General features: G+C 46.7%; 2 protein-coding genes and 2 pseudogenes across 2 annotated transcripts; 2 read left to right on the top strand and 2 right to left on the bottom strand.

Moving 5' to 3' along the window:
• Positions 1-37,847: 37,847 nt before the first annotated feature.
• On the bottom strand, positions 37,848-39,216 carry LOC103303926 (E3 ubiquitin-protein ligase TRIM4-like; annotated as a pseudogene).
• A 6,478-nt stretch (positions 39,217-45,694) lies between these two features.
• On the top strand, positions 45,695-111,160 carry PPP1R16B (protein phosphatase 1 regulatory subunit 16B). The gene is made up of 10 exons (XM_028136782.2): positions 45,695-45,944; positions 96,488-96,558; positions 100,632-100,777; positions 101,626-101,729; positions 103,862-103,986; positions 105,486-105,611; positions 106,374-106,449; positions 107,165-107,294; positions 107,387-107,555; positions 110,416-111,160. Exons 1-10 carry the CDS (start codon positions 45,695-45,697, stop codon positions 110,860-110,862), a joined length of 1,644 nt encoding a protein of 547 aa, XP_027992583.2. The 3' UTR covers positions 110,863-111,160.
• Positions 111,161-117,102: 5,942 nt separating this feature from the next.
• Positions 117,103-139,104, top strand: FAM83D (family with sequence similarity 83 member D). Its single transcript, XM_008158438.3, has 4 exons — positions 117,103-117,588; positions 130,736-130,903; positions 135,069-135,193; positions 137,498-139,104. Exons 1-4 carry the CDS (start codon positions 117,112-117,114, stop codon positions 138,468-138,470), a joined length of 1,743 nt encoding a protein of 580 aa, XP_008156660.2. The 5' UTR covers positions 117,103-117,111; the 3' UTR covers positions 138,471-139,104.
• Positions 139,105-140,110: 1,006 nt separating this feature from the next.
• Positions 140,111-142,597, bottom strand: LOC103303936 (F-box only protein 6-like; annotated as a pseudogene).
• Positions 142,598-143,882: the final 1,285 nt, after the last annotated feature.

The following is a 143,882-nucleotide window of genomic DNA, read 5'->3' as shown; positions in this document are numbered from 1 at the left end:
ACCACTCAGCAACACTGGCCAGGCTAAATCACAAATATCAGTAAGAGCATGTGATGTATCTTCTCTCTGAAAGTATTATTTTCTTAGCTGAAATACAATCTAGAAATAACGAACAACTCAGTATCCAAAAACATGCCTACTGTGGCTTCTCAAGTACCATTTCTTATTAAAAGGAACCAGGGCTCCTTGGAGAAATGGCTGATTCCAGTTCCGAGGCAGGAAATATACAAGATGAGCCTGGAATATCTTGTTGCTTTAGAAAGCAAGGAAAGTATGAAAGACTCATGAAGACTCTTGGGACTGTATCTAAAGAACTCAGGAGCCAACTTGTAGTGGCTCTCACTGGCCAGGGAATGGGACAATTTGAGCATCAGAAAGAATAAAAATGAATCGATAAAATATCAACTCTTAAAATCCATGACTTCATCATTGGTTACCTCTGGAGAAACCAGGTCATACTTTTTAAAATATATATATTTTATTGATTTTTTTTACAGAGAAGAAGGGAGAGGGATAGAGAGTTAGAAACATCGATGAGAGAGAAACATCAATCAGCTGCCTCCTGCACACCTCCTACTGGGGATGTGCCCACAACCAAGGTACATGCCCTTGACCGGAATCAAACCTGGGACCTTTCAGTCTGCAGGCTGATGCTCTATCCACTGAGCCAAACCGGTTAGGGCTAGGTCATACTTTTGAAAACTGATAAAGAGGAAGAAGCAGGCATTGATCCTGCCTTTCCTGAACCAACTGTGCCCCAGGGTAACCAAATAAATGATAAGGGAAGTTTTCTTTGTAGATGATTTCCAGGTAATCCATGAAGAAGAAATGATAGAATCCCACCATTATCGAACTCCTGATAACAGCAAGGGACAAGGATTATCCACGACATCTAAACACCATTTGGTGAAAAGTTGATGGGATCATTATAATGGATAGATAGCATGTTCCTTCTGGTGTGATAACAATGACGTATTGAACATCATCCATGAAGTATTTTTTTACACTTATATAAAGGAATGCATATATATAGTTGATTTCAGAGAGGAAGGGAAAAGGAGAGAGATAGAAACATCAATGATAAGAGATAATCATTGGTTGATTGCCTCCTGCATGCCCCACACTGGGGATTGAGCCTGCAACCCGGGCATGTGCCTGACCAGGAATCAAACCCCAACCTCCTGGTTCATAGGTCAACACTCAATCACTGAGCCATGCCACCTGGGCCATCCATGAAGTATTTTTACAAATAATTTAACCTGAATCTGATCAAGCCCTCAGATTTAACTGCCAGTTCACTGGAAATACTGGGACATAGAAACATTGTATGTTAGGGTTCTACCAGGAAGCAGATGGTGGACTCAGATTAGCACAGTTAGAAGAGGGGGTATTTACAAAGGGAAGGCAGAGTGTGATGGGTAGTGCAGGATCCTGGGATGAGCAGCGGAGAAGGCTTTACCAGTAGGAGGGAGAGATTACCAGAACCTGGAAGGGGAGGGAGTTGTGTAGAGCAATTGTCTTGAGAGAAATTGTCACCTTCAGTCACAAAGCACAGACAAAGCAGGGAGGGAGCCAGGGGAATAAAGTGTGACCTCATTCTCCTCCCTCCCTCCCTCCCATTCCTACCAGGGCTCCCTATTGGCCAAGCCCAACTGAAGCCAGAGAGCCTGGCTGATATAGTCCCCACAGGTCAGTCTCGTGGGGGCAAAGACCAGAGTGGAGAAGGCTGGAAGGGGACCTGAATGGAGCAAATGAGTAAAATCTGTCACCAGCATGACAAATAATGCCAGGAGGATGCAATCAGCAAAATCCAGAATGCAGAAAATTCTCCAGGACTAATAACCTTCTTTTCTCCTTCCTTCCATCAAATAAATTGTCAAGAGGAAAGAAAGAGGCAGGATGGGGAAAAGCTATAAATTAAACAACTTTTTTTTTTCTTCCCTAACAAATAAATTGCAAAAGGAATAAAAAGAAGGGGAGGACTATAAATTAAAAGACATTTCAAACAACACAAAGTATAGATCTTGTTTGGACCTGATTCTAATAAATCACTGTTAAAAAAAAAAAAAAAACTTCTTAAAAAATCAGGGAAATTTGAACACAGTCTGGATATTTGAGTATATGAAAGAATTATTGATGGGTTTTTATTTTTAGAAGTAATGTGCTTATGGAGAGAGGAGAGAGAGAGGGAGGGGGGAGAGAATGAACGAATGAATGAATGAATGAATGAATGAGAATACGTATAGAGATACATGCAAAAGTGTCTGGGATTTACTCCAAAATAATCAAGTGGGATACAAGGGAATGGGAGGGGGCATGTATGAAATAAGAATGGCTTGACTGACCAGTGTGGCTCAGTGGTTGAGCTTTGATCTATGAACCAGAAGGTCATGGTTAGATTCCCGGTCAGGGCACATTGCGGGCTCAATCCCCAGTAGGGGGTGTGCAGGAGGCAGCCAATCTATGATTCTCTCTCATCATTGACATTTCTTTTTTCTTTTTTTTCATCATTGACATTTCTATGTCTCTCTCCCTCTCCCTTCCTCTCTGAGATCAATAAAAAAAATTTTTTTAAAAAAAAAGAAACAAGAATGGCCATGAGTTCATTATCATGAATATGGGGATAGCTACATAGGGTGCATTATCTTTCTCTCTCTACTTGTGTATGTGTTTGAAGTTTCCCATTAAAAATATTAAAAAGTATCAGTACTCATACTTTCCTTGTTTTGCTTGTCATATAGCAATATGTCTTGGATATCATTCAATACCACTGCATACGGAGCTGTTTCTTTCTAATCTTTCAAAAATGTATGTGCATGTATATCTGTCACAAACGTTATAGACAACACCATGAGGATGCAGTCAGCATATGCATGCCGTGTACTTTTTACACAAATAATAGCATACGCTACACCAGCGGTCGCCAACCTTTTGGACCTCATGGACCACTGGTTGGTGACTGCTGCTCCAAAGGTTTCCACAGTACATAATATATCTTGGCGATCACACCACATTGATACAAAGACAGCTTCCACATTCTTTTCCCTTTTTGAAAATAATATGTTTTTACTGGTTTTATTTTTTATTTTTATTTTTTTAAATTTCTTTATTGATTAAGGTATCACATATTTGTCCTCGTCCCCCCATTCCCATCCCACCCCCTGTTTTTACTGGTTTTAGAGGGAGAGGAAGGGAAAGGGAGAAACATTGATTGGCTGCCTCCTGCAACCCCCTACTGGGGATCGAGCCTGCAACCTGGGCAGGTGCCCTGACCAGGAATTGAACTGGGGACTTCTAGCTGCATGAGATGATACTCAACCAACTGAGCCACACTGGCCAGGGCTGTTTTTTATATGATGTTTAATGGGTAATGCATCAGATGGGGGGGGGGAACCCTATGTTTTCTTCCCATATATTTAGTTACTTTAAACCTTTTTATGTAAAATGTGACATATATCATGGCATGAAATATAAAGGTACAACCTAATAACTGTAAAATGAGCACCTGCATAATCATAATGGTCAAGAAACAGAACATTGCTACCCCCACAAAAGCTCCCAGTATGGTCTTTCCTGATCAAAATTTGCTCCTTTCCCCTCGTTGGAAACCACTATGTGGACTTCTGTAGTATTTCCCCTCGTTGGAAACCACTATGTGGACTTCTGTAGTATTTCCCCTCGTTGGAAACCACTATGTGGACTTCTGTGCTTTTTATGGTTTTGCCACCTAATTACGCATTCCTAAGCACTGTCTTTAATATTCATCCATGTTGCATGTAGCCATGATTCATTCTCAGTGCTCAGTATTGTATGTATGCACCACGATTCATTTATCCAGGTGGAATTTATCTTGCCATAGGTTTGTGGTAGGCCTCCAGTTGATTTTCTTTTCAGATGACCAGCAAATTGCGCTAACAATATTTATTGAGCAATCCATCTTTTATCCACTGATTTAGATGCTACCTTTATTGTTTATTAAATAACCTTATATATTTTGGTCTACTTCCAGACTCACTCATCTGCTCCATTCATCTCTCTGTCTATTCCTGAGTTCACAATGAATTATTAATCTGACTTTGTAATACACTTTAAAAGGTGGCAGAGTTTGTCTCCATAGATTTCTCTCTTTTTCCCCCCGGGACTTTTCTTGAAGTCAGTTTGTTAAGTTCCAAGATAACCTTGTTAGAATATTTATTTGCATCCCATTGAAAGCATAGATTAGGAGATGAAAGATGGCATCTTTTCTTTATTGAATCTTCTAGCCCAAAATGGGAATGTGCCTTTTTCCTTTACAGAGGTCCTTATGTCACTTAATTGACTTCAAAAGTTTTATTCATGTCTCCTGCACATTTTTTTGGTGAAGTAACTCATTCATTTAAACATTTGAATAGTATTCCAATGGTTTCCTGCCATGATTTATTTAATTATTCCACCTTTGAGATTCATTTAATTATTCCACCTTTGAATGGCATTTGAATAAATATGTTTCTAAATTTATTCTATTACAAATAGCGACTGGTCCACATAGATCCTGGGTTATCCCTGCTATAAACATGCACAGATTACATTTTCTCAAGATGGCCATAGGAATATCTCCCATCCCACACGTTCTGACAATGTGACTATTATGGGCTGACTTGTTGCTGCCACCTGGTGGCCAATAGAAACAATGCAAGACAGGCTATTCTCTCTTTTTTTAGGTAAGCTTATTCTCATTCATTCATTCCTCAAACATTAACAAACCCTGATTGTTGGGGGGTCAAATGTACTTTAAAAAGCATATTCTAACGTTACCATTTTTTGTATGCTTTCATCTATGGTCATTACACATCACTTAGAACTCAACAATCTCCTATACTTTCTTCCAAAAATCAAAATTCTCTAAAAATGGAGAGATTTTTCATTAGTTTACAAAAGCTGAATCAGTAGCAAAACCTAATCTGAACTGACATAAGGCTATATATATAATATTTATTATTACATATTTATTCCTATATCATATGTATTTATTCCACAGGGCACATATGAATGTTTGGTTATGGGGTGCTATTCTAGACCTCTCTAGGGAAGTTATGTAATAGAGAGTCATTCTCAAAGTGTGGTGCCCAGACCAGCAGCATCATCATCACTCGGAAACTTGTTAGAAATGGAAATTCTCAGGCCCCATCCAAGACCTATTAAATAAAAAAACTCTGGGGTGGGGTCCAGCCATCTGTGCTTTAACGAGCCCTCCTGGTGCTTCTGAGTCATGCTCAAGTGTGAGAATCACTAATACAGAGTATGTGTACCACTTTATATTTATAAAATTCTAAAGCACTGAATTCCAAAGCATACCCTCCCACTCCCTCTTGCCCCCCGTTTCAGAGAAAGGATTTCTTTTGAAATTTCAAGTAACATTAAATGAATCCATGAGATTTTTATGTTAAAAAAGGGAGCAGAGGTTCCTTGTAGAAAGGGAGAAAGGGTGTAAGAAGAAAAAAGTTCCATCATTAAGATACCTCCTAACTCATTCATATCCATTCCCCTATTGGTAAGCATTTAGAATGTTGCTAATCTTTTGCTCTCGCAGATAAAAGCCATGATGAATATCCTTCCCTACCTGTCTTTTCCTACACAGGGTAAGGTCTTCTCCAGGCAGGTATGCCTCACGGCAGAGTTGCTGAGTCACAGGACATGCACATCCAACTTTCCTAAATAATGCCAATCTTCTCTTCAAACCGGTAGTACCAGTGTTTGGGCCCCCACCCGAGGGGTTCCTGGCCTTCCCCGTATTGACAGAGCTGTGGGTATTTTGTTTTGTTTTTGCCTTTCTGATAGTTGTTAACTTTCTCTCCTGGCTTTTTTATTTGCATTTCCCTAAAAATTCAGAAGTTGAGCCTCTCTTCAACCAATCTGTTGTTTGGGAATAAACATTTTGCCTTTTAGCTTGCCTCTCGATCTTCCAAGCATAGATTTCTAGAACTCCGTAAGACCTCTCTGGTCGGAGGCAGTAACACATGAAAAGTGCGTTGGCTCCCTGGTTATTATTACTTGGACTGGGAATACTATAGACTCTATTTTGCAACTCAGGACTGAGAAGCCACTTTTGTTTGTTCTAGGTGGCATCTGTGCACCCCCAGAGGCAAGGGGTGACAAGATGGGTGCAGGGCTGAGGGCCAGGGCGCCAGCAACAACAAAATAAACATCGAGGGGAAGAAAGCCCGCGCCTCAGTTTGTAATTTCTCAAATATTATCTTGCTGCATTTTCAAGGGCTGTTTACTGAAGCCTGACTGTGTACCAGGACCGTAGTGCGTTCTCCCACTTCATGCATTCCACAGAGCCTGCCAGTGCGCCGCCTCTGTGCCAGGCTCGGTCAGGCCCTAGAAATTCAGATGTAAACAAAACAGATCTGGCCCCTGGTCAGCGTGGCTCACTCTCTGTGTTAGTCAGGGCCCCCATAACAAACTGGGTGGCTTAGACAATAGGAACATATTTTCTCACAATTCTGGAGGTTAGACGTCTGAGACCAAGATGTCAGCAGGGTTGTTTCCTTCTGGGCTTGTAGATAGAAGGCTGTCTTCCTCCAGTGTCTCCAGGCGGTCTTTCCTCTGTCTCGAATTTCCTCTTATACAGACACCAGTCGTACTGGATGAGAGCCCACCTCGCCTATATGAACTCATTTGACCTTACTCACCTCTTTAAAGCCCCTAGTTCCAAACGGAGTCATATTCTGAGGCACTGGGGTTAGGATTGCAACCCATGAATTGGGACTGGGGGGTAGGGCGGGGGGGGGGGGGGGTGGGGAGACCCAGCTCAGCCATAACACTGTGTAATGGGAGAAGCAGACATTAATCCAAAAATCACAACTATATGGAACTTACAGCTGTGGTCCCTGGGGCTGTGAGAGCCCGTGGGGAAGGGGGGCATTGGCTGAGGGGCCTGTCGGAAGCCTTCCCTGAAGAAGTGACATTCAGGCTGAGACCTGAAAAAGGGCGGGGGTGAAGCAGAGGAGGGAACAGCAGAGCAGGCTGAGGGAACAGGATGTGCAGAGAGATGGTGGTACCTGGCTGGCGTCTGACAAACCGAAAGGCAGCCAGCAGGGCAGGTTGCTATGGGGACCTCTAAGGATGTAAGCCTTGAACCAGATGAAATCCACCTGGTATTTCTTTAAAGTTACAGATCCCCTGCCCTGCTGGGTGGCTCAGTTGGTTGGAGCGTTGTCCCGTACACCATAAGGTTGCACGTTTGATTCCTGGTCAGGGCACATACCCAGGTTGTGGGATTGATCCCCAGTCAGGATGCATGTGGGAGGCATCTGATCAATGTTCCTCTCTCTCTCTCTCTCTCCTTCTCCTATCCTCTCTAAAATCAATAAAAAAAAAAAAAAGAGAGAGAGAAAATAAAAATACAGATCCCGGGCCTCATTCTAGGTCCACTGAATCAGAATCTCCAAGAGGAGGCTGCATTTTTATTTTGAAAAATATCAAATCCCTGGAAAAATTGAAAGAAAAGTACAAAGAACACTTGGCATTTTTGAAATTTGTGCTTTTCTTTCTCCTTTCATTGCCCTCCCTTCAGCATGCATTCCTAAGAATAAGATAAGGAGCTTTTCCTCCATAACCACATTACCATCATCATGTCTCAGAATATTAACATTAATTCAATAATGTCATCCAGCATCCAAGCAACATTTACTTTCCAACTCAGGATCCAGTCAAGGATATATGTCCCTTTACTCCTTCTAATCTAGAATAACTCCTGCCTTAGGCTTGTGGAGTGCCCCACATTCTAGATCGGTCTAAATTTTCCTCATGATTAAAATCAGGTTAAGTATTCTTGGCAAGAACATGACATAGGAGATGTTGAGGCCATCATACTGTGTCACACAGAAGCCACAGCGTCAGCTGGCCCCACTCTTGGGGATGTGGGTTTGATCACTCGATTCCGGTGGAGACTGCCGGGTCTCTCTATTGTAAAGGTGTCTTTCTCCCTTTTCAGTCAGTAAATAATTGGTGGTGTGATGTTTTGAATCATGTGACTATTTGTTACCCCAAACCTCTCCCTCAGTGGCTTCAGCATCTGTTGAGGACTGTTACTTCCTCCATTGATTATTATATTGGTGATTGCAAAATGGAATCTGCACTTATCAATAAGTGCCCCCGGCGACTCTTCTACTTAAGGAATATGGGAAACACTATTTAAGTCAGATAACAAGGTATTGCTCTCAGGGCAGCTGGAGGTATTAACTAAGACTCATTAGAACCAGTTAAAATGCATATCCCTAGGCCCCATACCACACCAAGGAATGAGAAAGGAGTACTAAGAATAGGCCTAAGAAGCAGCATTTTTTGCAAAGTTCCCAAAGTTGGAGAAACACAGACCTAGTTTGTGATCCTCAGCCCTGCTGCTCATTGCATTTTTAGCTCACCTGGGAAGTGTTTTTTTCTGGGAAGTGTTTTCTTATTATTATTACTAGAAGCCTGATGTACAAAATTCATGCAAGAGTAGGCCTTTCTCTCCCCGGCTGCCAGCACCGGCTTCCCTCTGGCACCCGGGACCCGGGCTTCCCTCCAGCCCCAGCTTCGTCCAGAATGACATCCGGTCTAATTAGCTTATTACTCTTTTATTATTATAGACTAGAGGCCTGATGCACGAAATTTGTGCAAGGGGCTCGGACCTCGCAGCCCCGGCTTCGTCCGAAAGGACATCCGGAAGGTCCTTCGGCTGTCCAGTCTAATTAGCATATTACGCTTTTATTATTATAGATTATTATTATCTGTGTGTGTGCATGTGTGTTTAAAAGTACAAGCCCCATGTCCAGAATTTGATTCATATGGTCTGGGGTAGAGCTTGGGCATCAACACTTTTAAAAGGTCCCTTTGTGATGCCGATATACTGCCAACATTGAGAGCCACAGGGCTAGGAGGGTTCTTTCTAAACCAAATATAAAAATGAAAATTCATCTGCCCCCACCTGGTTACCATTAAACTCACAGCATCACAGGCCTGAGCTCACCTGCCAACCAGGAACATCTGGTGCTCCCTCCACACCACTGATGGGCCCCCCACTGTGTGCAAACAGCCCAGCCTATACTCTTCAGGGAGCTTACAAAAGAGGTTGAAAAGAGGTCACTTCCCTAAAAAGTGTGGGGACGTGGGAAAAATGCACACAAAAACACATGCAAGTATTGTACAATCGGAGTTTTATAGACCAGGAAACGGACACTCTGGAAGGGGAAATGACTGGCCAGAGGGTTCACGGCAGAGCCAGGACTCTTACCCAGGGTGTCTTTCACCGACTTGGCTCACTTTTACTTGGGCCCTCCAGCCCCCCTGCACTTCCTGCACCTCTGTTGGTTGGGCCTGGCCTGGAGCCAACATCTTCACTAGCAGACTCAGCCGCCTATCAGGGCTTAGCCTTGGCCAGGCCTTGGGCTATTAGTTGAATGAATGAGTGCAGCCAGTCCAGCACTTGCCCACTGGCTGGCATTGAAACCAGTGGATTAAATAAGTCCCTTTGAGCTGGATTAGCTCCTTTTTTTATTTTACAAACTCAGGAGTCTCTAGGCCAGTGATGGCAAACCTATGACACGAGTGTCAGCACTGACACGCGTAGCCATTTCTGATGACACGCGGCCGCATGCCAAGGATGAAACATTTGCTGCTCCTGAGGATGAAACATTTGCGACTAGAGTCTTGGAGTTAGTTTTTTCCTCAAAGTGACACACTACCCGAGTTATGCTCAGTTTTTTGGCGAAGTTTGACACACCAAGCTCAAAAGGTTGCCCATCACTGCTCTAGGCCTTCCTTATTCTAGCGTCCTTGCCTTGCATCCTAGCAACCATATAGGTATCCCCCCAAAATGCATACATACTTTACAGCTGATAGCTCAATTGATGTTTCTTTCTTTTCAGATTTAGCCCATTGGAATTAATAATTATTCAAAGAGTGCATACATTTTTTGGGACACCCTGTGTAATTCACCCAAATTCTACCTTCCATATACTTTATATGTAATTATGAGCCCTTGAATTGCAGTTGATTGGTTGACCTAAAGTTATGTAGATATTTAATTCTATAATTATAAATATGTTCCAGATTTTATTTTATTTTTAAAAATATATTTTTATTGATTTCAGAGAGGAAGGGAGAAGGAGAGAGAGAAACATCAATGATGAGAGAGAATCATTGATTGGCTGCCTCCTGCACGCCCCACACTGGGGATCAAGCCCGAAACCCGGGTGTGTGCCCTGACCAGGAATTGAAACGTGACCTCCTGGTTCATAGATTGGTGTTCAACCACTGAGCCATGCCAACTGGGCCCAGATTTTATTTTTTAAAAATATATTTTATTGATTTTTTACAGAGAGGAAAGGAGAGGGATAGAGAGTTAGAAACATTGAGAAAGAAACATCGATCAGCTGCCTCCTGCACACCCCCTACTGGGGATGTGCCAGCAACCAAGGTACCTGCCCTTGACCAGAATCGAACCTGGGACCCTTCAGTCCGCAGGCCAACGCTCTATCCACTGAGCCAAACAAACCGATTAGGGCTGGGCCCAGATTTTATATGTTGGAGTGAATCCATTTATTTTCACGTCCTCAAATATGTTCATTAGCTTTGGACTGTCCCCTAATGTCGAACAGGTCATAGATGACCTCAAAATAAAGGGATTTGCTTTTCATTGATGGCCTAGGGACAAAAGAGAGAGATTTGGAGGACATGGTCAGTGTTGTTTTCAAGGACCAGAGAAGAGTTTAACTTTTGGGGGTAAAAACTTTTTTGAAATATCATTCACACTCTGTGTAATTCACCCATTTAAACTATACAATTCAATAGCTTTTGGTATACTCATAGTTGTACAACCATTATCACAATCAATTTTAGAATATTTCATCACCCCCAAAAGAAACTGGTGCCCTTGATCTGTCACTCTCCACTTGCCCTCAAAACCCAACTCTAGACAACCACCAATCTACTTTCTGTGTCTATAGATTTGCCTATATGGACATTTCATATCAATGGGATCATACAATATGTGGTCTTGTGTCTAGCTTCTTTCACTTAGCACCTGTTCTCTTTTATTTCTTTTTTTGGGGGTTTTGTTTTGTTAATCCTCACCCGAGGAAATTTTTTCATTGATTTTTTAGAGAGAGTGGAAGGGAGGGGGAGAGACACAGAGAGAGAAGCCTCCCGCATGCACTCCACCAAGGGCCAGGGATCGAGCCTGCAACCTAGGTAAGTGCCCTTGATCGGAATTGAACCCAGGACCCTTCAGGCCAATGCTCTATCCACTGAGCAAACCCGGCTAGGGCTTAGCACATGTTTTCAATGTTCATCCATGTTATGGCATATACCAGGACTTTATTCCTCTGATTGCCAAATAATATTGCATTGTATGGGTATACCACATTTTATTTACCCATTTATCATTTGATGGTCATTTGGGTTGTTTCCACTATTATCATTAATGCTGCCATGAACGTTTGTGTACAAATTCATGTGGATGTATGCTTTTATTTCTCTTGGGTATATACCTAGGAATGGAATTTCTGAGTCATCTGGTAATTCTATGTTTAACATTTTAAGGAACTCTCAGACTGTTTTTGAAAGCAGCAACACATTTTACATTCCCACCAGCAGTGTATGAGGTTTCTACACATCCTTGCCAGGACTTGTTATTACCTGTTTTCTTTAGTATAGCTATTCTAGTGAGTTTGAAAGTGTATCTGAACAGTGGTTTTAATGTGCATTTTTTGATGGTTAATGACATTGAGTATTTTCTCATACAGTTGTTGGGCATTTGTATATTTTCTTTGGAGAAATATCTATTCAGATTCTTTGCCCATTTTTAATCAGGTTATTTGGCTTTTTATTATTGCATTGTAAGAGTCCCTCATATATTCTAGATACAAGTCCCTTATCAGATACATGATTTGCAAATATTTTCTCCCATTCTGTGGGTTATTGTATTTGTTTGCGAAGGCTGACATAACAAAATACCACAAATGGGATGGCTTAAACAACATATATTTATTTCTTACAGTTCAGGAGGCTAGAAGCCCAAGATCAAAGAGTTTGCAGATTTGGTTTCTCCCAAGGTCTCCCTCCTTTAACTTGTAGATGGCCATTCTCTCCCTGTGTCTTCACAAGGTCTTTTCTCTATGTGTGCATACCTGATGTCTCTTCCTCCTTACAAGGACTCTGGTCATATTGGATTAGGTCCCACCTTACGGGTCTCAGCTTAATTTAATCACCTCTTTAAAGACCTTTCAATATAGTTACATTCTGAGGTACTGGTGTTGGGACTTCAAGATGTGAATTTTGGGGGACACACAATTCAGCCCATAACAGTTATCTTTTCATTTTTTTTAATGGTGTCCCTTAAAACACAAACATTTTTTATTTTAATGAAGCCCAACTTATCTATTTTTTCTTCTGTTGCTTGTGCTTTAGGTGTCATATCTAAGAAACAATTAGTTAACCCAAGGTCATAATGTTTGCCTATGTTTTCTTCTGCAAGTTTTGCAGTTTGGGTTCTTACATTTCAGTCTGATCCATTTTGAGTTCATTTTTGTATATGGTGTGAGGTAGGGAGTCCAGCTTCACTCTTTGCTTTCTTTCTTTCTTTCTACCCACCTGAGGATATTTTTCCACTGATCTTTTAGAGAGAACGGAAGAGGGAGGGAAAGGCAGAGAGAAACATTGATGTGAGAGAAACACATTGATTGGTTGCCTCCTGCAAGTTCCCCGACCAGGTCCTGGCCTGGGAAGGAGCCTTCGACCAAGGTACATGCCCTTGACCGGAATTGAACCCGGGACCTTTTGGTCCGTGCTCTATCCACTGAGCCAAACTGGCTAGGGCCAACTTCACTCTTTTGTATGTGGGAATCTAGTTGTCCCAGTACCATTTGTTGAAAAGACTATTCTTTCCCCACTACATTGACTTGTCATTCTTGTTGTAAATGTAAGAGTATATATCTGGACGGGAGAAACCAAGATGGCGGCATAAGGTAAACACCTAACTGTTGCCTACCACAACAATTTTGAAACTACAACTGGAAAACAGAGCGCACACCGTCCAGAACCACCGGAAAGCTGGCAGAGTGGAAATCCTACAACTAGAGAAAAACAGAGAGGGGGACGCTGAGCCTCAGGAGCTGTGGAGGTGCAGAGATCCGTGAGCGCGGAAAGGGCGGGCGGCTGAATACACGGCAGGCTTGCTCGCGGCGCGCGCGGAGAGGGAGGGCAGCAGACGCTGTGTGGCTAGCTTTCTCATTTGGGAGAAAAGCAGGGCCGCCCGACTGCACTGAGGTCCAGCTGCGGTCGGGGAGAAACTGGGCTGTTTTGCAGCGGACGAGGCTTGAGAGCGGCCTTATCTCAGAGGCGCGCAGCCATTAATTCGGGCACGGAGGAACCGGCCCTCTAAGGGAGGCGCGGACGGAAACCAAGTTTGTCTGCGCCACCCTGAGACTCCGCCCCATCCAAGCTGAGCACAGCCCTCCCAGTGACTGCATTTCTCATTCGGGAGAAAAACAAAGCCCCAGCTGGGGAGAAACTGGTCTGTTAGGCAGCGGGAGAGGCTCGAAAGCTGCCTTCTCTCAGAGGCGCGCAGCCATTAATTCGGGCACAGAGAAACCGCCCCTCTTAGGGCAGAGCAGACGGGAAAACAAAGCTTGTCTGCGCCACCCTGAGACTCCGCCCCATCCAGGCTGAGCACAGAAGCTCTCCCAGCGGAGACACTGCTGATCCTCACAGCCAACTGGCTTGGAGATCAATTCCCGCCAGTGATACCAACAATCCCAACCACTCTGAACTCCAGTTTCTGGGGACACGCAGGGGACCCAGACGCCTACGGGAGGGACTCTCGGCTGGTTGGAGAGTGAAAGTGACTTTTCTGTCGGTGTGGATGACACCAGATTTCAACCACACTCATAAGGGACACATTCAAGAGACAGACTCAGTGAGCACCAAAGCCCTACTGTGTCTCCAGCACAGCAATTCTTCCGTTATATAGACAACAGGCCCTCACAGCCAATTGGACCGGAGGTCAATTCCTCCCAGTGTACCAACAGCAATCAGGGCTTTTAACTTCACCAAGACTTTCCACTCAGCCCACAAAGGGGAGTACCAAGAGCGACCACCTAGGGTGATTGGGGAAGCTGAGCTACCGGCCCCCTATAGGTCACCGACCACACAAAGCCACTCCATCAACCCAGGGAGGCAGCCAAAATGTGGAGACATCGGAGTACGTCACAAGTAGGAGAGATAGATGAAAGCAAACTAATGGACGACACAGTGTTCAGAACCATAGTTATAAGGTTACTCAAGAATCTTCTAAAAACCGCTGAGGAACTTGAAGAGACCTTCAAGGACCTAAATGAGAATACTAAAAAAATGGAAAAGGACCAGTCAGAAATTATGCATACACTGTCTGAAATAAAGAATATACAGAGTAGACCACCGCATCCGAAGAGTCAAACCAAAGAGCTGGAATATGAAGAAGAAAAAAACTCCCAACCAGAGAGGCAGAAAGAAAGAAGAATCCAAAAGTGTGAGGATAGCATAAGGAGCCTCCAGGATGGCTTTAAGCGTACCAATATCCGAATTTTTGGGGTGCCAGAAGAGAGAGAGCAAGATACTGAAAATCTATTTGAAGAAATAATGACAGAAAACTTCCCCCACCTGGTGAAAGAAATGGACTTACAAGTTCAGGAAGCGCACAGAACTCCAAACAAGAGGAATCCAAAGAGGACCACACCAAGACACATCATAATTAAAATGCCAAGGGCAAAAGACAAAGAGAGAATCTTACAAGCAGCAAGAGAAAAACAGTTAATTACCTACAAGGGAGCACCCATACGACTGTCAGCTGATTTCTCAACAGAAACTATGCAGGCCAGACGGGAATGGCAAGAAATATTCAAAGTGATGAATAGCAAGAACCTACAACCAAGACTACTCTACCCAGCAAAGCTATCATTCAGAATTGAAGGGCAGATAAAGAGCTTCACAGATAAGAAAAAGCTAAAGGAGTTCATCACCAACAAACCAGTATTATATGAAATGCTGAAAGGTATTCTTTAAAAAGAGGAAAAAGAAGAAAAAAGTAAAGATAAAAATTATGAACAACAAACATCTATCAACAAGTGATTCTAAAAATCAAGTGAATTAAAAATCTGAGGAACAGAATAAACTGGTGAACATAATAGAATCAGAGGCATAGAATGGGAGTGGATTGATAATTCTCAGGGGGAAAGGGGTGTCTGTGGGGGGGGTATGGGAAAATCATACACCTATGGATAAGGACAACAGGGGGGGGGAGGGAACCGGGTGATGGGGAGATATGGGGGGAAAAAGGAGAAACAATTGTAACAATCTGAACAATAAAGATTTATTTAAAAAAAATAAAAAAAATAAAAATAAGATTTATGAATGTGAAAAAAAAAAAAGAGTATATATCTGGACTCTCAGTTTTATCCCGCTGATCTATGTGATCTATGTGTCTGTCCTTATAAGCTCATCGTACTCATTTGATTACTACAGTAAGTTTTGAAACCAGGAAGTGTGAGTCCTTCACCTTATTCTGAGAATGCTTGAGCTTCTGGTATCAAACATTGTCAGTGGTATGAATGGGCAGCACAGCACAGGGATTTGGGCCCATTCTCAAAGGTTCATTTCAGGGACACGGACTCCAAGTTTTGCCTTGAAGAGATGATTCCCACTCTGTCAGCCTACAGCTCTTTGTGACAAATCAATGGAAACATTCTGTGGAGAACCAGGATCCCCTGGAGTTAACATCACTTTAAGTCCTCCCTACCTGTCCTGCTTTCTAATTGCTCTTACTGAAATAGTGTCATTCACAACTGGATTATTACTGAACTGAGAGGGGTCAGGGGGGGAGTGGGTGGTGTTTTCAGAGGACTTGGGGGCCCCAGAATAAGCCCAATGCGGAGGTTTTCACCCCCCCACCCCCCATGAAAGGTTACTGACTTTTCTTAGCAAAGAGAAAATCATTAAACTCAAGTTATACCCTTAGCCTCAGAAGAACATTGCTAGTTAGTAATGACCCAGGGGAGTTCTTCACACAAGACTGCTGGGGTCTGAATTCACTGGGTACCATCCCCAAACCCCCCAAACTTAAACCTTGTCTGCACCAGGCTGGCTGGCCCCAGGGCTCTAATCTGGAGGCTGAGCAAGCTCAGGAAACAAGGCCCTTTGTGGAGAAGAGAACTCTATTGTTGGAAAGCCAGTGCTCAGGGAGTGTGGATTCCAGAGAATGTTTTGGGATGGTCCTCCCCCCCCCCTTTGTTTAACTTTCTCCTCTTCCTGAGGGCGTGGGAGTGACAGGACCCTCTCTCTATACAGCAACCTTAAGGTAGTAAAATCCTTTGTCTGGCAAAGAAAAGATGGTGCTCAGAGCTGTCAGCCCAGGCAAGAGGCTTAGATTTGATGACAGAAGCCACCAGGTGTTTTCCTTTTCGTTTTTAGCGTTAAATCTCAGAGGCAGCCCCTTTCTAGATCCTGGCAGACGTCAGCGGAGGTACGACCACTTCCTTCCTCCTGCGCTTCACCTCCTTTCTTCCCAGAAAGAGGAAATGATGCGAGTCCACGTCGCAGGCCGCGGCCCGCCGTGCTCCCCTGTCTCGGTCCTGCTCTCCGCCCCCAGTTGGGGGACCTGCCCCCACAGACCAGTCCCCACGACAAGGCCTGGCCGGTCTCCTCGACGTCCTAGGAAGCCTCCGACTCAGGCTGCGCAGCCCTCAAGGTAGGGACTCGAATTCCCGGCTCTGTGCTGATTCTGGGTGACCCTGGGCTCCTCCCCGGGCGTCCCGGTGCCCTCCGTCAAATGGGAGCAAGGATCCAGGCTTCCCTTTCCAAAGGTGGTGGCGGCGGCGGGAAGGGGGGGCGACCATAAGGAAAACTCCTCCAAGGCCTGGCTGCGTCCCAACTCCCTCGCAATTCCAGCTGCTGTGAGGAGGGGCCCCCACCTTAGAGCGCCTGGACCCCGCGCGCTCCCTGGTCAGCCTGTCCGGGCGGGCGGGGCGGAGCGCGCCCCCCGCTCGGGAGCTCAGGCCCCGCCTCGGGGGAGGAGCGAGGGCGGCGCGGAGCTTCGCGGGGAGCAGAGCCGGCTTCAGTCGCCTCTCGGGCAGCCGCGGCTCGGGGACCGACCGACGGAGCCGGGGCGGGAGCCGCCCGAGCAGGGCTCGGGAGAGCGGGTGAGTTCCCAGCGGCGCCGCCTCCCTGCTGCGCTCTGTGGGCTGACCCCGCGGGCGAGGGTTGAGGTTGGCGGCGGGGAGGTGGTCCCGGCCTCTGACAGCCTGGCTGGGGGTGTGAGTGGCGCTTTGGCCAGGGGCCGGCGGCTTAAGATAATTGAGGGGGTGAGGGGCGCGGGGGAGAGGGGAACGCTGTAACGGCGGGGACGGGGAGCGCAAGGCCAGGGAGGCCGGCTAGGGTGGGGGCGTTCTCTCGGGTCTTGCGCGCCAAGACGAGGCCAGGGTTGGGGGGAGGGCGCCTTGGCAGGTTGTCGGCTGGGGTCGCCGTGGCCCGATGGTGGAGCGGGCAGGGGGGGTTTAGGCTGGTTCTGGACTCTCGGGTCGCTGTCTGCCGGGGAGCTCAATACCGGTAATCGGGAGCTACAACCAGCACCAAACAGCCCGGAGCCCAGGCTCGGGCCCGGCATGGGGGCGCCGCCCCCTCGCGTGGCGGCGCTTGGTCCCCGAGGCAGCGGCCAGGCGCAGGGAGCACTCTTGCTCAGGCGGGAAAGGTCCCCAGGGGCAGGCGACCCCACGTGCCGCCCCACCCGCCACGGGATCCCGCTGACCCAGCCCGCCGGCCCGGGGAGACCCCGCGCGTGGTTCTGCCCAGGGAGAGGCGCGCCCGGCCTCTCCAAAGGGCCCCCGTGTCCTGGCTGCTGGGTCCTCGCGCCTGGCGCGCTGCTCTCCTCCTGAGTCCCGCGCTTCGACTCCGCCGGAGGAGCGCCCCCGAGCGCCTAGGATGGGCTGGCACTGTGCAGCCGCCTCAAGAGGTCGCGCAGGGGGGTCTCCCCAAGGTCACCCGGAGCGCCCAGGTTGAGCTGTCAGACATCCCCAAGTGGAGAGCAGGGAGGGGAGGCGCTCGCTGCCGCCTCCTTCCCTGATGCAGACTCCTTCCTTCCCTGCTCCTCCTCCCCCAGCCCGGGCCCAGCCACACCGGAGATGCTGATGATGCAGCTCCCAGCCCTGGGCGGATAACCGAGCCTCGGTGAGCTCAATCTGGCCTCCCGGGAGCCTGGGACCCGGCGCTCCCGGGCACCTCGGGCGCCGAGGGAGAGAGACGCGGCTGCATAAGCGCTTCTCAGAACCGAAAGCCGAGCCGCTTGCGCGCCCATGTGATTGGAGTCCACATAATGGGCCCCTGTTCTCGCCTTCAGAAAAGCCCACCAGCTCCCCGCGGCCCCGGGCACCAGGTGCCGCCTCTGAATCGCCCTCTGTGGAGGACCCGGGCCCAGAGGTACCAGGCGCCCTTTCCCCCAGCGCTTTCTCGGGAAGGGGCCTGCCGTTAGCCGCCCGGGCCCGCGGGGGTACTTCCCCGTGTGCCCTGCCATTTCCTGCGGCTGGTGCAGCAGCGAGAAAACCCCTCCGTCTGGGAGACTCCCTCCTAGGCTGGCAATAAAGCTTTTTAACTCTGCAGGTGACTAGCTGTCTGCCCCGGGGCGAGGCACTTGGCCGCTTGGGAGCCTCAGTTGCCTTTAGGAAATGGGGGTAAGAACCAGCCTTTGGGGGATGGGTGAGAGGCCCCACGGAAGTGCTTGGTGCAGTGGAGCATGGCAGGAGTGCTCCTGAGTAAATGCTGGCGCCTTTCCTCCTGGTTTTGAGTGGGGCGTGTCTCTCCTTTTAGGCAGGAGCAGAAGTGGAGCCTGGGTGGGTGGTTCTGCAGGGGCTGGGAGTTTCCACATCTCCCTCCCTTGCTTTGTCATAAGGAGGCAGCTTGCAGGCAGCTGGTGGGCGCTCGTGAGTCTTTTCAGCAGGCAGCCTGCACGGGGTCTTCCCACACAAATCCTCAGCCCCTTCTCTCCCACCACCCCCTGCCAGGATGTTGGCGGTCAGAGGTCAACCAGGCCACTCTGGATGTTCAACTTTGCACCTTGCTGTCCAATGGAGTCTACCCAGCAGTGTCCCCAACCCTGGAACCTTCCTGACCCCTCTCTGGTCCTGGCTCTTCCCAGCCTCTGGAACATTCCTACAGGAAGGCCACTTGATCCTTCCAACCCCTCTTTGTGTCCCCCCCTCTGAGACATTCCTGTGACTCTAGGTGGCTCCTTGCCCCTGGTGCTCTCTGAATCCTCCCTGGCGTGGAAGGACATGGCAGGCAAGGCCAATGCATGCGCAGCCTCCATGTCTCGGGTAATTGATGCTGGAGTGGAGTTAAACTCTAACCTAGTTAAGTCTGTTTGGGAGCCTGAGCCACAGGGCTCAGAGGTTGCTGACCCAGGAAGGTGGGTTTTCCCCCAAGGCCAGACCTCCCTGCGGAGCCTCTTAGGACTCTTTGGAAACTAGGGCCCCAGGTTCCTCCTAAAACCTGCTCCATCCAGAGTGAGCTTTCTCTGACCCCCAGAGGCTGCAGCCAGCCTAGTTTTGTAGGTCTCAGAAGGCACAGACCTGGATTCATGTGCTGTGCTTGGACCCTCAGGACCCCCACCCAACCTCACTCTCCACCCCCAACCTAGCGCAGAGGACTTGGTGTATAGTGGGTCCCAGCTGGCATTCTTCCAGCAGAGACCAGGCGACCTTCTTTATCCCGAGCACATCTTAGAGACTGGGCTTCACGGAGGGCTTGGACAAGCCCACTGCCTACAGAAAGCTACAAGGTATGAAGAGCAAGGGACCCGGCAAGGGACCTGGCTGGGGTGGGGGGCGTTCTCCCGGGTCCTGCGCACCAATAGGCACAAATGGTAGCTCTATGCTTAAAAGCTCTGTGACCTTGGTAAATTACTTACTCTCTCTCAGGCCTGATTTTCTCATCTGTTAAATGGGAGTATCGTAATGCTGACTTCATGGGGTTGTGAGGATTCTGTGAGACCATAACACCCAGAAAGTGCTTAGTACAGCACCTGGTGTGGGCAGGAATGCAGGAAGTGCTTCTTGTCACCTCACCACCGTTTCCTCCCATGCATTGGGCTCCCACTGCCTTCGGTCTGGGGCAGTTAGACCTCTTCTGCCTCTAGCCATCAGGATGGCATGGCCTGTCCCCAGGAAGTCTGTGACGGAGCCTTTCTCACCTGGCTGCCATTTTTTCAGGATTCGTTGATTTATTCAACAGATGTTTACTTCCTCCTAGATCTTGTGCTTAGCAAGGGATTTCAAGATGAATAAGGCAGCTCTCAGAGTTCTTTCTCTATGAGGGAGAGGCAGGCCTGGAAATAGATAGTGAGGCCACTGTCCCCAACAGATAGCAAGGGATAACAGTTTCACCGGCAGGAAGAGGAGTGAAAAATAGAGCGATGGGTGAACAGGTGGGCTCAGGCCAGCCTACAGGTTTCATTCCTGACTCTGCCATCTTGTAGCTGGGTGGTGATGGACAGATGCCTGACCTCTCAAAAGATCAGCTACCTACCTAAGGGTGGTGATGTGAGGAGAAAAGGGAGACCACAAGGATAAGAAATGCAGCTCAGGGCCTTCTAGACGTTAATCCACGATTGCAAATGTTAGTTGCTGTTATTATTAGTCTGTGATGACCAATAACAGGTGGGCAAAGTTTGCTGTGGGAACCCACTTGAGCCCTTCAGAGACAATTTTCCTGGTGGTGGGTAATCGAGGGGTAGGCAGCCTGAGCGGAGAGAACAGCTTGTGCAAAGGCACGGAGGCTTGCTGTCTTTGCGAGCAGTGGGGAGTTCCCACCGGAGCACATGGAGGCTGGGGCAGCAGGCAGAGCCAGGGCGCTAGGCAGAGGCTGTCCTGCCACGGGGTCCCGAATGATTAAACACTCGCTGACCCGAAGCAGGTACCCTGCAGCCCGAGAGAGTCCAGGATTAACTTCTGCCTGAGAGGAAGGGCTGTGCTGTGCTCATTTGCTAATATATTAACTGTCCCTTCCTCTTCCTTCTGCCCAGGAAACACAGAGGTCCCCTCCTTCTTCCTGAGATGCTTCCTAAGATGAGATACTCCTGTTCCTGTTTCTGTCTTCCTGGGACTCAGTTTCTTATTTGAAGGAAGGGGCTAGGGGTAGAGAAAGTGTCATGGTCCAGCTTCTTTATAGATCAGAATATTGTACTAAGTGCTTTTCTGGGTGGTGGTCATTGTCCAGAATCTTGGCTTGCATTGCCTTTGAATCCTCACACCAACTCATTGAAGTGGACCCATTTATCCCCCATTGCACAGAGGGGGAAACTGAGGCACAAAGGATGAGGTGATTTGCAAAAGGCATGCAGCTTATATGTGGTAGGAATTCATATCTGGGGGCTCTCCAAAGTTGTTATGTGCTATCCTGAGCCACCTCAACTTATGCTCCTTGCAAATACCTAAAGCTGATTGTAGAATGTCTGGGTTTTTTCACCGTGTATGCATCCTTGGATGTGGGCAGTAGGCACCTTGGAAATGGTGGGGTGTGCTCTGTGGGGTGTGCTCTGGTTATCTGGGGACGGGGAACTGCCCCATTCTCCCCCAGCACTGCCTTTTGGGAAGGTCCTGTTGCAGGCTCTTGGCAAGGGGGAGGGGTTCTTGGGTGTCTCAGAGTTCAGGCCGCATTCCTCGGCCCAATAATGTCCCACAAACATGCCTTGACGTAGGCAGTTTGTAGCTTGATTAATGTAGCAGGTGGTTGAGCTCCACAGTGACCCCAGGAAGGAATGAGCCTTTTAGGATGGCTGGTCAGAGTATCATGTAACCACATACCCTTTTCCTTTTCCATGAGAGGCAGAGTTTAAGGCCAAGGTTCAAATCCTGACCCTGCCTTCCACTGGCTTTTTGGCCTTGGACAATTTCTTCATCCCTTTGAGCCTCAGTTTCTTCATCTGGAATACAGATCATATAGACCATATATTATATAGAGATCATTCAGAGTTATCATAAGGATTTGTAATTACACCACACACACAAAAATGCCTGGCTTCCAAGTTGTAGATAATATTGGTGTAGTACCCACATTCTCCTCCATGGTACTTATCAAAATTGTGGTTAGGTGGTTATTTGTGGTCATTACTCTTTTAGTCTGTCTCAACCACTAGGCCAGCGGTTCTCAATTAGGGGCAGTTTGGCTCCCCAGGGGGAATGTGACAGTATCTGGAGACACTTTTGGTTGTCACCACTGGGGAGGGGTGCTATGGCATCTAGTGGGTTGAGGCCAGGAATGCTGCTAATATCCCCCAGTGCCTACGATAGCCCCCACAACAAAGAATTATATGACCCCAAATGCCAATAGTGCCAAGGCTGAGAAAGCTTAGACTGGACTGTAAACCCCATAAGGTCAGTGACTGTCTAATTCATTCATCTCTGTGTCCCTGGTTGCCCAGCATGATGCCCGGCACACAGGAGACAATCAATATGCATTAAAGAGATGAATGAGGTCTTGGAACACCTTATGTCCCCTGGAGTCCCAGAGGTTTGGCTTGCAGGACATTTTGAATGGGAAGAAGAGGTTTAGATGGATCTGAATGATGATCAGCCAATTGGTAATTCAGGCCAAAGAAATTCACGCTGTTTTCCTTCCCACGCAGGTGCTTGGGGGCCTGAATGGTCTGAATTGCAATCACCACTGCATTTTGCTCCTGTAGATACAGGACCCACCTTTATCTGGACAAGCAGACTGGGGCGGGGGAACATAGGTGCTGACAAGGAACGCCCTGTCAGCTGGGCCCTTGGGATCTGCCAAGTTGGGGCACAGCTGCTGTCAGCTTCCTGTTTTTTCCCTTTTCTGGTGGAATGAAGGAAACCCACTGAATGGCTATTTTCCACTGACATTTACAGCACTGTGATAGGCCTTGGATTAATGAGGTCGAGCTCCAGTGTGAAATCTGCCCAATCACTTAAAGCTTGGCCAACCGGAAGACATGGCTTGTTTTCTTTGGGCCATCCGATGTCTTTGGATGGCTTTGGCCAGGGAAGCAGGAGTCATGACTCTGTGCAAAAGAAGGGAGTGTTTTACACCCCGGAATTGTAAAGGCTGCAGTTGTCTCCTTTTCAATGTATTAAGAGGGTGTATTTTAATTGGGCCTTGAAATAAATAACTGATTAAAGCAAAGGTTCACCGTGAGCCCCAGACTGGCTGCTGAGATTGGAGCTGGGCTATTGAAAGGATCAGGCTGTGTCATTCTTGGGCTCTCTGGGAGTTTGAAGGAAAAGATTATCCCCAAAGGGCATTTGGACGGGTTAGAGGTGCACGTTGGTCAGAGTTTATTCTGATGGGGGAAGGGATCTCAGGTAGATGTCTCAAACTTGCTCATGAATCGTCTGGGGGCTCCTGTAAGAAGCAGACTCTGATTCAGTAGGTTCCGGGACTGAGGGCCTACATTTCTAACAAGCTCCCAGGGGAAGCCCTTCGGCTGGTCTGTCCGCTGCACTTTGCGTAGCAAGGGCCTGGGGAATCCCAAGGTGAGGGGTCCCTGGTGCAACCCACTCAAGCTCAAAAGGAAACCCAGCCTGTCGCGCCTGCGTGCTTGCAGAGTCGCGTATTTACTGCGCGCCTTGTCCAGAGCCCAGGCCCTGGGACCAAGTGTGGAAGGATGGCTGCCGGCTCTCAAGGAGCAGCTGAACCAGCCAGAGCAAAGTGTGAGGGGCTTCTAGTGCTCCCAGAAATGTGTGTCCGGAACATACCCTTTCTGGGTCATCTGGGGCTTTTTATTTGTTTTAATTAATTAATTAGTTAATTAATTTAAAATTATTTTTTTTGGGGGGGGCAGCTTTTGGGCCCTAGCCCAGCCCACCTGGATTAGAACCAGCCAGGATGGGGCCCTGGGAATCCATATTTTTAAAAAGTGTGCCAGCTGGGAGAGAGGTAGCCAGGAGGAAGAACTGGCAGTGCATGGGAGGTAATTGCTCAGCAGGACTGGTGTAAGGTTGTAGAGTCATACACTCCCTGATGGCACCTGACTGAGGGAGGGGCTGAAACCTAGTCTGCTCCACCTGCCAAACTGCACCCTGCAGACTTGCATCTGCCTGGAAGAAAGGGCATCTTTAAAAAAAAAAAGAATAATAATTGTTAACATTTGGTGCTTATTATGATCTGATCACTGTCTTTTTAGCTCTTTAGTCCTCCTAGCAACTCTCAGGGGTGACATTATTACTGATTGTGCTGCAGAGGAAAGTGAGGCACAGAGAGGTTCAATGACTTTCCACAGGCCACACAGCCAGTAAGTGGCAGAGCAAGGATTTGAACCCAGATCATCTGGCTTCAAAGCCCTTGCACGTGATCATTATAGTCTCTGGCTTTTCTTTGGATGAAAATGCTGTGGCTCTCTGTGTCTGTACTCTGAGGGAGTGCCCTTTTTTAGTTCTTCCCCAAATGGGGGAAGGCTAGCAGTGACCTTGGCTGGCTCTGGAGTCAGACCTGGGTTTGATTTCTGCCTCCACCACTTACTACAACCTTGAGCAAGTTACTTGCTTAACTTCACTAAGCCTCAGTTTCCCGCTGTGTAACATAGGAATAATAGTAGCATGAGATGATATGATGGACCATTTAGCCTCTGCTTGGTAGGATGTACATCTCAACTATTATTATTACATTAGTATCAGCAAAGTCGGCCCCTGGGAGTCACAGGTGGCTTCAGAGCAGAGGGGATAGGTGAGCAGAGCCCTGCGCCGCTGATGTCCCTGCTGGCCGGAGCCGTTGTTTTGTTCACCCACATCACGTGTGTCATTACATACCTAGGCATCCCCAACCTTTGCTTCTTGGCACTGGGTAGAGGCCCTAGTGTTTGGGCCACCCTGAGGAGTTCTCAGAATTTCTTGGCTCCTAGGATGGTTCAGAGTCTCAGTCAGAACTGGCTTTATTTCCTGTGGTCCAAGTGCAAGTAGAAGGCACACATTCTCATACCTACTCTCTTCAGGGCTTTTGGCCCTTCTCGGTGACTGTCGCCATCTCCACGTTCCTTCTGGAACTGTGTAGTCATCATGGGCAATCCCACGTTCCTTCTGGAACTGTGTAGTCATCATGGGCAATCCCACGGACTGGGCAGAGAGCAAAGGTCACCTTATAGACATCGCCTCTTGCCTTTTAAAGAAATAGGGACAATTGCCTCTGGATTTTCATTAGTTTTTTTTTTTTTTAACATATAAAATCCAGCTTTTGTTTTCTTATTGCTGTATTTTATGCTTTTTAATTACAAAAGAATACAAATGCATTATTAAAATGTAAACAGTATGAAAATGTAGAAAATGGAAAGTGATATTTCCCCAAACATTACCACCAGCCACTCATTCCCCCCCCCAGAAGAAATTCCTGAATGTTTTATGTACCTTTCCATAAATTTCTTATACATAGACAGACCCATATTCATTTACATGTTTATCCTTTTTAACACATCTATAGATCACTCTTCTGAAACTTCCTTTTTTCAGCTAATTTATCTTAGCACATGTCAGCACACAGAGATATGCCTCAGTCTTTAAGGCTACATGATATTCCAGCAATAAAACTTTACCATAATTTATTTCTTCTTCCTTGCTGACAGTTGAGATTGTTTCCAGCTTTTTCCTGCTACCAATGTAGGATGCTACAACATCCTTGCTTGTACAGTGTCTATCTTTGTACACTGGCATGATTTTATCTATAAGGAAAACTTCCTGCAATTTGAGCTATGACAGACATTGTCAAATTGTCTTCCCAAGAGGCCAAACCAATTTCTATTCCATCAACAGTATTTGGGAATACCTCCCCCTTTCCAACAGCTGAGTATTAAGTAACTTTAAGTTTTGCCAGTCTGATAGAATAAAATGGAAAACATGTTTCTGAGTCAGGTTCCACAGTAATTCAAATTTTGACTCTTTAGATTGGGCCTACATAAAGATTGTTACATATTTAAGAGCTACATTTTACCTGGCTTTATTCTTGAAATCAAAGACATAAAATTATATTAAACCAGTTTCTGCCCTCACACTGATCCCTGTCTCTTGGAGTAATCAAAGACTTGGGCAAATAAAAATAAGAGAAGCCCTAGCCGATTTGACTCAGTGGATAGAGCGTCGGCCCATAGACAGAAGGGTTCTGTCAAGGGCAGGTACCTCGGTTTCAGGCTCCATGCCCGGCCCTGGTCGTGGGGTTTGTAGGAGGCAACCAATCAATGTGTCACTCTCACATCGATGTTTCTCTCTGTCTCTCCCCATCCCTTCCACTCTCTAAAAACCAATAGAAAGATATCCTCAGGTGAGGATTAACAACAACAACAAAGAGAAAGACAGTGTGGTTCAAGCGTGCTAAAGGAATGCATAAAGAAGCTAACTTTTTGTCTGATAAACTCTATCTTCATGAATGTTACAAATGAATTCTTAAAATACAATATACATTATGATGGGCGTGGGGTGGGACTTCAAATCCTCAAAAGAAAATGACTTGATTAGAAGCCCAAAAATCATGCAGCTAACCTCTAGTGGGAGCAGCAAAAGAGGTGGGCAGTTAGGAAGGGACAACTAATTTTGAAATAGTCTCTGGTGGCTCCCCTGTTTCCTAAAGGGGTTTGTTTGAAGGAGGCTGTGCAGAAACCCAGCTGAGTTTGCAGCTGGGAGGGCTTACCGATCACTCATACCTGGGCAAATGCATGTTAGTCCAGTAAGAGTGAGAGCAAAGGAGCAGGGACTGGCTTTAAAAATCGACAGCCTTGGAGCTCATAGAGTTTGGACGTTGGTGTCATGTACAGGCTGTTATCCCAGTTCCAAGGCAGTGTGCTCTGAACAGCACCCGTTGTAGACCAGGTACACTGAAAGGGTGTTCAATGCGATGAGTGAGCATCAAAGATGGCTCTTTTCTTGTCAAGGGGCCTCCAACCAAAAAAGAATAGATCTATTTAGCAAGGAGTGTGATCAGCTAATCTACTCACCTTTGGGGAGCCACACCTTAGATATTCATTTTCTTTGGGCCACCTGTCCTGGAGATCTTCATTCACTGGGGTGTCTTAAGAACAGCACAAGGCAAGGAGCAGTTGAGAATTTCTTAAACAGTGCTGTGGATTGAGCCTAACCATTGTTTTACAACACATCACCTAAGCAGGGATGTGTGGAGCCAATTAAAAAGCATTCAGAGTTGAAGAGACCGTGAAGCCAGGGGCAATCCCATCCCATCCTTTCATGGAAGGCAAGGTGGGAGCCAGGTGAGGTGTGTCCTGGGTCTGGCCCTCAGTGTGACCTCTTGCCCCAGCAGCCAGGTCTGTTTTGTCTGTTTGATGCTACAGCTCTGGTTGCAAACCCAGGGACCACTCCCTGTGACAGAACTGATGGAAAAACCTGTGAATTTTCAGTCTCAAGGTCTCCCACCTTCTGACAACTCTCTCATTTTTGAAATACCTACCATATGCTGGATGGCTCTCTAGCAGGATGTATAGGTGAATAACGTATATGCCTTGTCATTCAAGGGCATCTAGTCCAATGGAAGAGGCAGATTGGAAACTAACAATTACTGAAGAGTGCTGAGCGCCACAATAGAGATGTGGTCACATGCCTTGGAACTAGAGAGGAGAAAGAAACCCATTTGGCACAGGGCAGATAAAGAACAATTCAGAGGGAATAAAAAGAGCATTGAGACACTGTGTAAATGAGACAAGGCAAGTCAAGTGCTGAGCATGGTGCCTGGAAAGCACTTAAGAGATGATAGATAGGATTATTATAGCACTTGCACCAGCTCTCTAAGAACAGAGAAGAGATTGCCAGGTGGAGAGAAAGAAGGGTATTGCCACTCCATGGAACAGCATGAATGAAGGTGAGGAGGTGGGTGTGCTGTAGTGAACCTGCATGGGCTTTGTAGCAGAGAAATCTAAATCTGGGTTCTGTCACTTATGAGTTATGACATTGGGCATGTCAAGATGAGCCCCCACTTTCTAATCTATCCATTGGGGATAATGATACCTGTTTAAAATGGCTCATTGTGGAGAGTAAAGTTAATTTATGTGTAGACCCTGACACATAGCAGAGTCTCAGCAAATGGTGGGGACCATTGCAGAGATGTGAATCCATCAGACTTATTCAGTATAGCTGGGAAATTGAGAGTTTAGTGAGTTTGGGACATTAGCATGGCCAGAGATAAAGTTAAAATGTCAAAGCTACATACTAGATGGCCTGAACCATTAGGCTGAGGAGTTTAGACTTGACCCTGTAGGCAACAGAGAGATTAAATGCTTCCCCACAATGGAAATACAGAATCAGACTTGGTTTTAGAATGAAAAAAATGTCAACATAGACTGATGAACAAGAACAGACCCAGAGACAAGGAGGCATGGATCAGACTGTTGGACCTCAGAGGGAGGGTAGGGGAGGGTGGAGATAAAGGGGAGTGATCAACCAAAGGACTTGTATGCATACATATGAGCCTAACCAGTGGTCAAGGACAACAAGGGGGTGGGGGCATGAGTGGGGAGGGGTGTGGGATGGGAATGGGGGGATGAGGACAAATATGTGATACCTTAATCAATAAAGAAATTTAAACAAAAAAAAAATTTTTTTTAAAAAAAGAGTGAAAAAATGTGCCAGTGGTGTGGATGGTGGGTTGGAAGGTAAGGGGTGGAGATGAAGAAACCACTTTGGGGAATGCTGTATAACCCACCACTCACCTTGGCCCAGTAAAAGCTGGGTTCAGTCCTACAGCCAAGTACTGCCCAGAGAGGCAGGTGAGGACAGTGGTAACGAGCATGGGCTTCAGTGTCAAGGCCCATGTGGATGTGAATCATAGCCCTGCTGCTTACTGGCTGTATGACCTTGGCAATCACCCCACTGGGTTTTGGTTTACCCTTTGTAAAATAGAGATTAATAGCACCTTTATCATAGGCTCATTGTGAGGATTAAATGAGATCGTGTAGATAAAGCACTTAGCTCTAGAAACGCAGTTGATAATTAGAATTTTTAAAAAATTAAACATTTGATGATGGACTTCTTTTTCCTTGAAATGCCTATTAACCTCCCCTGGAGCTACCCGTGTTCCACAAAAAACATCTGCTTTAGTCTTTCTAGAGAAACAGCGGCACTTTCTGCTCTAAGAAATAGTAGGGAGGGTTGCCAAGTTCTAACACAGTGGTTCTTGGATGCACGGTAGACCCACCAGGGGAGCTTTTAAAAATTTTAATGCCTGGTTGCACCTCAGATCAATTAAACTAGACTCTCTAGAGGTGGGACCCAGGCATCAATATTTTAAAAATTTTTAATGAGTTAAGGTAAGACAAATAAAGGATGGATTTTTCACAAACTGAACATGCCTCTGTAACACACATCCTGCTAAAACACACACACACACACACACACACACACACACACACACACACACACACACACACACCAATATTACCAGTATCCCAGAAGTACCCCTTATGTCATTTTCCAGTCACTCTCACCCCAAAATCACTATCTTGATTAATAACATAGATCAGTTTTGCTTGCTACTGGGTTTTACATAAATGGAATCATATATCATGTATTTGTATGTGTGTGTATTTGGCTTATTTTGGTTAACCTTGTGAGAGTTCAATTGTATAGTGCTCGTTCTCATTTCTCGTTCACAATGTTCCCTTGTGTGAATACACCATAATTCTTTTCTAGACTACTGTTGGTGGGCATTTTGGACACTTTATACCTTGGGACTGTTATAAACAGTGCTATTAAATTCTTGTAAATGCCGTTGGAAAGTGTATATAGAAATTTTTGTTGGACACATTCCTAGGAATGAAATTGCTGGGATATAAGGTGTGTATATGCTCAGCTTCACAAGATATTGCTGAGAAGTTCTAAAAGTGACTATCATTATATTCCCAGTGTATGAGAATCTTGCCAGCAGTTGCTATTTTCTGATGTAAAAACATTTTTTGGGCCATTTTGGTGGATATATAGTAGTCTTCTCTGTGATCTTAATATATGTCCCCAGCATCTCCAGTGTTTCCAACATGTAGCCAAGTTTAAAAATCTCTTTCTTACCAGGTTTTGAAAAAGCTAAACACCTGTTAATGAAACTGGATGAAAGAGATGTTACAGCGGCCAGTGCCTCCCCATGGACTCGCTTTTATTTCTGTACCTAGGGGTTTTTACAGAATTGGTCTGTCTAATAATCTAGTGGAGGGTACCTTTGCTGTGGAGGAGAATGTGGGGTGTATCAAACCTGACAGCCTGCCCCTCACCCTCATTCCTCTGTGCTTTTTGTGGGGCAAATGGCTCCATCAGCAGTGATCTGAGAGCTGGAAAGAGGCCATGGCAGGACTTCAATTTCTTCTGATTTAAGACCTGAAGGAGAAGGGAGGACATGACAAGTGCTGTGTGTGTGTGTGTGTGTGTGTGTGTGTGTGTGTGTGTGTGTGTGTGTATAACTGAGAGATGCTGTCAGATAAAAAGATGTTGTTTTTTGTGACCAGAACTTAAGATTTTGTATTGTATATTAGCTTTCCAAAACTTGCCCAATACCTTGTACTTGGAAAGTGCTAAAAAAAAAAAAAAAGCCATTGAAGTCAATATTAGCACTGTGTAATTGTCCCTAGTGAAAAGCACAACTCACAGTGCAAAGGAAGGTGTTGGTGGGGATTTAGCTGATCTGATTAATAGTTTTTGTTCTTTTTGTAGTTTCTATGCAGTGGCTGATATTTCCTGTTCGTTCATTTATTACAAGCATATTTTCCTTTATACCCTTGAGCAAAATTATAATAGCAACTTTAAGATTCTTATCTGTTAACTCTAACATCTTGGGTCCTCTTGGGGTAGATCTCTATTATCTTCCTTCTTGAGTTTGGGCCATATTTTTCTGTTTGTTTAAAACATTTTTTTTCTAGTAATTTTGTATTACATCCTGAGTATTGTGAATGAGACTTGAAGAGACTCTTGATTCTATATTTCTCAAAACAGTAATGATTTTTAAAAATATTTTATTGATTTTTTACAGAGAGGAAGGGAGAGGGATAGAGAGCTAGGAACATCGATGAGAGAGAAACATTGACCAGCTGCCTCCTGCACACCCCCCACCGGGGATGTGCCCGCAACCAATGTACATGCCCTTGACCAGAATCGAACCTGGGACCCTTCAGTCCTCTGACCGACGCTCTATCCACTGAGCCAAACCGGTTTCGGCTAATGATTTAAAAAAATTTTTTTTTTTTACCCAACTCAAATTCTAAACTCAATTTCTCTTGAGTGGGCATTAGCTGAAATCTTCCTTTAGTTCTGTTAGCCTTAGTCAGGCTGTTTGAAACCTGCGCTATACATGCATCATTCATGGAAAATTGGGCAGAATATATACTCAGAATATGGGGCTACTGTTCTGTGACTCTTTTCTGGGATGTCTCTCCTTACTTTCCAGCTGTAGTTACCTGAACTCTGTCCTCTAATTCCTCAAAAATTAAGAATGAAGATTTCTATCCAAATTGTAGTCCATGTGCAACATTGACTTGGGCCTGTCCTCGGGTCAAAAGCTATAAAAATAGGGACTTTAGGGACATCACCAATTGCTGTTTCTTCCGTTTCTTTCTTTCAAGTGTTGACTCCCCTCCAGTTTATGTATGTTTGTTGCTGAACAAATCTAATGCCTTTCAATAACACCTCTCCCCCCCCTCCCCCCCAGAGTTTATAATAGTTATATGTGAGAGGGGAAGTCTTCTAAGAGCTACTTTGCTATTACTAGAAGCAGAGCCTTTCTGGCAAATAATTTTGCTCATTAAGAGACCCTCAGCAATGGGGGACAAAGGAAATATATGTAATACTTTAAACAATAAAAAATTTAAATTAAAAAAAGGAAAATAAAGAATATATACTTGTAACATAGAAACCCACACATGAAACCTATGTTCATGTTGACCAATGTCACCCCAATCAATTAAAAAAAAAGAATATATAACTAAAGAAAAAGAGACCCTCAGAGCTGCCCCCCATTTTATTGCTTAGCACATAGTAGATGGCAATAAGTATTTATTGACTAAATGAATGTGGCTTTAAATTGAAAATGAAAGTTTATTAAGGAAGAAATTTTCTGAAACTAGTTAATCGGTAACATCAGGTATAAAATAGGATGTTCAGTAAGTTGCTGGAGAAAATGATGAGTGAGATGATTGAAATAATATTAGGACCCCAGCTATCTGAGTGTAGACCAAAGTGGCTAACCAAGTGAACCGGAGATTTCAACATGAGGAGATAAATTCAATTGTGATGGTAACAGCTTTCATGGGATTGACTTTGTGGCTTACAAAGAATGTACCGTGTTCAATGGAAATAAAGCTGGTCAAAGGGGCGGCAGAGGTATGCTTGGAGTTCTTACATCCAAGAGGATCCAAGAGGAGGGAATCAAAGTGAAGGAACTTTGGCTGGAGATCAAAGTGGGGAGGAACCGAAGCAATGTAAAGGCAGTCTACTGCAGCTTGCTTTTCTCTGTGTGGTGACCTGGCAGGTCACAAATCCAGTACTCAGAGACTTCAAAGACTGCATATTGGGTGGAAAAATTCATACCAAAATGCAGAGCATCTGGGAACTTCCTGACTTAGTCTACTGACAATTTCATCACCCAGAGAGTAGAGCACAGAGGACAGTTGCTGTTATGAGGATAGTTGCTGTTATGAATCTGGTTTGGGTGAAGTAGAAAATGAGAAAGTGCTCACCAAGGAAAGGATACTGGTGATAGAGGGCTGAGCCCACAGGGGTTTGGAAGGCAGAGTTTAGGAAATTTAGGATGAGATACAGATATTTCCTGCTTACGCCTCCAAAGGGTGATGGCAGCTCCAAAAGTAGGGGAAGTTATGGCTTCTCTATCATCCTCACTCCGCATAGATTTCATTTATTCTCCTTCAAGGATTCCTCTTGTTGCTCTCAGTTGTGCTCCTGTGGGCTATCTTCCCTGTCTGGCATTTTTTTTTGTTTGTTTTTAAGCAGGGGAGCTATTCAAAATACTTACCCATCATGGCCCAGGCACAGACCAATCAGAAGAGCGGCTAGCCACCAACTGGAACGTCAGCTCAAGTTACAAATCCCTTAACCTCTCTGAGCTTCAGCTTTCTCCTCTTTGAAATGGGGACAGTACCTACAGCGCAGAGTTGGGGCAATGATTTCAAGAGATGTTAACATGTGAAGAGCTTGACACATGGAAGCTGTACTGTGCACAGAAGCTGCCATTATTACCCTGCCTTCTTTATCTCTGGGTTCATTTCACTTACGTGTTTTATAGATTCTGTGATGCTTATCTTTAGTTTCATTAAGCACGTTTTATTCTATACTGACTTCAACAAGTATTTGTTCAATTACAAATTGATCTGTCTGGTTTCTTAGTCAACATGTCCTCTTAGCTCGCCTGGCGTGGCTCCATGGTTGAGTGTTGACCTATGAACCAGGAGATCATGGTTCGATTCCCAGTCAGGACACATGCCCAGGTTGTGGGCTCAATTCCCAGTGTGGGGTGTGCAGGAGGCAGTCGATCAATGATTCTCTTTCATTATTGATGTTTCTATTTCTTTCTTCCTCTCCCTTCCTCTCTGAAATCAATAAAAAAATATTTTTAAAAAATGTCCTCTTATCTCACTGATCATGAATACTGTAGATTTTCTGAAATCTTGCATTTCATGGGGCAGATCTTTTAAAGCACTGATGTGTTTTTTTTGTGTGTGTTTTTCCTAGTTCCTTCTTCTTCTTTTATATACATAGGCTTTGGGACTAAGCAGACCTGGATTCAAATCCCAGCTCCACCACTTACTGACTGTGCAGTTAATTGGTATCCATTCTCTGCATTGTTCTAATTCTTCCCCTCCTCATTCTTTCTTCCTCTAGTGGAGGACTCTCTCCTTTGAGTCCAATTCTGTGGTTTTTATTGTCCTTGTTCCATTGGAATTAATCTCTAAACATCAGTGCACAAACAATATGAAAAGCTTTTTAAAATTCCCATCCCAGCTACTTCCTGATTGGCTAAGAACATCCCTGGCTAAAGGGGAAGAGATAGCTTGCTAGGGGTACCTTTATGTTGGGTACCAAGATGGGGTCCAAGATGCTTGGAAAGGACAAGACAGTGATCCATAGCTGGTTGTAGTGCCTTTGTCCCTCCCCCTTCAAGAATGGACCCCATCCAGAATGCTTATCTCCCTACTCTCCAGGGACAGAGTTGGGAGAGGTGGCAGTCAGCTGCAGGGGCTGCCTTCCTTTGCTTGAGTTGGCTCAAGTAAAGATGGCAGCTTCTTAGAACCTGGATCTAATTAACTCAAGGGGATGGACTACAGTTCTTCATTCTACCCCTAGTGCAAGTTATTGGAGAAATTCCTATTAGAACCTAAGCTATTCTTGAATCTATATCTATCATTGTGGCCATGATGATTTTGAACTGTTGTTTGGCTGATATACTAGGATTTGAGGGGCGCTTCTACTCACTCTAATAACTTTCTAGATGTTTGTGTTTAAGACTAGAGGATTTTGAACAATGAATGGGGCAAAGGCAAGTATCGAAATCCAAGTTTAGGTAAGCGTGATGTAGAATAGAGTTGCACACTCAGTGTGCACACAGCCACTTCCCACTCCTTTATCTGTGGCAGGCATTACCAATCAATCAAACACTCATTCCTCCTGCTATCATACATGGCCTCATAACCCCTGCCCTCACAGTGCTCCAAGTAGCCCAAACAAACTAAGAGCTGGCACAGCACACCAAAGTTGGGCCAAGGGTGTCATGCTCAGAGAGGGAGACAGAGGAGACAGGCCACTCCAGGCTTAGCCAATGTGAGTGACTGTCCCGTTTACTAAATGTGTAACCCAGGAGGGCGTGTAGCCTCCTTTGGAAAATGATCCCTCCAGCTGTAAAGGGAGTATTTGTCTCCCTGCAAAGGGAGGGAGTGGACCACAGTCCCCCAAGCCGGAGAAACAGTATATGTAATTCGACTCTCATTTCCCTGTGCTTAGCTATTACATAAGCTTCTTTAGAAGACTGGCTGTTTGGTTTAGCACTGTCACTGTGACTGACTAATGTATTCGTAGATATCGTGTCAGCCTCATGTGTGCCCCATCCTTGGCACCTTCGTTCTGTCCCCTGCAGCCTCCCACACACTGGCATTCTTACCCACAAGTGTGTGGGCCTCTCTGTAGGTTCAGGTTCTGGGGGAGAAGCTCAGCGTGGAAGACTGATGTGTTCATGGGTTTTCCTTCACCTGTTCGAGCTGTGGCTTCCTTTGAAGTTTTCCTGGAGCTGAGCCTGAGAAAGCTGTATCACCTTCACAGGCAGAACGGATCCAAAACACCATCAATCAGTGTCTACTTGGAATGGTTCTAACAGGCTGCCTAGCCTGGTGGGTGCCAAGTGCTGGACTGCAAATACACATGATAGAGTGCTTGCTGCTAGTGCAGATGATCTGTCTGCCAGGCCAGGATTGGGGCTCACTGGGCAAGTCCCACCTACACCCCTACACAGACCTTCTCTCTCAGCAATCTCCTTAGTGGCCATGGGGTTCTTGAGGGTGGGGACCCCTGCATCGTGCCATGGCTGGGCTTTGTTGAATCGTTAACATGAGATAATTTCTTCATGTCAGGCTGCTCCTACGTCTTCATTTTGCCTGTCCATGATTCCCAACTCTGTTCTCTAGAGACTTGGAACAAAGGTAATCCATTCCCTCATGGCTTTTGTTAAGGCCTAGTCCCTATAATCACAATATGGCCATGCAGTTCAGAGAGAGGCCAGCTGGGTTTTTATCCCCATGCTGGGCATGATTCTTTCCCTGACAGAGCTCACAATATACCAGTTGCTTGATCACTCTTTGCTCTTGGTGAACTTGTGGTTTTTGAGTCCTGTTGCCCTTTCCTGAGCCCCCACCCTCAAATCTTGCCAAATTGGGCCTTCAGAGGATAGTGACAAGTCAGGGCCAAGCCTAGGGCCACCATGAAGAAGCTCAGTGGGGAGAGATGGAGTTAAAGAGCAGACCCTTGGGAACCCACATCCCACAACAGGTTTAAAGCAGGATATGTGTCTAGGATGACTATACCTGAAGTCGAGAAGTTTCATCTCAGAAGAGACAGGACAGTCAGTCCACAAAATCCCCTGAGAATGGGGTTGAGGGAGACAATTTCTAATTCAGATATTTGGAGCATCAAGGGCCCCAGAAGTCTCTTTGCTCATGAGTAAAGCATCTTTATACTGGGATGGGGGTGAGGCTGTTATTCAAATAAGTGTGCTATGGGAGGTTGGGGCTGTGCATTCTTTAAGAGAGAAAGTGGGTTCCAAGTGAGCTCCAAGGACGAGGGGAAGCCTGGGCTGTGTTTTGTTTTCCTCTCCCCCTTGTGCTCAGTGCGACAGGAAGCGCAGGGAGAACGCACTCACCGCCTTCCTCCAGGCTGCTGCCAATATTGTGTGAAGAAGAATAGCTTAAGAACAAGGAAAAAAATCTTTGTTTTTATAATTAATGACTTTAATTTTCTTTACAGTCTTTGTACATTCCAAATTTCAATAAGTACACCACTTTTATGACGAAAGTTATTATTTTAAAAATAACTAGCAATTTTCACAATCCTCTTGAGTGCATCCAATCGCAAGTGGAAAGGTGAAGTGAGAAAAACACGTATATAGGATAAAAACATGTAAGAAAATAAGAAGCAAAGATGATGCAGACCCACAATCTGCATTCAATCAATGCTTACAAATAAATGCCGAGTAGAAAAAAGTGTAGGCTTTCATCTCAAACAGATATGAATTTAATCCCAACACTCCCATTTGCCAGCTAAGCAATAATGAGTGAGTCACTCTAAAGTTTTTTTTTCTCACTTGTAAAAATAGGATTTTAATTTCCATCTCACCGAGCTGTTACAAGAGTCATATGAAAGCATTTTGTGAAGAGGCTAGCCCAGTGTAAGTACGTAAGTGTTTTTCAACGTTTTCAATATATTAATAAATTTGTATACACAATATACGGATTTGGCAAATGGATAACATAATGAACACTTGAAGGCTGAGACCTGGTCAGGTGATGAAGAGTAATAATAGCATGAGCAGTGTGAGGGAAGACTGTGTCAGTTTTCTGATCCACAGAAGTGAGGGATATCAGTACTTACTGGAAAGAGGAGTTACATGACTGGATTGAATTGGGATTCTACAAGTTTGTCAACTTTCAGAAAAAGTGAGATAAGCCCAAACTGTGGGTTATCCATGCTATAGGCCTTAGGATACTCAGACTTCAAGTAGCCAAAATGTGACTAAAATTGCCTTATGCAAAAAGGGAGCAATAATCTTAGATGATGAGAAGTTTGGGATCAGGGAAATTACAAGTTTGATGATGCCAACAAAGACCGTGTTTCTTATTCCTTTCCGCTGTTACTGTACTCTCCTCAGTTCCAATGCAGCTGCTAACATCAGAAAGGGGCTATGCCTTTCCAAATACCTCTTTTTAGAAGTTACAAAATCATTCCCCAGAAAGTTTTCCCACCTTGGAAATGTTCTCTTCCTACCTCACAAGGAACTGCTTCTCCTGAAGCACATGGAAGGCATATACCAAACAGTTCAGTTAGAAACAACCAGAAGAGAAGCAGAGAATTGGGGGCAGGTGGCTACTAGAAAAGCTACTAACAGGGTCTGCCATATCTATCTATGCACAGGACATAAAGGGAGTTGAACCAAACATGAAGTTGGAGTCTGAGTGGATATACTGATGTACTGCCAAGGGTCACAATGTATGAAGTGAAAGAACAGGGCCAAGAAAGGGATGTCCCTGGGCTAGAATACAGGATGGGGGGTGGGGGGGGGAGTAGGGTGGGTTCTTGAGTAGGGAAAGAATAACCTCATTTTCCACCAGTCACTAGTGGCAAGACTAAAGATGCTAATGGGCTCAAGAACAACAATAAAAACAGCCAGAGACATGAGACATAAGACAAGAAAAAGTGTGTAGGGGCCCTCCATCCACAGCTGTAGAATGAGATACCCTTAGCCCCATGATCAGGAAAACTCCTACCCCGTAAAGAGCTGGCTCTGGCCTGGTGGGACTTACAGAGAAGCTTGTTAGGGGCCAATAGCCAGCAGGACTCCAACCAATAGCCCAGATGCCCACCTGGATGACATTTATGAACTACCAACAATCTCCATGATGTCCTCTGGACAGACCCCACAGCCATCTCCAGGCTATCTGGGTTCTCAACTTCCCAGTAATGTTTCCCTTAAGTGAAAAAGTTTTTCCCCAAAATAGGGTGTTGAAATCTCTCCACAGAGTGTGTGGTCAGCTGAGGATTCCTCCATCCAGTAAAGTAGTTCCAGGCTGTAGAAAACAATGGCCAAGAACTGGCTGACGCTCCATTTTCCACATACCTCCCTTCCTGGGAGAAGACAAGTTGGGATGAGCTGTGTCTTCAGCTAAACCGATAGCCACTTGGAATCGCTTCAGCATTTCCTTCATCATCATGGCACACAGTCTTCACCTTCAGAACCTCAAGGGAATAGTTTCCGTCCCGGTTCTCACTCCTGGTCAAAAGATCTTTTGGATTCCAAAGCAACTCCAGGAAGGGGCTCTGGCTCATCTCCCCAACTTCTAAGATGAGCCTCTTCAAGGAAGTGGTTATTTGATGGAGCTTTAATGTGTTCTCAGTCTCTTTCTTCTTTGTCTATGCTTCTTTGCTCAACCTCTGAAGAAACAGCTTCTCTTCTTCAGCCAGGAAGTGGTGTAGCTTTGCAACCTCTGCACTGAGTCTCAGTTTGATTTTCCGTCTTGTTCTTCCACTAGTAGCACCCTTCACTTCCATGTCCTGTAAATGCCTGGCTTTCTTCATCTTGGCCATTAGACGTCACTAAGTTTTCCCCATAGCTCTCGAAGGCCTCGTCGTCGATGGTGCCATGGAGTGGGACTGGTGCTCCTGGGACTCGCTACATACCAATCACCCGCCCCCTGGTTTTCCTCGCACAAGAGAAGCAGGGGCTCCTAGTGGCAGCTGCACAGGCCCTGGGGGGCACTACATCTTCTCCATCAGCCAGGCTAGGGACAGTTGGGCTGCAGTGTGGTGGGAGACAAAGGCTGCTGGCACTCAGGGTGCCCAGCTGTGGCACAGGCCTCCACGGCAGACGTTGTGACTGCACTCGCTGGACACCAAGGGCAACAGGCCTCAAAATCCACAAGTCCAGACAGATGGGCAGGTCAGCTCCTTGGCGGTCCTCGAATTCCATGACGCTTCTCATCCCCAGAGCAGCCCACGCCTCCCACCACAGGGGAAAGCACAGCTCACTTCTGGGGCAGGTGGCTCAGTAGGGGCAGGAACTGGTCTAGCTGGGGCGCTTTCCTGCAGGGGTGTGGCGGGGCAGCAGCACGTGAGCTCAGGAGCCGCAGGATTTCCCTCTGTGTGGCTGCCCAGGCCTGGACACCGGATGTGATGGGATGTGGGCTGTTCAAAAAAAAACATAACGTTTTCTTTTAGCAGTGTGAACTCTGAGACACTGTCTGACTCATATTGTAATGCCTCCTCCATTTGAATTCACCTTCCTTCACGTTGTTTTTCTCAAGGCACTAGGCTCGAGTCCAAAGATGTGTCAACAAGCTGCTCCCCTGGGAGTGGGGAGTCACAAAGCCTGGGCCCTCCTGTCCCATCTCAGGGTTCAGGAGCCTGGTTTTGGCCTCCCCACCCTTCTTCAAGGCTGGCTCTGGTCTTGGGCCTGAATGGCCCTAAGTGGCCACCGTAGGGGAGGTCACTGCGAGGTCACTGTCTTGCTTCAGCCCACAGTTCCTTCTGGGGTCCCCATTCCTGCATCCCTAAAAACCGCATTGCTCTGTTAGGGGGCTCTTGGCTACAAGTAACAAAATTCAATCCAACGGGTTTAAGTGATGAAGGGGGTTTTATTGGCTTGGAAAGTTGAAGTCCAGAGGCCCCTAAGCTAAAGGACCCTCTTCCAACTCCCAAGTGTTGCCTTTATCCAAAGGCCAGTTTCCTGCATGGCTGGCGGCAAGATCACTTCCAGCAGTTACAGGGCTGGGGTCTGGGGGTTTGGGGGTGGATGGGGGTGTCCATGCTTCAGGTTTGCAAGCAGTGGGAAGAAAGAGCTCCTGATTGGTCAATTTAGGTCATGTGCCTATCCCAGCCAATCACTGTGCCTGGACTTAGGCGGTTGCTGACAGGCTCCGGCCAACCAGGACCTAGCGGGGAGTGATAACGGGGAAACTGCAAGGACCATCACCAAACTGACTTCCTCTTCTTGTTTCCCCAGAGGCATATTCATTCCCCAAACAATACTCTTGTAATAGTCTTCATTTGGGGGGAGGAGGGATTCTGTAGTGCATCCTGCCCATCCCATTCCCCTCCCCCCACTTCCCAGCTCCAAAGCCCCAGCACCTTCCTCTCCCTTTCCCCTCAAGGCTCAGCTTTGTGGGGTGTAGCCCCTACTTCCCCGATGTACACTGACTCAGTTTCTCCCCTCGAAGGCAGTGAGGGTTAGTGGATGCAGCAAGAGGAGTCATTTCTGGCTATGCCAGACAGCAACAGATGTTGAATCAAGGCTCGCCTAACAGCCTGTTCTTGCTCACTGAGGGTCAAATGCCTTGGCCTCAGACTTCCTGCTGCCCACAGTCAGGCTATTTTGGCTCATCTATCCGACTTCACACACACACACAACTGCCTTGCTTCTGATTTCTCTTATCACACACCTCCCTGCCCCCACCACCATACACACACACACACACACACACACACACACACACACACACAACCGGCCTCTGCAGACCCCTCCCACACCTGCCTGGCCAGCCTGGCCACTCCATTGACTTGTGGTTCCACATGCCCAGTTCTCCACAGGATGATCCATCTGGATGTTTCCACAACACACTGGCTCCATGTCTCCAAGGAGCTGGTTATCCTCCAAATGAGGTCTTTGGGGACCCTCTTTAAGGGTGGATGATGCTGTTGCTCTCCCAAGTTCTGGCAGTTTGGGCGATGTCCCCATCACCATCCAGGCCTGGCTCTGGAAGTACAAGACAGGTGTGCCCAGGTTTCAGGAGGGGGCCAGCCCCCAGCCCTTTGGAGCCAGCACGTCTGTGGGCTACCCCAGCACCCAGGCCAGCACCTTGTCTTGGGAGTCGCCCAGCTGCTGGGTTAGCTGTAGGGTGGCAAGTCTTTAATTAGACCACGCAGGGTTTTCTCGGCCAGGGGTGGGAGGAGGTGTGTGGGTCTATTGGGGAAAACTAGGTCACCTGAAAACCAGTAGCCAAGAGGGAGCTGTCCTGGAGCCCCAGCTCCAGGGAACCCAGAGGGGCGAGGCGGGAGGGGCTGGCAGGGGGAGCAAAGTCAGAGAAAATGTGCTCTGGCCCCTTTTACTGGCCCTTGGGAGGCATCGTCCGCACCTTTCTCCAGGGGGCTGGGCAACTGCCCTTAATTCCTTAACCCGGAGCAAACTGCCCGAGCCAGGGAGCTCACTGCAGTGCGTGTCTTTGGTCTGCCTGGGGCTTGGACCCAGGGAGGGAACACTGCACTGGGAGTCAGGGTTCGAGGTACCAGCTCAGCCTCTATCCTTGGAGCATGCCACCCACTCCCTTGTGCCTCTGTTGTGTCATCCATCCGATGGGTAGGGACTGTGCCCATCTTTGACCCTGCTGTATCCCTAGCCCTTAGCGCCGTCCTGGCATGTGATACATGCCTAATAACTATTTCTCAGATGAAATAACGAACTCATACAAATGCTTCTCTATAAGATTGTCATCATTGAGGAGGGGTGGCCAGGTGGCTTTTCCACATGTCAATCATGTACAATCTTTGCCAACATTAAATGCCATCATTTAATTTTTTTGTTGCTATCATCTTGCTAGCTTCCCACTGAAGTAGATTTATTAAAAAGGGAAATTTTATGTCACGACTATAAAGAAACAAATCCACAGAAAACACAACAATGTCATTACATTCTATCTTGGATACAATCACTTGCCCAGGGCTTGCTTTCTCTTTGTTTACAAGGGAGATTGGCATGGTTAAAATGATGTTAAAGGTCTATTAGTACTGAACTGATACTTTCTCCTGGAGACAACCTGATAGATTAAAAAAGAAGTGAAAAGGGGATACTTGTTTTCTCTGAGCCCATGCTATACTAAACCTTGCCCTGTACTTTTGAAAATTCCTTCAGAATGGATTCTCTTTCCACACGTAGGGAAACTATTGGCTGACATGATGGCTGGGCAAGTTCTTGCAAAGGAATTAAGTGCTTTAACAGTGTAAGTGATGGGTCTGGTTATTCTTATCTTCAGCCTTAGCATGTTTTTGGTGTCTCCCACTTGGCAAGTGATCAGTAAATAATCAATAATGAAGAAATGAGTAGCTGTCTGGGTACAGAATCTTAGGGCTGAAAGAAATCTTACAGAGCACTCAGGTTGATGACATAGTGGAAATTTACTGTCCGGTGAGTGATGAAGAATTGGCTTCCTCCTGAGACAGCCACTGGACCATAGCGCCTTGTGCAACTGCTTGTTGGACAGCTCCGGAGGCTGGTGTCTGTTCTGTGGGTGCACACAGTGACTCCCCTGGACCTTGGTCCTGTTCTGCACTGGGGAGGCTCACAGACTCTCTTCTCTTTCTTGTGCAGATTGGACCTGTGGATATTTGGAGACTTTTGTCTCATTTTGCCCAAGACAGGGCTTGCAAACGCAAATGACCATAGGGTTTAGCAAGTGTTGCCATTTAGTGAAGGAGGACAGGTGAGAGTAATGGGGAGTAGTGGGGACGATGGTAAATTAGAGGGTATGTGCCTGTATGAAGGGGACAGTCCCACTCCACACCTGCTGACTGTTGCCATGTGAGCCCAGCATGGCCAGGTCCTGAGATGTTCTAAGAATAGCTGAAAATTTGATTTTGACGATGACGTCTCCAAGTTTCCGATGCAAGCCATGAATTATGATGTTGTAAAACATCGTGTGGGCCATGTTGTGGGCCACAGGGGGCTTTCAGGTTAGGTCTGGTCTATAGCCACAAGTTGCTCACCACTGCCCCCCGAGACTTCTGTTCCCTTTGGGCTGGGCAGCGCCATCCTCTTCAAGCCATGTTTGTGTGTGTTGTTTCCTGAACTCCCTCCATGATGGTCAACCCCTCTTCATGCCTCTGAACATTGCCAAGCTCCCTCTCAGCCCATGTCTCTACCTCTGACCTGGTGAACTCCTTCATATTCATGCTTTGAGATTATCAGTTGCCCTTTACTCTGGAGAACGTTTCCTGATAACCCCAGGCAGGTTGGCTTGTTCATTTTCTAGCCGTATGTTTGTTGGGTAAATTACTTAATCCCTTTGTGCCTCACTTTCCTTACCTATGAAATGGAATGATAACAGTACCTACCTCATTAGCTTGTCAGGAGGATTAAATGGATTTATAGATAGATTAACAGACAGACAGACAGACTGACTGACTGGGATTTACTACAAGGCAGAGCTGGTCCCTAATCCATCTCTGAATCAGAACTTGTCACAGAGCAGGTGTTCCCTGAATGTTTAATTACCCGAGAAAGGGGGGAAAGTAGACATGTGGTCCACTAGCTCCCAGTGAGGTCTGACCATCATGATGACATGGTGTGGTTGTGAATTCAACTCTTCGGAGCTCATTTTAAAAAGGCAACTAAAATATCTATCTGAGTCAGTGGTTGCCAACAGGTGGTCTGCGGGACCACTGGGGGTCCGTGAGGTTCCAAAGGTTGACAACCGCTGATCTGAATGGCTAAAATAAAAGCCAGTGACAGTACCAAATGCTGGCAGAGAAACTGGATCACTCATGTCGCTGGTGGGAATGAAAAATGGTACAACTCCTCTTGAAAACAGTTCGACAGTTTCTTATAAAACTAGACATGTAATTACCCTACAAGCCAAAGGGTTGCAGGTTCGATCCCCGGCTCAGTTGGGCCGCATACAGGAGGCAACCAATCTCTCTCTCTCTCTCTCTCCCTCTCCCTCTCTCCCTCTCTCTCTCTTTCTCTCTCCCTTCCTCCCTTCTATGACCACCCTCCTTTTCACTCTCTCTAAAAATCAATGGAAAAAATATCCTTGGGTGAGGATTAAAAAAAAAAAGATTGATAAATTACATCAATGTCAAGTTCCTGGTTGTTATATTATACTGTAGTTTTGCAAGATGTTACCACTGGGATAAATTGGATAAAGGGTACATGGCATCTTTCGGTGTTACTTGTTACAATTGCATGTGTATTTACAATGATCTCAAAATAAAAGTTTAATTAATTAATTAATTTAAAAAGCATTGTAAGGTGTTCCAAAAAAAGAAAAAAAAAAAAAAAAAGAAAACAAAAGGCCAGTTAGCTGTTTCCTGCTGGGCCTTGCCATTGGCTTATGTTTACTCAGATCCGCTGGACCTTTGCCCTGGGAGTATTGCCAAGCCAGCCCCTTCCCCATTCCGCCTGTCCAACCTCTAGTCTCAGAGCTGGGGGAGACCCGAACATTCTGACCCAACCTGAACACGCGAGGGTCCGGGCTAAGGCTGAACCCTGGTCTTCAGCCTCTTGAAGACAGGCAGGACCCCACCCCCTGCCATGGGAATGAAGCAGGGAAACCAGGAGATGACAGTTACTTCCTAAAGCACAGGGCCATCCAGATCCCCTTTGTGACAATGGACATTTCCACATTGTGCAATCGTAGACCTGTGCCAGTCTTTCCCTGTCACCCACTGACCCCCCAGTTCTCCACTAGCCTGGCCTGTGGGTTCCCGGATGCACTGTTTACCTGTCCCTGCTTTCTTCCTCCAAGCTGCTTTCTCTTTGCTGCTATGCTAGGTGTATAACATTTTGGTCAACTCTTTTTTTTTTTTTTAATATATTTTATTGATTTTTTACAGGGAGGAAGTGAGAGGGATAGAGAGTTAGAAACATCAATGAGAGAGAAACATTGATCAGCTGCCTGCTGCACACCCCCTACTGGGGATGTGCCCGTAACCAAGGTACATGCCCTTGACCGGAATTGAATCTGGTGCCCTTCAGTCTGCAGGCTGACACTCTATTCACTGAGCCTAACCGGTTAGGGCTGGTCAACTCTTTGTATTCCTTGAGCATCCTATAAATTCTGGGAGGCAGGTACATTTTATAGGTGGGAAAACAGGCTTAGAGAGGTTCGAGTTGTTCCAAGACCCTTTCCCTCGTTGTCTGAGAGCCCATGGGTCTGAAGACAGAAACCAGTGGGCTTCCGACTCTGTGGAATATTGTTGACCTCACTTATTGTTAATGAAATTGATTCCTGGAATATTGTCCAGGAATCAATTTCATTAACTATAAATCCTATGTAACAACAATGTTAACCATCGTGTGTGTTATAACAATATAACCACAATAGATGGTATGAGGTGATGGAGGTGTTCCCTAATATAACACTACAATGGAAATCGCATAGCAGTATATACGTGTATCAAAAAAAACACTTTAAATTTACACAATTTACAGGGCAATTCTATCTGAAAAAAAAAAAAAAAAAGAAAAATAACCCCAATAAAATAGGGGAAAAAAGTGTTTTGAACATGGACGGGGTGACATAATCAGATCCGAGTTCTGAGCCTGACAAGCATGTCCACCTGTCTGTCTCCCCGCCACAGGCCCCACCATGAGGCCCCAGCCCCGCCGGAGCCCCCGCGCTCCCCGGGCCGCGGGCGCACCGTGCTAGCCCGGAGCCGGCGTGGGAGGCGCGGAGGCCATGGCCAGCCACGTGGACCTGCTGACGGAGCTGCAGCTGCTGGAGAAGGTGCCCACGCTGGAGCGGCTGCGGGCCGCCCAGAAGCGCCGGGCGCAGCAGCTGAAGAAGTGGGCGCAGTACGAGCAGGACCTGCAGCACCGCAAGCGCAAGCATGAGCGGAAGCGCAGCGCCGGGGGCCGGAGGAAGAAGGTGACCTTCGAGGCCAGCGTGGCCCTGCTGGAGGCCTCCCTGAGGAACGACGCCGAGGAAGGTAGGCCACTCTGACCCGTGTTCGCTGGCGGCGCCTGGGCCTTCGTGCCTCCTGTTCAGGGTTTGTTCTTTCCCCTAACCCCCAGATTCTGAGCAGTAGAGGTGTGAGCTGGGGTGGGGGGTAGGGGAGGTGTCTGACCCTCTCCCGAGTTTGGCAGCTTCACACATCTTGGGAAAGCTCCAAATTTATCTTAGACTTTTTTTGGGGGGAAACAAAAATCCCAGCCTTTGGCTAACGAACATCATTGTTTTCCTTTCTTGCCAGAAATATTTACTAACAACCTACTTCTTGCACATTATTATTGTAGATATTTGGTGAACAGGTTGGGTCGGGTTTCTCCTCCAAGAGCTCAATGCTCATAGGATCTTGCATTTCTTAGGTGCCTCCTCAGTGCCTGGCCACGAGCGGGGGCTCAGTATGCAGGTCCCTTTCATTTAGCTTTGGGGCTCAGTATGCAGGTCCCTTTCATTTAGCTTTGGGGCTCAGTATGCAGGCCCCTTTCATTCAGCTTTGGGGCTCAGTATGCAGGTCCCTTTCATTTAGCTTTGGGGCTCAGTATGCAGGTCCCTTTCATTTAGCTTTGGGGCTCAGTATGCAGGCCCCTTTCATTCAGCTTTGGGGCTCAGTATGCAGGTCCCTTTCATTTAGCTTTTGCTGCAGAGGTAGATGGTGTAGGGGTGGTTAATCGCATAGGCTCTGAAGTTAGACTATAGGGGTCTAAAACTGACTTTGTCAAGCATTCCCTCTGTGACCCTAGCAGGTAGACCCTAGTCAGTTCTCTTCCTGTACCTCAATTTCCATCTCTGTAAAATGGGTATAATAATTGCATCTACCTCAAGGACTTGCTGTGAACATTAAATGCCTGTGAATTTCTGGAACATTTCATTATATACATATATACTTATATATTATATAACAAGATAAAATAGAGTAATAATATAATAAAATAATATAGTGGTTACATAATATAAAGTAGTATATAATATAAACATTATGTTATAATTATAAATATATAAATTATAATATATTTATATGTGTATAAAAATAATCATAGTTATGTTCATAAAGTCTGGAAACAGAAGAATATAGACAATGTTGTCTAGGCCATTTTCACTTTACAAAGTGAATGAGTAAATAAATATAAACACATATACACACTCATATAATCTGTTTCCACATTTTATGGGTACTCTGTACTTGTTATATTTTTATATTAATTATATTATTATGTGTCCCATGACCCAGATATCACGATACCCAAGAGGCAGGTATAAAACACCCATTTTACAGATAGGGAAACTGAGACCCAGAGAGGTTCAGAACCTTGACCAAGGTGGCAGACCAGGATCAGAACCCCCAGGATTCAAGCTGTTGCCACTGGCCTCATGGCCTTGTAGGTTTGCTTCCTGTTATAAGGATGAACGGAGGATCCATGATTTAGCCAATGTGCTCTTCTCTGAGCATGCTCTGAGGGGACACGCCTGCTCATTGTGCAGCTGAGATTTGTGCTTGTGTCCTGTGTTCACCCTCAGCAGCCTCTGGACCCTCTTTGGATGCAAATCCTTTCTGGCTGTCCCAGAAGGGGCCCAGCCATGTTTCCTGGGTCCCTCTGGGCTCCTGCCTCTGCACACCCAGATGCTTGGTGCTCAAGCAATCAATGAAAGAACTGAGATGTGGTGGCATTTACTACGCTAGAAGGTGTTGGGTTTTATGCCTGTGCGAAGCACAATTCCGTTTGTGCCCTGTTACAGAGCGCTCTGGGGAATAAGCAGAGAGTCATTCCTGGAAGCACTGAGCCCAGAGCCTGGGCTGTGCAGCCCCCTCAGAAGCATGAAATCCCAGGCTCAGGGGACACGACCCCTCCAGGCTCCTTCCCACGTGCCATTTGCTGGGTGACGTGGCAGGCCCATCCCACTCAGTGGGAGGCACATCATGATGTCTAATTTTTGTCGTGGGCGATAGTTCATCAGCTCCTCTTTCATCTTTTGCTCCCTTCTTCCCTGACTAAGTCCCATTCCCCCTCCAGCCCCCACCCCTGGTGTTCTGGTTACAAAGAGCACCAGGGCCCCTCAGCCCTGGTGTGACCTTGAGCAGCTGGCTTCACCTCTCTGGGTCCAGTTTCTTCATCTGCAAAATGGGGGTTTGAGCCTGGCCCTCAAGGGGGAGTGGCAAGAATTAGACAAGGTCCTTGATTGACAGCTCTTTGAAAAGTGACCCTGAACCCTGCACCAACACGGTGACCATCTCAAAACACTTTTTCCGTTTGTTAGTTTGTTTTTTACAAGACTAACGTTTTTAAAGGACCCAAACATGCACAAACATTCTTCTTGTAAAAAAAATTAAACACAGAAGTTGCAGAGTAAAACGTCTCTCTCTCTCCCTTCCTTCTGAAATTAATGCTGCTGTTTGTTTGGTGTGTTTCCTACCAGGCATTTCCCCCGTTTACCTGTGTATCTGTGGGCTTGGAGAAGTAGGAGCTAGTTGGGATTTATTTTTGTTTTTATTTTTGTAAGTGATGATATCCTGGATACATTATTCCACAATTTCCTCTTCTTCACCCAACAATATATCTTGGAGGTGTTTTCATGCCAGTAAAACGACAGCAGAATAATCTGTGTTATTCTTTTTAACTGCTGTTATTCCATAGTATGGACTCACCAGGATTTTTAAACTGCTTCCTTATTGATGTAAGCTTCTCAGTGGTGTTGTTTTTGCTGAAGCGAACGTTTTGTGCACACATGCAAATGATTATCTAGGATAGGTGTGGGAAAATCGAGGAGCTGGGTCCCAGGGTACATGTATTAAATTTGAAAGTAAAGTGCCAGGCCCCACAGGCTGGTCTCTTGGCTCTGGGGACAGCCAGGTAAGTGTGGGGGGCCAGAGCCCTGGGCACTGGGGCAGGCTGTGGGGGTGGTGCGAGGTGCCCTGGGGGGCCACAGGTGGCTGGGTCTTGGAGGAGGGATGTGGAGCTGCCATCCATCAGCAGGCAATCTCTCCCAGCTATGCTGTTTCCTGCCAGCACGCCAGAGCCCGCTGCTCCCAGCTGGCCAGGATGGCTTCTGTGTGCAGGAGGGGTGGGGGCTGGTGTTGGGGAGGCTGCTGGGGCGTAAGCTCGCAGCGGGATGGATGGCAGCTCCCCCGCTCCCCTGAGCTCACAGCTGTGGCTGAGTCAACCTCCTCCACCTGCCAGGGCAGTGTGAGGCGTTCAGAGAAAGGCAGCACTGGGGAAAGTTACCAGGTTTTCTTCTCGACTCTGCTTGCCCTCAGGCTAATATCCGGGCACCAGGGACCCTTCTTGGCCTCAGACCTGCCTGAGCCCCACCCTTCTGTTCCTATTGCCCATTTTTAAAAAAACAGCTTTATTGGGGTCTAATTTACATATCATAAAATGTGCCCATTCAAAGTGTATCATTCAATAATTTTCAGTAAATTTAAAGAGTTGTCCATCCATCACTACAACCCAGTCTTAGAACATTTCATCACCCCAGAAGGAAACTTGTGCCCTTCTGTAGTCACTCCTGGTTCCCACCCCCACCCCCAGCCCTAGGCAACCACTGATCTATTCTCTGCTTCCGTTTCCTTGCTTTTCTGGACATTTCATTACATGGACTCATGTGATATGTGATCTTTCATGATGACTTCTTCATTTAGAATAATGTTTTCAAGGTACACCCAGGGTGTGGTACATATCAGGATGTCATTCCTTTTCATTGTCCTACTAGAGGCCTGATGCACGAAATTCGTGCAAGAGTAGGCCTTCCTTGCCCCGGCTGTTGGCCCTGGTTTCCCTCGAAGCCCCAGCTTTGTCCGGAAGGTCTTCTGGAAGGACATCTGGTCTAATTAGCATATTACACTTTTATTATTATAGATAGTATCCCGGGGTATGGAGAGACCACATTTTGCTTATCCACTCACCAGTTGACGAACATTGAGATTATTTCCATTTGATGAATGATGCTGCTAAGTATATTTATATGCAAGTCTTTGTGGACATGTTTTCATGTCTCTCGGGGAGTTACCTAGGAATGGCTTTGCTGGTTCATATGGTAAATTTATATTTAACTTTTTAAAACACTTGCCAGACTGTTTTCCAGAATGGCTGCATCTTTTTAAAAATATATATATTTTTTATTGATTTTAGAGAGGAACGGAGAGGGAGAGAGAGATAGAAGCATCAATGATGAGAGAGAGTCAATGATTGGCTGCCTCCTGCAATCCCCCAACTGGGGATCAAGCCCACAACCTGGGCATGTGCCCTTCACTGGAGTTGAACCCGGGACCCTTCAGTCCACAGGCTGACAACACTCCATCCACTGAGCCAAACCAGCCAGGGCAGGCTACATCCTTTTACATTCTCAAACCCCATTTTACAGCTCCTCAACTGAGAGGTGACGGCACTTGCTGAGACCTCACAGGTTTCACACATGTCAGACCCAGGACTTGAAGGCAGATCTGTTGTCTCTGAAGGCAGATCAGTGGCCCATGCTTCTAACAACCAGGTGGTTCCGGCACCTCCTACATTTGGTTTTCCCTAGAAAACAAGAGAACCACTCACTTGTGGTTCTGATCTGTGTCTCTTTGGGCCTTATGAACCCTGGTGTTTCTGCTGACCTCGGGCCCTTTGCATTGGGGGTCCCTGGGTAGGCTCTTAATCCCTCGCTGAAACTTCTTTCCACAGCTGCATGAGCCCAGCCTGCCTTGAAAAGATTGAACATTTGTTAACGTGTCAGGGCTTCTGTTCTCTCAGAATCTGTAGGATTTTCTTTATGGAAATCCTATTCAAACTCAAACGTTTGAGCGATTCTTCTATAGCCTAAATTTAGCCCTTCAACTGTTATTCTCATGGTAAAGGTTTTCAAACTTTTTTTTACGCAGTGGAAACTTTCCTTTACATAAAATATTATGCAGAAACCCAATATGTAAAGCAGGGGAAAGAGCTATTCTGGTTGAGAAACTCATCCACCCCCACTCCTGCCCCACCTTGCCCCTGCAAACCTCTCCCCCACCCCTGGGTGCGTTGGTGGACACCTGGGCTGTGCAGGGCACCCTGAGACCAGTGGCTTGTCTAAAGGAAGCACAGCTCTGACTTTCACTTTGGGTGGCTTTGGAAGGGAAGTTTCTTTTCTCCTAATTACAAAAATAATGAATTATTGTTGAGAAAACCTTAAAAGTGAAGAAAAAACACATTAAGAAGAAAATAAAATAATGCATACTTCATATGGAACAGCAACTATTACTGATAACATTTTGGTGTTGTTATATCAGTCAGGGTCCTGGTAGGAAACAAATGGTGCTTTCCCATGGGGTAATTTGAGGAAAGTTTAATAAAGAGGAAATTTGCAGAATTCAGGGCAATAGTCCTCAATTTTTTTGGTCTCAGGGTCCCTTTTTATCTTTTTTTAAGCATGTTTTTAATGAGAGAGAGAGAGAGAGAGAGAGAGAGAGAGAGAGAGAGAAACTTCCATGAGAGAGAAACATCAATCAGCTGCCTCCTGCACACCCTCTACTGGGGATTGAGCCCATAACCAGGGCATGTGCCCTGATGGGAAATCGAACCTGCGACCTCTTGGTATGTGGGACAGATGCTCAACCAACTGAGCCACATCACCTTGGGGCCCCCTTTATATTCTTGAAAACAGAATCCATAAGAACCTTTGTTTAATTGGTTTCTATCTATTGATATTTACCTTATTAGAAATTAAAACTGAGGAAATAAAATAAATATGAAAACATAATATAAAATCCATTATCTGTTGTTCTATTTATCTGTTGCTGCATAGCCGATGAGCTTAATATTAAGTGACTTAAAACAATAAACATTTATATCTCACACAATTTCTGTAGGAGCAGCTTAGCCGGATGGTTCTATCTCAGTATCTCTAATAGGTTGTGATCACCTCAAGGTTGAGCTGGGACTGAAGGAACTGCTTCCAAGATGGCTCACTCACATGGCTCTTGGCAGGAGGCCTCAGTTGCCTGCCAGGTGAGCCTCTCTACAGGGCTGCTTGAGCATCCTCTCAACATGGCAGCTGGCTTCCTTCAGCATGGGCCATCTCCACTCATGAACAAGGAGGAAACCACAGTTCCTTTTATGACCTGGCCTTGGAAGTCACATACCATCATCTCTGCCATAGGTTATTCATTAGAAAGTCCAGCACAGGCTCAGGGGAAGGGAGTTAGTCTCCACTTCTTGAAGGGAGGAGAATTTGTGAACCTGTTCTAAAGCCACCACACATTAACCTAAATCATGATTTTCTTTTTAAATAGCAAGGAGAGTTGTCTTGTTTTATATTTTTGCAAATCTTTTTAAGGTCTGGTTTAAAAGAAGACAGCTGGATTCGTTTATCTGCTTCTGCTTTCAGTATGTTGTAATATGTTAGTTTGGTTAAAGTAAATGCAGAAAATCTTATCTCATGCAGATGCATAGTTGGAAAAGAGAGGAAGTATTTTAATTGCCTTTCCAGATAATTGTGGATATTCTTTGACACCAAAATCCACTCAACAGGGGGTAGTTTCTTGAAGTTTAATGGCGATGTGGAATTTTACACCATCTCAATTTTTAACTTTTCTTACTTTATTGTTACACTAGAGGCCCAGTGCACGAATTCATGCATGGGTGGGGTCCCTCTACTTAGCTGGTGATCAGGCTGATTGGGGCCTGCCAGCTTGGGGGAGGGACCACAGGATGTTGGCTGGCTGCAGGAGGTTGGCTGGGAGCGCACTGACCACCAGGGGGCAGCTCCTTATTGAACGTCTGCCCCCTGGTGGTCAGTGCATGTCATAGCGACCGGTCGTAAGGGTTGCTTAGGCTTTTATATATATATATATAGATTAAAATTCATTGGTTTGTTTTGCATTTGAATGGCTCTTTTACCCATGCTTACTTTTTTTTTTTTTTAAACAACATAATGTTTTGGTCTGTTAGAGAATATTGGTTCACTTTTTTTTTGATATGGTACCAAAAGTATGAGCCATAAAAAAGGAAATCCCATGTCATTTGTGACAACATGGATGAATCTTGAGGGCATTATGATAAGTGAAATAAGTCAGAGAAAAGGTAAACAAATCCATATATCAGATAAGGAGTTAATATCCACATTATATAAGGAATTCTTACAAATCCAATTAAAAATGGACTGAGGACCTGAATAGACATTTTTTTCCCAATAAGATATACAAATGGCTAACAGTACATGAAAAGATGCTTACCATCACTAATATCAGGGAAATTAAAATCAAAACTGTAGTGAGATATCACCTCACACTGTGAGAGTGGCTATCATAAAAAAGATAAGGGATGATAAATATTGGTGGGGATGTGGAAAAAAGGGAACCCTGTGCACTGTTGATGGGAGTATAAATTGGCACAGCCACTACAGAAAACAGTATGGAGGTTCCTTTAAAAATAAAAAAATAGAACTACAATATGACCCAGCAATATAGTATATACTTCTGAGTATATGTCTGTACTCCAATGTTCATTGCAACATTATTCAACCAAGATGCAGAAGCAATCTAAATGTCTATCAATGGATGAATGGATAAAAAATGTGATCTATATCTATATCTATATCTATATCTATATCTATATCTATATCATCTATATGAATATTATTCAGCCATAAAAAAGAAGGAAATCCCATGTCATTTGTGACAACATGGATGAACCTTGAGGGCATTATGCTAAGTGAAATAAGTCAGAGAAAAGAAAGTATGGTATGATTTCACTTACACGTGGAACCTAAAAAACCCAAACTCACAGAAACAGAGTAGAATGGTGGTTGCTAGGTGCTGGTGGTGGGGTGAGGGGAGAGGGAGATGTTAGTCAAAGGGTGCCCACTTCCATTATGAGTAAGTTCTCGGAACCTAATGAACAGCATGGCGACGGTTGTTAACAGTACTGCACTATATGGCCACGGTTGTTAACAGTACTGCGTTATATACTTGAAAGTTACCAGGAAAATAGATCTTAAGTGCTCTCACCACACACATGCAGGTAATAGAGGTGTTAACTAATCTTATTGTGGCAATCTTTTCACAATAAATGTGTATCAAACCATCACCTTGTACACCTTAAACTTTCAGTGTTCTATGTCAGTTATATCTCCGTAAAGCTAGGTAGGGAGAAAATATTAGTTCACAGACTTGTGCAGATCTTCTACACGTTGACGTGTTTCATTATACAATATTTAAAAAATTATAATTTCAACACCAACCTCACCAGAAAAGTCTTCAAGTCCTGGGAAATTGTAAGCTCATGATGGTGATACAGGTTTTCCAAAATTCTAATTTTCCCCTGAAAACTCAAATTCTGTCATTGGCAACAAACACTATCAGTTGTGAGGGGCTCTCTGTTCACTTTAGAGAAGAAGACCGGCAACCATTGTTTTCTAGTCGCGCTTCAAGTGGAAACGGTGTTCCGTGAGAGGAGGGGTGGCTTAGCACGCAGCTTACTCGCTCGACCAATGCAGATGGAGAGAATGATCACACTTCATTTGTACTTCTCACTCTGTCACAGAGTATTTAAAAGACATGTCCTCAAGGGTTGAGACTTAATAAAATTAGTATGTTTTATTGCTTCATCAAGGACATGTTAAAGTGGAACTGGTATTGATGTTTTTTTTCTGGTTATCGTGTATGTATTTTATATATATTTTTAAGACTTTATTTTTTTTAGAGCAGTTTTAGGTTCACAGCAAAATTGAGAGGCAGGTACAGGGATTTCCCATATACCTACCCCCTGACCCCACACATGCACAGCCTTCCCCATTATTTACATTTACAACCAGAGTGGTACATTTGTTACAATTGATAAACACAGATTAACACATCATACTCCCCAAAAGTCCATAGTTTAATTAGAGTTCACTCTTGGTGTTGTAACATTCTATGGGTTTGGACAAATGTATAATGACTGGTACCCATCATTACGGTATTATACAGTGTATCAGCGTATTTTCACTGCCCTAAAAATCCTCTGTGCTCTGCCTAGTCATTGCCCCCCTCTCCAACTCCCGGCAACCACTGATCTTTTTACTGTCTTCATAGTTTTGCCTTTTCCAGAATGTCATATAGTAAGAATCATACAGTATGTAACCTTTTCAGATTGGCCTCTTTCACTTAGTCATATGCACTTAAGGTTTTTCCATGTCTTTTCATGGCTTTATAGCTCATGTCTTTTTTTTTTCTCTCAATATATTTTATTGATTGTTTATAGAGAGGAAGGAAGAGGGATAGAGAGTTAGAAACACCGATGAGAGAGAAACATCAGTCAGCTGCCTCCTGCACCTCCCTTCCCCCCTCCCCCACTGGGGATGTGCCTGCAACCAAGATACATGCCCTTGGCCAGAATAGAACCTGGGACCCTTGAGTCCGCAGGCCGACTCTCTATCCACTGAGCCAAACCGGCTAGGGCATAGCTCATGTCTTTTTAGTTCTAAATAACATTCCATTGTCTGAATGTATTGCCATTTATCCATTCGCTGAAGGATATCATGGTTGCTTCTAAGAAGCAAATTATTCATAATTTTGGCAATTTTGAATAAAGCTGCTATAAGCATCCGGTTGCAGGTTTTTGTGTGGACATAAGTTTTCCATCACTTTTAGTAAATACCAAGGAATGTGATTGTTGGATCATATGGTGAGAGTATGTTTAGTTTCATAAGAAACCACCAAACTGTTTTCCAAAGTGGCTGTACCGTTTTGCACTCCTACCAGCAATGGATGAGAGTTCCTGTTGCTTCACATCCTCACCAGCATTTGGTGTTGTTGGGTTCTGTATTTTGGTTATTCTAATGGGTGTGTAGCTATATCTCACTGTTGTTTTAATTTGCATTTCCTTGATGACATATAAAGCGGAGCATCTTTTCATATGCTCATTTGCCGTCTGATATCTTCTTTGGTTTGATTCTCCCCCCCCCCCCCCCGCATGCATATGAAGTAGGGAATAAGATGATTACTAGTACAGTTTAGTGCCACTAAACTACTTGGGCTAAAGTGATAGTGGTTTTCCCCACCATTGCTTTTGCACCATCAATACAAATATCAACAGAGTGAAAAAGGCAAAGAACATCTTAGTGCTATTATGAAAATAGTTTTGACCTTCTGAATATCCTGAAAGAGTCTCGGGGACCACTTTGAGAACTACTGGCTTACCTGAGCCAACACAGAATGATGCAGTACTCTGGGGCTAGCAAAAGTAAGTAGCTGTTACCACACCCCAATTTGAAGGGGCCATGGGAAGGGGAACCTACTGTACCCTAAGGAGGGTCTATAGAGAGAGGGCTGCCTAACAGGAGCAATGGCTTCTTCCAGCTGTCTCTAGTCTTCTTGCCGTGCTCCCGTTACCAGACTCAACCAGAAAGCAGAAGGCAAGGAAGCCTTTGACATAGCCCAAGGGGTTAGGCTTCCCCAGGAATGAAGAGTGGATTTGGAGGGACGGATGGGGTATACCCAACCCAGTTGTCTTCAATTCTTAGTATCTACACACAGACACAGAATGAGTGTGTGTATATTTTAAAAAGAACTTTTGCCCTAACATGCATTTATCAATTCGATAAAATTAGGAATCTATTCTGTGCTTTGAAGAACCAAAACAAAATAATGGCATAAGTAAGGACTGAGCTGGGAGACCATGTGTAAGCTATGGATTCTGAGGTTGTTTACAATTTTTGCTACTATATATTGTGCCATGGTGATTATCTATATATATAAAAGAGTAATATCCAAATTGACCAAATGGCGGAATGACCAGAATGACCACTCGACCAGTAGCTATGAGGTACACTGACCACCTCTCGGTCCCACCCCCCGCCTGCAGGCTCTGATCGCCCAATGGCGAATGGGGAACCGGGTATGGGTGGCGGTGGGGGCGGGGCCGGCTGCCAGCAGCTGGGGAAGATGCCCTTGATCACAGGCCAGGCCTAGGGACTGTATAAAAGTATTTGGCCATTGCTTTGATGATTTACTTAGGGTAGATTCCTAGAGGTTCAATATATTTGAGGATATAAACATCTGCAAAGTTTCAATATAAGTGGAGAGCATCCCTGAGGAGGTGAGTTAGGCTGAGCTCAAATGTGGAGGTAGAGGCAGCCACATGGGAATCTGTAGGAAATGTATAATGGGCCTTTGATGGGAATGAGCTTGGTGTGTTTGAGGATAAAAGAACATAGATAGGTAGGTAATTGGGGGGATGTTGATCATTGAAGACTGTGGTAGAAAGTGTACATTTAATCAGATTGAAATGAAAAGCCACTGGTGGGTCGTGAAAAGGAAATCATATGATGAGATGTGGACTGTAATGCTTTCCTGGAGAGTAGACTGTATGAGTATATTCTCATGGGGGCAGGAGAGGGAGCATGGAGGCCTTGTCAGAAACTATCACAGTAGCCTGGGTGAGAACCTTTAGTGATGGCATGAACCTAGGTAAATTGGAGAAATGAGAAAGTAGACATGACATGGCTGAGTGTCACGTGACGAAAGGAGGGACTCAGTGATGATTCCTTTTGGCTTGAGCACCTTGGTGGATTATGGTGCTATCTTTTGAGGCTGGGAAGATTGGGGTTGGAGGGAGGTGGGGATTTGGAGAGAAGCAAGAGTTCTGTAGGACTGTTCAAGTTGACATGCCCTTTAAACATCCAAGTGGAGATCTTTAGGAGGCAGGTGAATAGGTGAATCTGGAGCTCAGGGGAGATTTCAGGGATAGATATAAAAATTGGGGAGTCATGGGCTTATAAATGCAATCTTTTTAAAAATCTTTTTTGTTATTCTCACCCAGGGATATTTTTTTTATTGACTTTAGAGAGAGAAGAAGGGGGAGTGGGGAAGAGAAAGAAGAGAAGAGAACATTGATCAGTTGCCTCCCGTATGTGCCCCTACTGGGGATTAAACCTGCAACCTAGGTATGTGCCCTGACCAGGAATCAAACCAGCTACCTTTTGGATATGGGGCAATGCTCCAACTTAGGGAGCCACCCAGTCAGTGCTTTTTTTTTTTTTTTCCTTTTCCATTTTTAAGTAACTTTTTAAAGCTGGGAGGCTGTATGGGACCATCTAGGAAGCAAGGTAGGGAGACCAAAGAAGGAACCCCAAGAGAAAGCCCTGGGACACCTCAATAGCTACATGTTGGGCTCAGAAGAATAAGAGAACGGAGAGACCAAGATGTCTGGGAAGTAGAAAGAACGCTAGGATGGTGTGGCATTTGAGAAGCCTAGGGAAGGAGATGTTTTTAGAAGGAAAGACTGTCAGCTTGCATCAAATGTTCCTTAGAGGTTGACTATTTTATCTTGTCCTTACATAGTCTTTGGAAAAGAGATTTTTAATGATGACTTCATGGGGACTCATGCCTGAATTTATGTAACCACTCTCCTATTATTGGATTTTGAGGTTGTTTTCAATTTTTGCTACTATAAATTATGCAATGGTGATTATCATTGTATAAAAGTATTCGACCATCACCTTGATTATGTATTTAGGGAAGATTCCTAGAGATTTAATAGATTTGAGGATATAAACATCTGCAAAGCTCATTTGGTCGGTTTGAACTCTCATCAGCAGTGAGTACCAGGCCTGCCTCACCACTGCCTTCCTCATCAATATGACGATGACACTGAAAACACACCTTTGCTCATATATTCACACCTTTGCTCATATATTCACACCTTTGCATATAGTTGAGAAGTTGAAGGTTGAATACCCTCCTATTCATGAGCTTACTGGTCATTATTTTCTTCCTCTGAGTTGTCCGTTTTCACTAGTGTGTTTATTTTTCTTACTAATTTTAATGATTGTATATGTTTGTGTGTGAAAGATGAATGGGGGAGAAGGAGAGAAAGGGAAGAATGAAAATGGAGAAGGAGATGTCAACCCTTCATTGTCATGTATGGTGCAAATATTTTCTGCAGTGTGTGTGTGTGTATGTGTGTGTGTGTGTGTGTGTGTGTTTTCACATTTTGTTTATAGTAGTGTTTTTATGCCCTGGAGGTCTTAATTTTTATGTAGTTGAACTGAATGATATTGCTTTTCCCCCATTATTTTGTTCTTTACTTTTATCCCTTAAAACAGGCGTCAGAAAACTATGGCTGGAAGGCCAAATGCTTCCACCATCTGTTTTTGTAAATAAAGTTTTATTAGAACACAGCCATATTCATTCATTTACATATTGTCTATGGTTGCTTTCACACTACAGCAGCAGTTTGGATAGTTGCAACAGAGACTGTTCAAAGCCTGCAAAGATGAAAATAATTAATCTCTAGCCTTCTTGCTCTAATGTGTTTCTCATCTAGCTCTGTATGTTAACCTACATGTTCTTCTAGATTTTTGTGGCCTTATTTAAGTAAATATATATGTAATCCTTTAAAATCTCATTTTAGGATAAAGTGGTAAATTAAATATATCTCTACTTTGTTTCCGAACAGTTGTCAATTATCCCAGCATCTTTCCCTTCTCCTTGAGTTTGCAATGTCACCTTCATACCCTAAAGCCTCATCTGTGAAGAAGGGTAACTTTCCAAGCTGTTTATTCTGTTCCAACAACCTGTTTGTGCCAGGATCTTTCTAGCTTTATATTGTGGCTTGGCTTAGTATCGGATAGAACAAGTTCTTTCTCATATTGCTCCTCTTTTAAAAACGTTCGTGGTCATTTTCAGCTGTTCACATAATATTTAAGATCTTTTGGTCAAGTTTTGCCTCCAAGTTTCAAAAATAGATTCCTCTAAAATTGACGAATATTATAAAAGGGAATAGAGTTTCCGTTTTACAAGATGGAAAGGGTTCTGGGGCTGGATGGTGGTGATGGTTGCACACATTATAATATACTAGAGGCCTGGTGCATGAAATTTGTGCATGGAGGGGGCGGTGTCCCTCAGCCCAGCCTGCACCCTCTCCAATCTGAGACCCCTTGAGGGATGTCCGCCCACCCGTTTAGGCCCGATCCCACTGGGTGGTCGGACATCCCTCTCACAATCCAGGACTGTTGGCTCCCAACTGCTCGCCTGCCTCTGCCTGATTGCCCCTAACCGCTTCTGCCTGCCAGTCTGATCACCCCCTAACTACTCCCCTGCCAGCCTGATTGACGCCTAACTGCTCCCCGGCCGGCCCAATTGCCCCTAACTGTCCTCCCCTGCTGGCCCGGTCACCCCTAACTGCCCTCCCCTGCTGGCCTGGTCTCCCTCACAACTGCCCTCCCCTGCTGGCCCGGTCACCCCTAACTGCCCTCCCCTGCTGGCCTGGTACCTCTCACAACTGCCCTCCCCTGCAGGCCTGGTCCCAACTGCCCTCCCCTGCAGGTCTGGTACCCCACAACTGCCCTCCCCTGCTGGCCTGGTCTCCCCCAACTGCCGTCCTCTGCTGGCCCGGTCACCACTAACTGCCCTCCCTGCTGGCCTGATTGCCCACAACTTCCCTCCCCTGCAGGCCTGGTTCCTCCCAAACTGCCCTCCCCTGCAGGCCTGGTCACCCCCACAACTGCCCTCCTCTGCAGGCCTGGTCCCCCACAACTGTCCTCCTCTGCTGGCCTGGTCACCCCCAACTGCCCTCCTCTGCTGGCCTGATCGCCCACAACTGCCCTCCCCTGCAGACCTGGTGCCTCCCAACTGCCTTCCCCTGCAGGCCTGGGTCCCCCTCAACTGCCCTCTCCTGCTGGCCTGGTCTCCCCCAACTGCCCTCTCTGCTGGCCTGGTCACCTCCAACTGCCCACAACTGCCCTCCCCTGCAGGCCATCTTGTGGTGGCCATCTTGTGTCCACATGGGGGCAGCCATCTTTGACTACATGGGGGCGGCCATCTTGTGTCTTGGAGTGATGGTCAATTTGCATATTATTCTTTTATTAGATAGGATTTAATGCCAGTGAACACTTAAAATGATTGCGATATTATATTTTATGTTATGTGTACTAGGGACTCGGATGAGGGGAGAATGGGAAATGTTGTTGTCTAATAAGTACAGAGTCTCAGTTTGGGAAGATGGAAAAGTTCTAGAGATGGATGATGGTTACACAACAATGTGAACATAATTAATGCCACTAAATTGTACACAGAAAATGGTTAAAATTGTAAATTTTGTTACTTATATTTTATCACAATTTAAAAAATTAATTTAGTAAATGGATATCTTTATCATAATGAGTTTTCTAAGCAGGCAAATGCTGCATGTCTCCATTTTGGCCTGTTGTTTCTTTTTAAATATATATACGAGTCAATCATAACACTTTGGGGTTAGTTGTTCAACTGAAATGAACTTAACTATACTGTTATTTGTAGTTGGTATGTGGGGACAATAGCAAGGGTCTACACTACTTAAAAAAGTATAAAAACTCCTCTTCCTATAAAAACTTGGGAGAGTTCTGAGTATTAAATTATAGCAGAGATTCATGCACAGACATTCACGGAACACTGTCTGGACATCTGGACAGTTCAGTAGTGAATGAGAGACTGGGCCAGGCCATGTTGGAGCTCAGAGACTAGCAAAATCACTTTGAAGAGAGCACAGTATCAACATCCTTAACAGTGGATAATGTTATTATAAAAAGAGGCTTGTACAGAACAGATGCCTAGAAAAAGGAGGCTAGGAGACTGTTTATGAGCAATATTATCTAAATACTGTCCAGGGGGTAGAGGATAATCTGACTAACAACTTTGAAGATTACCATTCTGTTGCTAAGGACGATGTGATTATGAAGATCTGTCTTGACATAATGGCATTAAACACAATGATCATGTACCTCCATGTAACCCTCTGATTATAATGATGTTTGTGAATGACATTCCAGCCAGGTCTGCCTGCAGATACAGAATGAGGGACCATGCTTAAATGAATTTCTGGCATACCAGACCATTCTCTTTCTCATGTGAAACTGCATTGTGGTTTTATTTGGCAGCCTCCTATTGCTTGGAACCTATGAGACTGCTCTTGGGAGAAATCACTTGTGGTAGACTTGTAAACCATGGTCCATTACCCAGGTGATGCCATCCTGGGGGATTCAGCCAATTGAAACTCTCCTGGAACTTCCTCAAGCCCCAAACGCCATGACACTCAGCAGCATTTCCCCAGAGAGTGATAAGGAGATGCATGAGTTGCTTGTCAAATGCTCACTGGAGTCTGGACATGCGCTGTCTTTGACATTTCTCAGTCTAGTGACCCTGTTGAAGAGATAGATGAAATATTTCTAGCATGATTTATTCTTGCTTGGCTTCTAGGGACACTGTTTCTTTTCTAATGGAGTGAGAAAGTGGTCATTTGTCAAAGAAACTCAGAGGCTCTTTAAATACATACAACTTAAATCTTTCAACAGCCTCCAAAGCCAAAGTCATCAAACAACCATGTGGAGGAAGGCTGGGGTTGGACAAATAGAAGAATATTCCAGAATCTGCTCAGAGTATTGTATTGTCCAGCACATTTACCCCATGTTTGTGCCAATAAAACAGACCTGGTCTCATGGCCCCATCTTATGTTTACCATATTTGATGGAGGAAATGTGTCCAGACCAGAAGTGAAGACAAAGAAGGGAGAAATATGAAAACTGCTAAGTTGGGAAGAGGGAAATAGTACCTTTGTCATTTACACAGGAAAAGCTAAATGAAGCCCAAATTTTGATGAAGGAGTCCAGGGTTTCTGGTCCTTCAAGAGAAATCCTAGGACACAGGCATTTTGACTTAAAGACCCCAGTTCCCTGGGCACCACAGCGGTAGTAATGGCAATTCTCCAAGTGAGTCATGATCAAGAGCTACCCTGTATCCGTTGCCTATTGTTGTGTAACAAACCACCATGAAACGCTTAAAACAACAACTTATTTCTCTATAATTCTTTGGATTGACAGCAGTTCTGCTGGTCTTGCCTGGGCTCATTCATGAGGCTGCAGTTAGCTCCTGGGTCAGCCAGTGTCTGTTCTCATCTGGGATTCTCTCTCCATGTGGTCTTTCATCCTGGGCTTCACACAGCATGGTGGTCTCAGGGTCCTAAGAAGGCAGGTTCCAATGCACAAGTATTATTAAGTCCTCGCCTGCATAATCTTTGCTGGTGTCTCATTGGCCAAAGTAAGTCACATGGCCAAGCTAAGAGTCGGTGTGGGAGGAGCCTATATAAGCACATGGGTACTGAGGGCATGATTGATTGGCAGCCATTGTTGTTACAATCCATCACACACACTACACTTTGCTTTGATCTAGACCAGAATTCTAGCAACCCAGTGTGGTAACCTTGGGCATGTCACATCGAGCAAATGCTGTGATTGGCTGTTGATATACCATGTGGATCAAACACTATTACCAGAGTTCTCTATCTGGTAATCCTGGAGTCTGGGTTGAGCATGCCAGTATGTGGTTGGCATTGACGCTGAAACCATGGCAGTCAGAATTCAGCACTAGGGAATGGTGCTTACGCTTATTTAATCTTATTGCCTAATAGCTGCATAACCATGACAGTGATTTATGTGATTTCATAATATTATGGTGAACCCTCAGTAATTGATGTTAAAGTCTGGATCAATGTTGAAACAGGAACAGAAAAATAATCAACTGCCAGATGGAACGAATTATTAGTTCATAAATGCAGTGTGCTCAATAGATAAAAATCTTTCAAGACGGATGGCATGGGGGAAATGGAATCAAAAGGGGCCCTTGGTGGAAAGGTTGGGAAGCTTTGCAGAAAGATAGCAGACCTTGGAAGTTAGAAACGTGGAATCAGACAAAACTAAATTTTAATGACCATTTTCTGACTTCAGGTGAGTTACTTAACCTCTTTGGGCTCAGATTTCTCATCAGTAAAGTGGAGCGAATAATGACTGTGAAAGTGGTGGCTGTGAAGATTCATAGAGATAAAGGCTGGACAGCAAACATAGTCAAGTAGCTATTATCTGCCACTAGCCTCCGTTTCAGTGGGCCAGAGACAGGGTTAATATCTCTTCCTTTTTCTTTCTAATCCTTCTGCTCATCCACCATTGCCATAATTACCCTTATTTTCTCTATCTTTGTTTACTTAGTGTCAGCCTCCTACCAGTCATTGACATGAGTATTCTGATTGTAGTCATTTGCACTTTAGTATGAAACTGTTAAAACTATATATATTTTTAACAGCAGTTTTCATGGTAAGCCAGTGGGGAAGTGAAAGGCTTTGGCCACCCCACCTAATGGAGCACTTGCGATAGAGAGCCCTTTCAGAGTTCTTGAAATGAAAGAACTTGCTACTGAAGCATGGTGTCAGGCTACAACTGAGACCACAGAGCGCAAGGTGCCTGGGATTTCCTGGTTTCCGATATCATTTCTTAAGGTAGTCACAAATATTCATTTTGCTTGGCTTGAGTTATTAGAATGTTTAAAACCCAGCTATAATTACAAAAGCTTTTTGGAGGGACCCTAGTTAGTTTCTATAAGTAGCTTTCTCTAACCTTTCAGGGTTAATATGACCTGTTCCCTTCTTATTTAAAAAAACACACACAAAGAAAACACCCTAGCTTATTTCACAAAACTTCTCCCAAGTTACTTGGCACCTAACATTTTGTCAAGGAGACATGGTGGCCAACCTTCCTCGGAATGGGCTGGGCTTCTACATAGTCATTCCTTCCGGCTCATGACTTTCTTCTTCACTTACTGCCCACGGATGCTGAAAATAACTTGTTTTCTGGCAAGCTTGGGATGAGATTCCTTACATTAAATCAGATCCACAATGAAGCTCTCTCAGCTTTTAGGGGAGAGCATCCTGAACTGCAGGGATGGTTAGGAGCAGGGCCCTGGTGAGGGGAGGAGCCTCTTGTCTCCACATCACAGCTGGAGCTAGGAGAGCTGCTGCAGGGCCAGGCTGACCACCCGCTAAGGTCCTGGCTGTGCGGCTGAGACCTCTGGCTCTGCCTGGCAGTGTTCCCTGTCTTGTGCCATGTGGCCTCTGCCTTCCACTCCCTGTAGCCCAGACCACAGGCCTCACAGATAATGAGCAGGAAACATTCCATCTCTACATATCAGCTTCTTGGTTCAGGAAGTCATAATTTCAGTTGTGAGTATGTGAAACAATTTATTCTTGTATTATTTATTAATTATTGTATTATTTTTCATATGAACAACTGGAAACTTATTTTTGCTCACCCCTGTATGTGTGTATGTATGTGTATGTACATACATGTGTATATGCATACATATATATAAATATATAAATACACACACACACACACACACACACACACACTTATATCAGGACATATTTTTCCCTACTAAAGCCAAGATTCCTTTGATTGTTCCAAACTGGTGTTAAATTAGAAGATAATACCTCTGGATAATATGAGGGTGAGAGAGAAGCTGGGGAGTGCAGCATAGCTGTGTGATGAGTAATCATCTACCAGTAAATGGGTGATAAGGAGTTGGATAATGAAGGAGCTGCTAAGATAATGGGGAAGTAACTAGAGAAAGAGGGAGTAACTGGAGAGAGGGTGAGTAGCTGGGCAATGAGGGAGTAGCCTGAGAATGGAAAAATAACTGGATAATGAAGGTAAAGCACAAGGTGGGAGTTACTAGAGTGGGACAGCAGAAGAGCCCCAGACCTGTAGTAAGGGCCATTCTGCCCTCCCTGATTGTGTCTATTTTGTTACTTCCTTAGGTCTTGCTGGTGTGAAACAAACTCAGTCTAAGTCTGAATCAGTTAGCTGGAATCTGGGCTGTTGTAAACAGTGGGGTGCAGCTCTCCAGGAGTAAGGCTGAGGCTGTGGTAGTAGTGGGTAGGTGCAATGTGGCTGGGTGAGTTTCTTCTTTTTAGGGAGGGGCTCTCTCTGCTCTCAGTCCTTCAAACGAGGGGTGAAGTTGCCTGCCAGAGGTCCTAGCATAACCCACATCTGAGACCCCATTGCCCCATCATCACCGTCATCATTCTCTCTGCCATTTTTCATTGACCCTTAAGTGCCAGACACCATGCTAAAAGTCTTGTCATGCATCATGTCATTGCATCCTCTCTACCTCTATGGAATAAGTACTATCGGTAGCCTTATTTCACAGATGGATAAACTAAGGCTGAGAAAGTTTTAGTAGCTTTCCTGGGTAAGAGACAGATCCCAGACTGTCTGACTTCAGAACTTGTACTCTAAGCCTTCTGCCACAGCCATGGATTACTGTGGAGCATTTGCCTTTTCAAAAGCCCAATCCTGCCCAGCCAGTGTGGCTCAGTGGTTGAGCATCAACCTATGAACCAGGTGGTCATGGTTGGATTCCCAGTCATGGCACATGCCCAGGTTGTACTAGATCCCCAGTGGGGGGTGTGCAGGAGGCAGCCAGTAGGTAATTCTCATTATTGATGTTTCTATCTCTCTCTCCCTCTCCCATCCTCTATGAAATCAATAAAAAAATATATATTTTTTAAAAATCCCAATCCTTCCATTCACAATTTAACAGCATTTAGCAAGGTCTGGGCCAGAAGTGACAGCTTAGGCAGGGTGTCCTACTTGCGGAAGGAGCCGGAGAAACAAGCTAAGTGCCCACGGCCCCCACCTGTGGGTGGGTGCAGCCACTGGCAGCCATGTTCCAAACCCATTTCCAATGAGGTCTGTCAGATAAAGTCATAATTTAGAACCAGGCTTCCCAGGGTGCACCCACCACCGGCAATCAGACCTCATTTGCACTGAGACATTTATAGTCCACGGTGAATTTCCATCATCTGTATGGGATGAGACATAGCAAGAGAAATCTCTATCTTTGGGACGTTTTTCCTTCTCTCTTCTGTACTTTTCTGCATGCCTTGGACAGGTGCCATGTCAAGGGTCATGACCTGCTTACATTTTCAAAAGCCTTTTCTGACACGAGTTGCTTGGAAAACATTATATGGCAATAATTTGGAGCTTTGGGGATTTTTTTTTTTAATTCAAAAAAGATTTACATTTGGGTCCTGTAGAGCTTGACTTCTCTTTATTTTATGACAGCAATGCAATCACGTTGCCATAGGCCATGAGGTGCCTTATTTCATAAGCTGCTGGATCCAAGAAAAGCCATTCATACCAGGAGGATCATAGTTAGTGAAATTGTTTTTTTACTGAAAATTGAAGGTTAAACTCTAATTAATGAAGGGGGTTGGCTGTTATACAGATAGATTGGTAGCTAGGGGGAACTGCCAAATATGCCATCTTTATATCTACAGTTGAAAATATATTCATAAAGCCCACACAACTCTAGATTTCTTAAAACTCCATTTTTGGCAAGAATATTCTGGTCTTGGTGTGCTCTGGCTAATAAACGGCTTCCACCTCATGACACTCAGTGACTGTCATTGCATTGACCCAGGTGTCATTCAGGGCATAGCTGATGGTGGCCAAAATCTCTCGTCATGTGAGACCATAAGTATTTCCTGGTGGCCCTGGCTTGGGGACCTCAGCCAGTCTACTAGGGCACTTTCTTAGTTATGTTGGGTTACCAGAGCAAAATACTATGTGGTTTAAACAACAATAATTTACTTTCTTATAGTTCTAGAGTTCAAAGTCCAAGCAGGGTATAAGCATGGTCAGAACTCTCCTTTTGGCTGCCTTCTCGCTGTGTCTTTACATGAAAGGGAGAAAAAGAAACAGAGAGAGAACAAATTCTCTGGTTTCTCTTCCTATAAGGGCACTAATTTCATCATGAAGGCCCCACCTTCATGACTTACCTAAATCTATCTCCTAAAGGCACAATCTCTAAATACTGTCACATTGGGTTTAGGGCTTCAACATAGGAATTTGAGGGGGACACAGTTCGGTCCATAGCAGGCACTTTCTGTTGCCAGGCCAGAGGGATGGCTTCTTTGATGCTTCTGGGGTTCTCTGCAATGCTGGAGAAGCTGGTAAGGGCTCTTAAAGGGGGAATACAAAAGTTGCCTCAGACTAGAGGATTATTCCAGAGGGCTGGACACATTGAAGGAAAGTACAATGATCACTGGAAGAGCTCCGGAGTCCCCAGATCCTAGCAGACTCAGGATTTATCATTTTGGGGGAGAGAATCCTTATCTTCGAAAACTTTCCGGTGGACAGGAAAGGCCTAAACCTGTCTGTTGGGGAAATAAATGTGCCGGGTGGCTGACATCTTTGGACCATGAGATTTGAAGAGGGGAATATGATTCAGGTCTGCAAAACCATGGAGAGGCCAACGAACTAACTGACCATATCCCTAAAGTCACCCAGAGAGGTTCCAGAAACTTGAAGGAAGTAGGGATATGGAGGAGAGGTGTATTATAAAAAGCACACTCCAAAACTTAGGGGCTTAAAACAACTACCGTTTTGTGTTATTTCTCATGGGTTAAGAATTTGTCTCTGCTCCATAATGTCTGGGGCCTCGGCTAGGATGACTTACATAGTGGGGGCTGGGACATCTGGGAACCAGCTGGGCATCTCTCTACATATCCCAAGGGCCTCTCCATGTGGCCTCTCCAGCATAGTCAGACTTCTTAATGGTGGCTCAGGGCTCCAAGAGCAAATGGTCCAGGATCCAGGAGATGGAAGCCACCAATATCTTGAGACCTGGAAGTTACAAAGCCACTCAGATTTAAGGGGAGGGGATGAAGACCCAGCCTCCTGATGGCAGGAGCTTGATGGTCACAGTTGGTGGCCATCATTAATCTACAACGGGAGCCTACCTGCTGTGACATCTTGAAGTTTCTTTTTTGCTCACATAACAGTCCAATGTGGGTTGTCATGGGTTACCTCGGGCTGGAGTTGGGGGTGGGGAATGAGGAGTAACTACTAATGGGTATGGTTTTGGCGGGGGAGGGGTACAGAGATTTTCTAAAATGGATTGTGGTGATGGTTGCCCAACTCTGGAAGGCCATCCTAGGTGACCCTCCTCCAAGCAGCAACCTGTGCCCAGGTTCCTTCCAAATTATGGCTCTGCCCTCTAGATCTGTGCTATCCAATAGAAAGACAATGTAAGCTACATATGGAATTTTAAATGTCCTGGTAGCCACATGTAAAAAGGTGAAAATGGACAGGTGAAATCAATTTTTAAGAACACATTTTACTTAACCCACTATATCCAAAATATTATTTCAACATACAATCAATATAAAAACTTATTAATGAGATATCTTACATTCTGGAGGGTTTTTTTTTTATAAGTCTTTGAAATCTGGTGTATATTGACATACTGAATGTCGGTGCTGATTAACTACATTTCAAGCATCCCTGGCCACATGTAGCTCGTAGCCACCATATTGGGCAATTTAGCTCTGGACGCTCAGGTCCCCTCTATTCAGGCTGGGGATGGAGAGCGGGTGGGGATTGCAAGGGCGGTTCTACAGGCCGGACCTGCAAGTGACGTAGATCGCTTCTGCTTCTGTCCACATTACACTGACCAGGACCCAGACTGTGGTCACACCTTTACAAGGGAGCCTGGGACACATATTCTAGCCATGTACCAGTAGGATAAGGAGCAGGGTTTGATGAACACACAGCAGATTCTGTGTACCTACTAAGTGCTAATTGGCCTGGTTGGCAGGCTTTGTCTATGTTTAGAGTTAAGTGGGAGGAAGCTTTGCTTTCTATATTAGTTTCCCTTGACTCATAGGCCATAGTCCTTAAAGGGCATTCAGAGTCTTCTTGCCAGCTTGCTTCCCAGTGCTCCTCAACCTGTGGACTCCTGCAGATCCCCTCCCCACCCTGTTGCTCATGCCATTCCTCCCACTGAGAATGCCCACGTCCTCTTCCCGGCCTGTGACCATCTCTCCTGATCTCCCACCCTTCCCTTGGCCTGCCACAGTCTTTTACTCTCCCCTTTGTTGCCCCCCACCCTGTGTGGACAGCATCAGGAGAGAGACATGCTATTCAGCAATAGCCAGGCCTAAATTCCAGCTCCAGTTCTATTACTCACCTGCTGTGTGACTCTGGGCAAGTCACTCAGCCTCTCTGAGTCCCAGCCTCCTCCTGTGTAAATGGAATAATTAGAGCTACTGCAGGATGTTGGCATCTGCCTATCCCAGTTCTACTCAGCTGCAGGTATTTGAGCCAGTTCTGATCTGGGAGGACCTTAGAAGAGGGCCAGACCCCTACCCATGGAGTGGGGTGAACTTGATCTTGCTGCCCCAGTCCTGACCAATGAGATGGCCGGGCTAGGCTGAGACTCCTATGTACCTCTAATGTGATGGCTCACCTAGAGGGCTAGGCTGTGCCTCAGTTTCACCACCAGGCGCGTAAGGAGTTTTTCTAGAAGAACCTTAGCGGGTAAGGGCTCTTAAAGGGCTCTGATGGGGAACCTGACCTTCTGTAAGTTTGTTCTGTGGTAGTGGGCTGTCCCTCTATCCCCCTTCCCAAGCCAGCTTACATTCCTCTCCTGTTGTCCACCTGCAAACCAGGACAGTGGCCCCTGGCCTGCTGCAGTTCCTTCTCTGCGTCAGGACTCCAATGAGCCTTATCACCAGCTGAATGGACCCTGGGAAGCTGATGCAGCCCTGATCTGGCCCAGCCTTCTTGGAGAAAAGGCCTCCGGGTAGCCCACACTGTGTAGGGCCCCCCACTTCATTGCCTACCACACCTGGCCTCTCGCCATCTCCTGTGGATAAGCCATGCTGGGCTGGGTGCTTGAGGCACCCATAGAAGTTGTGGGGCCAAAACCGGTTTGGCTCAGTGGATAGAGCATCGGCCTGCGGATTCAAGGGTCCCAGGTTCGATTCCAGTCAAGGGCATGTACCTTGGTTGCGGGCACATCTCCAGTAGGAGGTGTGCAAGAGGCAGCTGATCGATGTTTCTCTCTCATCGATGTCTCTAACTCTCTATCCCTCTCTCTTCCTCTCTGTAAAAAAATCAATAAAATAAAATAAAAAAAATAAGTTGTGGGAAGTGGAAAGTGAATGTCAAGCAACCTGAGCCCAAGTCCCTATTCCTTATGTTCATTGGAGACAGAGCAATGTTAGCTCTTGAATGTTGGACTGGGCTAGGAGCAGTGGAGATAGAACCTGTAAGGCGGAGGATGCTACACCCATTTTACAGATGAGGAACCTGAAGCACAGAGAGGTTCCGTGACTTGCTCAGGTCTCATAGCACCGAAGTGGTGAGCTGGATTTTGATTCCCGGTTAAATGAATGTTGAAGTCTGTGTTCCTAACTTCTGTACAGCCCCTACCACCTTAAAAATGAAAAGAAAGATATGGAAGCAAATATATGGTGACTGTAGCTGGTACCTAGAGATAAAGTAAGGAGCCCCTGTGACCCAGAAATAAAATCCCACTTGACCCTTTGTCTTCCAGAAAACTCCCTAGTTAGTGTAATGGATGAGACGGGTTACCCTGAGAAGCCCTGAAGGACTGCCCGGGTCAGGGCAGGAATAATAAGCAGGTGTTTGAGTAATGATGGTGGGTTTGATGGAGAAGGGTGCTCAGGAGGGTGGGACCGGCCACGAGGGCAGCTTTGGCCCACCCACAGCTGGAGAGGCAGAGCTCAGGGTCTGGGAGCTCTTGGCGTCTCCCCCTTCTCTCCCCTCCTCCAGGTTCCGTCAGACGTGGCCTTTGGAGCCTGTCTGAGTCTCTGCCGTGCTTCTTGGCTCACCCAGCCCCCTGCCGTCCCCAGTTCAGCCTCACAGGTGTCCCGATATTCAAAAGAGGGGGTGCAGGTGGTGGGTGTGAGCGTCTGGTGGCTGGGAAGGAGTTGGCTTCAGTGTCAACAGATACAGTGTTCCATCGTCAGCGCCCCGGGGCTTGGAAATGGCCGTGGCTCTGGGTCATGAAGCAGCGAGCTTTTCTGGGCTCTCTTGGCTGAGGACTGAGCCTCCTAACCCCCGAAAGGCACACCGGGCAAGGAGTCCGGTGGATGTGAGTTGCCTTTCTTGTCCTTACAAACCACAGCACTTCGAATACAAAAGGCGTGGAAATGCAGAAGTTCCCAGAAACAAGTTCCTGGTACTGAGATAACCCTGGTCTGACTACAGAGACAGGTACACCTCTCACTTCCCCTCCTGTCTGTAAAGCACAGATGTGGCTGGTTTCATTCTGCCTGGGCCCTGAGGTCCTTTGACAGGTTCACCACCCTGCAGGAGCAAGGGCACTGGGCCAGGGTGAGGGACATCGGTTCCCCTCCCCCGGCCCCCGCCCGTATCCCTTGTCCCTTTGACTCTAGCAGAGATGATGGAAAGACTCGGACCCTTTCCAGGTTCGTATCCTGACTGCTCTAACAATAACTGTGTGGCCCTGGGCAAGTTGCTTTTCCTGTCGTCTCCTGGGTTCTTACATCTCGTTGGCAGCTGTAACAATAATAGCCACCTCAGATGAACTTGTGAGAACTGAAAGCAGTTGTGTGTGTAAGCATACCTAGAACAGGATTGGCATAGAGGAAGTTGCTCCAGAAAAGTTAATGCCTCATCTTTTCTGCTGGGTGGTACCAGATGAGAGGAGGATGTTTTATTTAACAAAAACTTCCTTAAAGAAGCAGCAATTCACTCCTAGGCATTTCCCCAAGAGAAATGAAGACATATGTCCACACAAATACTGGCGCATGAATGTTCACAGCCGCATTGTTTATAAACCACCCCCTCCCCCCAGTGAAAACAACCCAGAGGTCCATCAGCTGACAAGTGGATAAACAAAATGTGGCATGTGCCCGCAGTGGAATATTCTGTTGTGAAAAGGAATGAAGTACTGGTCCATGCTACAATGTGGATGACCCTTGGAAATATGCTAAGCAAAAGATGCCATACACAAAAATGTCACGTATTGTATGATCCCATTTGTTCGAAGTGTCCGTAATTGGCAAATCTATAGAGATAGAAAGTCAATTAATGGTTGCCTAGGGCGTGTGGTGGGAGTAGGGAATAGGGGTGGCTATTAATTGATAAGGGGGCTGTTTAGGGTGTGGTAGTGGGCTTAAAATGTTCTAAGATCAGGTGTGGTGATGGTTGTACAACTCTGCTATACAATTTTTAAAAAAGCTTATTTGAATTGTACCCTTAAAGCTTATTGAATTGTACTCTTTAAATAGGTGGGTTGTATGAGACATGAATTAACCCCCATAAAGCTGTTTAAAAATGGAAAGTTTGCCCAGCTGGCATGGCACAGTGGTTGAGTGTTAATCTATGAACCAGGAGGTCATGGTTCGATTCCCAGTCAGGGCACATGCCTGGGTTGCGGGCTCAATCCCCAGTGTGGGGTGTTTCTATCTCTCTCTCCCTCTCCCTTTCCCTTCCTCTCTGAAATCAATAAAAAAATATATATTTTTTAAAAATGAAAAGTTTGCTCTGGCCAGTGTTGGTCAATGGTTAAAGCATTGGCTTGCCCACTAAAAGATCGTGGGTTTGATTCCCAGTCAAGGGCACGTACCTGGATCTCAGCAGGTTCAATCCCTGGCCCAGTCGTGGTTCCTATGGGAGGCAACCAATTGATGGGTCTCTCTCGCATCAATGTTTCTCTCTCTCTCTCTTTCTTTCCCCCTCCCTCCCTCCTTTTCACTCTCTCTAAAAAAGAAAAAATAATAATAATCAATGGAAAAATATCCTAGAGTGAGGATTAACAAAACAAAACAAAAAAGTAAAGTTGGAGAGAGAAGAAGAAACTAGCACTTGCTATGTGCCAGTTTCTTAACTAGCACTTAATGTGCTTCAAAAATATTCACCCACTGACCCTCATAACAGCACAGCGGGAGGTACTGTTATGACCTCACTTCTGCAGTGTTGGAAATGGAGGCACAGAGAGGTAAAGTAACTTGCTCCAAGCCGCACAGCTAGTTACTGGCAGACCTGGGAGCTAACCTCGGACATTCCGGCTTGTACCCTAATTGCCCCCTTTTGTAGCAATCAGGGCCAGACTGTGTGCATGACAGAGACGGGTGGGTCCCAGGACCTCAGCGGCCCAGAGAGACCTCCAGGGTCACCCCCACAGGGACCTTCTGGGACCTGGGAGGGCTATGGTCTCGGGGCAGTGCCAGGGCCCCTCGGCTCTCGTTTTTCCTGGTTTTGCCATTGTGCTGCCTCAGTGGGAAGACATACTGATTGTGCTGCCGGTTTTGGGGGGAGACAGAGGAGAGGAGTATGACCAGGGTGCCCAGTTATCCATCTCAGGTTGCCCTTCCCACTCTCCAGCCTTCTCTGTCGTTCTCACCCCTGCCACCTACAGCCTCTTAAAACCCCCAGTTGGCCACAGAGAGCCAGCCTGTACCCTCAGCTTGCAAAACCCTCTCAGCAAAATGGAGGCTCCCTCCAGGGGTCTCAGGTTACCCTCTAACTTCAGCTGGTTTCCTTCAGTGCAGAAGCCCTCCAAGCCTCCTGGGGCCCGACTCCTGCTTTTCCTGTCTTTAGACTCGCCCGTATCGCAGCCCCACTGGGCCTTGGGGTGTCCACAGGACACAGGTACCGGCTCCTGCAGAGTGATCACATTAAGCCCTAGCTCCAGGGAACTCACCACACCCATGCGACTTGGAGTCACATCGAACCCAAGGCCCAGCAGGCTGGTCAGCCTCTAAGGCGGCACCGTGAGATTGCCCCGTGAGTCAAGAGGTGGATTAGTAAATGGTGGAGAGCAAGGACTCAGGGTCAGCCAGGCCTGGGATTCAACCCTGACTGCGCTGTGGCCTTGGGCAAGTCACTCCATCTCTCTGAGCCTCAGTTTTACCATCCATAGAATGGGGACACTGACAGGATGCTGTGAGGTTTAAACAAGGAAATGTGTATAAGATACATGGGCGCATTTCCTGGCACACAGAAAGCCCCCGCTAAACAGAACCTTTTAGGATATCTCCAGCATGTATCTGGGTCATGGCTGATGATGGCGTTTATTGTCTGAGCTCTGCCCACCAGTCTGAGCCTTCTAGCTGGTAATCTTTAGCCCCCAAGATGCTACTTTCGCCTTCTCTTTGGACTTTGTTTTGGGCTGGTTCCTTCCGTTCTCATTGGTAAACTCAGTAGGTTCTGCTGGGCCCTGCCCCAGAGGCCTTGACCCTGAACCAGCAGTGATGCATGGCCACATCCTCCCCACTTGCCACCCCCACCAGGTGTGACTTTAAGCTCACCTGGACCCCTGAGCCTGACATTGTGGGGTAGCTGGGGGACCAGTGTCTCCGAAGAGGAGTGCAGTGCCTACTGGGGTGGGCTGGGCAGTTGGAGAGAAAGACCTTGGGCAGTGACCAGAACTCAGGCATCAGGGTGGGGCAGTGTGGGCCTGGATGGACCAGCAGAGAGCCTAGCTCTGAGATGAAGATAAGAAGTGGGTGTTTCCAGGTGACTCCGAGGGACTAACAGTCGCTGACCTAGTTAGGGAGCTCCTGGCCCCTCTCAGAGTTGGAGCTGCAGAAATCAGTTTGCAGCCCGGTACATTCCATTTAATTAGCGTGGCCTCCTTCTGGCTGGGAAAACACCATTAAATGGGTTGGGTTGGCCTGAAATCCTGATGGTGACCTCAGCCCCAGCCCCACCGGGCTTTCTGCCCCTTGGGCTCTGTCCCCTTAGCCACGCTAGAATTCAGAATGGCATGAGTTTCTGATTTGGAGCACGAGACAAACCCTACCCTTGTCTCTTCCCCAGGAAACACCTGGCTCGAGCATGGCACATGTGAGACAGCCCTAGGGCCTGGGCTGTGAGGGGGCGGGCAGGAGGGGGAGCAGAGGGTTCTCAGCAGTGCAATCTGCATCTCTGAGCTCCTCAGCCCGGCCCTGCCTGGCCCAGCTGGGAGCTCTGACACAGACCTACCTCGCACCCTGCACATTGCTACATGTTTTGCATGCATCACCCTGTACTGAAGCCCTGCACCCTGCAGCATGGGCTCGACTTCACAGATGAGGAGACCGAGGCCCAGACAGATTGTCACTTTCTCACAGTTCACACAGCCAGAATACCGTGTCTGCATTCTTACCTCCGGTCTCCTGGCTTCTGGTGCACCTCAGTCAGCCCCTGCAGAGCCTGGCTCTGTTTTGAAGGCAGGACTCATCATCTGTGTTTCAAAAGCTTGGGCGGAGGGGAGGGGGTGTTTGAGTCCTGCTCATGGTGTTGGAGGGACAGTGGTCAACAGGCTCTGGGCCCTGGGGACAGAGGGACTCCCAGATGCTCTGTCGGCTGTGCGTGCAGCAGGAAGAGGAGCACCTGTGGGTTCTACCACTTCCTTGCTAGAACTTGGTCTCTCTGAGCCTCTGTCCCTGTCTGTAAACTGGGGGTTCAGCAGCGCGCATCCCGTGGTTGATGAAGGTGAAACAGGATGACATGCAAAGCACTTTGCACTTAGTAAGTGTCCCACGAGGGCTGGCAGTGTCTCAGTGGTACTTCCGTGTGGCTAGTTTCTCAGACGGAGCCTGGCACAGAGGGCTGCTTGCTTCCCCTCACTCTGTGGACATCTGGGGTGGGAGGCAAAGCATGTGTTTTTCCTAGAGAGGATATGCCAGGCCTGCAGGGGGCAGCCTGGGGTGGAGGGTGGGCCTCCCAACATGGGCATTTCAGGAATCAGGGCATAAGCTGTGGAGTTAAATCGTCCTGAGGTCTGGAAACTATTGAAGTGAAATTCACATAACAAAATCAACTGTTTTAAAGCAAGCAATTTGGTGGCATTTAGTGCGTTCACAATGTTGTGTAACTGTCACTTCTACCTAGTTCTGGCACATTTTCATCACCCCAAAAGGAACCTCAATACCCATTAGCAGTCCCTCCCCAGTTTCTTCTGCCCCCAGACTCCAGAGAAACACAAATCTGCTTTTTGTCTCTAGGGATTGGCCTATTCTGGACTTTTCATGTAAATGGATCATTTAATATTTGACCTTTTGCATTTGACAACATTTGCTTGCTATAAGATGTTCAAGTTCATCCATGTAGTACCAACACTTCATTTATTTTATGTTTGGGATAATAATCATTGAATGGATTTACCACATTTTGTTTATCTGTTCGTCAGTTGATGAAGAAACTGCTGTTTTTAGGAGACTTGAAAGAGGACAAGGCTGGGCCCAGACACACACACACACACACACACACACACACACACACACACACACACACAGGCTGCAGCCCACCCTAAGGCCCACCCCCTGCAGTGATGATCAGAGGGCACTGTGTTCATAGCTCCTTTGCCCTCGTCAGCACATTCATGCTCAAACTTCAACCAGGTGCAGATGGCGGCAGCAAAGGGAGTGGTTCCAGGGGGTGGAGATGGTTAAAGATCCACCAGGCACAACTCTGTGGTCCAGCCCCGGGTTCACCAAAGGGCATGGGTCAGACCCGAGGCTCTGGAGCGAGACATCTGGGCTCAACTCTTGGCTTCACTGCTACTGGGTGACCTTGGACAAATCACTCAACCTCTTCGGTGCCTCAGTTTGTCAAATAAAACACCGACTTAAAAGGGTTGTACCGAGCCCTAAATGAAGCCCTTAATTAGCACAGAGGAAGCTTCCAAAACATGTTAGCTCTTAGCTATCATTATTCTTTAATTATATCAGTTGGCATTCAGCCCTAACGTTGCAGTTTTGGGGTCGTGCTGAGTCCCTGGCTGGGCCAGGTCCCTTGGGTGTGTCCTCATGGCAGGGTCCCATCCATTTGAGTGGTTATCGAGGGCTGGTCAGGTTTGGCTCAGTCCAGTATATATGTCTGGCACCTCCATATAAATGGCTGCACACCCACACCACACCTGCCTTTTTTGCAGGAGTCCAAGGCCCTATCCCAGTGAGTGAAGCTCATGCCTTTATATTTTGACATAAATTTAGATTCACATGCAGATTTAAAAGAGAGACCTCTTCTGCCTTTAATCCAGTATACCCCAATGGTAAACTGTAATACAATATCACAACCAGGAAATTGACGTTGATACAATTCACCAACCTTCGTCAGACGTTGCCTCTTTTCATGCATTTGTATATGTGTATTTAATTCTAACCAATTTTTTTTATCACAAACGTAGGTTTATGTGATCACCATCATAGTCAAGATATAGAATTTAAAAATATCGATGATGTGTTGAAATGATATTTTTTATATAGTAGATTAAATAAGATATATTATTAAAATTTCACCTGTTTCAGACATCCTTAGAGCTGCCACAGAGGCTTCCGGCTGAGCAGCACTCCCCCTGTGGGAGATGCTCCTGAGTTGAGCATCTGCCCCCTGGTGGTCAGTGCACATCATAGCGAGTGGTTGAGTGGCCTTAGCATATCATTAGCATATTACACTTTGGTTGAATGGATGACCAGATGACCGGACACTTAGCATATTAGGTTTTTATTATATAGGATTACACATGTGGCCCAGATTATATTTTTCCTGGACAGCTCTGGTCTAGAACATTACCATCATTCCAGAAAGTTCCCTCATGCCCCTTTCCAGTCAGCCCTCTACCTGCTACCAGGCAACAATTGTTCTGATATGTGGTTTTTAACCACTACAGATTAGTTTTGTTTGTTTTTTTTAGGTGAAATTCACATAACATAAAATTAACCATCTTAAAGTGTACAAGCAGTGGCATTAAGTACAAGCACTCTCTCTATCTAGATTCAGAAGATTTTTATCACCCTAAAAGGAAACTTTGTACCCATTAGCAGTCACTCCTTCCTCCAGCCCCCGGCAGCCACCAATCTGCTTTCTGTCTCAATGGGCTTACTTATTTGGGGCACTTTATAGAAATGGAGACATATAACATATAATCTTTCCAGTCTGGCTTCTTTCACTTAGCATAATGTTTTCACGGTTCATCCCATGTTGTAGCATGTTTCAGTACTTCATTTCTTGTTATGACCAAATGTATGTACATGCTTGTTTATGCCCTTTGGCTATTTTTCAGCTGTTGTGCCTAGTGCTGTTATGAACATGAGTGTACATACATTTGTTTGAGCTCCTGTTTCCAATTCTTTTGGGGAGCTCCTGTTTCCAATTCTTTATAGGATTAAAGGCAGAAGGATATAGGAGTGGAATTGCTGGATCATATTGTAATTCTATGTTTAATTTTTGGGGAATTGCCAGACTGTTTTTCACAGCAGCTGTACCATTTCCCAATGTACAAAGATTCTAATTTCTCCGTATTCTCGCCAACACTTGTTATTCTCTGCTTTTTTATTATAGCCACCCTAGAGGATGTGTGAAGTTTACAGTTAGTTTTGCTTGTTCTAGAAAATCCTACACAGCAGGGCTTCTTGTGTGAGGCTTCTTTCATTCAACCTATAAATGAGGACATTTGAAGTGTGTGGTTTGAGGGTGTAAAAAGTAGGGTCATGGACCACAAAGTATATGAAAGGGAAAGATAAGATTCCTTAAGGCTTGCTCCCTCATCCCTGCCCCAAAATCCCTTGCTACGAAGGAACACCCAGAGTGCTTTGATAGGGACAACAGGACTGTGATGTGTGTAGGGAGGTCAGTCAGGGAGGTGCTCTCTGAGGAGGTGGCCTCAGGAGACCTGAAGGATGAGAAGGAGCCAGCCATGCAGAAAGATAGAGGAGGTGGGGCTAGCGGAGAGCATTCTAGGCAGAAATGATAGCATAAGCAAGGGCCCTGGGACAGGGAAAGCCTCCAGCAGTTTCGTGCTAAGCTGGGAAGGGTGTAAAACCAGTGGAAAGGGACGAGGCATGTTACTGTTGATGGGCAGTGGTACAGGGGCCTCAGTCTTGTGTCAGCTTTGAGTGGGCACGGGACGGGAGAGGCCACACACCATACCAACCTTCTTGCTGCTTCCCAGCTCCAAGGGGCAGCTCATCTGAGATATTGGGGCTCATTCCAGTGTCTTGCAGCCTCTCAAACTGAAGGGCTGGGGTGGGGAGGGGTGCAGTCAGGCACAGCTGAGTCTGATATTCCAGGACACAGTCCTCTTACACCCACAGTGACTCTTGCCCAGGCCCTGCAGGCTTGGAAGCCTGAGTCTCACCCACCTCCATCCTCACCCTCTCAGGCCCATGGGGGATGGGATGGGGGCAGTGCATGGCTCAGCCTGGTGCCCTCCCCTCACTGGAGAACTTGGCACTAAAGCTCCAAACCCAGATCCACGCTCTGGTCAGCCTCCTGGAGCTTCGAGAACAAGCTGTCCTGCACACGGAGTCCTGGCCCCGGGATCTGCGTGCACCTGAGCCCCATATGCAAGAGGAAAACTGACCTCAGCCCTGCGTTACATAAGGACATCTTTGGAATTTGGCTCCTTTTGAAGTGAAATGGGAAATCTACACCCACACAAACAGGTTTGGAAGATTAGATGGGAGGGAAACTCCCTCAGGGTCACCTCTGGGTCAGTCTGCATCTGAGTGATGGTTTATTCATTCAGCAAACAGTATTGACACCTACACTTTGCCAAGCCTCATGGAGAGGGGGGTTGGTACAAGAGCAGATATCCAATCAATGTTTATGGGAAAGAGAGAGGAGGGGGAAGAGATCTGGGAAGGAAGGAAGGAAAGAAGGAAGGAAGAAAGGAGAGAGGGAGGGAGGGAGGGAAGAAGGAGATGGATTGAAATGCCCTCATGTGCCCACAGTCACGTGACTAATATTTACAGTCTAGCTCAGCGTTGGTCGATAGAACTATAACGTGAACCGCACGCACATTTAATTGAAAATGTTGTAGTAGCCATATTAAAGTAGAAAAGAAACAGGTGAAATTAATTTGTGTAATGTATTGTCTTTAACCCAATATATCCTTGCAACATGTCATCAAGTGCAAAAAACTGAGCCATGTCCAATATATTTTTTTGGTGCTAAGTCTCCAAAGTATACTCACAGCACATCTCAAGCCAGATTATGCCCATTTCGAGGGCTCCAGCACCCCAGGTGGCTCAAGGGCACTGTGAGGGCGACAGGTGCTCACTGCCTGCTGAGGCCAACTTAAATCAGGGTCAAGGGAGACTTCACTGAGGTGGTGCTCTCAGTCACGTGGCCATTTGCTCCTTTAATGTTCACCTCGTGTCTATTGGCTGTCTCCTGCACTGGTGTGAGGGCTGGGCAGGGATTTGGCCGCTGGGATCAAGGGAAGAATCTTCCAGACTGAGGGGAGGGCAGAGCGGGCGTCTGTCTTATTCACTGCTGCGTGCCCACACCTGGTGCGGAGGTGGTGCCGGTGCATACTGGCGGAGGAGGGGAAGGAGAGAGAGAAGTTGGGCGTTTCTAGAGCCCTGGAGACGCAGGAAGGAATGGGGAGTGAAGAGGCTGGAGCATCAGAGTCCCCGGGAGGCTTTGTTAAACCCCACATTGTGGGGCCTCCCCCCTGATTCAATAGGTCCAGGGCGGAGCCACAGGACTTGCATTTCCAACAAGTTCCCAGGGATGCTGCTGGTGCTGGGACCGCCCTCTGAGGACCACTGGGCGAGCTCACGGACAGTGTGAAGGCAGTGGGGAGCCAGAGAGGCTTTGGAGCAGGAGAGAAGCACACCTAGGTCTGTGATTTAGAGAGCTGTAGGTGGCTACTGAGGACAGGGGGTTGCAGTCTCCTCCCCACCTCTCTCCAGCCAGGCCAGGGGGTACACTTAGCTCAGGAGGGTGACTCAAGACCAGCCCCATCCTCGACACAGTAGGGAAGCTTGGGTGGTGTCCCTAGAACAAGAAAGAGACCCAGATGATAACGGATGCGTTTTCAGCACTGTGGGTGGAAATAGAAACCCTTACTCAGCTATAGGAGTCAGTGAAGAATTTCCCTGGTCAATGGAAATTTGACTGACTGTGGTGGGGGAGGCTTCTTATACCCTCTCTCTCAGATCATCTTATGAGTTTGCAACTCCTCTTTAACAGATAAGGGAAACTGGGGCTCAGATAGAGGAGACGACGTACCTGAGATCAAATCACGAGGCAATGGTGGGGCCTGAATTCTTAGCCATCTCACCTGTGTTTTCATGCTGGGGCAATGCTTAGGTCGATTGCCTCTCCCTCAGAGGGACGTTTTGGTGGCCTCTCTCCAGGGTGAGAGAGTTTGTAGCCGAGGTCAGAGTAGCCCTTACATCCCGCTGGCTGAGAGCCTGCGCTGGGCGTGCTGGTGACACAGGACCCGGGGAGTCTCCAGGCTGTGCATCCTCAGCTCGAACACGTGGGCTCAGGTTTAGCTCCAAGACATGCATCGAAACCATCATGGCGGAGCAAGCATGGAGTTCAAGTGTGGGCTTACTGGAGCCTCTTCCCAGAGTGGTTTGGGGCAAGTTAATTAAACTGGTCGTGCCTCAGTATCCCCATTTGTAAAATGAGAGAAATCAAAGAGGCTGCCTCCCTCCTGTGTGGGCCTGTCGTGGGGATTGAATGAGACAGGTCCTGCCTCATGCTGGGCACGCAGTAAGTGCTCCATAAATGTGAGCTTGTTAGACGTGGATGCAGCTGCTCTTGTTCCCACATCGGGCGGTGAGTCCTGGGGACAGAGGGTGGAGGACAGTCCATTTTCATCTATTGCTGGGAGCATCAGCAAATGATGCCCAGACCCCAGGGCTGAGGACATTCCCAGGAAAGGACTCCCAAGTCCTGCACTGAATGAACTCTGTCCACAGCCGTGGCCCCGGTCCCTCCCAGCCAGGCCTTGCTAGGAACAGTGGGTCCAGAGCTCTGCAACTTACTCCCTCCCGGCTCAGCCAGCTCCTCTCGACCGGAGTGGTTTTTTCCATTCCCTGCAGTAGAAATGCTCCGTTTCCTCTCTGCCCACCCAGCCTCCCCGGTTTCTGCTCCTGAGCCGGCAGAAAATGTGTATCTCCATGTCACAGGAGGTGGTGCAGCAGGAGGGGACGGTGCAAGGAGGGGCCCTGGGACAGGTGGCTGGTGGCAGGCAGCCTACCCTTTGAGGAGACAGTTATCTCTGTTCTGGTGCAACAAGGGAGCCGCGTCTGTATCAGAAATGACAAAATGAAATACCAGCAAATAAAAGCCCCCAGCCAATAAACAGGAAGCAGGAGCTAGATAAAAATACCATTCTGTTTGCAGCTGTGGCCTCCACCATACAGGTTGCAGAAGGTCACGCTCTTGGCAGGAAATGTGACCGCTTTTGGAAGGAAGAGGTGGCTAAGTTGGGGGGTTGTGGGGAGATGATGGGGAGTAAGGTGAACGGCAGCAGGCTCTTGGGGTGGGGGTTGTGCCCCCTTCAGTCCTTGGCAGGTGAAGAAATTGAGCCGATCTGCTCGTGCCCCTCCTGGCCATGAGCTCGAGGTCCACCTGGGACACACATGTATCTCTTCCTCTGCTACCTTCAACTTTTATTATGAGAGTGAAACGATGGTGGTTTTCAACATCCTTTGTAGCCCCAGAGTGTTGCATCAGGGATCAGTAAACTGTTTCTGTAAAGGCCAGATAAGAAATACCGTAGGCTGTGGGGGCATGCAGTCTCTGTTATGAAGGAGAAAGCAGCCACGGGCACTATGTGAACAAATGCGTGTGTGTTCCAATTAAACTCCCCTTATGGACACTGATACTTGACTGTCAAATCATTTTCAGGTGTCATGAAATATTCTTCTTCTTTGATTCTTGCCCCCCCCCACCCCCATCCATTAAAAAATATATAGAAACCATCCTTGGAAGCAGTTTAAAATGGCAAGATTTAGCCATTCGACTATATACTAGTAGTTTGCCAGTACAAAGGGGTTGCTATTGTTGTTATTTAACTCCCCGCCCAACACAGGAGTCCCAGCCTCAGCATTTCCTTCGTGGTCTCAGCCAGCGTGAGAACTCATTTCCGCCCAAGAAACTTTTAGCAGAAATATGGTTCTTACCCCTGGGCTGTCATTCTGTGGAGGGTTTTGGGGTTTTTTTGTTGTTGTTGTTGTTTGTGTGTTTTTTTTGGTGAAAACGGAAAATTGTGATTCTAAAAGTAATACATACAAACTTTCAAATGTTTGGAAAATTCTAGCAACTAAAAAATAAAAAAAATCACTGGTAATCACAGTTAATATCTTAACATTTTTCCAATGAGGAGTGTGTGTATGTGTGGAATGCATATTTCCTTTCCAGCGGACATTGCATTGAAAGTCTAGTTTGATCTCTTGTTTTTCCATTCTACATTATCTACCAAGCATTTCCCCATATCGTTTAAATTCCCTCCAAGATACCATCTGCAGAATGCTCCATTATTCAGCTGTTCCACAATTTACTTAATCAGTCCCCCATTGTTCAGACACTTGGGCTGCTTCTAGTATTTCTTGATTATAAACAATGTAGATAAACCATGCTGCTGTGAACATCTTTGTCCATAAATCTTTGTCTCTCTTCTGATCTTTTCTTTAGAGTGTATATGAGCTAAAGATTACTAGGAAAAAAATGTGTTTTTGACTTACATGCTAAATTTTGTTTTCCTGAATTTTCCTTTACTGATGATGCAATTCATAAGGTTTCCTAATTGATGGCGACTTCATTCTCCCCACCCCACCGCTAGGACCAAGCAACCACAGATTTGCTTTCTGTTTATGATTCCATTTTGAAGTATCTTTTTAAAATCAGCTAAAGTAGGTTGCCTTCTCTTTTGGCCCGAATTCTATTCTGCATCATAGTAATAATGTTGCTACCTCTGGTTATTTGTATGTGTGTGTTTGCATTTGCTGTTTTCCATTTGAGCTTTCCTCTATTTTTTAAATTTTATTTATTTATTGTTGACAGTATTACAGATGTCCCCCAACTTCCCCCTCTCCCTTGGCCCCCATCCACCCCCCCACACACACACCAATCTAGGCCTTCCCCACACTATTGTCTGTGTCCATGGGTTATGCATACATGTATATATGTACTTTGGTTAATCTCTTTCCGTCCCCTCCACTCCACTCACCTCTGAATCTGTCATCTGTCTCAAGCATCTATGCCTCTGGATTTTGTTCATCAGTTTATTTTGTTCATTAGATTCCGAATACAAGTGAGATCACGTGATATTTAGCTTTCTCTAACTGGCTTATTTTGATTACCATAACAGTCTCCAGGTCCCTCCGTGCTGTCTCAAAGGGTACAGCTGCATAGTATTCCATTGTATAAATGTATTGCAGCTTTTTATCCACTCATCAACTGATGGGCTGTTTCCAGATCTTAGCTATCTTTAATCATAAAAGCGTAATATGATAATTAGACAGCTGAATGACCTTCCGGGGTCCTTTCGGACAACCTTCTGGATGAATCCGGGGCTGCAAGGGCCGAGGCAAGCCGCTGTGGCTGCGAGGGCCAAGCCCCTTGCATGAATTTCGTTCATCGGGCCTCTAGTCCTATATAATAATCCTATATAATAAAAGTGTAACATGCAAGTCAACCGAACAGTGGAATGACCAGTCGGCGGGGGTCGGGGCCAGTGAGCAGGCGGCACCAGGCCAGCCAAGGCATGTACCAGTGGGCAGAGGGAGGGAATGGCGATGGAGGGTGGGGGTGGTGACCAGCAGCAGCGGAGGGGCAATGGGGGGGGGGGCGCCGTCCCCTGATCCCCTGTCCTTGCCTCCCACAGAGGGAAGCTGGGCAGCAATGGTGGGGTGATGGGAGCAGTGCCATCCCCTGATCAGCCGGCCTGGTCACCTACCGCAGAGGGAGGCCGGACTGCGGCTTAGGCCTGCTCCCCACAGGGAGCGGGCCTAAGACATCAGTAGGACATCCCCTGGACTCCCGGACTGTGAGAGGGTGCAGGCCGGGCTGAGGGACGCTCCTGCGCCCCCGCGCCCCGCCCCGTGCATGAATTTTTGTGCACTGGGCCACTAGTTGTAAATTACGCTGCTATGAACATAGGGGTGCATATATTCTTTCTGATTGATAATTCTGGATTCTTAGGATATATTCCCAGAAGTGGGATCACTGGGTCAAATGGCAGTTCCATGTTTAATTTTTTGAGGAAACTCCATAATTTTTAATCTCTCTTGTTATGTTGTTGGGATATATCTCTTATAAGCATCACAGAATTAAATTTTTTGTCCTCTTGGCAACCAAATTTGTACTGCTTTATAGGGGAGGATAAATAATTTTATGTGTTATTATAGTTGAGGTTTGGTTTTTGGTCATTTTATTTCATGCTTTGCAACTTTGATGTTTCTATGTGGTTTTTTTTTTTTTCATTTTGTGACTTTGAATTCTATGTTTATTTATATTAATAATGAAGCCTATGTTTATTTGGCTTTATTTTTTCATTGATAGGGAAGATGTAAATCCTGATTTAAATTTCTTGGATGATTACCTTTAAAATGTTCAAATCTTGCCCTGGCCGGTGTGGCTAAGTGGTTAGAGTGTCGACCCAGGCATCAGTGTCTCAGGTTTGATTCTGGTCAAGGGCATGTACCTGGGGTATGGGTTCCCTCAATCAGGGAGCATGTGGGAGGCAACCAATCAATGTGTCTCTCTCACATCGATGTTTCTCTCCCTTCCTCCCTTTCACTCTCTCTCTCTGAAAAGCAATGGAAAGAATAACCTCCAGTGAGGATTAACAAAAACTAAAATAAATAAATAAATAAATAAAATTTTCAAATCTTGTTTGACTTGATTAGACAAGCAGAGCCCAGAGTGGGATTTGTCCTGTCCCAGGTAGCACAGTGCCGAGGGACAGGAGCAGGGCACAGCATCTGTGGGCGGAAACTGAGAACTAGGCCGACAGGCAAGGGAGTGGAGGAAGTGGTTATGAAACAGCAGAACGGGACCAGGGAAACCAGACAGTTCAAAGTGGGCAGGTGAGAGCAGGAGGAATCCTCGCCCCCCATCTCCCCTTACAGGCAACTTGTTTTTTCTGCCTAAATATCAATAGGAATGGATTTTATTCTTGGTTATATTGGAGTGAGAATCTCTTGTCACTATCTGTGTCTAAAACACTGGTTGTGCCTGTATTCAACCAGACTACAACCGAGTCTCAACACTTATTAGCTAAGTGAACTGGAGTAAATTAAAGAAGTTCTCTGTGGAATGAGTTCATAATAGCGGCTAAGTCATAGGGTTGTTGTGGGCATTACTGGGGATGAGACATGCAACGTGTTAGCAGAGTGCCTCACGCTTGGAAAATACTCAGTAAATGTTAGATATTATGATGATGGCTGAGAAGCCGTTTTAGTGTTTATGTGTATGCAACTCCTACCTGGAGGGCTGGGAATATTTTTATCTATGACTTGCCTGAAGACATGAAATAATTGGGCTATTTTTAAAAATGGAGGTGAGAAATAAGGTGAGAGATGAGGTTAGGGGAGCAACAGAAATGAAAGAGGAGTGCAGGGCATTTGGAGGGAGAGAGGAATTGGGATAAGTGCAGATACCTTGGAGAGTTCCCGGGCGCTCAGGCTCTGTGGGCTGGAGGGAGATCAGCTTCCTGGGTTTGTGCAGAAGCTGCAGGGGAGGCTCTGGGAGAATTCTGGAAGCAGAATTCCTGAAGAACAGGGACCTGGCACAGTTGAAGTCCGATGTGCTCATGAACGGAATGGGGAAGTTCCAGGGTCATATATCTGGACCAGGAGCACCATTGCTTTGAGACCCCGAGATAAAGTACAGCAGGACAAAGGTGGGTTGGGGGGAGGCAGGATACCTATGAGGGCGGCAACCTTACAAAGGGGAAGGGGCACAGCAAAGGGGAGAGAGGGAAAGGGAGAGAGGGAGGGGGAAGTGCACACAGACATAGTCTTTGCAGCTTTGGTGAAGAAACCGTACAGACTCACCTATTCTCCACATTCCATGAGTTAAATGCAGTTCCCTCCCTTTGAGAAAATCTAGTACCTGAATGTTCGCTCCCCGTTAGGAAGCGATTCCTCCCTCACCCCACGTTTCAGAAAGACTACACATTTCTCGAGAAGATTCACTGAAGCTTACTTTGTACATAGGCTTCCCTGGTTTCTTTCTGTGTGTTTGGGCTTTATTTTTTAGAACCGCTATAGGTTCGCAGCAAAACTGAGGGAAGGTACAGAGATTTTCTATACACCCCCTGCCTCACATATGCACAGCCTCCCCCATTATCAACAAACCCCATTAGACTGGAGCATTTGTTACCATTTATGAACCTACATTGACACATCATGATCACCCAAAGTCCGCAGGGTGCATTAGGGTTCATTCTTGGTGTTGTACATCCTATGAGTTTGGGCAAATGTATAATGACATGTGTCCATCATTAGGGTATCATACAGAGTGTTTTCAGTGCTCTAAAAATCCTCTGCACTCCACCTATTCATTGTTTCCCCCTCTCCAACTCCTGGCAACCACTGATTCTTTTACTGTCTCCATAGTTTTGTCTTTTCTAGAATGTGATATATTTGGAATCGTATATTGTGTAGTCTTTTCACATTGGCTTCTTTCACTTAATAATATGCATTTAAGTTTCTCCCATGTCTTTTCATGGCTTGATAGCTCTTTTCTTTTTAGCACTAATATTTCATTGTCTGGATGTGCCATGATTTATCTATTCACCTACTGAAGGACTTCTTGGTTACTTCTAAGCTCTGGTGATTATGAATAAAGCTGCTATGAACATCCACGTGCAGGTGTTTGTGTGGACATAGTTTTCAACTCCTTTGAGTAAATACCAAGGCATGCAGTTGCTGGATTATATGGTAAAAGTATGTTCCCTTTTGCAAGAAACCACCCAAAGTGTCTGTACCATTTTTCATTCCCACCAGCAATGAGTGAAAGTTGACTATATTTATGTGGATCTATTTCTGGGTTCTCTATTCTGTTCCATTGATCTATTTGTCTATTCTTTCACCAGTATCACACTGGTTTGATTACTGTAGCCTGATAGTAAGTCTTGAAGTCAGGTAGCATCAGTCCTCTGATTTTGTTCTTCTCCTTCAATATTGTGTTGGCTATTCTGGATCTTTCCCCACTCCATATAAATCTTAGAATCAGCCCTAGCCGGTTTAGCTTAGTGGGTAGAGCATTGGCCTGTGGACTGAAGGGTCCTGGGTGAGATTCTGGTCAAGGGCATGTACCTTGGTTGCAGGCTTGATCCCGGGCCTGGTCGGGGCGTGTGCAGAAGGCAACCAATTGATGTGTCTCTCTTGCATTGATATTTCTCTCTCTACTTCTCCCACTCTCTCTAGAAATCAATGGAAAAATATCCTCGGGTGAAGTTTAACAAAATAAAAAATTTAAAAAAATATTTAAGCCTTAGAATCAGTTTGTCAATATTCATAAAATAACTTGCTGAGATTTTGATTGGAGATTACATTGAATCTGTAGCTCAAGTGGGAAGAACTGACATCTTGAATCTTCCTATCCATGAACATGGAATATCTCTCCATTTTTATATTTTTCTTTGATGTCATCCATCAGAGTTTTGTTGTTTTCTCGTGTAGACCTTGTACATATTTTATTAGGTTACTCTGGTATTTTTAGTTTTGTTTTTTTAGAAGAAAAACAAAAATTAAAAAAAATTTAAATATATTTTATTGATTTTTTACAGAGAGGAAGGGAGAGGGAGTTAGAAACATTGATCTGCTGCCTTCTGCATACCCTCTACTGGGGATGTGCCCGCAACTAAGGTACATGCCCTTGACCGGAATCGAACCTGGGACTCTTCAGTTTGCAGGCCGACGCTCTGTCCACTGAGCCAAACAGATTAGGGCAGAAAAACAAAATTTTATTTGTTCTTTCCTTCAACAAATACTTGTTGAGCTCTAACTAGGTGCTGGATACCCCAAATAAGAAGATGAACAAGATTTTCCCACAGAGAGCTTGCATTCTAAAGGGTATGCAATCACTTTTCCTGCACATACCTAGCACTAGATATTAGTTACACATGTGCAGAGGCATCTGGGTAGCTGATGTGAGTCTCTGTCAACAACAACTCTTCAGCACAGCCCCGTGTCATGGGCATGGAAGTTCTGGAAGGGAGAAGATTATAATACATGCCTGTGTGCCCTTGGCTGTCTTGTCCTCATGGTCCTGAGAATATCAGATGTGCTAAGAGAGGAACTGGTCTCTTTGTGTAAGGCAAGGGATGAAGATGCTCTCTGAGATGGAGAAGTCTTTGGCCAGCCTGGGACCATTGTTGTCCATAGGACAAAGCATAGACCAGACCAAGAAAAGTTGCTCTGGCCAGTTCTGAGTCTTGAGTGGAGGCCAGGCAGGCTCTTTTTGCTCCTGCAGTCATCAGACATTGACCAGGAGCTTGAACTATGTCACAGTATCTAAAAAGTTTATGGTTCCTACTCCCCCACCCCTCCAGAGCCTACAGTCTAGTACAGACACAAACAAATCCATACACAACTACAATATAGTGTTGAATGTTCTTGGGGAGGGAACAGAAAGTGAATAAGGATGCCTGGTCCAGCCTGGGCATGGTGGGGGAGGCTTCACTGAGGAAGTAACATTTAAGCTAAGACTTGGAGGCTAAGTAAGGATTAACCAGGTTAAGTGAAGGCAGAGAAGAACAAGAAAAGAGAATAGCACCCAAGGAGACTCAGAGATACGAGAGAGAAGGTGACACATGGGTGTCCTGAAAGGGTCCATGGTGATTAAGAGGGATAATGCCAGGAGAGGTGGACAGAGGTCAGATACTATAGGGTCCAGAAGAGGTCAGTGGCCTTCCTTCTCCCCCACTTCCATTAAGTAATGATTGAGCACCTACTGTGTACCACGTACTGTCCTAGGCACTGAGGGATCAGTGATGAATGGGTCAGATTCTGTACTGATGTCACAGAACTCCTGGCTGCCAGAGTAAAGAGATCCCAGCAAGATGCTCAAGGCTCAGCGTGAAGCTCCTGCCTCTTCTTTCAAAGTCGAGATATAATTCACACACCACGAAATTCACCTTTTAAAGTGTACAATTTGTGGTCTTTAGTGTATTCACAAGGTTGTATAACCATTACTACTAAGTCCAGAAAATTGTTATCACCCCCAAAGGAAACCTGTACCCATTAATAGTCTCTCCCATTCCCCTCCCCTTTGCGCCTAGCAACCATTAATCTACTTTCCATCTTTATGGATTTGTCTATTCTGGACATTTCATATCAATGAAATCATATAATCTGTGACCTTTTGTGTGTGGCTTCTTTCACTTAGCATGTTTTCAAGGTTCATTTATGTTGTAGCATGTATTTCATTCCTTTTTATGGCCGAATAATATTCCACTGTATGAAAAGAACACATTCTATGTATTCATTATTTATCGATGGACATTTGGGTTGTTTCTACTTTGGGGCTATTATAAATAATGCTGCTATTAACATTTGTGTACAAGTTTTTGTGTGGACATATGTCTTCATTCTTCTTGCAAAAGAATGGAATTGCTGGGTCATATGGTCACTCTGTATTTACTTTTTTGAGGAACCACCAGACTGTTTTCCAAAGCAGCTGCACCATTTATATTCCCACCAGCAGTGCATGATGGTTCCAATGTCCCCACATCTTCGCCAGCACTTGTTAGTGTCTGACCCCTCTTCTTCTCGAATGGGCCCTGGAGAGAGGCACCCTGGGAAGAGCAAGGCCTGGCTCCCTGGCCTGGGCATGTGACTTAGAGGGAAAATGAGGTCTTCCTTGCCCACCCTCCACCATGGGTGAGTCATCTCCCAGGACCCTGGGGTGAACTGCTTGGGCTGCACCAGCCACTGCAGAAGCCATCATTAGACTTGATGTCCCCACCCCCAGCCCCGGGCAGCTAGGCTTCCCTGGAAGCAGCTATTTCTGGCTATTTCTGCTCCAGGGAGGAGCAGTGGTGGGTGGAAAATTTGAAATTGCTCAGTGAGGTGATTTTGAAGTGCAGTGCATTAAGGACTCAGGACAACCTTGACTTGAGAGGAGAATAAAGGGGCTGCTTTTTGGGTGTGCTGGGGACGGGGAGAGGGGAAGGGTGGGCCTGAGAGCTGGTTTGACCAGGCTGCAGGTGCTAGACCCCACAAAATGCTGGGCAAAGCAGCCGTGGTACCTGAGGAAGGGGAAGAAATGGGGTCAGTGTGGTCAGGATTTTCCATGGAGGAGGTGCTGCCCAGTGGATGGACGTGGCAGCTGGAAGCAGGTCACCAGAGTCCTTGGAATCAGGGGTAGGACGGATGTAGTCTGCCTGGAATGGAGAAGCAGCAGGAAGACAAACAGAGAAGTGCTGGAGCTCGGGCTCCACCGGCAGCCCCACAGCTGCCACTCCTTTGCCACAGGACCTCAGACTAAGTGTTCACCTCAGCATCCCCATCTGCAAAGACTGACAAGGTGGTTGCAATGACCGTTAGCGATTATTATCTTTATTACCATGTAATGGTCTAGAACAGTGGTCGCCAACCGGTGGTCTAGAACACTAAACTACAGGCAATGATCTTGACCTTTCTTTTAGCTTTTTGCCACTTCTGTGTCTCTCTTCACACTGACATCTGCATCTCATTATGCACTTCCCATTCCCATTGCTGCCCGTCCTTTGCTAAGATTGAGCCTTTGCAGGCAGCCAGGTCTGGGTTCAAATCCCAGCATTGCCATTCTCAGCCTCTTGCCCTTGGGCAAGTCATTCTCATGTTCAAATCTGAGCCTCAGTTTTCCCTAAATTGGAGCAATAATAGCAGGCAGTTAATTAATAATAGCAGGTGGTTGACCCTCGTAACTGGATTAGGAGGACTCATGGATTTGATGGCTGTAAAGCACTTAGCACCATGCCTGGCACACAGTTAGTGGTGGGTGGTAGAAAGAACAACCTAGGGCTCAGGGCAGGGGAAGTGAGGACTGGGACCTGGGCAAGAAGAAATGACAGGTGCCTGGGCCTGGGAGTGGGACGGAAGGACTCCGTTCAGCTGCCTGGTCTGGCTGCATCGACAATGCAGGTGCAGGGAGGGGTATCTGCTGCTCATTTATGTACGAAATCCATTCTAGTTCCTTTTCCATCTTTGAGGCTTCATGGTGGGCACTGGTCACACCAGTCAATGAGATGGACATGTCCCTGCCCTCCTGGAGCCCCCAAAACGAAACAAATAAGTATGTAATTCTTATATACTAATAATCACCCTGTTAGTACAAACTGTGAGAGGCACTGCTATGAAGCAGAAATGCAGGTACTGTGGGAGAGAATAACTCGGGCAACTCAATTGAGATTGGGGTGATCAGCGCAGGCCTCTCAGAGGAGGTGCCATTTTGGCTGGAATCTGAAGGGAGAAGAGGAGATTGCTGGCTGAAGGATGGGAAGAGAGTGTGTGTGGAAAGGCCTTGAGGAGCTCAGTTCTTGTTTTGTTTTCAGAATTAAATAGTAACTGAGTCAGTGAGTGACTGGGAAGAGAGGTGGGAGGATGGGATGAGGTGGGGGCTGAGGAGAGGCAGGGACCTGCAGCGTCTTGGAGGCCACATTGCTGGGATCCAGGAGCCAGGTGGGAAGGGAAAGGAGATGGGAAGGGAGGAGTGCTTGGTGAGTGGGTACCCCATGAGCATGACTGTGCAAGTCACATGGCCTGGAGGCAGCAGCTCAACCCCAGGGCTCCCCCGGCAGGTGTAGATTGCCCAAGGTCCACCTCCAGGGGCAGGCATCTCTGTCTTGCTGTCCCCATGCCCCCAAGGCAGGAGCGGGAACCACACTTGTGGCTGCACCGACCAGCTGGAGGTCAGGCAGTCTACTCTGTGGGGCAGAGTGGGGCAGGTTGCAAAGAAAACACAAGCTTGTCAGCAGTGATTTCTCCCAGCCAAGGCAGCCACCATCAGCTTCCTGCAGAGCTGGGCCTGCTCAGCCTCACTCTCTACAGCTGGAGATGGAGGGGAGCAGATGGCCCTGCTTGGCCCAGATTCCAGCCAGATTGCCAGGGAGGTGTGGGCAGAGCGACGGGTTGGCGCCAGGAGCTGGAATACACAGGAGGAGAGCGAGAGACACCTCTTTGCCATTGCCGTGGGGTCTTGCCTGTATGGGGGGAGAGTGGAGACATTGACTGTGGCTTCACTGTGGTCCTTGAATCAGCAGCTGCTCAGAGTCCCCTGGAGAGAGATGGCCTCTGTCATTTCCAACCACACAGAGAGCTCTTGGGAAATGCAAGATGTCAGTGGTTATATTCCCAGCTCCCAGCACAGGGTGGGGCCAGGCAGGAGCTCAGTGGATGTGTTTTGTGTTTATTTATAAAAGAAATGATAGTAATAGCTCGCAGGTGTTGTATTACTTAATCCTCATAGCAACCCCACAAAGGAGGTGCTGTGTGACCCCATTTTACAGATAAGGACACTGAGGCACAGAGAGGAGGAATAACTTGCCTGAAGCCAAAACTAAGCAAATGCATGAGAACAGATGGGTCACTCTGCCAAACTGATGGCCAAGCCTGGGAGCTGGGGCTTTGGGGGCAGGGAGCAGACCTGAGGATGGACAACGAGAAGAAGTGGTAGATGATCCTGTCTGAGGGGCAGAGCATGCCCCCTCTTTGTGTTCCCTGAGCCTCAGTCGACCCCTGAGACCCTGCCAAGCCAGCTTCCTCCACTGTGTACAGTGCTCAGCGAGCAAGCGATGAGCCTGGAGAGGTAGGGAGACAGGCTGGCTGGGTTGGGCTGAGCAGGCTGCGCACTGCACAGTTCCAGAGCAAGCGGTCCACATGCCGATTGCATAATTCCCCTGGAGTTATGCAAGGTGGTAGCCCTGTGGGCAGGACCACACCATGCAGGACCCAGAAGACCAGGGTCTGCAAGCCTTGACCAGGGTCTGTAAGGGCCAGAGAGTAAGTATTTTAGGCTGTGTGGGCCATAGGTCTCTGTGGCCACTCAGCTCTGCTGTTGTGGGAAGAAAGCGGTCATAGGCAATACATAAATGAATGCGTGCAGATGTGTTCCAATAAAACTTAATTTACAGAACCAGGCTGCTTGCCAGATTTGGTGCATGGGCCATAGTTTGATGACCCCAGTGAAGGCCACAGAAGGATTCTGAACTTCATTCTAAGAACCACGTGAAACCACAAGGGGGTTTCGAGCAGAGAGTGAGAGGAAGCAAATTTACAATTAATATGGCCCTGAAAGACCAGGACAATGTTTCTTTTATCCTCTTTCTGGATCCCTAACCCCTTCTATCTACAAGGAGAGGGACCTGGGGACCTGAGGGCCTCTGAAGCTTAAGAAGGAGAGGCCATTGCTGTCCATTCTCTAGCCACCCTCCTCCCCACACCAGCTCTCAGCACAGGTCTGGCCACTCAGCAGGGCTCCAGCAATGCTGCTTCCCATTCCCGGCCTCAGGGGCAGAGCGGAGCAGCCCTGTGCTCATCAGCCTGGGCTTTGAAATCAGAAGGTTGGATTTTCTCCACTTGGCCGCGTTTGGCTGTGAGCTGCACTTTCCTGACCCTCTGTCTCCTCCTCTTCTCTGTAAGGGGAACAGTGAGACGTGAATTCATGAAAGAGAGGCTCTGCAGTGACCTGGTGCAAAGGAAGGGCTCGGGAAGAAGACACTGTTGATAGAATAACCATGTTTCTTGGTAAACCCCAGAGGCAGCAGAGCCTGATCATGCCTGGGTGGTGGGGTCTTTGGTCCAGGAGCTGTGTCCAGAGCCAGGCTCTGAGCCAGAGCAGAAGTGGAACCATTGAGGGGACCTTGACTCACGAGTAGTAAGGGCTCCTTAGAGATGGAGTAAGTAGTTCCACCTCTTGGGCTGAAAATAACTGCCTGACGTTGGAGTAATTACATGCCTTGGGCTCCCACACAGCACGGAGAACACCCCAATAATTACCGTGTACACAGGCTACTTTTGGCAGCTGAACCTTAATTTCTGCCTCAAAGAGCATCTCCTGGACACTCAACTCCATGGGGTGTGAACCCTTGCTTCGTGTGAATAGGACCTTCTTGGACAGGGACATAACAGCCATCTCTACTCTCCAAAGGGCATATCAGGCCCGGGGCACCCTCACTGGCCCATGGACAGGCTGGGCCTTAGTGATCAGTGGCTTTGCCATAATCTCCTCTCATGACCCTTAGGCTGGGACCAGCTACCAGGTCATCCATGACTGCAGGAGGGCCTCACGGGCCGCTTATTACAGACACAAGCCATCTGGGGTCAGCACCAGAGGGTGGCCTGCTTGGCTCAGAGATGGAGAGTCTGTGTCCTTGGACTGAGCTAGGGGGCTGCTGATTAGGTCAGGGTCCTGGGACAATTGTTGAGGATTTACTGTGTCAGGCCTTAGGGAAAGAGCAGTCAGTGCTGTCGTTGCCCTGCCCTCTTGGGGCTTAGTGTCCTATGGCAGACAGAACCGAAGCCCATAATTAGTTATGTGATTGTAACTGATAAGGTTATAAATGAGATGCATAGGAGCGGTGGGTGTATATAATGGGGGAGTGCCCCCATCTGGGGAATTTGAGCTGAGACCTAAAGAATGAGGAGTGTGTTCAGGTATGTGTGTGTGGGCATGTATGTGTGTGTGTGTGCGTGTGTGTGTGTGTGTATGTGCACACGTGCTAAAAATGGATGCATGGATGAGGGTGGATGGATGGATGCTTGAGTCCTCCAGGCAGTGGGAACAGGCTATGCAAAAGCTCAGAGGCCAGAGGAAGTATGGTGACTCTGTAGCTGACGAAAGACCATTGTGGAAGGTGTTTGGAGCCTGGAGAGGTGAGGAGGTAGGAGCACTGAGTGTGCTGAGCACTGCGCTGCTCCGGGGTGCCAGTCTTGTAGACCAGGGTGTGAGAGGTGCCCGCTGGAACTGTGCAAGACGGAGGCTGCAGGCAGGGAAAAACCAATGTGAGGGTTTTCGGCTTTGTTCCTGGAGCAATGGGGAGCTGTGGAAGGGCTTTAGCAGTTGGTGATGGGACTAAGGTCCACTTATAATGCCCAAAGCAGTGCAAACAAACAAGGCCCTTTGTGTCAGGACCTGGGAGAGTGGGTCTTACCTGGGCCCCGCTGCCTACTCCACACCCGGTGTGCGGCGGGACGCTCACTCCTGTCCCCTCTGTTGCAGTGCGCTACTTCCTGAAGAATAAAGTCAGCCCTGATTTGTGCAACGAGGATGGACTCACAGCCCTGCACCAGGTAAGGCCGGGCTGGCAGGGGTCCCCAGCTCCCTGCTTCCCAACTGGACAGGTACCCTATCTCCCTGCTTTTTCCTGCCCAGAACCCGCAGGGAGGAGGGAGGGAGGGGGTGCCGCAGCTGCCCCATTTGAAAGGCTTTTGTCTGCTTCAGAGATGTGTGTGTCTGTTACGGACATGCCCACAGAGCCCCTGTGCACGCTCACGCAGCGTACGCACAGCCTCTGAGGACAGGGAGCCTTTGTCCACTGCATCCTCACTTCCCAGCAAAGGGATTGACAAACAAAGCAAATCTGTTTGGAGTGTGACAGTTTACGAAGCATGTTTGTGCACACCCACCATGGCAGGCACCCATCCTGCTGACAAAGGTGACTGGCAGAAGGGTTGTGTGATCTGCTTAAGAGCGATAGCCATGGGACATCTTTTCCAGGGAGGTGTGATGGGTTCAGTCCCACTGGCTGGGGAAGGGCGGCCGGCGGTCATCTCTTGCCTGGATGCTACACCAGCCTCCTAACTGATCCCCAGCCTTTAGCTGGCCCTTCCATGATTCGTTTTCATAGCGGCCAAAGGGATGTTGAAGCCAAACATCTACTGATGTTACTCAAAGCGCTCAGGTGTCTTCCTGCAAGGCCCCGGGAGGCCTGGACCCTGATGAGCCCTCCAGCCAAATGGCTTTTTGGTTCTTTTGCACACACAGTGCTGATCTGTCCACACTTTCCCACGTGCGCTGGTTATCCCCAGTGGACACAGGAGCCTGAGAGCTGTGTTGTTCTGTACACATTCTTTTCTCCTGGGCTCCCCTTTTATTTATCATTTTAGCCATTAGTGTGATCATTTGATATTGGTCCCCCCATCCAGGCTCTGAGCTGCACAAGGGCAGAGCCCCTGTCACTTGCTCATTGGTGTGTCCCAGCATCTTTCCCCATGCTGGCATTCAGTAGGTGCTCAATTTGTGCATGCCAACATAATGAATGAACTGATGCCTTCCTGTGCCCTGGCCCATGTTTCTGAGCAGGTGGGAGGCCAGGCTGCTAGAAGGCTGGGTTGGTGAGAGCCTTCCATCTCCCTATGAGGACAGGAAGAAGTGGACAGACACTGACCACTGTCCTGCCCATCAGCCCCAGGGGCAAGTCTCCACCTTCATCCTTCAGCCCAGTGGACTCCTGTGTGTCCTCTAGGCTTCTCCTCTTGTCCCTTCCGGGTGCCTCACTTTCCTCATCTGTAAAAGAGGAATAACAAGTACCCATCTCATTGGGTTGTTATAAGGGTTAAATAAAAACTCTGTGAACATCACTTGATGCTGGATAAATATTAGATATTATTCTTATTAGAATTTGCCACATGTTCATTTCTCTGTAAGGGCACTTCACTTACGTGACATGTGGGCTGATTCTCACAATGAACTTCTGAAATATTATCCCATTTTACAGCTCAGGAAACTGAGGCTCAGGCACAGCACTGTGTCATAGAATTTCCCATGATGATGCAATGTCCTGCGTATCTGCAGTGTCCAGTGTGGTGGCCAGCAGCAACAGCGGTTATCGAGTCCTCAAAATGTTGTTCTGAGGATGAAACTAGGCAAGGCATGGCCAGGGGTTAGCAAGGTGCATGGCCCCAGTACCTCCTCAAAAACATCAGCTCTTCTCATTGATGACGTGGCCTGTTGTTATTGCTGCTATTTCCCGGGCTGTCATTATTGTTGTCATTGTTATTGTCACTGCTGCTCCAGTGCAACAAAGGAGCACATTAGGGAAAGCTTCCTGTGCCTGCAGAGGAGTGCGCATTTGCTTCGCTTGGCAACAGGGAGCCTTCACTTGGCAACTGAGAGCAACCTGCCTGGATCAATGAGGAAACTCTCTCCCGTGGAGGATGTGTGGAAGGGGAGCAGCAGTTAGGCGGGGAGAGGTGACGAAGCCTCGGCCAGGGCAATGGGATGGGGCATCAGTGAGGAGATGGGATCACACCCGGTAGTAGATTGGACGTGGGCAGTGAGGGGGCAGAAGGTCATCCAACTGCCAGGTGCCATTTCCCACCGTGGGGAATGCAGGAGGGGAGGCCTGCCGGCTCTGCCATGCACCCCCCATTGCATCCCTGTGCCCAGCCCCCAACCCCAACCCCAACCCCAACCCAGCGCTAGCTCAGACTAGTCTTCCAGGTTCAGGCTGCTCTAGCTCCTGGACTGCAATTATGGGTGTACAATCCTCTCCCTCTTCAACCTGAGGCTCCCTCCCCCGATCCTCATGTTTTCTGCAGCCCTTAAGGGTAGGATCTCTGTCTCTCCTATTCCCTAACCCCAGGAACCGGGCTGCTCCTCCTCTTGGGGACCGGGCTCCCCTGACACATCATCCGGTGACAGCCTGGGGCTCCTCGCCTTTCACCCGCGACCTCACTTGGGGGCCTCTGGCGCCCTCTGCCGGCCGCACCGCACCACTGCATGCTTCTCCTCACCACGTGAGGATCTCCCGGCCTCACTGGGTTACCTGTGCCCCACTGGTGGGACAGATGCCCCAGACCCAGCCAACCCCACACTGGCTGGCGCAAAAGGAGAACCTGGGTCTCTAGCACCATCTGTGCAAACGACTGTTCCTTTCCCACGTGGTTTGGCGCTGAGCCTTGGCTCCGTGAGGTGTGGGTGGGGGCTGTGGAGCTGACCCATCTCCATCCCCTTTCCCACACCCACCTGGGGCTATGGCTCCCACAAGGGCCCCTCTCATTCTGCTGGCAACCAGTCACTTCACCCCGTGCCTACCGCCACTTCTGTGGGCCAGGCCACCGTCATCTCTTAATGGGGAGATTTCAACATCCTCCTAACGTCCCTCCTCTTCCCAAAGAAGCTGCACTTGCAGTCTGTTCTCCACATACAACCAGAGGAGGGATTTAAAAAGCAAGTCGGCTGTGCTTTACCTCTGAGTATACCCCTGCAACGCCTCCCATTGCACTGAAGGCCACGCCCTTACCTGGATGGGGAGTGCTGAGCACAGCCCCCCACAGACTTCTCCTGCAGTCTGTCTTCCTCCTCTGTCCTCGCCTCTCCTGCCCATCCCCTGGCTTGAGGCCTCTCTGTCCCCTTGGACTCCTTCACTCTCTGCCTCTGGAGTTAGGGGCTCCAATGACTGCTGGACCCCTAAGTCTAGGTGAGGGCCTGCAGGCTCCTGACCTTCCCTCTCTCTGATGCTGACCCATGTGTGAACAGGCAGGAGCACAGACATGGCTGTCTCCTTGCAAGGACTATCTCAGGACCTCCCCTGCCCTCCAGCCTTTAAGCTGAGCTGGGTTCTTCAGGGAGAGGGTTGGTTATTTGGGGTTTCCCCACAAATTGAGCTCCTGGGTCAGAAATTCCTAAGTCAGAAGTTTCAAACTATGATGGATCTAGGGCCACCCCTTGGAGGCCACTGCTGGGAAGGGGAACCCCCAAAGTCTCCAGCTTCTTCCCCTCCCCCTGTAGCCCTGCTTGAATCTATTAGTTATCTAAGTTAGTGTTCTCCATTCAATTTCGTTGAAAGAAAGGCTTCTGGAATTAAAAAGAAAAGTTTTTTTAAATATATATTTTTTTATTGGTTTCAGAGAGGAAGAGAGAGAGTGAGAGAGAGAGAGAGACAGAAATATCAATGATGACAGAGAATCATTGATTGGCTGCCTCCTGCATGCCCCCTACTGAGGATGGAGCCTGCAACCCGGGCATGTGCCCTTGATCAGAATCGAACCTGGGACCCTTCAGTCTGCAAGCCGACACTCTATCTGAACCAAACCAGCTAGGGCTAAAAAGAAAAGGTTTTAAAGCCTCATTCAAAAATGTGTCTCATTCCACCAACCCTTTCAAAGTTTTTTATAGTTGACTTTATAAAAAATATTATCTTTATATTTTTATCCTATATGTTATTAACTTACAAAGAAGCGGGCTCAGAAAGGTTAAGTGGCTTGCCCAAGTCCACACAGCATATAATACTGGAGCTGGATTCACTCTCAGGCAGTTTGACTCCTCTGTCCTTCTCGTGGCCACTTGAGGGGGTCTGGGGGTGTCCGCACTGGGGCCTGGGGCCTCCCGGGAGCTGACCCTGCCTGTGTCCCCTTCCCAGTGCTGCATCGACAACTTCGAGGAAATTGTCAAGCTGCTCCTTTCCCACGGTGCGAACGTGAACGCCAAGGACAACGAGCTGTGGACACCCCTGCATGCCGCGGCCACGTGTGGCCACATCAACCTGGTGAAGATCCTCGTTCAGTAGTACGTGCCCCTCTCTTCCCCGGGAACAGCCTCCCCTCTGCCTTTGGTTTTTTCCAAGTTCTTTTTACCCCCATCTCTTTCCTTCTCCCTCTTTTTTTCTCTCTCTGCCTCTTCCTCCGTCTCTCAGTGCCTGCCACTTTCTCTTTCTCCCCAATCCTGTTTTCATCTCTGCCTCTTCCTCTCTTTGTTCCTACCTCTCTCCTCCTCTTCTCCCAATTCCCATTTTTCTCTCCACCTCCGTGTGCCTTTGTTTTTCCCCTCTCGATGCCTGTCTCTCCTTCACTCTTGCTCTCACTCTGTCTTTTCCACTCTGTCCCTCTTCATTATCTCTCTCTCCCTTCATTCTCTCCCCACCCCTAGATTTTATTGCAGTAAAAATACATGTGACATAGAATTTATCATCGTAACTATTTTGAAGTGTACAGTTTAGTGGCACTAAGTACATTTACCTTCTTGTGCAACCATCACCACCATCCATTTCTAGAACTCATCTTCCCAAACTGAATAACTCATCTTCCCATTAACAATAACAGTAACCACCATCCTACTTTCTGTTCCTATTGTTTTGACTACCCTAGGTACCTCATCTAAGTGGAACTATATAGTGTTTGTCTGGCTCACCAGAGCAGGCAGCTGGGGGAGGTCTGTTGGGACAACTCTCCTAGGGTTTTGGCCTCTTTGCATCTGGGGTTCCCAGGATGCTGAGTCACTGTCCTTGCTAGGGTACACGTTGGTGGGATTGTGGGTGCTGGATGCACAGCGGGGTAGTGGATGTGAGGCCAGAGGTCAGAGGCAGACAGACCAACCCTCACACCTACCTGGCCCTCAGCCTGGCCCTTTCTCTGCAGTGGGGCTGACCTGCTCGCTGTCAACTCCGATGGGAATATGCCGTATGATCTCTGCGAGGATGAGCCCACGCTGGATGTCATCGAGACGTGCATGGCGTACCAGGGTAAGAGCGTGACACATGCTATCAAGTGGGCTCAGGGTAGCGTTGCAGCGAGCATCTCTTAAACCAACGCAGGTGAACACGTTAGCAAGCTGCGTACCTGCCTGCTCATGCTCAGTGCCCAGGAAGTGGGATGGGTCCCCGTTATTATTATTACCGTGTGATTAACAAGATGAGGACACATGCTGTGCAGAAGGGAGGCATTGTTCTCCTCTGTGTCACCCCCACACGCGGGCGGCCTCAGCTGGCCTCGTCTCCTCTTCGTCAGCTGTGACAATTCAATAAACATTCACAATAAAGATATATTCCCACTTGGGAAAATAATAAAAAGTCAGGAACATTCGCCGGTGCCTGCCAGGCACTATGCTGGCTGCCAGGGGCTGGGTAAACAAGATGTGGGCTGTTCTCAGTCACAAATGAGCTTCAGAGAGGAAACAAATGTAGCAACCAGAGAGACCTGCCCCTGTCCCCATGCAGTCTCGAAGCTCCTCCCCAGGAAGGAATCTCAAACCAGACCCTGGGCTGCAGCCCCGGGCCTGTCCAGGCCCTGCCGGGTGTTTCTTCCCTGATCCCAGCAATAACCGCTGATTTGCTGTGTCCATTCCCTGGCACCCAGGCTTTAACCATTCATCTTCTGTAGAGGCTCGTAACAGTTTGTGCCAATCTTGTGAATCTATGGACCCCTTCTCAGAATGATATCTTTAAATTCAGTTATCAGAATCATCTATAATAATAAAAGCATAATATGCTAATTAGACCGGACGTCCTTCTGTCCTTCCGGACAAAGCTGGGGCTACGAGGGAAGCCCGGGTCCCGGATGCCTGCTGGCAGCTGGTGGAAGGAAGGCCTACTCTTGCACGGATTATAAAGGAAACCTACTATATTAAAATAAAACTACCAACATATTTAAAAATGTGTTGGCTACCAACTTTATTGGTTCATGAAACAATCAGATAACATGACACGCAAATACCTACAGTTTCTATTGGTGAGAACGTCACAGGCACCGCTCATTCTACTGTGGGTTTTGCCTGTGTTCTAATGGAAGGAAATGTTCTATTTCATTTAAAGCTTAATAAAAATAATCATGTATATTTTTCTCCTTTCCAGTTTATAGATCTCCCCTGAATTCTATCCAAGAATGTTTAATCTAATGGACCTTTTTATAGAGCATGTCACTCTCTCACTAAATACCATTCGTAGCTGCCAGTAGCACTTAAACATTTTAGCGTGAGGTTCAAGCTTTAAAATGTCTTTCTGAGTCCCTCCACCTCAATTTATTCAACTCTCCATTTGAAAGTTATATGTGGGTAGGCAAAAGTAGGTTCACAGTTGTATGTGAAACACAGAGTTTATTCTTATGTTATTTATTATTGTATTACTTTCTTAAAAAATTTTTTTTATTGATTTCAGAGAGCAAGGGAGAGGGATAGAGAGATAGAAACATCAATGATGAGAATTATTGATCAGCTGCCTTCTGCACACCCCCTACTGGGATTGAACCCACAACCTGGATATGTGCCCTTGACTGGAATTGAACCAAAGACCCTTCAGTCTGCAGGCCAACACTCTATCCACTGAGCCAGGGCTTACTGTATTGCTTTCCATACGAACAACTGTAAACGTACTTTTGCCCACCCTTGTGTAGTCATTAATTGAGTCATTCCCATAACAAAAACTCATTGAGCCTTGTGCCAGGTGCTACAAACACAACTGTGCACGAGATGAAAAGAAACTAACAAACCCTGGTCAGACAGGGTGGTCAGGGGAGGGCTTCTGGGGGTGTGTGTGATCTGGGCGGGACCTAGAGAATAAGACAGAGCCAGCCATTTGATCAGTTGGAGGTGGGTATGTGGATGGTAAGGGTTTCCAGGTAGAAGGACAGCATATATATTAGTAACCGATATCATTACAGTACCTCCTGGGTGCCAGGCAGGAGCGTTCTTTATTTTATGGGCCAGCACATGTTTGTGTTCATTGAGCCTGGAACACAATGATCTATGGGCATGTCTGTCTACCTCCTTGACTGGCAGACCCTGGGGCGCAGAAACCTTGCCCTCCCTATCTGCCTCTCCTCCCCTCCCCACTTTGAAGCCTAAGCCTGGGGTGCTGACCAAATCTCCCTCCCCCTGCAGGCATCACTCAAGAGAAAATCAACGAGATGCGGGCAGCTCCCGAGCAGCAGATGATTGCAGACATCCACTGTATGATCGCAGCGGGCCAGGACCTTGACTGGATCGACGCCCATGGTGCCACACTGGTGAGGACATGGGCCAGAACCAAGACCAGCCAGAACGGAAGTGGGCCAGCATGTGGTGGAACCCACACCTCTACCATTGGGGCCTCTGTTTCCTCCCAGCCAGTCTTCTGCTGGCTTCCTTTTGCCCTAATTGGCTGGGAAGTTGGTTTCTCTCTGCCTCATCTTCTCGGTCCTTCATCCATTCCCATGGTGTGCTTTGTGATCACTCAGGGCTCCCTAAGAATGTTAATCACTTCCTGTGTGTTCATCATGTGCTAAGTAGTTTATGTGTTTTCTTGGAGATTGAACAAAAGGGGCAACTAAGGTGGCGTCCACCATCGGAGGCTTTGAATGGTGCCGGGTAGAAGAGCTGGGGCCTTAGCATGAGGCTTTCCCTTATTGGATGTATTGGTTACTATGGCTATGTAACAAACTACCCCAAAGTCAGCATCTTAAAACAACATGATATATTTATCATCTCACATAGTTTTGGTGGGTCAGGGAATTGGGAACAGTTTGGCTGTGTGGCTCTGGCTTGGGGTCTTTTATGAGGCTGCAGTGAAGTTGTCGGCCAGGGCTGCTGTCATCTGAAGGTTTGAATGGGGCTGGAAGATCCACTCCTAAGGTGGCTGGCAAGTTAGTGCTGGCTCCTGGCCGGAGGCCTCAGTTTCTCACCTCCTAGGGACTTCTCTTTAGGGCTACTTGAGTGTCCTCACAACATGATGGCTGCCTCCTCTAGAGTGATTGATCCAAGAGAGTATAAGGTAGAAACAGTAATGTCTTTTATGACCTAGTCTTGGAAATCACACACTGCCCCTTCACAAGATCCTATTTGTTAGAAGCGAGTCACTCAATCTGGTCTACATTCAAGGGGAGAGAAATTAAGCTCCATCCTTTAGCAGGGGTGGGGAATGTCCAGCCCATGGGACATGTAAGGCCCACGAAATAATTTGGTCTGGGCCTGCCAAGGCATTAGGGGTGAGTTAATTAAATGTTTAACCAAATACAGCAGGCTAATTTTTAAGGTGATAATTTTGTAATGCCCTTGAATGATATTATAAATATCCAAATGTCCCTTGGCAGAAAAAAAGGTTCCCCACCCCTGCTTTGGGAGATGTGTCAGAGAATTTGTAAGCTTATTTTAAAACCACCGTATTAGACCCCTGAGACCTCTTCTACAGGGCTCAGCATGTAGTAGGGACTCAGTAAACACTGTTGCCTTAACCACAGGCACTCTAAAACCAACCACAGGGGAGAAGAGCTCACCTCTCTGCCTTACCTTCCAGGTCCATATTGCAGCTGTAATCATTCTCTGCAATGTGGCTGATATTTCTACCTCATTCTGTTCCATTCTCCTGGCCCCAAGAATGATCTTAGACTTGGGTTAGGGCAGTGGTCGGCAAACTCATTAGTCAACAGAGCCGCAGTTTGCCGACCACTGGGTTAGGGAGAGGGCTATTCCACCTCCAAATGTGGGACTGCCCCCCTTAGGAAATGCTCACTTCTTTCCTCTCCTTCAGCTGCACATAGCTGGCGCCAATGGATACCTACGAGCAGCTGAGCTTCTCCTGGACCATGGAGTGCGCGTGGATGTGAAGGACTGGGATGGCTGGGAGCCCCTGCATGCGGCTGCCTTCTGGGGACAGGTAGTATACACCGAAGGGCTGTGAGCAAGGCCAGCATAGGATCAGCCTGCTGTCCTTGATCTAGCAGTTGGTTCAAAAGAATACACGACCTGCTTAAGGTGTTGACTACAGCTGGTGTATGGGATATGAAAAGACCTAGGGAGTTTGCAAAAGCATTTGACAAGCTGTAGTCTAATCCTATATAATAAAGAGCTAATATGCTAATGGTCATTATGCTGTGAGGCATAACGACTGATCACCAGGAGGGCGGGGCAGTGAGCTACAAGCGGCCGGAGAGCTACTGAGGGCAGGGCAATGGGCAGAGAGCTACGAGCAGCGGTGGGTGGTGGGTCGGCTGTCCAGCTGAGGCAAGCGGCAGCGAGCTACTCGTGCACGGATTCGTGTGCAGGGCTACTAGTGGGTTGATGATTAAATTTGCCAAATTAGAAAACTCCAGCATTTCTGCTTTGAGTGGGTTCTCCATTTGTTTCCCAGATATAAAACCCTGATTGCAGTTTTTGCAGTCCCTCCCTAGATACCCGGCAACTCTAGAGTTACAGCTGACTTCGCTTTCTTCTGTTCCTTGGTCCAGGCATATTGCAGGTGGTGTCAGTCCATTGCACCCCCAGGATTCCTGGCCCCAGGGTTCAAAGCCTTCCCTGGGAGTCAACTTTGCCCCACCATTCTTTGGGTCACATCCCAAGAGGCCTTGGGCACTCTTTCCACCTCCTAGGCTTTTTGGGCCCTGGGCAGTGGGAACATGGGCTTCTTCCTGCGTTTCAGATGCAGATGGCAGAGCTCTTGGTGTCCCATGGGGCCAGTCTCAGTGCTAGGACATCCATGGATGAAATGCCAATAGGTAAGGCCAGCACAACACCTGGTACACATATAGGCTCTCATCAACTTTTTGATAGGTAGAGTGATAAATGGGTGACTATATGGTTGGACGGATGCTGGATTGGTGTGTGGATGGATGAATTAATAAAGTCATGGATGATAGATTAATGGATAAATGGACAGAGAGATGGATGGATGGATGGATGGATAGATAAATGTATGGCAAAGTGGATGAATGTATGGATGAAGTAGGAAATATAGATGGATGGATAAGAGGATGGATAGATAGAGGACAAACCTATGGATGGATGACTGGGACATTGAAAAGGTAAATAGATGAGTGAAAGAATTAGGTGGTGGGGATATATGATTTCAGCTTCTTTGCATAACTTCTTGCTTGGGCTACATGGTACCTGCTTGTTTCTATTGATACTTCTTGTGTCAGTGGAGAGCTGATAAGGCCTAGTGGAAACTATCAAAGGTGTATGATTCCTTCAGTCATAGCTGGGAACCTCAGGAGTTGTGACTGTGTATGGAACCTGGGTTTCCCGTTCGTAGTCTTCTCTTAAGGATTGGGTTGTAGCCCAGGAAATAAGGGTGGCGTTGTTTTCTTTCCTCCCTGCATGCCCCAAAGGATGCTGGGAGTTTTCATTCGGTTGGGAGGGCAGCTCCTCTGGACTGGAGGGCTCCCAGGGGCCACAGGCTGCCTCCCACAACAGACGCCTCTGCTCTTTCAGACCTGTGTGAGGAAGAGGAGTTCAAGGTCCTGTTGCTGGAGCTAAAACACAAGCACGATGTGATCATGAAGTCACAGCTGAGGCACAAGTCGTCCTTGAGCCGGAGAACGTCCAGCACAGGCAGCCGTGGGTGAGTCAGGGGCCAGGCAGCCAGGGGTCCCCATGCCTCTCCTGCCTGTGGTGCCTCGGATACAGCCTCCAGCACCCCCTCTCTCCCTTCAGGAAGGTGGTGCGTCGAGCCAGCCTGTCGGACAGGACGAACCTGTACAGGAAGGAGTATGAGGGCGAGGCCATCCTGTGGCAGCAGCGGAGTGCAGCCGAGGATCAGCGGACCTCAGCCTACAATGGGGACATCAGGGAGACCAGGACAGACCAGGAGAATAAGGACCCAGTGAGTGGCCTCATATCCTGCCCCAGTGTCAGCCACTGCCTTGGGAGGAGCACCAGGCCCCTCCCTGATCTGGCCTCTTCATCTGAGAGCCTTCAGAAGGAGGTTAGCTGGGCAGGCCCTTAGACCAGCTAGATCCAGTCTGATGGTGGTGGCTAGCTACTGTGGTTAATGAGGCAAGCCGAGGGTGTGTTTGAGTCAGAGCTGGGAGCTTTGGCACCCATTAGGTTCTCATAATCCACAGGGAGTGTGTGACCACCATGTGCCTGCTCGTGCTCCGGCAGATCTAATCTGCGCTTCCCAGAAAAGAGATTCAGTCGGGCAGCCACCCTGGGAGCTAAGGACACTGAAACTTCCAGGGTGGAGGGGATATAACAAGAAGTTGAGAACTGTGTTTACCAGAACACATCTGATTGGAAGAAACTTTTTGAAAAACTGAGTAGGGTACTGGTAGGACCTCTAAGCAGCCTGCCCCAGTGGTAGCCAAGGCCCTGGGCTTGAGACGGCTTTCCTAAGAAGACGCTCTATTGGTGTCTAGGACTGCTGTGACAAACTGCTGCAAACTTGGAGCTTAAAACAGCAGACCTTTCTTTTCTCACAGCTCTGGAGGCTAGAAGTCTAAACAGCAAGGTGTAGTCCTCTCCATGTCTCTCTCCCAGCTTCTGGTGGCTCAGGCATTCCTTGGTTTTTGCTAGCATGGCTCCAAACTCTGCCTCGGTCTTCACGTGGCCTTCCTCATGTGTGTGTGTCTGTGTCTCTGTTGTCTCTTATTAGAAAGATACTAGTCATTGGATTGGGGCCCACCCTAATCCAGGGGGACCTCATCTTAATCTAATTAATTCCTTCTGCAAAGATCCTATTTTCAAATAAGGTCACATTCAGAGATGTGGAATTGGCATGAATTTGGGGGGACACTATTAAACTCAGTATTGATGCACTCAGGTCCATGCCTGGCTGAGTCTGCCGAGTGGGGCCAAGGGTTGGGGCCAGAGCAGAATTGCTGGGGACAGGAAGGGAGAGGCTGGCTGTACTAGCAGTGGTCTGCCTTTTTGGTTCCACCACCACACATGGAGCAACTGAAAGCATTTCTAGAGAGTATTGCCTTGGGGGGATGCAAAGTGATTAGTTGCGTAGTGTGTGCACACATCTCAATGGGACCCTGCTTCCCCAGTGAATGGGGAGGTCACATGTGGGCTGGCCTCACCAGCAGGAGTGATGGCATCTGTGTAAGGGAATCCCCATCAAAGCGGCGGGCTGGGATGGAGAGGGCAACACGGAGGCTTTGTTCCATCTAGTCCCCAAGCTTGTGGGTTGGGGAGAAAAGAGTTGTAGACAGAAATCAAATCACATTTCAGATGCCTTATTTTTATTTATACATTTCTTGGAGATCCCTAGAATCCTAAGCCAGTACATGGGGACTGCCTCAATTCTTAGTTGCAGAATATTCCAGTACAAGGACATGCCATAATTCTCCACCTGCCTAATGATGACTTTCAGGCTTTGCTCTCCTGGGGAGCGTATCTGCAAAACAAAGTCCTGGAAATGGGCTTGCTGCAAAGTATTCATTCTTCTTTAAAAACAAATTTTTTTAGATGATGTGATTGACATTGACCTCCAAACAGACTGTGGCAGTTTACATGCCTAGCTATTTGCCCACACCCTTGCCAGCACTGAGTAAGAACAAACTTTAAAGACACTTGTCAATGTGATTGGTAAAACTTTTGTTGTTTTAATTTTTATGTCATTAATTATTAGTGAGATTGAATATTTTTATTTTTTCCTGTATTTACAGGCTATATTTTGCTGTGAACTGTATATTAGTGTCCCTGTTGATTTTTTTCTTTTGTGCAGTAGAACCTTTATAAGTGGACTTTTAAGAGCTCTTTATTTATTTGGGAAATTAGTCCCTTTTTGGTCATATATGTTGCAAATATCATTTCACTTTTGTCCTGCGTCTTTTGATTTTTTTTAAAGTTTTGCTTTCTTCTTTTTTTTTAATTTTAAATTGATTTCAGAGAGAGAAGGGAGAGGGAGAGAGAGATAGACACACCAATGATGAGAGAGAATAATTGATTGGCTGCCTCCTGCATATCCCCTACCAGGATTACCTGGTTCATGGGTCAACACTCAACCACTGAGCAACACCAGCCGGGCTATTTATGGTGATTTTTGCTAGGCTTTACATTTTCATTATTGTCAAATATATCAACCTTTTCCTTTATAGTTTCTAGGCAGCTGTAGTTATGCAGGGATTTCTGGGTGTAAAGGACCTCTGGGTAGGAATCTCTGCTGTTTCGAGTGGAGATGTGCTGGGAATTCAGAAGAAGGATTGCAAGTGACCAAAAACCCAATTGAAGTCAACTCATATGAAAAAGGAATTTACAGGCTCATGTAACTGGAAAGTCTTGGCCCAGCTGGATCCAGGGGCTCAAAACACATCATCAGGATAAATTCTCTCTCTCCTTCAGTCTTCCTTCACATCAGCCCTTTGACATGGTGTCTCCCCAGCCCCCAACTTGTATCATTCTCACCACCCGCAATTCCTATAAAAACAGAACTTCTCTTTCCCCATCATTCTAGCAAAAGTCCCAGGGTTGAGTTTCATTAAATCAGTTTCAGTCAAGAACCCAATTCCTATAGTGAATGTGTTGACCATCCAGGCCTGGGGTCAAGGATCTCCTTGGTCAGCTCTCCTAAAACACATTGACTGGTGAGTTCCCCAAAGCAAAAAGGACATCCTATTACCCAGGTAGGGAAAATGGATGGAGGACAGGTCCAGACAATAATGCCCTCAGCAGAGGTGCAGGTGGGTTGTGGGTTCAGAGCCTCCTGCCAGCTGGTAACGTGTCCTTTCCCCCCTCAGAACCCCCGGCTGGAGAAGCCCGTGCTGCTCTCTGAGTTCTCCACCAAGATCCCACGAAGTGAAATGGACATGCCTGTTGAGAATGGCCTCCGGGCTCCGGTCAGCACCTACCAGTATGCACTGTCCAACGGGGATGTCTGGAAAGTGCACGAGGTGCCCGACTATACCATGGTCTACAGCAGCCCCAGCATGGCTGATGCCACCCCACCCTGGAGTGGCTACAAGGAGCAGAGCCCCCAGACGCTTCTGGAGCTAAAGCGGCATCGGGCGGCAGCCAAGCTGCTCAGCCACCCCTTCCTGAGCACCCACCTGGGCAGCAGCATGGCCAGGACGGGTGAGAGCAGCAGTGAAGGCAAGGCCCCCTTGATCGGAGGCAGAACTTCACCATACAGCAGCAATGGGACCTCGGTATATTACACGGTCACCAGCGGAGACCCCCCCTCTTGAAGTTCAAGGCCCCCATTGAGGAGATGGAAGAGAAGGTCCATGGCTGCTGCCGCATCTCCTAGTCTCCCTGTGACAGAGGAGAGAGATGCTTTGGGGAGGGGTCCCTGGAATCCAGGACAGCCCTGGCTGGGAGGCTTCAGAGGGCAGCTGCGGGGAGATGGGCTCTGCTTTCCAGAGGAATGCTGACCCCACCTCTCAGCCAGCTGCCCATAGCATCACCCCTTCCCGTGGTCTGCTTCCTGCTGCATTGTCTGCCATCAGAAACAAGGCCCCTAGGGGCTTCCCAACTCACCCTGCTGTCTGATTTGGGGGAGGGAGGGCTGGGATTCCAGTTCTGTTATTGATAAAGGCTTCTTTGGACCAGTACTCGCATGTCACATATCAACACACACACACACACACACACACACACACACACACACACTCTTCATCAACGTGTATACAAATGACAACTGGACTCATGGGAAGCAGGTGGAACAGAGCATTTGTGAGCTATTCCTGAGAGAATGATTGAGGTTAAGACTCAGAGTTTTATCACCACTGCCAATGTGGCTTTAGCAGGGGAGGGGGCCTGCTAAGCTGAGACCCATAGTCCTGCCCAGGGTCCTATTGGGGTCTGGGCCACCATCCACATCTGACAGGAGCAGGAAGTGCTCTCTGTGCCCGGAGGAAGCCATGAACCCACATGGGTAGATGGAATGGACACAGACCTGCGCCCCACATCCTTGCTCATGCCAGGAACTAGTTGTGTGAATGGCCAGGAGCCAAGGTGGAAAACCAGGCTATTCTATTCCCGGAATATTCCAGATCACATTTTGTTTTTGTATGAAAGCATCAAAAAGTGGAGGGGGTAACAAAGGCAGTATTTCCCAAAGTGAGTTTCATAAAAGGACTATTTAGGGCTGTAAAACTCTAGGCAGGAGGTAACTGAATTTGGCTGCTTTTATGGAGAATGTTATGATCATTAGGTTGTCCTGGCTCGTGTTAGAAAAATGAACTTAGGAGCTTCAGTTGGAAGGGCTTTTCCAATTGCGTTCATGTTGGCAATTTCTCAGCCAGCCCTCCTCAGACTGAGCCATCAGAGTGAGCAGTGAGGGGCTGCTGCCTGCTACCCCCTCCCCACTCCTAGAGTGAATGCTCAGGACCCCAGGCCTTGCTTTGCCAATTGGCCCTTGTGAGTTCCTGCCTGGCCCAGGGACTCCCAGCCTGTCCCTGCTGGAGTGGTGACACCCCAGGGCTGTACATCCACAGTGCCCATGGCCAACACCCTGACCTACATTCAGAAGAGTGTTGGTGGGGAGGTTGGTCACAAGCCTGTTCCATGCCAGGAGCCAGCTGTGTGACCACCCATTCAACTTACCGGTGGGGCAGGCTGCCCATCACCTCCCCACTGCATTCTCTCATGAGCCCCTTTGAAATTGTCGCCCATGAGTTGGGCACTATCCACTGGCTCAGCTAAAACCCATTGGTGTAACTAATGAGCAGGTTTGTTCCCTGCTCTGTGCACCTTTTATTTGTCCTAAAACTACCTCCTTGGAGCTCTGAAGGTGCCCCCTAGATCCAGATTCTGCAATTTGGGGGACAAATCTGGGTTCCCTTTCTGAACCTCTGAAAACTCTCTGGGGGCACCTGGGCCAGGGGGCTGTGGCTGGAGAAGTTCCCTTTGTGCCACAGCTTTAGTAATGGGTCTGCTGTTTGTAAGTGCCAGTCCCCACTGTGGTCCCCACACACTCCCCTAACCCAGAGGGAGCTGGCTCCCAGGGGACCTGGCTGAGGCTTTCCCAGGAGTAGAGCAGCTGGGCAAGAGAGCACAGGGCTCAAGAAGTCATTGTACCCCTGGTGGCTCTTGTATGCAGGGAGGGTCACAGCACCAGGCCCCCCACCCCAACTCCAGGACAGTTCCAGTCTTGGGTGGAGGGGCAGGACAGGAGACTACAGACTTGTGTGTGATGCCTCCTATGTCCCTGGGGTCTGGAGTGGGCTCTCCATCATCTCAGCCTATGGCCAGAGCTGCCAGGGATATACTTAAAACAGTGTTCAGAACAGACTAACACTGAAATTCCTTTTGAGCCAACTTAAGCTGTAAGCTGGGGAGTGCCGAGGGAAGCCACATACTCCTCCAGAGAGAGAGTTGGGCAGGTTTTTGGATCTGTTTGCTCAGGGCCCAGAGATTGGAGGCATTTATTGCCCACTCTAAGCCCTCTGGCCAGCTCCTCCCCTCTTGCTTCCTGCCTCCTGGGCTGTTCTTCTCTACCCAGAAGGCTGGGAATCCCACTGATTCCCCAACAGGAGACAACTAAAGACTCTTGAGCACAAGCTCATATTTTCAATCAGGGATAAACCAGTCCCTGTTGGGGCTTCAAGTACCTGGGGTACTTTTCCCATAGGTCTCTTGGGTGTTGAAGGACAAGCTGGGGCCAACGTCATTTATTCACTCATGAAGTTTATTGAGTAGTTGTGACATACCAGGCACTATGTTAGGTTCTGGGGGTTAAGAAAAGACAAGATAGAATGAGGAGACTGCTCTTATGATTTTCATCCCTAGAGGACCATGGGTGTCAGCAGCAGCCCATTCAATTAATCTGAGATAGAGTGACTGCATCCTGGTCCAATATCCCTAGATGACATTTGCCACTAAATGCAGACGCTGGATCTTGGGTTCCAGGCAGACACCATCCCAAGTCTATATGGAGCTCTCTGGGTTCCTAGCTGCCTTCAGGCCAACATCTTTGAGGCACTATATAATAGCAGTTTGAGGTCAGTGTCTAGAAGAGTAAGGATTCTGGAATTTGCTGCCAAATGCATCTCAGGTTTTAAAACTCATTGTCTCTTACTCATTTTTGCTATTTATTATATAATCTTCCTGCTCCACCAATGGATAATGGGAAGAAAAAGAGCTTCTCCTTTAACATCGAAGCCTTTCCTCGTGAATTGCCTCTCTTTTGGGCAGGTGTGGGTCAAGGAGCTGGAAGAATGCTGGCAAGGTTGACCAGATGCCCAGCTCTTGCTGAGATCCAGGTCTCGTGGCAGCTCCTGGCAGATTGAAGGAGGCTCCTTCCAAAGCAGGTGCCACGTGGCTCACTGTGAGCTCTGGCCCTTGCTCTCACTCCACCCTAAGCCCCAGACTATTGAAAATTGGTGAGTTTCTGGCCAGTAACTCAGGGAAGCTGAATGAACCCTAGACTCAAATCTACTGAAGACTTTAGGATGTAGTTCTCCATCAGATATGCAGCGTCAATGAAACTGCTCTGCACTGTTTGATCAACTTAAATGGGTTTAGAAAGTTAACAAGGCTATGTCCCCTGTTCTATCTCACCACAGTTTGTTGGCTTTGTAGTAACTTAAGACTATTTGGGTTCTTGGTGTCAGATACTTTTTGATCTTGAGCTCTCTCTTCCATCTGCTTTCCCAGAAGGCGCTCCCTATAAGATGCCCAGAAGGACTATATTTAACTCTTGCTATTGTAGCCTGGGGATAGCCTCCCCACCCCCAGGGCACATAAGAGCAAAGGGTCATGTGGTCAGTGGATAACTCCATAGAAGTGATCCCTTTGCTAAAAGCTATAGCCCTCTCCTTGATAGGAGTCTCTTGCTGGCCAGTTGGCCAGAGGACCTGCTTCCCATGGGCATGCAAGTGCCATAGTGCGGGGCCTGGCTCTGCACACCCAGGAAATGTCTGCAGATCCCCAGCACTCCGCAATAATTCACCAGACCAGAAGCCACTGATGTACAGAGAACAATTAAGAAAAATGTATTTTATGTGAAAAAAAGTTAAAACTCTGTATACTGTATCAGCAGCTTTGTGTAAAAAATGGCAATCAAGAGAGTCTAATATATTTAAAACTTTTTTTAAAAAAAAAATCCTCAAGGATCTTTGATATTGTATTGAAGTAACTTTCAGGTAGCTCCTCACCATCCGGCAGTGGTGGGCCTCGTGTCCAAGACCATGGCCCAACCACATCCCAAAGGGGCATGCCCCTGGAGTTGCTTCCAGCTGCCAAGGCCTGTGACGGAATTCGCTGTTGAGTTTTTAATTAAGATTATTAAATTCCTTTTAATAACATCTGTAAGTGTGGCTGTGGTCATTGCTGTGAGCTCTCTTGAACTGTGCTGAGTTGAATTCACAAAGAGGTGATGCGTGGGATAGAAAGTGGGGAATCCCTGTCCCCCACCACAGAAGACTCTGCCAGGAGGCCCCGAAAGCAGAGGGAGCTCTGAGGTCTCAGACATGGAGATGTCTTTCTAGACTGGGAGATGGTGAAACCTCGTGAATTCAAGAAAAGGTAGGTGATTGGGAATGACCTTCACTCTGTCAATGCTCCCTTTGGAACTAACATTGGTTACACTTTCAAAGGTTTGTCTGATGACATATTTATATGTAACAGGGCTGCCCTCTGTTCTGTCCTGTTCTTGGGAATGCACTATCCTCTTCCCCACCTCCCACCCCAATCCTTTTCCTCATATAGCTGATAGTGAGGAGGTAAAATGCTAAATACTACCTCACATTACAACAACACAGCAGGTGAAACCCTGGTTAGTCTTACTTTTCCCTCAGGCAATAGAGGCATTGACAAGTTATGCGGTTGCACAGTCCCAGACCATGGACCTTGTCTTTGTCATTTGCAGACATTTGCTGGTATCTCAGAAGAAGATGGAAAGAGTGCTTTCTTGGACCCTTCTGGACACGGGATGCTAGAGCAGGGACACATGGAAGACCCCACACTTGGGCTTGGAAAGCTTCACAAACAGGTTGGGGATGGGGAGAGGATGGGAAGATCAGAGGTATCTTTGCCACAATGGGCATTCATCCAGTTTAAAAGTTTATTGGTTTCTAAATAATGATGGTAATCTGTGACACGTAGGAAGCACTTTACAGTTGTACATATGCCCTCTCATTTACACATGGGAAATGAGGCCTAAAAATTGACTATTGGACTTAGCACTGTGGAGTTCATGATGACCTAGACAAGAGGTTTTGGTAGCGTAAAGGAGGCAGAAGCTTGATTGAACAGGGTTCAAGAAAGAATGGGAGGAAAACTGGAGACAGCGAATAAACACAATTCTTTTGAGGTTTTATGTTATCAAAACGAGCAGAGAAATGGGGAGGGAGAAATGTAGTGGGGTCGAGAGAGGGTTGTTTTAAGATGAAAAATATTTCAGCATGTTGGAATGCTGAAAGGAATGAACCAGTAAAGAAGGGAAATGGATGATCCCGGAGAGAGGAGAGAATTGCTGGAGAGGTTAGTAGTTAAGGGGCTGGCAACTACGGCCCAAATGGAGAGGACTGTTGATCAATAGTAGCAGAAGGCCCAGTATGTAGGCAGAGACTAGGATGTGATTAGAGCATGTGGAAGTTCTCTCAGATTGCTTCTATTTTCTCAGTGAAATAGGAAGCAAACTGTGAGAGAGGAAACGGTAAAATGAATGAAGGGAACGTAGGCTAGCAGGCACTTGAGATAATAAATTTAAAGCACAACTAGTCAACCTGCGCTACTAGGTGCAGGTGGAAAGTAGGTGGAGAGTGGGTTGGAGTTTTGCCAGGCAAAAACACGATGAAGTGAGAGAAGAGAAAGCTACCTAAGGGTGTAATCAAAGGAGGGGTATTACGATAGACCGCCATTTTTGAATGAATGATTAAATGCAGGAGACACGGCTGGTCACGCCCAAGCTCTGAGAACCCAGGAGCACCGCGGTCAGTGTACCTGGGGAGCAGGCGCCGGCCTCTCCAAGTGCCTAGGTCTGATCGCGCCCGGCCTTGAACGGCGGGCCGGCAGGGGGCGCGCTAGGATGGCAGGGGCTGGGCTCTCCGGCTTCAGTTCGGGCTCCGCTGCCTGGGCCACCACCCGGGGCCACGCGGCCATCAGGCCTGCCCCTCCTTCAGCTGACGGTGCAGAGATCCGTGCTCCGCGGGGCCCGAGCAGGAACGACTACCTTGGAGCAGGACAGAGTCGCCAAAATTAAGTTCCATGAAGCAACCCCAGAACCAGAGCAGAGCGGGACCTCTGCCCGAGCGGAGTCGCGGGGCGGGGCGGGGGGGGCGGGGCCGGGCCGCGGGGCAGCCAATGCACGTCCAGGGGCGGGCCGTAGCGGCGTGCACTGCGTCCGAACACCGCCGTTAGGAGAAAGCAGCCAATGGGAAAGCCGGGGCGGGGCGGCGCGGCCAATGGCGCGGGCCGGTTTGATTCAAAGGGGCTATAAAAAGACCTGCCCGTCCGCTGTCTTCCGAGCTCCGTAGGGTCTGACCGCCGCCATGGCTTTGTTGCGTGAGGGACTGGACGAGCTGCCCGCCGCCTGCCTGTCGCCGTGCGGGCCGGCCAACCTGGCTGAGCTGTACAGCGAAGCGCAGCGCCTGGCGCTCGAGGAGCTGGTGGCGGGCGGCCCCGACGCCTTCGCGGCCTTCCTGCGACAGGAGCGCCTGGGTCGCTTCCTCAACCCCGACGAGGTGCGCTCCATTCTGCGCTCGGCCGAGCGGCCCCGCGAGGAGGGCGCGGCGGCGGAGGCCGAGGACTCCTTCGGCTCGTCACACGACTGCTCGTCCGGCACCTACTTCCCCGAGCAGTCGGACCTGGAGCCGCCGCTGCTGGAGCTCGGCTGGCCGGCCTTCTACCAGGGCGCCTACCGCGGCGCCACGCGCGTCGAGGCGCACTTCCAGCCCCGGGGCGCGGGCGCCGGCGGCCCCTACGGCTGCAAGGACGCGCTGCGCCAGCAGCTCCGCTCGGCGCGGGAGGTGAGACGCCTCGGTCCCGGGTCGGACCGGAGACCCTCTTCAAGAATGGAAAACCGGGGCCTCTTGGGAGCCCAGGGCCCCACCCTGTGTATCACCCCTAGAATTCCTGATCCCCTGGCCCCTCCTTTTGGTTGGGGAGAGTGGGAGGAGTCTCGGTCGCCAAGAATCGAATTGTGCCTGAGTTCCAGCTCCTAATATTCACATCTCCTGGGAAAGGGGACCATAAATACCTCCGTTTTCAAATCTTACTTAAACCAAACCAGATTGCCAACCTTCCTGGCTGTCAGCCAACACTAGATCCCACTTTCGGGGCTTCTTAGGAGTTGCTTTCCCTAGGCAAAAGTTCCTGAAAGATGGTCCCCAGGGACAACTGTGGGCCATTAGGAATCTGTTATTGCTAGGCACCTCCACCTGTCTCATATTGCAGAAAGCAAATACAGGCAAGAGTGGCAGTACATACAGAGCGTGGAGAAAGTTGCTCCCTCTGTGAATGGGTGGGGCAGGGAGTTGCTTTTTCATAGGCTGGATGATGCCCCAGTTAGCAGTGGCTTCCTAAAATGCAGACCCCTGCATTAGGTCGACTCTGCTCACAGCGGTTTTGGTGCGGTTGTCCGACTCTTAAGTGTGACATGGTATTGGGGTGCAGGGGGAGGGAGGTCTTGTCTCACCAGCCAGGATGGAACTGCAGCAGCGTGCTTGGTACCTGGCAGTCAGGAAGAATGCAGCACGCAAGGTGGGTAGTCTCGGCCAGGAACATGGCAGTAAAGCACTAGGCCTTAGCAAGACTAGCTAGGGGTGGCACTTGAGTGTGAGTGTGAGTTACGATATCTGTGCATCAGGTCTAGTTGAGATAGCCAACCCCAGGAACAAGCCCCAAGTCTCCCAATGTTCCTGATGCTGCCTGCTTTTTTTTTGCCTGATGATGGGGTTGTGGCGGGTAGGAGATACAATAGGCTAGTGCCTTGCCTTTGGGGGAGTAGATGTGAGCTCCAGCGAGGCCAGTATCAGCTCTGTAGTGCTTCAGGTATGCTGAGGGTCCTTTTGATGCGGCAGACACTGGGGGTTCAATGAGAGATTAAAAAGATAGAAAAAGGCTCCATTGTGGGGTTGGTGTGCATTCCCAAAGCTTACCCTCCAGGATGAGAACCTGGGCACTTGGAACTTGAGAAAAGGAACGAACAGGTCTCCATACAAGAGAGAGATTGCCCTAGCCCCGTGGTCGGCAAACTGCGGCTCGCGAGCCACATGCGGCTCTTTGGCTCCTTGAGTGTGGCTCTTCCACAAAATACCACGGCCTGGGCGAGTCTATTTTGAAGAAGTGGCATTAGAAGAAGTTTAAGTTTAAAAAATTTGGCTCTCAAAAGAAATTTCAATCGTTGTACTGTTGCTATTTGGCTCTGTTGACTAATGAGTTTGCCAACCACGGCCCTAGCCTATTGCCCAGCTTTAATTTTGAGTGGTAGTGAAGGGGCACTGGAGCTAATGCCAGAGGGAAAACTGTCTATAAACTCTTTGGCTTTAGAAGGGACTTTCGGCTGGCGCTCAGGCTCTGCTGTGTCCTGGGGCATTCTGTAATGCTGACATTCCTGGGTAGAACCTCCTGTTCCATGCTGTGCCCTAATCCAGCCAAACACTAAAATCTTTAAGATTCTGTATTTGGAACCTGGGTGATTTTTAACTGATAACTGGCAAATTACCTTTAAATTTGGTAAGTATTTTCAGTGTCTCTCCCATGTGCCCAATACTTGCTTTTTCAGTGTCTGCTGTATATCAGACACTGTCAGGGGCTGGGGCCACAGGTGGAGGGCATGATCCTTGCCTGCACTTGAGAATTGACAGTCTGCTGGTGGGAAGCAATGAGGTGGCTGCAGGTAGTAGGGGAGGGGCTGAAGAAAGAAAGCCTCTTAGGAGTGTGGTGAACTTGGAGCTGCATCCCAGAGGATGGGTGGTGGGGCTTGCCAGGCCAGAGGGCAGGGACTGGCCCAGAAGTGTGAAAGGACCTGTCATGTTTGGGAGGCAGCCAAGTTCCTTACAGCTGGAGCAGAAAGTATGTGAGGGTTAGTGGTAGGAGAGGAGGCTGGAGGGGGGCATGGGCCAGACTGTCAGCCTTTGCACACTTCTTGAAGGAGCACTGGGGAGCCCTTGAAGGTTTAGAAGGAGGAGAGGAGCATGATCAGTTTGGTGTTTCTGCAGTAGGTGGGTGCGTTAGAGACTAGTGTCCAGGATGGTTGTAAGGAGGGGACCAGAGGGATCTATGTGTTAGAAGAAGGTGTGTGCTAATAAGGCAGTGCTGGGGCAGGGAGGTGAATTTTAGGTAGAATTGATAGGACTTGGTCGTTAGATGGCCTGGAAGGGTAGTGAGGGAGGGGGCAGGAGAGTAGGCAAAGCCAAGGAGAAGAAGGTATAGGAAGAGTTGAGGATAGAGGTTTTTTAGCTTGATGCTACCAAATTAGAATACAGGAGAATAAGGCTGAGGGTGTGGATGGGGAGATGAGTTGGATTTGAGACTTGCTAAATGTGATGTCTCAGAAACCATCTCTTTTGTTTAAAAAAAAACACACACACACCAAAAAACATAATGCTTTCTTTGCCAGGCACTGTTCCATGTAATCCCATTTTGCAGGTAATGGAATTACCGAGATTTCACAACTGGTGAAGGACAGAGCCAGGACTCAAACTAAGGCACAGCATCTGTTAACCATTGTCAGCCACCACACTCTGCCTGTGCCATGTGGAGATAAGGGGCCATTTTTGTCCTCAGGTGGACAGAGGCTTATGAAGGAGACAGGTAATAGAGAGCTAATCTGGTGGCTGGTCCAGTGCTGCTGTTCTGGGTAGAGGTGTGTGTTGTGTACACAGGAGGGGCTGTGTCACTTTGGCCACATATTTGCAGTCCGGTACCTGCGACAGCAAAGACTGTGAAGATGCAGGTCTCAGTTGCACGATGAGATGAGAAGCCATTCTGTATCTGTGCTGTGGTAGCAAAAACACTTGATGATGATTGAGCAGTTTTAATGGGTCAGTTTCTGTGCTAAGCCCTTTTCCTGGATTCTCTTATTTAACCCTCCCAGCCTTAAGAGGAAGCCACAGTTAAGAAGAGGCCAGGCACAGAGAGGTTAAGTAACTTGCTCAAAATCATGCAGTTAATGGGGGACAGAGCTGAGCTCAAGCCCAAGACTGCCTGGCTCCTGACCCCATGCTCTCAATTACTGCTCCACATGTCCTCTGTGCTGTGAGGAAGGATTGCTACATAGGTAGTTTTCAACAGGCTGATGATTTTCCCGTTTCTTAAGATTTGGACTTTTAATTTCCACATGACATATCTTATGAACAGAAAATGACAGTGACAGTACTAAATCTGCCCTTTTCTGGAAGAAGACTGGGCATAAGCACAAAGCAAGGTTATTTGGTAAATGGCAGTGTCTAGTTCTGGTTTTGTAGCCTGAATGGACAGTTCAGTTCTGGGGTAGGTTTCATCCTCATCCGGGACTCCTGCTGCTTTTTGAGCTGTTCTGACATGGAAGAGGGGCTCAGAAGATACTGTGGAGATCCATCATATGCACCTTTGATCATTCAGCTACATGCATTTGTGGGGGGGGGGGGGAAGGGGAGGGGTACCAAGGGCGACAATGCAATAGTTCTGGGGATTCTGCCTGCCTTTCCACGCAACAAGTACTTATCCCACAGTCGGTGTGACTGGGGCTTCTGCCAGTCTCCATTGGCTCAGTTTCTGTGTACCTTTCAAAGTGTGGGTATTCTGCCATAGTAAGTGAGGTACGACGCTTAAAAAACATGATTTATCTACGACATGGCTTCTGCATACAAGCTGACTATTTACCTTGTGCTCAGTTGAGCTTCACCAAAGCTGGAGAAGATATGGACTACTTTGGACTTTTTAAAAAATATATATTTTTATTGATTTCAGAGAGGAAGGAACAGGGATAGATAGAAACATCAATGATGAGAGAGAGTCATTGATCAGCTGCTTCCTGCACATCTCACACGGGGGATCAAACCTGCAACCTGGGCATATGCCCTGACCGAGAATTGAACTGTGACCTCCTGGTTCATAGCTCTATGTTCAACCACTGAGCCACACTGGCTGGGCTGCTTTGGACTTTTTGAGAGCAGAGATGTTTGCTTCCTAAGGAATTTTCAGGGTAATTTTGAACTATATAGAATTTTCCCCTTACACACCTACTCCAAAATCTATTCCTATACTATTGTATTTTTTAAATGTTTGTTGGTTAGTTTATTTATTTCAGAGGGAGAGGGACAGAGAGATAAACATTGATCTGAGAGAGAAACATCAATCGGTTGCCTCCCATATGCACCCCGACCGGGCATCAAACCCTCAGCCTGGGTATGTGCCCTGACCAGGAATAGAATTTGCTGACCTTTTGGTGCATGGGATGGCACTCAACCAACTGAGCCACACTGGCCAATGCTATTGTATTTTTAAAAATATCTATTTTTATTGACTTTTAAGGAGAGGGGGGAGGGGAGAGAAACATTGATTGGCTGCCTCCTTTACGCCCCTTACCAGGGGCATGCCCTCATTTGGCCATGTGCTTCTGCTCTGGCTATGGGGCTGGACCTGCTTTCTGCATGGGCAAAGCTCATCTTCCCAGGAGGTTCCTCACTCCTCAGAGCCATCGTTCTTAACAGCTGCCTATTCCATTTGTGCTTTTGCTTCAAAGAGGCACTTTTGCTGTGACTTCATCCTTGGGTATCCTTCTGATAACCTGAGCATTAGTAGATGCTGTCATTGTGTTGACCAAGAGTCCTGCCAGGACAAGTGGCAGCTGAGGAATCTGTCAGAGACCCCTGGTGTGCATGAGGTTGTATCTGAATTAAGGCTCTCCTGATGTTGCTCAACACTCCTCTGAGTTACAATAGAGCCTGTGTGGTGTGATCAGTTTCTGTTCCAGATGCTCATATCAACGTAGGGCAGGCTTTCTCAGCCTTGCCACTATGGATATTTTGGGCCAGATATTTCTGTGTCCCAAGGGGCTGTCCTGTGCATGGTAGGGTGCTGAGCAGCATTTCTTCTTAATTGTGGTCAAATATACATCACAAATTTACCACTTTTTTTAAATGTTTATTTTTCCCCCCAGAGAGGAAGATAGAGGGAGAAATAGAAACATCAGTGAGAGAGAATCATTGATCAGTGCCTCCTGCACGCCCCCTACTGGGAATTGAGCCGTAACTCCGGCATGTACCCTGACCAGGAATCGAACAGTGATGTCCTGGTTCAGAGGTCGATGCTCAACCATTGAGCCACACTGGCCAGGCAAATTTACCACTTTTTAAAAGTGTACATTAAGTACATTACATTGCTGTGCAACCATTACCACCACATATCTCCAGAACATTTTCTCCTTACAAAATGGAAACTCCATATCCTATTGAATTCCCTATTCTGTCCTCCCAGCCCCTGGCAACAACCATTTTATTTTCTGCTTGGCCATTTCATTTTTTTATTTTTTTCTCTCTTTATACCCATCAGACAGAGAAGCTGAGGATTATTTTGTGGATATAGGATAAGTTATCTCAAGAAAAAGAAGTAGTGTGTATGTATTCATTTTCTAAAATTCCTGATGCAAATGATAGAACCTCTGCACTGGAATTTGGTGGCAAAAATATGAATAAATATATGCAGTAGGTTATTTGTTGTAGCATTAATTTAATAGCAAAAGCCCGGAAGAGCTCAAACACCCTCCAGGAGAGGGTTGGTGAGTAAACCTACTCTTCTACATAATGGAGTGTCCTGCAGCTCTAAAAAGGAATGAGGACTAACTCCCATTTTTTGGTATGAAGTGTCTAGAATTTCAGTGACCAATACAGTAGCCGTTAACCACATGTAGCAATTTAAATTTATATGAATTACAATGACATGATAAAAGCAGTTCCTCTATTGCACTAGCCACATTTCAAGTACTTAATAGCCACTTGTGGCTAGTAGCTATCTTGTTGGGCAGCACAGATATAGAACATCTGCCATCTCAGAAGGTTCTGCTGGACAGCACTAATCTAGGACAACATATCATATGCTGCCTTTTATCTACAGAGGGATATGAACACATACACACATGTATAAACATACTCATATTAAGTATGTTTAAGCATGCATACACATACGTATTTTTATTTTAAAAAAAGGGAAGAATAAACCGAAAACTAATTGAAATTATTATCTTAATGGGGAGGGAGGAAAGGAAAGGAAAAAGGAGGGAAGGAATAAGGATGTAATCCAGGATCTCTGAATGTACCTTGTTTTGTAGATTGGATTTTGAAACCAAGCAGATGTTTTCTGTAATTATAAAATAAAAATAACTCAGAATGGTTGACCGACAAGCCCTTCCCTCTCTCCCCCAACCTTTCCCCCAGCAAGAAAACCCCAAAACAAACAACACACAAAAAACCATCTCGATGCTTTTCCTTCCCTTTCTGAAAACCCAGCCCACCTGTATACTTCAGGCTGGAACAGTACAGAGGAAATGCGGCTGTGTGTATGGTCAGTCCCTCTACAGGCCAGTGAAAACCTGGCTCTCCCCCTGCCTTCCTGGAGAGGCACTGTGCCACTCTCTGCAGGTGGAGGCTATACCAACACTCCAATCTGACATTTGAATTGTTAATTTTATAACAACAGCCTATGAAATTTAGAGAGAAAACACACACAGGCAAAATTAGGTTTTGCTATGGAAATTTATGTTTTCTTTTTATTAAACCCTGGAGATGATATCATGATAGTTTAAAGCTTTTTAAAGAAATTCCAGCTGAAACCGGTTTGGCTCAGTGGATAGATCGTCGGCCTGCGGACTGAAGGGTCCCAGGTTCCATTCCGGTCAAGGGCATGTACCTTGGTTGCAGGCACATCCCCAGTGGTGGGTGTGCAGGAGGCGGCTGATTGATGTTTCTAACTCTCTATCCCTCTCTCTTCCTCTCTGTAAAAAATCAATAAAAATATATTAAAAAAAAAAAAAGAAATTCCAAGGAGAGAATTTCTGTTGTATTAAAAGCTGTAAGAAATTGAGGGAAAATTTATTTATTTATTGTTAATCCTCGCCCAAGGATATTTTTACATTGATCTTTTTAGAGAGAGTGGAAGAGAGAGGGAAAGACAAACATTGATGTGAGAGAAACACATCTATTGATTGCTCTCCTGCCCCGATCAGGGTAAAATAAATAGGCTGGGGAGAATCCTGCAACCTAGGTACGTGCCCTTGACTGGAATTGAACCCCGATCCTTTGGTCCGCAGGCCAGCACTCTATCCACTGAGCCAAACCCGCTAAGGCTATCTTTTGCTTTTTTAGCAAGAGTATTTTCAGAAGAAGTGGCTGGTGTCCTAGGGAGTTGAAGGAAATTGACTTTGGGTGTCATGTGGTCAGTGTGAGGAATTCATCAGCCAGGCTATGTTGACCACTGGATAGGTTGACGCATCTTTGAATGTGCGCAGAATTTTGGTAGAATTCCAAGCATGTTGCACACGTGTCCTTGCTTTATGACTATGGGTGGGAAGGGAGGGAAACTGAGGTGCAGTAGGAAGGGGTGATTGACACAAACATCCTGCTTCATGCAGAGGAAGAACTGGAATGAGAACTGGAATGACTGAGTGGCCTCTTGAGGCTGCTCATGTGCTGGGTCAGCTCCCAGCCCAGCCCATCGAGGGCGTATGAATCAGACTTTAGACCTGGAAGGGGATGTGTTTGAGGAGGCAGCTCGGGTAAAATGACTTGGCCAGAAATAGTGGCAGAATTGGGACTAAATATTAGCTGCCATAGGAGGGCTTTCTGCCAGGAACTGTCAAATGTTGACATGAATTCTCTCATTGACTGAACCCTCAAACACTATAACATATACACAGTATTATTTGCACCTTAAGTAACTTGCTAGAGGGTACATGGTGCTTGAAAGTGGAAGATCCAGGATCCATGTCCAGGTCTAATTCTATAGCCTGTTCGCATAATATCTTTGTTTCTCAAGACATCCTCATTTAGTCCATTTGGAATTAGCAGTAGCACCTTCAGAGAAAAGGTGCCCACTGTTCTAGGGAGTTCTAAGTTTGCTTAGTATTTGCTCTGATTTATTGTGTGTTATTTGTAATCATCCTCTGTGGTGGGCTTGATCCCACGTACTTTACTGATCCTTTCAGGATTTAGTCCGGGCTCTCAGTCATTTGCAGACTGAACATTACTAGACTTGTTTGGAGTAATGTTTAGTTTAACACTTTACCACATAGCTCTGGAGTCACACAGACCTGAGCTGAAATTCCAGCTCCTGCATTTGTTTAACTGTGTCACTTTGAATGAGTTACCTAACTTCTCCAAGCTTTATTTTTCTCATTTGTAAATTGGGGATAACAATTAATGGGGTTTTGAAATATCTAGGTATCTCTTTAGAGCTTTCGTGCAAGAAGACATGTAGAAAAGATTCCAGTTCTATGTGGAAAGTAGCATAAACAGGTTTTGTGCCCTTCTTAAAGACCAAGAATACCTGAGACTGTTACTCTAACTGCATGGACCACCAAGTCCCTTGGTATAAATCAGCAAGGGATAGTTGGTAGGGTGGAGTGAGGCTTGGGGCTTTTCACCTGCGATGATGATGTGGGATTGACAGGTGTGGCTGCTCCAGATGTGGCTGAAGAAGTGTAGGAACAGTATGGGGTACCAGGCATGACTAATTTGCACTGAGTTTCAGATGGGTGTTGACACTGGAATAGACTCTCAAAAGTCACCACTTACAGAGTTTCTAGCCCTAAGAAAGTGGGCAGGCTCAATGAAGCAGAGGCTGGGACAGGGCAGGGCCCACAGTGACCACACAGGCACTTGATGGCCATGGGATGCCCACCTTCCTGATGTCTCTCCTTTGTCCATCCCTGAATTATTCCTCAGGGAGGGAGCAGTGACTGGTTTCTATGCCTCTGTCAAGTCCAGATGTACTTCTGGGGCCCTGCAGCATGAACACCAACACCTAGGAGATGTGTCCGGCCTTGGAAAGCAGGCACTTGGCTGCTAGTGAATGAGTCCAGGTCATTGATTGGCTCACTGAAGAGACTGTTCCCTCAGAGATTTGAGAAGCCCCAGGTCTAGTTCTACTCTGCAGAGCTTGGTTGCATGGGGACTGGTGGGGCTGAGGAGGGAGAGTATAGGGGAGCAGGGCTTGGCTCTTGAAGGAAGGAAGGAGGGATTTCCTACTGATTGCTTAAATGTAGCAGGCTGTTCCTTCTACAGAAGTCTTGAGTCCTGCTCTAGCCCAGCTGGCATGGCTCAGTGGATTGAGCGTTGTCCCATGCACCATAGAGGTCGCTGGTTCGATTCTCTGTCAGGGCATATGCCCAGGTTGTGGGCTTGACCCACAGTAGAGGGTGTGCAGGAGGCAGCTAATCTATGTTTCTCTATCATCAATGTTTCTATCTTTTCTCCCTCTTTCTATAAAAAATCAATTAAAACATACTTTAAAAAAAGAGTTCTGCTCTAGTAAGGGTACAGGGGAGTCAGGAAGAAATGCCTCAATCTATCCTCTAAATACCCTGTGGGTGCTGGGGACCAGCATTCAAACCAGTTATTGTCAGTACACACAGGAAGGGTTGAGGCTTTAAAAGCAAACAGTGAAACCTAACAAAGCTGTTGTTTGTACAATTGTTTTATGGAGTTGTGAATCTAAATTCTGTTTGGCAGGTGATTTATACTAATGGCCCTGCTCCTGAGTCCCTGGCTCCAGCAGTTCTCCACCTTCTCTAACCTGGCCAGCTGGGCTGGCTTCCTTGGTGCATGTCCATTGGCCCCATCACACTGTCTTAACCCTGGCTCATCCTGTGTCCCTCAGTAGTAGGGTTTCTTGAGGACATTGATTGACCCTAGGTCCTCAAAACCCAGCGCCATGCCAGGCTTATGGTCGGCTCACTGGATGTTTGAAGGAATAGTGGGATATAAGGGAAGCAAGCAGGTATCTGTGTTCCTCTAGCTTTCTCTTGTGAGCTTTACTCTCATTCTTACACCTGTATAGAACCCCCCATGAAGGTTTTACTGCCAGTTTTGAAGCTTCTCTCTCAAGCCTCTTTCTTTTTCTGTTTGCTGTTTATGTAAACCTGAATCTTCCCCTGTCTCTTCCCACCCTTCCTTCCCTCTTCTTTCTTCTTCCAGTCCATGCAGTCCATTGCTTGGCTCTCCCATGGCCCCTTTCCTCTTTAATCCTCATTGCTTTCATCACCAAAACCTCTGTCACATTAAAAAAAATAAAGTGTTCCTAAATGCTTGCTGAACCTAAAAGTATCTAAGTGCCTGCTGTGTTTTGGGCACTTGGGTACATGGACCTGTGTTGGAGGAGCTGGGGCCAGATCTCCAGCCTACCCCTTCCTTTCTTCCAGCATCAGCTTCTTCAGTCTGTTGTGGTCTTCACTTTGAACTCATTACTCTTCTTAAACCCCTTTCCCTCCATTGCCTGTGTGATACTGATTCCTTGGTTGGCATTCAAGGCCTTCTGTGATCTTGCTCTTTGATCTATCTCTCAGTCATGTCCTGTTGCTCCCTTTTGTGCATACTCCACGTGCCAGCCAAACTGGTACATACCCCATTATTTCCTACTTCTTCCTCTGTCATCACGTGGCTTCCTGCCAGCATGTCCTCCCCTTCATTTCCCCCCTGTCCAAATCTGTCCTTATTTGTGATTCAGCTCAAAGGCCCTCTCCTCCAGAAAGCTGCTCTGCTCTTACTTGGTAAACAGTGAGTTGCCTGTGGTGCGTCCACCACTGCAGGGCAGATGCTCTACTGTCCCTGCTCTCCATAGTGTCCCCCAATCTCATTGCCTCTAACAGTACATACCATTTCTCTTCCCGCACCCCATGTCCTCCCTTTGCAGGTAAGTTGTGTCTAGGTCAAATTCTTCACAGCCACCTTTCTGCCTAGTACAAGGATTCAGCTCGCAGTAGGCTCTGAAGGGGTGCTGGCTGCATAATTGAACACCAGTTTCAAGCCTGAGCCCCTTCCAGGCTTTGTCTCATTTAATCCTCACAACAACCCTTTGACGTAGATGCTGATATTATCCATATCTTCCAGAGGAGGAAAACGAGGCTCAAAGACATTGAGCAGTTTGCCCAGGGTCACACAAGAGCTGGGATTTGTGTGCCCAGGCTTTTTCTGCCTTTTAACTATTGCTATGTGACCTCAATGCATGGGGTAGATACAACTCCAGTTAGGACGTATAAAAACCCATCAGAGGATACAGACTTCTGAAGATGCCACCGATTCAGAAAGAACTCTTTATTTTGTAAATTACTGTGCCCAGTGAGTTTCCCTGTACCCTTTACCAAGAATAGCTCACAGCTGGGGTCTCATCCAGATCGGGGAAGATTCGGGGGCTGCGTGGAGGTGCACAAAGGGTGGGAAATAGGTACATCTGTAATAGTGTCAGCAATAAAAATAAAGTTAAAAACAAAAATTGGGGAGGGGAGGAAAGGGGAGAAGCAGCCAGAGAGATAAATTGATCTTTCCAGATTTTCTCATTTCAAGGTCCCTCCTCCTGGTAGATGGGACTTGGGTGTTAGAGAAAGACAGCATAATTGCCTTTCTGTCTATGCACTTCTTTAACCTCTTCCCCTACCCCCCAAATACTTAAGGGGTAAATACTGTTAGGTACCATCCTGAGTCCTCTCGGGCCAGAGATTGAATCAGTCCCGTTCAAATGCCTCTGCTCCCATAGACTTGAGACCTGTAAATACTTTAACGTTCAAAACAAAGAGTTAACGTGATTATAAAAGACGTTTTTACTGTTGAGGTTGGGAAGAGAGAGAAGCCCTCACAGCCGCAGACTGTAAAAGGCTCCAAGCCGTGGCTTCGGGGAACAGTTTTGTTAGCTTACACCCCCACTTATGACTCCATTTGCAGGGACTTGTTTCTAAGCCTGGATGTTTTACATCCCCAGCGCCCTGCCAGGAGTTAGCTGAGGGCCATGGTTTAAACCTGCAAAGGGTATGATTAGAGGCTTTGTGTCTGGAGCTCTCTTTAGCAAGGAAAGCTGGGAGCTGGCGATGCCTCCCTGTGTTGAACTGTCTGGATAGCTCAAATTCTGGACTAGTAAAGTGATTCAATGAACAGATACTTAAGAGATCTTTTGTGCCTTGCATTTCATGTAACATAATAATTTAGTTCTCACTAACCTATTTTGCAGCTAAGGATACAGACATTGGAAACAGCTGTAATTTTCCCAAAGATACCTGACTGAGGAATCTCTTAACTGTAGTCTAATGGGGAGAAGAAAGGACTGGTCAAGCTTCAGGACAGAATCCTTAGGATATATTTCCATATTCCTGTTCTTGTGACTTATACTGTGGACAGATAGATAATCAAGAACTAGAGACCACCTTTTATAGAGGGGAGACTGGTGCTGTGGGAGCCATTTGGTTGGATCCTGACTAGTGAGGGAGTAGAACATTATGAAGATTTGGTATCAGTGTTAGAGGCACAAGTGGGAGGATCTGCTGCTTACCTGGTATGGTCATTTCCAAGCTCTGAGTTGGTGGTGGATGGGATGGGCCTGTCTCAGTTGTAACAAAAACTCAGAGCTTATGATTCAAAATCAGACAATACTCAAAATCACAGATTTAGAGAATGCTACACCCAGAAAGGGCCTCAGAGAATCTAAGGTTTTGTTTACTTTTGCAGATAGGAAACTGAAGCTAGTGTGGAAGCAACAGGCCTAAGAGAATGGTGTGTTAGCCACAGATTCTAGACAGCTTGCTGGTCTGAGCCGAGCCTATAGGACGGGAAGGGGGTTTAGTAAAAGAAGAATGGACGTCTGGTCTAATTAGCATATTCCCCAAGTTGAATGGAACAGGATCATAGGAGGGCAGGGCAGTGGATTAATGTATGTTTCTGAGAAATTAGCCAGTGTGGAGGGGAGTGGCTAGGAGGCAGTTGGGAGGGTTAGCTAGGCCAATTCCAGATTTGTAGGATACAGTGACCACAGTGTCTTTGGAGATGGGAGTCCACAATGAGGGGAAAAGCAATACTGCAGGAGGAGAAGGGAGGATATCATAGGATGGGGATCCTTTCCCAGCTATGAGATAGGGTCCAGAGTCCGGACAAGGAGCCGAAGATGGTGGTGGCACGAGCTGACAGCTTGCCCTTCCTCACCCTGACCCTGCAGGTGATTGCCGTGGTGATGGATGTATTCACAGACATCGACATCTTCAGAGACCTGCAGGAAATATGTCGGAAACAGGGAGTTGCTGTGTACATCCTTCTGGACCAGGCTCTGCTCTCTCAGTTTTTGGATATGTGTATGGATCTGAAAGTTCATCCTGAACAAGAAAAGGTTTGTGTTACACTGTGTCTGATTTCACCACAATCAAAAATAGGACCTATCTACATAGCAGTTGGTAGTGGTATCCCCATTATAAGAGAGGGAACTGAGGCCATGAGTAAGGTGATTTATTTGCCTGAAGTCTCACAGAAAAGAAACGGCAGTCAGGATTCAAATCTTGGTCCCTCCCTCACATCATGCTGCCTCCTAACTAGGAGCCTGACTGTTCACGTCAAGAGGCTGCCTTGGATGCTGCTGCTTTTGACTGTGGTGCTGGTAGGTTCTCATTTAATCATAATGACCACCATTTATGGTGTCCTTGGCACTGGCCTAGGCTCTTAACAAATATTATTCAATTTAATCCCCACAGAAGCCTTATTGAGTAAGTGGCAGGAAGGGGTGACACGGAGAACCTACTATCTACAACTGGAAAGTTAGTGGGACTGGAGTTTGACTCCCCGTCTGCCATCACTGTCCCATGGTGTGTCTCATGTCTCTATAAAATTAGGCTTTTTGTGTCCTTTGCTCTGAGCATGACTGAATTTAAATCTAAGGTTAGTCCTGGCTGGTTTGGATCAGTGGATAGAGCGTCGACCTGTAGACTGAAAGGTCCCAGATTTGACTCCTGTCAAGGGCACATGCCCGGGTTGCGGGCTTGATCCCCAGTACGGGGCGTGCAGGATGCAGCCCATCCATGATTCTCTCTCATCATTGATATTTCTTTCTCTCTCCTTCTCCATTCCTCTCTGAAATAAATAAAACAATATTTAAAAAAAATCTAAGGTTGTACAACTTAACTAGCTTGCTCTCTTTAGTGGAAAGAGGCAAGAAAAATAGTCATACTTACTACACCATTCTTTTTTTTAAAGCAACTTAAGCTGTGAGCTTCAGGATTTAATTTATCAACTTAGTTCATCGCCTATTAGCACCTACTCTGAGCTATTCTAGGTACTGGAAATAAAACAGTCAGCAAAATGAACAAAAAATATGGGTTATTGCATATGGGACATACAGTTACTGCCTTGTTATTATCAAGCAATTTTGGTTTTGCAATATTTTAGCAATTTAACTTTTCCCACAGAGTTCTTGTTGGTTGTTTTCCCTAATGAGGAAACTGAGGATTGGGTTTAATTAAGTAATTTTCAACTTGTTGCTAATGTTACAAAGCAAATCATGGTGGAGGTAGGATTGTAGCATGGAGACCCAAAGAAATGAACCAGCTATGTGACCCAAAAATCAAATGAAAAATGAGATCAGGTCAACCCAAGGAATATGCAAATCAGGCATGGAAAAGTACATTGTCCTGTAGCCAAATGTTCATCTATGACTGCTCACAGAGAGCCAGGTGAGGAAATTGAAGGCATCAGTGTTTAATTTCAAGGCACTCATTCTGTAATTAAGGTGGTATGTTATCAGCAGGAAAATCACAGTTTAGTTCTAGCCACCACTTTGGTCAAGTGATTGTCTGTGATTCATCTACTTGGCAGAAATCTAGGAGTACTGTCTGCCTACTCAGTTGCCCCGTGCTGGTTGGTGTCTTTATGGTTGTCTTTTATGTCTGCAGGAGGAGTTGGAGGGAGGTCTGTACCTCTGGCCTCACCAATTTTCATCATGTCTTAACTCCTTCCTAGGGAAGCACCATCTTTGCTGGCTGCTTCTCACACCCGGGTGTGTCTATGCTGGTGAACATGTGCCCTCTCCGAGCTGGGGCTGACTTCCTCCCCCAGGCCCTGGCTCTGCAACTGGTTCAGATATTGGGTGTCCTGTCTGTAGGAACTTGGTCACACATTGGTGTATAGGCCTCAAAAGTGCTTTGGCCACAATCACAGAGGCCTGTAACATATTCTGATATAAGGGCCAAAGAGAAAGATGCACAAAATCAGGCCTAAATCTGCCCATAGTGATATTTTTTATGCTTTTTATTATATGTTGATCCTTTGAAGCTCTGCTTAGGAATCATTACCTTCTCCAGGAAACCCTCCCCTGCCAGCTGCATATGTACCTCTGTGGAAGTTACTAGCTTTTTAAAAAAATTAATTTCCATTTTAAAATAATTTATGATTTACAAAGGAGTTACAAAAACAATACAAGGAATTCATGAATATTCTTTGCCCAAGTTCTCTAAATGTTAACATCTTCCAAATCTCAGTACAAATTTGAAAATCAAGAAATAAACTTGATATAATATTGTTATCTGAGCTAAAGATCTCATAAATTTCACTAATCATTCCATGGAAGTCCTTTTTCTTGTCCAGGATTCAATCCAGGACCGTAGCTGGCACATAGTTGTCATGTCTCCTTTGCTTCCTCTCATCCTGAACTGTTCCTCCTTTGTCTTTTAGGGTCTTGACACTTTTGAAGAACACTAGCCAGTTTTCTGTAGAATTTAGGTTTCTGATGCTTCCTCATAGGTAAATTCAGATCATGCATTTTGGTAAGAATACCACTGAAGTGATATTATGTGTTGCCATAGTTTTCTTTGGTTTGCCTTTTGTTTTTATTTTTGAAGTGATAGATTCATAGGAATTGCAGATAATACAGATGTTTTCATGGATCCTTCACCCAGTTTCCCCCAATGGTTATGTCTATGTAACTTATAGTACAACTAGAGACCTGATGCACGAAATTCATGCAAGAGTAGGCCTTCCTTCCCCCAGCTGCCGCCCCCGGCTTCCCTCTGGCACCCAGGACAGGGATTCCCTCGTAGCCCCAGCTTTGTCCGGAAGGACGTCCGGTCTAATTAGCATATTACGCTTTTATTATTATAGATAGCAAAAGCTGGAAATGGACATGGGTTCTGTGCCATTTTGTCACATGTACATATGAGTAACCACCACCACCATCAAGATACAGAGCTATTCTGTACCATTGAGATCTCCCTCATGCTACATCTTTATAGTCACATCTACTCCCCTCTCTACCCTCCTCCTACCATCTTTAACCCTGGAAATCACTAACTTGTTCCCCATCTCTATAATTTTGTCATTTAGGGAATGTTACATAAATGGAACCATATAGTATCTGACCTTTTGATAGTGGCTTTTTTTCCTTCAGCATAAAGCCCTTGAGATCCATCCAAATTGTTGTGTGTTTGTTCCTTTTAATTGCTGAGTAGTATCATGTTATGGTTGTTTAACTGTTCATCCATTGAAAAGCATTAGAATAATTTCCAGTCTTTTATTGTTATGAATGGATACTATGAATACTTGTGTACAGGTTTTTGTGTAGACATAGATTTTCACTTCTCTGGATGATTTAGTCTTGTTGTAGTTTTTAATCATTCACTACTTTTCTCTCTCCTGTCTAGTCCTTGCAGGTCAGGAGCATGCCTTTGCTTTATCGCAAGAAACATGCCTTATATCTCTATTATTTCAAGGGCCGGCACATAGGGGCTTTCTTTGTTTGTAGAATGAATGAGAGAGTCAAACAAAAATCTTAAACATTTAATTTGAATGTGTAAGATTTCTAAAAATATTTAGCTACCGATCTGCCCCAAAGAATGCAGATTGTCTTAGTATTTTGCATACCATTGTATATACATTTATGTGTGTCATTTTACAAAGATAATTATGCATGTACATGCAGTATATAACCCCAGTATGATTCCATTGTACTTTTCTGGTAAATACATATTTGTAGAAAATATGACATTGCTGATTAAGCCACATGTGATATGAATGTTTGCTGCCTCAAGTCCTGTATTAGAAAAGGCTCATTGTATGTTCTCTAGACCCATTGTTGTGTGTGGGTGAGGATGGTCTGTTATTTATTGGTGAGTCTATTAGACAAAAGAAGTAGGAGAAATATCAACTTAGCTTCTTTAAACCTTTGTTAAGATGTTACTTATTACTAGTGTGTTTCCTTTGATAATTTAATCCCCCATGTTTTATTTAAAAAATTATTTCTTAGATTCTGTTGTTTAGTATCATCAAAAAGTGAGTCTTCTTTTAGAGCACATGTACATATGAACTAAGGATCTCAAAAATAAATATAAGATATGGGCATATGAGAAGCTGGACTAAATGTGAAGCAACATTACTTGAGCTCCTGAATGGTGACTGAACCATTCATTGGCCAATAAATTTGTCTGTTTGGGAATTCTAAACTAAGCCCTCATGCCTTAATCATTTGTCCACTAGATTGTTCATTTCTTTTTTCCACACTCTCCTGCCAACAGCTGATGACAGTTCGGACTATTACAGGAAATATCTACTATGCAAGGTCAGGAACTAAAATTGTTGGGAAGGTTCATGAAAAGTTCACATTGATTGATGGCATTCGAGTGGCTACAGGCTCCTACAGGTAAGTTTCTCACCTGTCCATGCTTATTAATCTAAATTTTTTACGAGAAGCATGCTATGTAAAGGCAAAAGCTTCCCACCCTCCCACCCCCTAACGCCAGGCTTTATGGCCAGGCATTCTGAGATGTGTGCATCTGTGTGTGAGTAGGTTAATCAGTGCTTCCTCCTACAGAAGGTAGTTGAGGTTGGGGTCACCTCCCCTGCCCTGTGGTCCACAGAACTGAAGTGCAGAGGTCAAATTTGTCTGGAAACCTCACGGTGAGCAAGTCCTAGATTCAAGCTGCAGCTAGGCCCACAGTGGATGAATTAGGAATAACAAAGACAGGACCAGTTTCAAGTCTGGTTCCTGGGTACTTTGAACGCCTTGTCCCTGCTCACTTGGTGGTAAGGGCAGTCTCAGCCATGGGCATCAGAGTAGAGGGCAGCTTACACGTAACTCTTTCACCTTGCTTCAAGCCTTGTAATCTAGTGCTTTAGAAAGTACTGATCCATCTTCCTGCTCCACCTTTGAAGTCTCACATTGGCAACGGCATCTTAAGGGAGAATGCAGAGAAGTTGAATAGAGGGTGGAGGTAATGAGTGGTTAACACTAATCTCCAGAAGTTAAGACATGCCATTTTTTCTCCTGCGGCTTCGATGTTTGGCCAGCTCTGCATTTGATCATCTGATGGGGTGGGGTGCATGAGGTGTGTCTGAGAGTTTAAAAATGAAAAACTCATTTTTAAAGAAACACACATTCCTGAGTGATAATTATGTGTCAGCCCTGGGTAAAGGTGGGCATGGAAAGATTTGTGGACGATGCAGATGGTAAGATGAAGAAAGCCTTGATGCCTTTCTTCTCGAACAGTACCTTCAATGCTGGGGAAAAATTCCCACTTCCTTTCATAAGAAATTTTATTTTATTTTATTTATTTTTTAATATATTTTATTGCTTTTTTACAGAGAGGAAGGGAGAGCGATAGAGAGTTAGAAACATCAATGAGAGAGAAACATTGATCAGCTGCCTCCTGCATACCCCCTACTGGGGATGTGCCCGCAACCAAGGTACATGCCCTTGACCAGAATCGAACCTGGGACCCTTCAGTTCGCAGGCCGCCGCTCTATCCACTGAGCCAAACCGGTTAGGGCCATAAGAAATTTTCAATAACTGGAGGAATCTAGATTTTTCACCCAAAGTAGGATTGATCTGTATTAGCCAAACTTAGCTCAACTGGCTTTTGGCTATTCTAAAATATAAAAACCACCCTCTACAAATGCAGTATGCTACCATTGAGGATGAAGATGATGATAGCTTTCATTTGTTGCGGACATTTTTATAATCCTGGTATTAGATAGGTGTCTTATTTATGTGATCCCATTGAGGGTTTTCAAAAAACTCTTCTCTCTCAGTGGGGTGATTGCAAGTGCAGAAAGCTAACTCAAACCATGCAGATGGAATTTTTTGACTCCTGTGACTTAGAAGTGTCGAACGGTTTTCAGCTCTTCTTGACCTAGAGGCCATCCATTTATCTGAACACTGTCTTCTGGTTCTGCTTTTCTTCAGTTGGTCTTTATTCTCAATCAGTTCTCCATTTGAAGGCATAGATCCAGGCTTCATAGCTTGTGGCCTTTCATAGCTGTCTTCCAAAGAGAGAGACTTTATTTCTCTCAGCACTGCTTTTAATCCTTGAAAAATTACTTGGCCTGAGAGTGGGTCACATGCCCACCCTGGGTAGCTCCCCGTATCCAAGCGGATAGGATAGTCTGGCCATCCTGGCAATATGCTCTTATAATTGGAGAGGTGCATAAATGAAGACCTTCTTAGCTAGGGTGGACTTGGGTTCTGTCACCAGAGGAAGGAGGAGGGATGCTGGACAGTCAGGGGCACATGGCCTACTCAGCTCTGAATGTGCTTCCAGCAACAGCGTCACGGTTAGAATAACAGCACTGCACTGGCCATACTTAAGGACTGGGCCTGGTCTGGGGTCCACCACAGTTTCCTGCTATGAACCCACTAGCCGTTTCCTCACTTCGAAAATGGCACTGGCCAAATATTTTAGAAACCCTTTCTAGTTTTAAAAAACTGAGGCTGAAGATGTGTAGGTTTTAGTGTGTTGGTTAAACAGTTGGTCTTTTAACTTTTATGTTAACCTATATATGTCATATGCCTATGTTAAGGCTGAATTTACACTACGTGATAGGTATGCTGTCATCACAGTTATGAATCTTATGTAGCAGGATATCTGGGCTTTATTACTCAGATTGACATAAGAAAAGACTAAAGTTGCTTATTCTTACCAGCATCTGTTTGTTTTTAATCCTCAAGTTTTACATGGACAGATGGCAAATTAAATAGCAGTAATTTGGTCATTCTGTCCGGCCAAGTGGTTGAACACTTTGATCTGGAGTTCCGAATCCTGTATGCGCAATCAAAGCCCATCAGCTCCAAACTCCTGTCCAGCTTCCAGATCAGTGGCAAGTTTGACCATCTAGTTGACCGGAAACCATTGTCTAAGGAGCTCACGTTGGGCAATCTGCTGCGGCAGCGGCTGGCCAGGCTCTCAAGCACCCCCAAGAAGGCCGAGCTATTGTGTGGGGCACCCACCAAGGACAGGGCAGAGGCCAGGCGCCACGACTCTGAGTCTTCCACCATCAGTGAGGAAGACTACTTTAACAGCCACAAGGAAGAACCAGAAGGTGGAAAGCTGACTGATGCCGCCACTCAGACAGAGCCAGGAGAGGAGATGCCAGTGGTGAGCGTGAGTGACTCGGGAACACAAACCAGCACCGCCATAACTAGTGCTGGGACCCAAACCACAGTTGCCACCAGGGCAGCGAGCTCCCAAACCATGGTTCGGTTCATGTCGGCCACCACCCAGACTGATGTGGACGAGAATGTTGTCTTTTCTCAGGGAACCCAGTCTAAAGAAGGGTCACCTGTATCAAAGATGTCTGTCTCGAGATCTTCCAGTTTGAAATCGTACTCCTCGCTGTCTTCCCAAGGCTCTGTGGCAAGCTCCATTGGCTCCCAGACTTCCATCAGAACCACTGACCTCATCCTTCCTGGACATTCCCAGTTCTGGGGCACCCCCCACTTTGACTCATTTAGAAACTTGAATAAAGAGCGGCAGTTTCACTTTTCTGCCGTCAGGTCCCGGCTCCACCATATGCTGGCCATGTTGTCAGGGAGAACAGTTCTTACTGAGAATTATGTTGGCTTTAATTCTGGCAATTTTACCAGAGCACCAGTTAATTTACTGGCTATTCGAGATATTACACTCTATCCCTCCTATCAGTGACTGCTCGGTGTTCAGAGCCCCCTGGGTTCCTCCAGGCTTGCAATAGACATCATCAGAGCATCCTGCTCTGCAAAATGTCTCCTGTCCCTAATTGTTTTTCTTTGGCCTGACTTTTAGTCACCCTGATTTTCTTTGAATTCTATCAACTGCACATTATTTTACATGCTTTAATTTTGTTTTTGTCATATATAAACTAGCTATTGGTTTTATGATTTAAACACTATGGGTACAGTTTCTTTGCACATTTTTAAAAAATATATATTTTATTGATTTTTTACAGAGAGGAAGGGAGAGAGATAGAGAGCTAGAAACATCGATGAGAGAGAAACATCGACCAGCTGCCTCCTGCACACCCCCCACCAGGGGATGTGCCCGCAACCAAGGTACATGACCTTGACCGGAATCGAACCTGGGACCCTTCAGTCCACAGGCCGACGCTCTATCCACTGAGCCAAACCGGTTTCGGCTCTTTGCACATTTTTAACATTGATATCTTTTAAAGAGGTAAATTCTGGTAAGAGATAAAATATGTTTTGCATTTTCCTAGATTTGTGTGTTCTTCTGTGTTAGAGCTTTGAATCACTAATTTTTATGGTCAAAATCCTGTGTAGAATAAATGGTTTCTTAAATTGTCTCTTCTTTAGGATATCTGTGTTCTTAGTATTAACTAAATATAAACAACTTTTATTTGGTGATTGCTTGAGTACCTTTTTTTTCTTTCAGGCATTTTTCTCTTTAACTTTGGGAGTATGTCACAAGTAATGCACCTAATAACTATTTTTGTGTGGAGAAAAAGTACATGATCCAAATTGTAAAGGAAAATATTCACTTAAAAGTTAGAAGACATAAAAAAGCAAGCATCAGGGTCACCCCTTCCTTAGCATTATGAATATTGATGTTACTCTCTCTATAGTTTGAATGAAGACACTTGTCAGAAATTGCAGGTCTTTTTATTGTGACTCTAGCTGTCTCTTTTCAAAGAAGAAGCTTGAGCTATTTAGACAGTGACCTTGGTTCTCTGCTTCTCTGCCAAAGAAGGCCTTAGTTGCATTTCTGGATTCATCCCTGATGTTAACTCTAGTGGCCCCATGGGCTTAATTTCATCAGATGGGTGTATTGACAATGATTTAGCAATCTAATATCCTGGACTAGGGGCAAAGAAGACACTGATAATTATCCCAGATTCCTAGTTCATTGGCAGGTAATGCAACTGGTTTCTACACCCTGCTAATCAGGGTTAGTCTGATTGTGGAATCCTGTTTTTGTCTTGTCTCATTTGCATGGACAGACTAAAGGAAGAGAGTTAAATGATGGCTTCCTTTGTCTAATCTGGCTAGAGCAAAAGAGGTCTTAATAGGAGAGGGTGTTGTCTGCCATGTAGACATTTGCTGATGCACCCAGATCATGAGTACACCTACAGTGTTTTGTTTGTTTCTTTGTTTGGTTTTACTGGAAACATTTATTATGACAAGAAGTGAGAGCTACACAACAGTGGGTTTGCCCAAGGTTAGAACTGTGGCAGGAGGTCCCAGGGCAAGGGCCTCCCTGCCCACCACAGGCTCATCTCTTGCCTGGAGGAGACCTTTGGCACTTGGCTGGTGGGGACAGAGGGCAGGTGAAAGTCTATTAGATCCAGACTGTCAGAAGGGTCTAGAAATGAAGTGGGGAGGGCAAGTTATTAAAGTCCTCATCCCATTCCCATCCTTGTTCTGGTTCCCGTTCCTGTTCTCATTCCCGCTCCTGCTCCTGCTCCTGCATGGTCTTGGGCTGAGTTGTGGAGGCCACTGGGTTCCTGGTCGTCTTAGGGCTAATGATGCTGCTGCTGTTGGTGTCACGGGGCCCATACCAGCCTGCCCAGAACTGGGTGTCTTTGCCCCCATGGTGGAAGAGGATGTGGCGGACGCCTGGAGGGTAATCTGAGAAGGTGTGAGAAACCTCTGTCCACTGGGCATCATTCCACTGCTAGATGGTCACAGGTGGGGGCTCGAAGGAGGCCAAGGTGATGTAGTTGGCTGAGACCAGCTGTACTCGGATGTTGTAGGTGCAGCCACAGTCTGCTCTGGCGGCGAACCAGTCCTTCACCACAATGTCAGGCCGGATTATGTCCATTAGTTCCTCCCAGTAGCCCTCAGCTTTGAGGTCCACCATCTGGGACTTGAGGCATAATCCAAAGGATGTGACGAAGTACTTCCTGACCTTGGAGTCAGGAAAATCTTGCCCATGACCTCCAGGTAAGCTCTCCATCTTCCAGTGGTCCCCCCCATTGTAGTCGATTTGCCAGGATCTCATACCCTCTTCAGCACATGGGTTGTGTAGGAGGTTCCTGTGGAGGCTGCACAAAAAGTAAAAAATCTTCCAGTCAGACACAGGCTCATCGCAGTCCTCGGTGATGAAGCCCTCACGCAGGCTCTTGTGTTTCCAGAGGGTCACAAGGTCGATGAGGTTGCACCAAAGGTTGCAGACAGGGCGGCAGTCCAATACCAGCTGACGGGCAGGCACGTATGTGAATACCTCCAGCAGGATGTTCTCAGGCAGTTCATTGATGCTGATCAGGGCCACACCTGGGCTGGGGTGCACACACAGGCCTGTGTGTGTGTGTGGCGGGGAGCAGGCAGGGGGGCAACAATGGTGGTTATGAACCCTGACCAAGGAGGTGGATTCCTCAGATCTTTCAGGGTCCTGGCGGGCCTGGGCCTCCTAATCCTGCTTCCTGTCACGCCTGTCACCCCCCTGCCTGTCCTGCTGGCCGTGACTTGAGCACCGGGTGGGACCTGTGCTGTGCGTCAGCCTCTTTGTTTGTGTTTAATACTGTATGTTTTTATTGATTTTTAGAGAGAGGAAGAGGGGGAGAGAGAAAAGCATTTATCGCCTTCCTCTACATGGAAAACCCAAGGGTGAGGAATGCAAACTGGAGTCAGGAATGAGGCTACAGGTGTGTGCCCCAGTGACCAACACACTTACTTTGGGTAGGAAGCTTCTCAGTGGCCAGGGCAGAAAGAGAACCATGGTTGGATCTACCATTCACAATGTCCCTCAGATCTAAGATTAAAATCCAGGTATAGGAAGAACAAATTCAGTACTAAAATCAGGTAAGAATTTCTCACAAGTATCCTCTTATCAAAATGATAGTTAAGCATTCTGATAATAAACACAATGACACTAAACTCCCCAAGGGCAGTTGTCCATACCTAGAAATTAGTTAGATGTATTCAGACGAAGTGAGCATGGAACGTGTGCCTTATGTTGAATATGTTCATATGAGCAATATTAACATTATTACATTATTCAGTAGGTTCACTGGTGCCACCTGGAAATACGCCCCCGTTTGCCTGGCAGAATTGCAGTTCATTCCTGTGAACACCCCATTTCATTTTCAAGTGTCCCAGTTTGAATAACAAAACATACAGTCATTCTATCTAGAAAGCTCCAGACCAATCTCAGGAGGCCCTCCCTCCCCAGCTCATCCAACTCCATAGACATGCATGTTCTTCAGGCCAACATGATAGGCTCCCCTGATGGCTGAGTCTCCTTCCGTAGTGGATCTCTGTACCTGAATCCTTGGAGCTAAGTAAACACTTATGTTAATACATGTGTGAACTTGATTCTTGTGTGCAAGCCAACAAAGCAGGCAGGTTTACATATGTTACAAGTTTCAGAGGGCTGCACCTTAGACTCAGTGGAAAATTCCAGTATAGTACAATTCTGTAAAAGCAATTCTACAAAGGACAACCTCTTTTCAGGCTGGAAGGTAGCTCTCTCTGATGTGGCTTGATGAAGTAGACTCAAGGGAAATTAGAATTTTTCTTAGGAAGCCAAGAGTTCTAGCACATGACTACATAGGTGGTGTTATGGACATCTTTTATTTTTACTTCATTCACTCATTTGCCCTCTCATCCTCTCACCCTCAAATTTCTCTCTGAGGAAGCATTCTGTTCCCAACTGTTAGTCCATATGGTTCTGGCGAAGCTGACCACACCTGACTTGGGGTAGAGTGGGTGACCTAGGTGTAAGCCAGTACATCATAGTTGTTGGCTCTTGTGACTGAATCAAGGATGGATACATGGCCAGGTACTTTTGGAAAGAAGCTTGATGCCGAGAGGATGTGGTGGCTAAACTGACATGGCCATCTAGTTATCGTATGACACCTGGGTCAGTAGAAGAGAGAATTATATGAGCACAAATGCAGCTGTGTCTCAAGTCAGAACTACTCTTTTATGAGCCATTTTTGCTTAAGTGAGAATAACACTTGTTACAGAAAAGCCTTAAATGATACCAAGACGAAAAGTGCTAAATCTGCCTCCTAAACATGGCCAAGATGGTTGGACAGGATATAGTTCAAGGGAGAAAGTACCAGTTACCAAAGGCACAGAAAAACTTGTATCATGTACCATGAAACATGATTTTGAGGAGCATCTTTCTAGAAAACCTGTTATCATTCAGAAGTTGCAAAATGTAACCCTTATGTAACAAAATGATCAAACTTTCATGGAATTGTTGGCAATGAACTAAATAGATTCTGATTGCCATCTCAAGACATGAAGGTTTTCATTTTAGAGTTGTTATTTTAGGCCATTCTTTCTGAAAATATTTGATTAGGAAGGATAAGATAGTCTACTGAGACCATTCCTAGTTTTTGACAGTAAAATCAAACCATCAATGTCATGTTATTACTTAGGTGTTTTCTCCAATAGACATCTGTAAGCAAAACAACCCATTAAGGACAGATGGGCTTTGAGAACTTTCTGGGACAGATAAATTAATTCACACCCAGGAGAGCTAAGCTATAATGGATTTAAATGGTCCATGTGGTTGGAAAAACACTGGCCTGGAAATTAGAAAGCCTGAGTTCTGGTTTCAGTTCTGGTGCAAAATTAACTCATTGATTCTGACCAAGTCCTTTTAACCTCCATGAGCCTCAGTGTTGTTTTGTATAAAACAGTATTTAGATTTTTAAAAAATTTAAGATTTTATTTGAGCCAAACTGATGACATGCTGGGAAATAAGATCACAAATGCTGTCCTGGACTAGATGTAGACTAAAGTCTCTTCCAGTTTTACAGTCTCTTTATAAATAGAAAGACTTCTTTATAGAAACCATATGAGTAATTTGTAAAATGCAGAAATAATAAAAGTGGCATGTATTGTATTTCCCTTGTGTTCATGTATAAACTCTGTTTTCTGTACTTAGTCCTTTAGTAAAATAAGACAAAAATAAAACAAGGAAGGATCGATGTTATGAAGAACTAAAAATAAGTATAATGAATGGTGCTCACATATACATTACTCAATAGGCACTTTGTTCCTGGGCCAGGAATGTGAACGTGACATGGTCCTTGTCCTCAAGAAGCTTGCAGTGTAATACTTGGGTATCAACTATAGTTCAACTAAGTAAGTTCACCACGAAAGTGAGCAT

The sequence above is a fragment of the Eptesicus fuscus genome, chromosome 12 (genome assembly GCF_027574615.1).
Source record: "Eptesicus fuscus isolate TK198812 chromosome 12, DD_ASM_mEF_20220401, whole genome shotgun sequence".
In the NCBI taxonomy this organism is placed as follows: Eukaryota; Metazoa; Chordata; class Mammalia; order Chiroptera; family Vespertilionidae; genus Eptesicus; species Eptesicus fuscus.
Note: the sequence above shows the minus strand (reverse complement) of the source record. Positions and strands in the feature narration are given on the sequence as shown.

Bases quoted from the DNA above. Each gene is read 5' to 3' on its own strand.
- PPP1R16B (XM_028136782.2), top strand. From the start codon at position 45,695: ATGGCCAGCCACGTGGACCTGCTGACGGAGCTGCAGCTGCTGGAGAAG. The intron at 100,778-101,625 runs GTACGTGCCCCT...CTTTCTCTGCAG, and splicing joins GTGAAGATCCTCGTTCAGTA to TGGGGCTGACCTGCTCGCTG. The intron at 101,730-103,861 runs GTAAGAGCGTGA...CTCCCCCTGCAG, and splicing joins GACGTGCATGGCGTACCAGG to GCATCACTCAAGAGAAAATC.
- FAM83D (XM_008158438.3), top strand. From the start codon at position 117,112: ATGGCTTTGTTGCGTGAGGGACTGGACGAGCTGCCCGCCGCCTGCCTG. The intron at 117,589-130,735 runs GTGAGACGCCTC...CTGACCCTGCAG, and splicing joins AGCTCCGCTCGGCGCGGGAG to GTGATTGCCGTGGTGATGGA. The intron at 130,904-135,068 runs GTTTGTGTTACA...TCCTGCCAACAG, and splicing joins TTCATCCTGAACAAGAAAAG to CTGATGACAGTTCGGACTAT.